We start from the raw sequence: 133,931 nt of genomic DNA, 5'->3' as shown, positions 1-133,931 counted from the left end.
GATAAACCACATAGTCCATAGGTTATTTCCAGTTCTCACAACAACCCAGCCAAGTGGGTGTTATTTTTTTCCCCTGAATTAGGAATGTGACCATTTAGATTCAGAATGGACTGATAACTTTCCAAGTGTCATACATCTGAGCAGTGGGAGCAGTGTTTGAACAAAGGCGGTCAACCTCAGTGACCCCCACCACCACTCACCCCACCTCTGCTAGGGGGCTGATGAGGAAGCAGCTGAGTGCAGCGTCTGCTGACCAGGTGTGCTGCCACAGAAAAAGACAGCATTCTGTCTCATTCTCCCACTGAGCAAGCCCAGGGGCCAGGGGTTGTTCATGCTGGGTCTCCAGCCCCTTGGAAGGAAAAATCCCTGTCAGCTTGGGGCTCATGATAGAAGCCAGGGGCCAGATATCGACCGCATGATGTAAGTGCAAGGATGAAGGCTAAGAAAAAGAAATGCAGGAGGGGTGCATGCGTGCATATGTGGAATGTTTACTTAGCATGAATGAAGCCCTGGATTTGATCTCCTGCCACACCAAACAGAAGTGGTGGTACATCCCTGTAATCACTGGACTTGGGAGGCAGAGGCAGGAAGATCAGAAGTTCAAGATCATCCTCTGCTAAATATCTAGTTTGAGAGCAGCCTGGGTTCCATGAGAGGACTAGGGTTTGATTCCTATTTGGGTAGCTTACAACTATCTGTAGTCCAGTTCCAGGGAACCTGAAGCCCTCTCTAGTTTTTGTGGGCAACAGTCGTGAAAACAATGAGCAGATATGTAGGCAAAACACTCATACGCATATGATGATGATGATGATGGTGGTGGTGGTGGTGGTGGTGGTGGTGGTGGTGGTGGTGGTGGAGGTGGTGGTGGTGGTGGTGGTGGTGGTGGTGGTGATGGCAGGAATAATACCTGGAGTTGTCTGTGACATCGGAAAACATTGGTGCCAACTTCATGCGCTGAGTGAATAAACTTGATTGCTGTGAAATGCTAAGAGCTGAGTGCACCGTGGAGTACCAATAAGTGGGGTGAAGTGCGAAAGCCCGTCTGCACAGGCTGTAAAAAAAAGCGGGGAGGGATGCGGAACAAAACACATGTTAGCTGAGTGTAACTAAGAGACCACCCTCTGGGCCAGAGCAGTCAAGAGGACTTCCTAGGAGCCTCACTGGAAGCTGGGACAAGCTCTGTTGGCAGGGCAAAGTCCTCACCCTGCCCTGAAGGCTCTGCAGTGTCCCCCACACCAGACAGAGGTGCTGCCAAGCTCCTGCTAATGTGGTTAACTGGGCCTTATCTCAGAGCAGAGCTGGGCCTCCATGCCTGACCGGCCAGGCTGACCGAAGGGAAGAAGCCTGCTGCTGCCCCCAGCAGGAGGGTGGATGGTGGCCCGGGCTTCGGAGGAAGTCTACAGAGTGCATTATTTGTTACAGGGTGAGGAAGAAGCTGTAAGTGGTCCTCTGTCCTCCATTAACAGCAGGCTGGAGTCAGACTGGAGCCGCAGGCTTCTCAGTCAGCCTTGTTTTTAAACACACATGGCCAGTGCAGGCCTTTTAACCCAGAACACCCCAGGGTTCCCACAGGAAGAAAACAGTAGTCTTTGGTCTACAAACCCCACAGCTGGGTGTAGCTTAGGGCATTTCTTTTCAGCTCAGAAACAAACAGAAGATAAGAATATTGTGATTTTTAAAAAAGAGCTGGGGTGGGGGGACTGTACTTTTAAAATGGCTTATTCCAAGTCAGGGACTCTGAATACTTATAATTTGGTTTCTTCCCAACTTGTTCTTGTACATACCTAAAGCTAAGAGCATAAAAATAGATTGCTTTTGTCTGCAGAGAAATATAAATTATTTCTACCTCATACCCCTGTAGAATATCATTCCCCCTCCTCCCAAGTCCTTCTCACTACTGAAAATCACCTGAAAGTTCTTGAAGGGTCAAGGCTGTGACCTGTGTACAAGGCCGTAGAATCTGTTCTTTGAAAAATGTACACCCCTCAATACAGGTGTGCCCTCCCCAGATGACACTGACATGTGGGGTTCTGACATTTCTCAGCCTATGGTTGATTTGATCCCATTTAGAAAAAGAGAAAAACTCTTAGAGGTGTGCCAGGCTTGAAGCCAGAGGCCCATCTCTGCCACCGGGAGATGGAGACCATTGAGTGAGAGTCTAGGTAGTGTGCTCGGACCCTCTGACAGGGATGCACAATGGGGTCTCCATGGCCCAGCAAAAACGCCATCACCTTAAATGTCCCTGCAGACCTGTGAAGGCTGCTAACATCCTCTTTAGGCGTCATGGTCCAAGGCCTGTCAGCTTCTAGACTCCTCCAGGGATCTGCAGGGTCCTGTGTATTAGCAGGGGTATCAGGGTCAGGAGGCTAGTTCAGACAGGTTTGTGTCCTTTAAACCTCAGAGGGAAGGAAGGCAGAGTCATGTCTGGGGAGAGGCAAAGGGGTTCATTTCCAGAGTCTTCAGCACCTTACCAAATTGGAGTTCTGTGCTACCATCTCCCAGCCTCCTCTACGCTACAAGAATCCTCCCGAACCCAGAAGAAAGGTTGAGGCAGGAGGATGAGAATCCATAGCAGTTAGTCAGGCCCAGTGGGGACTGGTCAGCTTCTCAGTGTGAACTTGATTACTAACAGATACACAGTCCTAACCCTACACATGGTCCACATGTATAAACTGGAAAAAAAAAATGTCAAATTAAATACGAACCAGGAAAGAGAGATAAAGTGCTGTGCATAAACCCGCACACTCTTCTAGTTAGCTGTGGGGAAGAAAGCCAGGGGTGGCGATTTTTAATTAGAAAGGAGGGAGCTAGAGTGACTTTAACCCTTGCCGCTCCAGGCTCGGCTCTTTACAGTAAATGGCCTTGCTGCAAACATAGAAGAAAGGTATTTATTTAATTCCACTTAACTTTGGAAGTTTTATGTGTGTGGTGTTTATACGGTTTATGTGCTTGTGTATGAACATGCGCACGTATGGGAGTCGGAAGATTCTATTACATGCCCGCCTCTACTGTTCTCTGTCTTAATTCCTGAGACTGAAGCTCAGACTTTTGGGCTAGGCTCTCTGTCTAACAAACTTGCAGTGTTAGGGTTATAGGTGGCACACACGGGTCGGACTGGAGAGTTGAACCCGAGTCTCTTTGCTTTCACATAAGTGTTCTTACCCAGTGAGCCATCTCTTCAGCCCCACACCCAGAGAGTTTCTGAGCCTTATTAACAGAAGTATCTTTAAGAAAGGGAAGGGGGAAAGACTGGAGAAGAAGGAAGAAGGGGAGGGGAGGGAGAGGGGAGCCTTGTCTTTCAAAGCCTCACAGTGATGGCTCCATTCTCAGCCTCTGGAATAAGAGCCATGTGACTGTGAACTCACCTTCTAATCTCATTTTCCTAGTTTGTGGAAGGAGCTGGTGTGGCCTGCACAAGGCTGTTGTGAGGATTAAAAGAGAAAGGAGATAATGCAGGAGAGGGAGGTTGATTTTCCACCCACAGCCTTGGAGATGTGGTGGCCACTCCCTGGCCACTGTCAAATTAGCTTCATTATTACCTAGTCTCCTCACCATGTCGGAGGCAGTCACTCCCTCTAGGGAAATATAATGCACTAAGCTTTCTCCTATCCATATTGATTTCAGTATGTGTGGGGACGGTGGGCGGAAGTAGTCACTGCCCTTCCTTGACCAGATTGAAACCACCCAACCCACCCTACCGGGACCACTGAGAGTGAGATGTGGCATCCTAGATGGGAGACTTCGGCCTCCGTCCTCTATGGAAATAAAGGACCTGGATGAGGCTCCTCAGTCCCTGCTTCTCTCCGCTCAGCGCTCCTCTAAACAGCGTTCAACTCTACCTTAACCTGCCCCTAAGATAGCTCAGGGACGGTCCAGGCAGCACATGGCCCAGTCTGTGTGAGAGGGACAAACAGGCCTGAATCTTTCCAAAACAAAAATCACTCATTTAGAGGTTGTTGTTACGGCCCTGAAAGTGCTCTATGATCTCATTTAAACAGCTAGTGTGTAGATTACCCTGTGGGGGAACATAGTAGGTACTTAGTAAGAACCATCCGTTAAGTGCCTGAGGGGCAGAGGTGAGCAGCCCCACACAGCAGCTACTCTCAGCATGCCCATTAAAATGGAAGAGAGGCTCGTGAAATCTCTCTCCCTGCCACCAAGTTATAGTTTATAGTTTAACTGTGACCTCCAAAACCAGTTCTGATCTTACAAATTTCATTTAGAAAAGAAGTTTTTGTTTTGTTCCCCTCACCTCTTCGTTTTACCCACACAGTGGCCTCAGGCCCGGACACATGGCAGGCCATAGGAAACGAGCGTAGAATAAAAGGGTGATCAATAATTGCATTTACCGATGCCAAGAGCCACGCTGTTTACTGACACAATTGTCTGAGCCAGGCAGCTGCTGATGCTTCCTGCCCCTGGCTACTTGCCCCAGATAGTACCTTCCTAAGTGGCATCGTAAGGGCGGACCTGGCCTGGGAGCAGTGTGCTAGTCCCTCCAAGGAGTACAGTGGTATAGCAATAGGGACAACAACAGACACTCAGCATTTGTACGGCAGACACCATGCTGGCCGACTTACATCTGAGGTAGCCTTTTTAGGGGACCTTTCTGTGTCCCCCAAGCTGGACTTGAACACTCGGGCTAAAACACTTCTTCAGTTTCTGTCTCTGGAGTAGTTTGAAGGATATAGCACCAATATAGCTTTTAATTCTCACAGTTTTATGATGTGGGTTATATAACTCACATTGTACAGAAGAACAATAACTGAGAGACACGAAGCAACATGCTTGAGATTACATGGCTCCTTTACTCCAGAGGGTTCGTTACCTCTGTGATGCCTGCCCAGTCCCCATCCCACCACAGGCATCTGCTGGGCATTTTCCTTGGATAGAAAGATAGGAACTCTTCCCTGTCTTTACCCCTTATAAACGCCTTCTTGTCCTCCAAAGCTTTGTCCAAAGGCTGCTTCTTTCTGGAGTCTTCTATAGTCCTTCTCACAACCAGGGGCAGAACCACTGCTCACCTTCTAGCCCCTGTAGTTAAAGGCACCATGCCACAAGCCCACCACACTCACAGGCAGGAATCAGGACTCCCTCCTTCCTACCGCATAGTACCTTCAGTGTCTTGCAGAGTGACCAGCCTGATACTTGACAGGTCCTTAGTAACTGCCCTGTAATTAGATGTCTATGGCTCCCAGCAAAACAGAAAAAAAGTAAACCTTCTGTCCCAAGTACATCCATGTCGCCCTGTCTTCTCTCAAGGAAGCAGCTGATGAATGGACAGGAAGGGGTGGAAACAGAAGGAAGAGAATCAGGGGAGCCCAGGGCAGAAGGTCACCCAAGCAATTCAAGCTATCAGCCCTGGGTGGGCATGGCCCTCACTCCACAGACAGGCCTAGCAACACTATCTTTGCCCACCTAACATTCCATATTTTGGCTCCTCACTTGTACTGGCTGCTTTCCCTGTGTGTCTGAGATGCCACCTCAGATAATAAAATTTCTCTCTCAAGGGAGCCAGAGAAGGTTCTTAACTTCTAGGCCCCAGGCTTTCTGGCCGTGGGAACAGGAGGTCATTCCCCAGTAGGCCCGACCACTCTCATTTTCCCATTTCTCGTCAGAGGATTTGAGCCAAGGAGGGAGATGAAGAATGATTCTTATCACTGAAATGGCCACAACCGCCCTGGCTTGGACTGAGACACGCACCAGAGTCCCCCTGGCTGCAGAGAAGGGACTCTGCTTATTCAGCAACAGAACAGACAAAAAGCTTCTAAAAGGCCCCTTGAACTCAGAGTCCAAGATATTTCTGGAGACAGATCACATGTGCCTACAGGCAGCGGTGGCTGTCATTTATTGTTCAGACAGAGACCCCTGTCAAATTGAAGCAGATCCAGGCATCCCTGGGTCTGCCCGGGGCCAACAGGGAAGCCCGGTCCATGCACCTGTACAGTTTGAGGACAGAGAACCTTCCCTAAAAGCCAGGATTACATAGAACTGAGATTCATACCTGAGGCTGCTACTCAAACTTTCCCAGAAGAAACAGCCACACCTCGAAGAGGCTTGGCAGCCCACTTCCCCGGGGTTATATCAACAGATACGTGATGTCATACCATTAGGTGGTTTTTGCCTGTGTCCCCTGTTCACTGCTGTGGCAGGTCTGCACATGGCACATGCGATTTCTGGGTAAAGCAGCTGCCGAGTGGAGGAGATACTACCAAACACTGCGTCTACAGAGCAGCTCCACCAGCGCTACTCCTAAGAGACAGGGAGGTTTTAATTGTGTCTTCCCAGGTGGACAGATCACATGGGCCTACAGGCCTGACTTGCCACTGGCCTGACTTCTGGGTAGAGTCCATCCTCCGGGTGGGGAGGGGGACGGCGGATCAGCTGAGAAGAGGAAGAGTAAGGACCACGCTTCTCCCGGGTCAGAATGTGGGTGGGGACTCCCTGCTTCCCTTCCTCCCTCCCATCTGGCTGTACTCAGAATAGTCCTCAGATCGGAGGGCAGGCTCCAGGCTGTAGGACTCAGGAACAGCCCTCCTCCACCTGGATCTGAGCCGAGTAGACTGCTCCCCTGTGGAGACTGAGGGATTGCCTGGGGGTGATGGCCCAGGGGGCTTCTATTGAATGATTTCTGCATCTCCCTGCAACCTGCCACTCCAGGGGCAAGTAGCCACTGGTGACCAAAACCCCTTTACCTTGCAGGTTATTACAGAGGAGAGAGAGAGAGAGAGAGAGAGAGAGAGAGAGAGAGAGAGAGAGAGAGAGAGAGAGAGAGAGAGAGAGAGAGAACTAGCACTGTATGAATCTCTGCAGAGAATGGCTTTCTTCACCAGCCCATGTAGCACACTGTGCAACAACCCAGGGAATCTTTGTCTGGCCCTGTCCAACCAGAGCCAGTGTGCCTGCCCGACACCAGCTCCACACAGCATCCTTATGGAACCTGCTCCCACTCCCTCCTTGAGTGGACTCTGGCTTCTCCCAGAAGCTGCTGTGTCCCTTGTTTGTCCGACTCCTTCACAAACCACCTGTTTATTAGACTCATGCGTGTTCACAAGTGTAATACATACATTCATCTCAGAACACACCCTGATGGCCAAGACCCGGAGCCAAAAGGGAGGAGACTCAGGAAAGGCAATACATATAGAAGAAATCTAAATATTAAACAGATGAAGCAACACCCGATCTTCTTGAAAATCAACAATAAATACATCTATGAAGCTCTGTCAGGGACACACTCTACCTATTCAGGAACACGGTACTGGGCAAACCAAACTAGGCACCACCCAGCATTGACAAGGCCTTGGCCTCCGGATAGTATAGTCCTTCCAGAGAGCAACTTAGTAACACATAGCAACTTTCCATCAAAGTTCAGCTTTACCAGATGGTGTTAGCATATAACCTTTAATTTTAACACTTGGGAGGCAGAGGCAGAGGCAGAGGCAGAGGCAGAGGCAGAGGCAGAGGCAATAGTAGGCAGATCTCCCTAGTTCAAGGCCAGCTTGGTCTGTATAGTGAGTTCCAGAACAGTCATGAATACCCAGAGAAACCCTGTCTCAAAAAACAAAGACTGTCCAGCTTTTTGAGTCAACTCCTAGGAGTGTCCCTTAAGAATTTATAAGAGAGTCAAAAGAAAAATCCACAAAGAATCTTACTTTCTAAAAAAAAAAATTTATTTGTATATTTGATGTATATGGTGTTTTATCTGCATGTACATCTACATACCAGAAGAAGGCACAGGACCCTGTGGAACACAGTTATAGACTCTGAGAATCACCATGTAGGTGCTAGGATTTGAACTCAGGTCTTCTAGAATAGCAGTCAGCGCTTTTAACTACTGAGCCATCTCCCCAGACCTACTTTCTTCTCTTTTCTTTTCTCTTCTTTTCTTTTCTTTTCTTTTCCCTTCTTCCTTTCTTCCTTTCTTCCTTCCTTCCTTCCTTCCTTCCTTCCTTTCTTATATATAAGTACACTGTAGCTGTCCTCAGACACAACAGAAGAGGGCATCAGATCTCAATACAGATGGTTGTGAGCCACCATGTGGTTGCTGGGATTTGAACTCAGGACCTCTGGAAGAACAGTCAGTGCTCTGAGTCATCTCTCCACCCCCTTCTTTTTCTTTTTACACAAATGTAAACTTGTCCAGAGACTGGATAAGTAAATAATGCTGTGTTCACTCAGCATAGTAGAATCCAGTCTGTAACACTGAAAATATAAGGGGTTCATAAAAATATTTATAATGCATATAAAGTCAAACAAGAAAGCATGAAATAGCATCTGTGCTGATCAGTATTATGCAGGAATACCAATGCCTAGGGGCAAAGATCTGAGGGGAGATATTTAAAAATAAAAGTACTTATTAAATTAAGGTGTTGTGGTTATAAGGCATATTTTTTCCTATGAAGATTTTCTTTACTGTGCAATATATTTAATACATAGTTAACACAATATTGTTTCAATAGTTACATGCAAAGTGGGGGAAATCCCAAAGCAACAATGTTCCATAGTAACCATGACAGCCTCATTTTCTACACTCTTGTTTCATAGAACACTTGGTAGGAGAACAGTCTGGTGTGCTAGACGGAATGCAGGCGTGCCTTGGATATGGCCTGGATGTAAGACCCGTGTGGCTCTGGAAAGGTTGTGTAGCTTTCTTATCAGAAGTATAGGACATGATATTCATCTCCCAGAGGCTTTTTAGGATAATGGATCAATATATGGTAGGAGCCCAACAGGTGATCAGGGTAGGGGCTATAGGGTTTGCCTCCACACATCCATTTGGGCTGACGTTTTCCACTCTACTTTCTACATGCGAGCATCAATCATTCAAACTGAACAGTGGGCTCCTTCAGGTTGCCCCCCAGAGGATCAGCTGGGTAATAAACTGAACCACAGATGATGCTTTATTAGCATCAGGTGAATGTTGGACAGATAACCCTTTGGCCTGTTGTTAGTCAGGGCAAAGTAAGTAAAGACTGGAAAACACATGGCCATTTGGGGAAAGCCTGACAGGAGCTTGTCCCTTCACAAGCAGAGGCAGAGCGAAGAGCCCTGTGAAGAGAGTGCCACTCCAAAGATTCCCATCCACTCCAAAATAATGAAGCCCCTGAGTCTCTGGGGAGGAGGGAACCGAGTCTAACACCCTTCCTTTCTGCTCCGGGGAGAGGTCTGGAGGCTCTGCGGCTGCCTGCCACAGATGCTCACACTCACGAACTTTCGAGAACACACCTGTGGCCCTCTGGCTGGTTTCCAAAAAGTGGGGTAACCTCACGGGAAAATGGAGGAAATGAAGTTTTCTCCAGGGAATCGTAACCCCTAGGTCACATTCAGCTTCCTAAAGACTGGGGTTTCCCTGGCTCCTTCCTCGGAAAATTAGGATTCCAGCCTTTAATCCAACTTGCCAGGAGGAAGTAAATTTCAGGGTAATAAGAGAGGGCCAGTCTTCTTTACAGATTCAAGATTACAGCATAGAAGGGCCAATAATTAGTAGGTCACCTTTGCAAAGCCCCCATGAAACAGAGAATTCCTTTAGGGATAATAAAGGACTCAAATGTTATTGATTAAATCTTATCTTTGGTGACCTGGACATTCAGGTGGTGCCAAAGCCCCGCACCCTGCACTGTGTTGTGTGTTGACTGCAAGGAGAACCATGGTAAAAGCAACTTGACACTGACTGGACCTTCTTACTCTAGACTCAGTCTAAACCACGGGGGCAAACAATATATGCCTCTTGATGGGAGGCTCCAGAAAGTGGGGCATGTAACCATGTCAGAATAGAATCAAGCCCACAATTCTAACTTCCAGCCTCCCTGAGGGGTGATGGATAAGGGGGAGGAGTCAGACATCACTACTGGGAGACAGTCAGACCCACCCAAAGGAGCAGGCAATCTTCCCAGTGTCTTAACAAGGCAATGTCTGTTATCATACAGAAGGAGAAAGCGGGAAAGGAGCCAGGAGTGTTCTAGAATAAAAGTATCTTAAAAGCCGTGAGTACCCAGACTTGATATCTGGTCCTGATTTGAACAAGTCAGCTGTGGGAGATATTTTGGAGACAAGTGAAGAAATGCAGATGTGGATCTGGTACCTAATGGTATTTACAGCCTTTGTATGTTGTGATACAGCACTGAAGCCACCGAGAAACTCACTCTTGCTTCTTAGACATGCACATGGAAATGCTCAGGGGAACTGCACACAGCTTGTAAGAGTTCTTTAAGAGTTTGGCCTTTGGGCTGGAGAGATGGCTCAGTGGTTGGGAGCAGTGACTGTTCTCCCAGAGGTCCTGAGTTCAAATCCCAGCAACCACATGGTGGCTCACAACCATCTGTAATGGGACCTGATGCCCTCTTCTGGTGTGTCTGAAGACAGCTACAGTGTACTCATATATAGTAAATAAATAATTTAAAAAAAAAAAAAAGAGTTTGGCCTTTTAAAATGGCTGGCAAACATGGCCAAAGGTGACTGATTCCAGTGGTGTCTGTACAAACGGAGTGTACAAATGTGCAAATGTGGTACCCAAGGCACCCAGGCAAAGCAACAGAACAGAGAAGAGTGGCTGGGCATGGTGTCACTCCCAAGTCATCCTGGCAACAGGTGGGAGAGTCAGGGTCCCCAGAACCCTCATAAAGCTGGTAGAAGAGAACTGGCTTCTAAAAATTGTCCTCTGAATTCCACACTCACACACACACACACACACACACACACACTCACACACACACACTAACACATACACACACTAACACACACGCACTCACACACACACGCACTCACACACACTCACACACATACACACTAACACACACACGCACTCACACTCACACTCACACACATATGCTCACACACTCACACTCACACACATACATACACACTCACACTCACACACATATGCTCACACACTCACACTCACACACATACACACACACTCACACTCACACACATATGCTCACACACTCACACTCACACACATACATACACACTCACACACTCACACTCACACACATATGCTCACACACTCACACACATACATACACACTCACACACTCACACTCACATTCACACACACACTCACACTCACACACACTCACACTCACACACACTCACACTCACACAGTATTTAATACATTAATTGAGAGAGAGAAAGAAAAAAGGCTTTAAAATTCTTCTTTAGAGGACTGGAGAGATGGCCAAGAGCACTTGCTGCTGCACAGCCACGGGACCTGAGTTCAAATCTCAACGCCCAGGTAGCAAGCTGGGAAGTAGTGTCTAGGGGGCTGTAGCTGCAGTTTGTCGGGAGTGGAGGCAGGGGGAATGATGTGACTTGCTAGCTGTCAGTCTAGCTGAAAAAAAAATACAAGCTTCAGGTTCAGGGAGAGACTTTGTTTCAAAGGAATAAAGCAAAAAGTAACACCCAATGCCCTCCTCTGGCCTGTGCTCCTGGGTCTGTCTATACACAGGGGCCCAAACACCATATACACACCAAAAATAAAAATTAAACTAATTAAACTAGGTGGGGAACAACTGGGAAAAGATGCCCAACATTTATTATTTATTTCTCTCTTACACACACACACACACACACACACACACACATACACACATACATACATGTGCACACATACATGTATATACACACAGATGTACATATACACACAAATACACATGTATACACACAAACACACACAGATGTACATATACACACATACATACACCCATATACACTCATACACATAACACACAAACACACATGCACATATGCACACATACACACATGTACACGCATAACACACAAACACACAGTGTACATATATACACATATACACAAACACACATATACATATATGTACATACACACATGTACACACACAAGCATACATATACATGTATATATGCAAACACAAACACACATGTAATATACACACATATGTATACACTCCTTGTGTATTAAATCTCAAGGACTGATCCCTTTCCTAGATTTCTGGGGTTTTTTTGTTTTTTTGTTTTTTTGTTTTTGGTTCTTTTTTTCGGAGCTGGGGACCGAACCCAGGGCCTTGTGCTTCCTAGGTAAGCGCTCTACCACTGAGCTAAATCCCCAGCCCCTAGATTTCTGTTTTTATGTACATACATGTGTCTGTGAGTATATATCACATTGTGTGGGTGCCTATGAAGCCAGAAGAGGGCAGTGGATTTGGTTCCCCTGGAGGGAGGTCCAGGCAGTTGTGAACCTAGGAGTGAGCTCTAAGAATCAAACTCAGGTCCTCTGGAAGAGCATTAAATGCTTTTAACACCCTCCTTTTCCTGGATCTCTACAGCATCTTGCAGAAAGGAGAAGGTGGGTTCTAAAAAAGTCCGAATGGATATAAGAACTCTGACCCCTCTAGCCTTAGTAGGCAAGCATTCTGTATTCTGAGCTCTTTCTAAAGTGAGGCCCTTCAGGTCCCTGGAAATCACACTGTTAACTCACTCTTAAGATTAGGGGAACTCCAAGAGGGTAAGTTATTGTCCAAAGGTGGCTCAGCTGATGGGTGGTGGCTTTTGGACAAGGCTCAGTGAAGACAGAACTTCAGTCCTTGAAAATGAAGTCCTTCTGCTTCTTGTCTTGAAAGGTCCTTAGAGCTTAAATCTTCAAAAGATCTATCATCCCCAATCCTGCCACAAGATTCAAGACTAGCTGGTCAGTTTCAAAGCACCGCTCATTGACTATAAACATTGAATCCTGTAAGGCTTGTTGGCAGCCAGAGAAGAAAACCACATATCTGGCTTAAAAGTGCTCACCTTCCTTTGTGAAAACAGGAAGACAGAGAGACACTCACTAGAGGTGACATTCTAGCTGGGGGCTGCAGTCACCCTGGCTTCTCCTCAACTGTAGGTACACTCGCTGCAAGACAGGGTTCTCTCTCTCTCTCTCTCTCTCTCTCTCTCTCTCTCTCTCTCTCTCTCTCTCTCCCCACCCCGCCCCCCTTCCCCTTCCCTCCCCACCACGCATTCAAGTAAGACTTGAAGATCCATCATGTGTGGTCCTGTTTCCCTCATTGTCCTTCGAATACCCCAATCACTCACTTGAGTGCTGTGGGTTGAATTGTGTTCTTCCCAAGTTCCTAAGTGAAAAGCTGTAGCCACCTGGTGTGACTGCATTTGGAGACAGCGCCTGTGAGAAGGGCATGGGATTAGTAGAGCACATCCTGAGTGACACCTTTATAAAAAAAGAGGCAGATCGCTCTTTGCCAGGCAAACAAGCAAGAAGGGAAGTCCTCGCCAAGAACCAGCCGAGCACCTTGAACGAACTTCCCAGCTTCCTGAGCTGTGAGAAAATTGCTTGTGTTGCTTAAGTCACGCTGGCGAGGTATGTTGCAACTGCCCGACCTGGTAATAAAACAGCGCAGGGCGGTCTAAAAGTTTGAAGAAACACTTTCCCATGCGAGCATGCTTGTGTTTCTGGCTACCTGCACATGCAGGCAGTAGGAGACTGGAGGCAGGTTCCCAAGGCAGTCTGCAGGGGTCCTCGCTGCTGAATGAGGGGTGAACCTGTCCTCCCAGTTTCTACAGTGGCAGGCCTTTCTCCTCCCCACGCCCCTGAACAAGCTATAGCCTCACCCTTGCCCCCATGCCCAAGTCTAGTCTAGGAGGTAAAGAAAAAATAAAGTAGCTGGCTAGGGAGGCGGAGGCAGAGGCGGGGAAGGCTGCTCGCCTTGTCGCTGTCCCAGAGCGAGCATGGGCCTGGCGGGAGTTGCTTTCCAACACGTCCCAACATGTGTTTCCAGTAACGCGGTTTGTGGCCGCTTTCTTGTTCTTATCGCTCCTCCTGTGACCTTTGCTGGTTACAGACTTACTGACTGGAGCCAGGTGGATTTGTTTGATTTCTGTTGATGTCATTAGGAAGAGGAAGTGCCTGAAGGGATTACCTCAGGTTTAAACCTATTTCCAGCAGAGTCCCGGGGCCTTTAATTACACAGCTTGGGTCTGTTTGGTAAAGAAGTGGTCAAAGATGTGCTTTTTATCTCCCTCGGGATCTCCTGCGACTGGCAGCATTCCACGTGTGCCTGGCGTGCCTGCGGACTCCAGCCCGGCTGGCAGGAAGGAGGGGGAGCAGCAGCGTTCAGAGCTGATGAGAGAAGCCTTTTGAAAAGCAGGACTGGGGAGTCCTTGACCAGACCAGGCCATTTTGGAGTGGGAAGAGTAGGAGACTAGGAACTGCGCTCATTGGTTGGGGGAAGGGTGGAGAGGGGGTGGGGATGGAGCTGGGGTTGGGGGATGATAGTGGTCAGCCTCCGCTGAATCACAAGGAGTATCACAGTCAGGAAGCTAAATGCCAGCCAGGTCCCTCCTAACCCACCTCTCTTCTTCTTCTTCTTTTTTTTTTTTTTTCCGGAGCTGGGGACCGAACCCAGGGCCTTGCGCTTGCTAGGCAAGCGCTCTACCACTGAGCTAAATCCCCAACCCTACCCACCTCTCTTCTTAATCGTCTCTTCATTCTTTGTAGATTTATTTCCTACCTCAGCACTGAAACAGTAACCCCAAGTCTTTTGGACGGGCAGTGGCTAACCCTAGGACAGACCAGGAGATGTGTGGCTGTGGAGTAGACAAATGGCAACTCCTGCTGTCAATATGGCTGGCCAGAGAGATCTGACTACCAGCTGGTCCTCAGAAAATCCTTCCTCCCCACTCTGATTTCTCCAGGTTTCAAGGGCCCTATTCCCCATACTGCATGTATGTTGTCCTTTATTCAGCTTGCCACATAAAGTCATTTAAGGCCCAAGACCCCAAAGCTTAACATGTAAAATGCAGCTTTATTTGAGGGTTGGGGTGGTGGCTTGTATCACTGTAACCATTTTGATGAGGAGCGTCGCCCACAAACTCATGTGTTTGACATTTGATCCCTAGCTGGTGGTCTCTTTGGGGAGGTTATACAATTTCTAGGACTTTAGTCTAACTTGCTGAAAGGGATGCTGGGAGTGGGTCTTGAAGGTAACATCAACTTCAGGTTCTGACCTGAGAGCTGTCCCAAGAGTCAGCTCCATGGCTGTCTCTGAAGATGCCCGCCCTGTCCCCGGGACTGTCACTGATCTGAAATCCATCTTCCCTCCTTTTTTTTTTTTTTTAAAGATTTGTTTATTTATTATATATAAGTACACTGTAGCTGTCTTCAGACACACCAGAAGAGGGCATCAGATCTCATTACAGATGGTTGTGAGCCACCATGTGGTTGCTGGGATTTGAACTCAGAACCTCTGGAAGAACAGTCAGTGCTCTTAACCGCTGAGCCATCTCTCCAGCCCTCCATCTTCCCTCCTTGATGTTGCTCCCTTCAGTTATTTTGTCACAGTGAAGAGAAGGTCATGGAGGGCCTTGGCACATTTTGCACTAACAGTGAAGGCAGGGAATTAGAAAGTACTCTCGCCCTGTTTGTATGAAAGACAGCTGGGCGGGTTAAACACGCACACAATTTCAGATAATAGGGCTCTAAGTTTCCACTTAGTTTTTGCCTTAGTTGGGATGGGACTACCTGGTAAGAATAGAAACAGGAACAGGTGAAATCTAGCCAGAAGTTCCCTTCATCCTAGGTGGGGACCCCCTTTGTCTGCATTCCACCCCTGGCAAGACTACTCTCCATTACTCCCAACCCCCAGGATCCAGCAATTTCCCTAGACTAGAGCACACAGCTAAAGCATAAAGAGTCGTTCTTGCCTGTTTCTGGAATTATTATTGTTATTACTATTGTTGTTTTTGGAATTATCATTTTCATTGCTACCAATAATAATGACAATTTTTGTCCTATTGCTTCATTAGAGTAATTTAAGCAGGTCCTTAGAGACACAGGCATAGTCTCCCTCAGAAGAGGTGCCTCTGTGGGGTCAGCCCAGTCACTGGTAAGGTTCTGAGCATCTCCAGCACACCCCAGCCTACTTCTGAGAAGGAGGAGGTAGTGCCTGGGGTGGGTAGTGTGGATGTGGACTTAATTTGCCCTCACCTGTGCTGCCATATAGACACGTAGCCTTTGTAACGTGCACCATTTCTCCCAGGCAAATACCAACACGATGCTGGTGTGCCAGAGGCTGTTATCACAGGCAATACCAAGCACAGTGATGGCATGCTGAAGGATGTTTTCATGCTATTACAGGAACACGGTGTTGGTGTGCTAAAGGATGTTCTCATCCTAATGCTTAACACATCCATGGCTACTTCATGGATGTTACTTAGAACGAGGCTGAGTAATGACCAATCTAATTAGATAATTTAAATAATAAGCTAATGGTATAATGACCTACAAGTAGCACAGAGTTCAGGAAACAGGCATTTCCCCCACTGTGTGCCAGCTAGGTAATTTAACGGCGGGTGTGGAATTACTATACTTATTTTAACCTCAGCTAATAACTTATGTCAACTATTTATTGGATGAAGAGGAGGAGGAATTATATCATTTCTCCCCACTGGATGGTGGTATGGCTGTGCAGAGGCAAACACTGCAGCTCTCCCAGCAATTCTGCATTGGAGACACTGGCTCCATTCTAGCTGTAACACGATTCTGTCTAAATAGTAACTCTTGAGAAGGTCAACAAATCTTCCTAGTCAACAATAGGCCTCATGCCCAAGAGCTGTGGGTTTAGAACACCCAGGTTCAGAGTTGGATATTGTAGTACATGCCTGAAATCCCAGCACCGAGGAAGCTTTGGCAAAAGGATTGAGAGTTTGAGGGTAGACTGGCAAGACCCCTGCCTCAAACCAAACCAAACCAAACCAAACCAAACCAAACCAAACCAAATGTACCAAGAAAGGATCAGATCCTAGACAATTATCTACCTTGCTCTTTGACCCAGGGCAAATCCTCTCCCTCTCCATCTCCCTCTCCCTTCCCTCCCTCTTTTTCCTCTCTCTCTCTCTCTCTCTCTCTCTCTCTCTCTCTCTCTCTCTCTCTCTCTCTCAGGTCTCATGTACCCCAGGCTGGCCTCATACTGTGCCACCCTGAGCAATCTGTGCTTTCCTGGGGACCTGCTGGTTAAGACGGAGTTACAGCTGCAGTTTTTTTGTTTTTTGTTTTTTTAGCATAAAAAGCATTTATTACTAGGAACAAAAAGAACACAGCACAAATAACTGTGGAAGGATCAGATTAACAATGTGGTAAGCAAGGAAGATAAATTTGGAATTGCAAATATTTCAATTTTAAAAAGTGGTCTAAGGAGAAGAGTAAGGGGGTGGGTGGGGCAGAGAAATGTAGTCTTTGGCAGTGAAATAAATATTAATCTACTCCAGCGGTACTGAGAGATCAACCATTTCACCTGAAGTGCCACTGATACTGCTCAGATGCTAAAAACCCACAAGGAATCAACAGGCTATATTCCATGAGTCCTGAAGTTTGCTGTTACAGCTGCAGTCTTACCAGGCCCAGGCCACCCACACCAAGTTCAAGTCTGAGAAGCACAGGGCTGGGATGTTCCTGACACTGACAGACGATACATGAGACAGGTAAAGAGGTCATAGACTGGCGCTTTTCATTTTTGCTATAGATCTTCACTTAAATACTGATTATTTAAAAAAAAAAAAAGTCCAATTTAGCTAGGTGTGGTGGTGCATGCCTTTGGTTCCAACACTTGGGAGACAGAGGCACGAGGATTTCTTGAATCTGAGTCCAGCCTGGTCTACACAGTGAATTCCAGGACAGCCAGGACTAAATAGAGAGACCCTGCCTCGAAGGAAAAAAGCATAAACAAAAACAAAACCAACAAACAAACTTGCAGGAGACTAGTAACTACTATGAACCCTCTAACAGTGAATTTGTTCCTCCAAACGGTTCCATCTCTCTGAGTCATTTCAGCTGCTTCTGTCTTCTCCGATGTGAAGACTGGAGGGTTCTTGGTGGCTTGAAGACTGTGTTCTTCACATAACATCTCCATGAACACATTACTAAGCATGACATTTGAGGCATTAAACCATTAGGTAGTGAATGAAGCACTTGTAGGCATGAGGTCGGAGTTTGAGCCCCAAAGCCCAAGTAAATGGTGCCGTCCATTTGTAGCCACAACACTGGGGAGGGAGACAGGCAGATTCCTGGGATTTGCTGGCTGCCCAGCCTAGCCTACTTGGTAAGCTTTAGGTTGGTGAGAAACTGTGGCAAAACAAACACTTGGTGGGACGATGGCTCAGCAAAGGGCACAGTCAACCTGAAGATAGAAACCCTCTCAATACCCCAAACCTACATAAAGATAGGAGGAGAGGACCAATGCTATAACTTGTCCTCTGACCTCCACACATGAGCTGTAATCCCCCTACACATCATACATACCCATCTCATACACACATACACCTCATACATACACACATGCACACACACATACATACGCATATAATAATGATAACAAAATTTAAAGTTAAAACAAAAACAAACTGGGGAGCTCCTGAGGAGTGACACCGATGGTGCTGGGAGTCTAGCTCAGTGGTAGAGCACTTGCTCACCATGCACGAGGCCCTGGGTTTGAGCACTGAGGTGATTAAATAAGGCCCACGAAGAATGAAATAGGGTGTTGAGAACATAGTAAATAAGAAAAGTCACCTGTTACCGTGACAAGCATCTATGATGATCATTATATATTTACCAAAGGTTTAATGTTTAATGGTGTCATTTGATGCAAATTTCCAACCAAGAAACCTCGTCGCTTGGACACTGCATGGTTGAAGACGTATACCCGACAAAGATCGTCTGTGACCGATCTGGTCATTTAATACAAATGGCCTGGAGGGGAGGGCACTGCAGTTTCTGCCTCTATAACTCAGCAAATGAGTGCTTATTGAATTTATAGTGTTTTGATCGGATTGAGTGTTGGAAATTATTTGCCTCGGGAGCGAGGACTTTGCTCACTTGGTGGGAAAGAATGCAAAATAATCCCCTACTAATCTTCGGGGATCAAATGGATGTGCACATGGGCTTCGACACAAATACTTACCGGCATTACTAGAAAAGCAGTGCACCCCATATTCTCATGAGGGTACAGGGATTTGGGAGGGAAAGAATGGCTTGATTAGTCAGGGGTAGACTAATAACAACCTTCAGGACTGCAGGAATGAGGAAAAGAGAGTGGGGTATGCAACTACACAGTCCTGAGAAGAAAATGAACACCCTAGGTTGAATGACAGGTTGAGGCTTTAGTGTCCCGCCCCCGGATTTAATTTAGGAGCTGGCAAGAGTGCTGCAAAGAGTAGTACTGTGTTCAGGGCACCTTAACCTACTTTACCTTCTTCTTACATTTTCCCCCCAAATATATGTCTCTGCGTATATGCATGTGTATGCAGACGTCCACGGTGGCCAGAGAAGATGCAGGATCCTGTGGAGCTGGAGTCACAGGCTGTGAGCCATGACATGGTGCTGGGGACGGAACTATGGCCTTCTGCAGGGGCAGCCGGTGCTCTTCATTGCTGTCTCTGCAGCCTCTCCTTACGTTATCTTTACTAAGAACTAAACCACTTGGTGCTGAGGATGGAGCGCAGGTGGCTCAGCACACAAAGACCTGGGTTCAATCCCCAGGACCCCGTAAACCCCGTGTGGTGCCCTGGGCCTGTACTCTGAGAACTCAGAAGGTGGAAAGCAGGAGAATCAGATGCTCTTGGTCATCCTCTGCCACTTGGTGAGTTGGAAGCCAGTCTAGGCTACATGGGACCCTGTCTCAACAGAAAAAGAAATAACTGAAGCCCAGAGAAAGCATGTCAGCACACAGATAGGAACCAAAGTGCAGGCCGGGCAAGCAAATGAGCTGGGCTAAGGGAGGGGTTCGAGCCCTAGGTTAACAGCTTCCCTCCCTCCATAGCTAGTTGGAAGGCCTAGGAAGCCAGTCCTAGGGCACTTCCCTCTGTATCCTTCTAGGCTCTCTCTGTGGTAGGCTTTCCAGAGGGCAGTCACCTTTCTCTCTTTTGGAGCATCTGGCTTTATGAAGAACTTTGGCAGACTTCTAAACAAATTAGCGGCTGATGATCACAGCTTAAAAGGCAAAAAGGCTCCCACACCACACAGTCTGGGTTACTTGTCTGTTGCTGGCACAGGATGACCTGACAGAAGCAACCCAATGGCTTATTTGGGCTCACAGTCCAAGGTACAGTCCATCATAGTGGGGAAAGTCAAAGCAGCAGGCACACTGAAGAAGAGCACAATGAATACTTGTGTTCCGCTCATTTCTTCCTTTTATACAGTCTAGGAGTCCAGCCCAGGGAATGGTGCCACCTACAGTGGAGGAATCTTCCAACTAATTAACCTAATCAATATATTCCCCCAGAAGCATACCCAGGGACCATTTCCCAGCTGACCGCAGCAAGTCAACAGTTGGGATTGACCATTGCATCAAGTAGGACAGAGGAACATCGTGATATACTGTCATCCATATCCTAATCGCTAGTAACTTGAATGTTTACTGAGCTGGAGACATAGCTTCTAATGCCTGCCTGGTAATATGCAAGGCCATGAAGTGCTCTCTCTCTCTCTCTCTCTCTCTCTCTCTCTCTCTTACACACACACACACACACACACACACACACACACACACACACACACACAACCTGTACTCTCTTGCAGTTAGTATTTTTCAAATAGAGACTAAAACAATGCTACAAGAAACCATGTACACCAAGCTACTGGCTTATGCTTGTAATCCCAGCACTAGGGAGGCCGAGGCAGGAAGACTCCCAGGTTTATGGCCACGACTTGAGCAACGAAGTGAGTTCAAAAGACCCTGTCTTAAAACAAGCCAGCCAACAAATGGCTTTGGAAGTAGTTTCTAATCATTTTATAAACAAAACAAACTTAAGCAATACAGAAATGAATTAAAAAAAAAGAATTTCTGCCAGTTGAGATGATGCTAATCTTTAATCACAGCACTCAGGAGACAAAAGGAGGAGTTCTGATTTACTAGAAGGAAAAGTAAATGTTTTGCAGAAAATACGTGGTGTCAGCACCAGTAGCTGTTACTTAACTGGATGGTAGAGCATTTACACACTTAGTTTATTAGTGACTTTCCTATAAAGGTTTTAAGAACATATTTCCTATAAAAGTTCAAGGCCAGCCTGGTCTACACAGTAAGTGCTAGGCCAGCCAGGGCTAAATGGACCTTGTTTCAAAGTAATAGCAAGGCCAGACTGTAATTATTTTTTCAAAAGTAGAACTTGAAGCTGGAGAGATGGCTGGGGGGGGGGGGGGTGTAAGAGCACTCTGTTCCCAGCACCCACATAGTGGCTCACAACTTAGAACTCGAGTTCCAAGGGAGTCTGATGCCCTTTTCTGGCCTACACAGGCCTTTCATGAACACTGATATACATGCAGGTAAAACATACACGAGCGGTTGGTTCCCTGCACCGCGTCAGGCAGCTCCTGTAACTCCAGCTCCAGGGTTTCCTCTGGCCTCATGAGCACCTGTACTCAACATGCCACGCACACACTCAGGGACTCGGACACACTCGAATAAAAATAAATCTAAAAAAAATTTACAATTTGTGCATTGCCAACACAAGACCCAAATCTCATTTGTGTTGTTTCTGAGGGGGATAAAGACCACACAGGGAGAGGATACCCCAGTGACCTGGAGTCGGAAAACGTAGGCAACACTTCTTAGCTTCTCTTCAGCTGTCTGATGTCACCTAGAAGTGCTCCAGCGAGCTGACTTGGATAAACTTTTGACCTCTGTCTGGCCCCGGTCCCTAAAACTTTTATGGGAAAGTCACTAATAAACTGTGTAAATGGTCTGCCATCCGGTTTAAAAAAAAATAACGGCTACCGGTGCTTACACCACGTATTTTCTGCAAAACATTTATTTACCTTTCCTTCTAGTAAAATACTCACTGATATGTAAATAACCATAAAAATATCCACAGCCTGCTATTAAATTTGATATGTTCTCACTTACAGGTTTTCACACACTGTTTTTGGGTGGATCAGGCATTACTTGAAAACAAGCACCCAATGAGGCCTGACTAAGATTAGCACCAAGTCACAAACCCTGTCATCTGTCCAAGTACAATGTCTGTCCGGAGAGTTTCAATGTCTCCATCTGAAAGATCAGATTGCCTGTTAAAATGGCCAATATACTTCTAGCAATGAGTCACTTGTGTGAAAATGCCACCGTAAAACACATTAGACGTTTGGGGGTTTTCTGTTTTGTTTTGTTTATTTAACTTTAAACTGCAGTCTGGTGAATTTAATTCATCACGTTCTCAGGAAGGACGGCGGCGGCAGCAGCAGCAGCAGCAGCAAAGGAGAAACTCTCGGTCGGTATCTTATTGGAGACAGGACATATGTAAAGTAAAAGGACCTTACTCAGGACTTTTCAAAATCCTTAGTCTTTCTTTTAACTTCTGCGGACTCCCTTTTATGGGGTCAGGGGGCTTCTGCAATCAGCTGGCAATGCACACCGATGGCCTGGATGATCACAGTGGGACAAAGAACAGAAGGCGTCCATCTGCTCCACCCCACCCCACAAGCCCTTTCTCACACACCAGGCTTCGCTTCCTAGGCTACTGTCTTTGCCAGCATCTCCATCTTCTTTTTTTTTTTTTTTTTTTGGTTCTTTTTTCCGGAGCTGGGGACCCCACCCAGGGCCTTGCGCTTCCTAGGTAAGCGCTCTACCACTGAGCTAAATCCCCAGCCCCGCATCTCCATCTTCTTGACCTACAGTGAAGGATTCTAAAGGTACATTAAGGAATGGCACACCAATAAAATTCCTTCAGAATCAACATGTTTGCAAAGAGGCTAAGACCTGGACAGTGGTTTTCATTGTTTCCTTATGTTAAGCGTTCAGGATAAAGGGCTGGCGAGTGGTGAGATGGCTCACTGGGTAAATGTGCTTGCCCTGGAAACCTAATGACCTGACTTTAGTCCCTGGATCCCAAGGCAGAAACTCCCTAAAGTTGTCCTCTGACCTCTACACACATGTACTCATGCTCACACACATATACACATAAGAAACCCTGGGTAGACTGAGTCTTTCTGAATTACTGGATCTTTAAAAACGAAGCAGCCAACAGGAATAAGGTGATCCCAAGCAATTCACCAAGCCTGATTCATTCACTCTTTTCCCTCTTGCAAGATGACCTAGCGCTCTACGCACAGCAGGCCCCGCTGAGGGAGGTGCAGGCTGAGAAGAGCAGGCAGCACATCTGCTGGGCTGACTGTTTTATCTGCCACTGACATGGGCCCACATAAACCTCTAGAACCCTGAGGTCTTGCAGAGGCTCTGGCTCCTTTACCCTTGGATCATTCCAAACAGAGGATCTACCACGTTTCTGCTTTTATTTATTGCATCTTATTTGTGTGTGCCTTCTGTATATGTGCAAATTAATTGGGATGCTTCCTCAAGGGTGACTTGTGTTGACAATCAACAGGAGTGGACTGCTTTGCCAAGGGTAATCAGAAATGCAATGGAACGGTAAGCGTCTTCTCTTTGCGGCTCTGGGAGCCTGCACACATAGCAGCAGTTCTCAGAAGGGACACAAATGCACACCCAACTGCAAGCTGCGTTCAGGCCAGGCTGAATTTCTTCCTTTTCTTTTCCTTCCTTCCTTCCTTCCTTCCTTCCTTCCTTCCTTCCTTCCTTCTTTCCTTCCTTCCTTCCTTCTTCTTTCTTTCTCTTTCTTTTTGAGGCAGAGTCTCACCGTGCAGCCCTGGCTGGCCTGGAACTTGCTAAATAGATCAGGCTGGTCTCAAACTCAAGAGATTCACCAAAGCAGCACTTCTTAACCAGGTGACATCTGGATTCTGCCTTTTCTAACAATGCTATGTCAAGGATGGATTGATGGATTGGTTGGTTGGTTGGTTGGTTGGTTGGTTGATTGGTTGGTTGGTTGATTGGTTTGGTTTTGTTCCACTTTGCCCCACCAGGCTGTATCACTCTTTGGATGTGACGGTTCATCTTCACTGTCGTCACCTTGGCTGGATTTAGAAACCACCTAGCAGATACACCTTTGTCTATACCTCTGAGGCTGTTTCCAGAACAGGTTAATTTTGAACAAGGGAGGCAGGCGCCCTGGCATGGAAAAGGCAGAAAACAGGGGACACTGGTTCTTTTCTTCTCTGCTTCTTGGCCAGGGCCATAGACCAAGCTGCTCCCACTGCCCCACCTCCCCTCCTCCACACTCCCAAGTCTCCCTTCTTAAGCCTGGAGCCAAAGAAATTCTTCCTTCTTTCTTTGGTCACAGCAATGATAAAATTAACAAATACATCAGACAATGAAAGAAAAACAATGAGCACTGCTTCTTCCTAGACCTCCAGGACACATCTTCTAAGATTTCAAGGAAACCACTTTTCTCAGTTTGGATATCTATCAACACATGATCACTAACAGATGGGAAGTATCTTTTCATTTCCCACATAAATGACGGGGCTGCTGCTTGTGGTGCTCAATAGTGGTCGCCGGGCTTCCCAAATATCAAGCACATGCTCTACCACCATGCTGTCCCCCAGCCAGTAGGTGATTTTAATTAGCTGCTTTTGGAGAAGCAGGAACAATATGCAAAGCAAGTTGGATACTGTGGATTTCACACACCTCCCATCCCAACTGGCAACTGGAGTGACTGCACAATGCTACGGACACCCACCCCTCTTCCTTCACAAGACTTAGGTTTAAGAGATTTACGTTGAGGGCTGGAGAGATGACTCAGTGGTTCACAGTGCATACTGTTCTTGCAGAGGACTGGGTTCTTAGTACCAGAGGCAGACAGCTCACAACTGCCTGAATTCGCATACACTTACAACACACACATGTACACAGTTCAAAGACTAAAAGCCAGTCGTGGTGGCGAATACCTTTATTCCCAGCACTTGGACCTCTGAGTTTGAGGCCAGTTTTAAGACCAGTCAGAGTTAAGTGGTGAGGTCATCTCAAAATCCAATCAACAAGAATACATCTTAGGAGGCTGGAGAGCTGGCTCAGTGGTTTAAGCCCTGACTGCTCTCCCAGAGGTCCTGAGTTCAATTCCCAGCAACCACATGGTGGCTCACACCCATCTGTAGTAAGATTTGATGTCCTCTTCTGGTGTGTCTGAAGATAGCTACAGTGTACTTAAATATAATTAATAAATCTTTATAAAAAACACACCTTAGATTTGTATTGTAATTTTAGTACTTTGTCTTTTTAAAAATGTTTGTGTGTGTAAATATGGAATACTCCTATTTCTTTGAGGCAGGGTGTCTTCCTGAACCTGGGGCCCATTTTTTTTTCTCAGCTAATCTGAAGGCCAGCAAGTCCAACAATCCTTCCTCGATGCTGGGGTTACAGGTATGTGCTAGACTGAACTCATTTTGTAGATGCTGAACTCTGGTCCTCATGGTTGAACAAGTGGTCTTAACCCGAGTTATCTCTCCAGCTCATGTTCTGTTTTTTGTTTTTTGTTTTTAATAAAATGTTTATTTACTTATTTAACGTGTATGCAAGTATGCCTGCATGAGTTTATGTGCATCATGCATGTTCAGAACTCCGTGGAGGTTCAAAGAGATCACCAGACACTCCAGAACTGCAGTTATAGTCAGGTATGAACTGCCGGGGCACTGGTAATCAAATCCAGGTCCTCTGAAAAAGCAACACAAACTCTTTTATTTATTGAGTTTCTCTGTGTAGCCCTAGTTGACCTCAACTCACTCTGTAGACCATGCTGGCCTCAGACTCACAGAGATCCACCCGCCTCTGCCTCCTGCGTGCTGGGATTAAAGGTGTTCACTACCACTGCCAGGCTGCCAACATATACTCTTCACTACTGAGCCCTCTCTCCAATTTCCCTTGGTTTTAAATGTTTATTCTTGCTTTTGTGTGTATACTGGTACATGTATGTGGAGATCAGAGAAAACTTTAGGTGTTGGTTCTTGCTGTCTACCTTAAGTCAGGGTCTGTTTTTCCTCACTGGGTATGACAGGATAATCGGCCCACAGAGCACGGAGGGATGCTCCTGTCTTTGTCCATCTTCCTATAAAAGCATCGGGCTCACAGACACCCATTACCGCATGGGTCCAAAGAACTTGAACTCAGGCCCTCAAAGCTCACCCTTGAAAAGCAAGCGCTAAACCGAACCCACTGAGCCATCTCTTCAGCTTAATGTGCTGTTTTGCTGCTGGTGGGGAAGGGGAGGTGGTGGTAGGGCTGTATGGAGATGTGCCCAGCTCCCTGTCCAGTTACTTTACACTCCGATCCCCACTACTCTGCAAATGAATTCAGACCCAAAGAAGAATGCTTTTTGGAAAAAGAAGAAATGAAAACAAAACAGCCTTTTAAGGTTTGGGATCAGATTAAACTGGAACCTTCGAATAGTACACGTTTTAATTCCTCTTTTCCTCTTAACCTAAACTTCCCCTTCCCTTTGGGAGGTTTTTCCCCTCGAGGTGTTTTCTCCCCTAGCAGCTTATGAATACACTCAGAGCCCTCCTGTTGCAAAGAACTTTCTGTGGTGTTTAGTGAGAACTACCCTGCAATAGCACACAGTGTACACTAACACCGGAGTCTTCAATACTGGTTTGGTAAGTGATCCCTGCCAGCCCACTGCATGCACATACTCTAAAGGCTTCAAAATAGGCCAAACAAAATAAAAACAAACATACTAACCAGTATGGAAACCCGCTTTACATATTGCATCTTGTTACACCTTCATTATTTCCCAGATCTTCACTGAGAGGTGAGCATCTTCCAACTAAAATGGACCGGTTAGACACCAGCAGGGGGCCAGATCAAGCTACATCTTGCCAGCTCTGTGCTTCCTGTTTTTTTGTTGTTCTATTTTGTTGCCCCTGAGACAGGGTCTCACTATGTAACAACTCTGGTGTTTACTATTTCTTAATAGGGAAGTTTTATCAATGCCTTTTATTGTCACGCAAAGCAATTTGGAGCTTTCTAGAAAGAGAAATTGACAATAAAGAATCCTTTACACACTGCATACCTACCTCAAATGGCAATGAGAGACAGGGCTCTGTGGTCCTGATGAGGCCTGGTGTTGATCCAAGCCTATTTATTTCCAACCCTTCAGCAAATAATGTTTTCTTTTCCAAATCTCTATCCTTTATTCTGGTTTATTCTGTTCTGCAAGATGATTTAAATGGTCTCTCTGCTGATTTCTTATACTTATTTTCATTTAGAACCGTTAAGAGGTGGTAAAAATTTCTAAAGTGTATTGCTGGTATAATCGAGTGGAGGAGGACCTCAGAGATTATAACACAATACATACAATACATAGCTGGGCACCTTCATGAAGCCAGGGCAGGAGGGCTGTGAATTCAAAGCCAGCCTGGGCTCTAGAGGAAGCTGCCCCCTCCCTGCAAACAATACTATACTATAAATAATCACTAACCTGGTTGCAACTCTTGGCATGTCAATCTAGGCACGGTGCAGTAATGCACACTTGTCGTTCCTGCACTCAGGAAGCAGAGGCTTGAGGACTGACACAAGTTCAAGGCCAGAGGTCTACACAGTGAGCTTCAGGCAAGCCAAAGCTACATAGTGAGCATTAAGTCTCAAAACAGACAGACACATAGACATACAAACAGATAAGAACATTTTTAACAAAGGAAGTAAAATCACACAACTTGCATACAAAACAAAGCGATTCTAGGAGGCTTGGACATTTCTGTGTGCGGTATACCGACACCCTGACAGACCTACTGGTTCACAGGTGTTTACAGGCAGCAGACAAGTGTAACTATCGCACATGCTAATGCTGGCTTACTAGATAGTTTGAAAACCTTGTGGCTTTTTTTTTTTATTTATATTTCATCTAAGTAGAATATGGAAAAAAATCAAATGGCTGATATAACAACCACTGGTCTCTAAACAAGCAAACAGGAATAAAAACATGGAGGAATGAGGGCCCTTCTGTCTCGGGCCATGCTGAATGGGGGGACAGGGCCAACGGTCCCAGCAGACTTTCTATTGTTGTGGCTACAGGAGGCGGCCTCCTGGGTACTTCTCAGCAGGATTCCCATGCTCCTCCTTTTTTGGTCCATGGTCATTTGGAGAGGCAATTTGTAGGCAGGTACTGAGTGGGATATGAAACTTCTGTTCCTATTTGTGAATTACGAAATGAACTGTGTGCAGTACAACCATAGGGTGTTGGATAACTTTATGTCAGTTTGACACAAGCCAGAGTTGGGAAGAAGGAACGTCAATTGAGAAGATACCCTAGCTCGGGACTGGCTTGCGGGCAAGCCTGTAGTGCATTTTCTTGATTCAAAACAGATGTGCGAGGGAGGGCCCAGTTCGTTGTAGGTGGTGCCATCCCTAGGCAGGTGGTCCTGGGAACTGTAAGATAGCAAGCCTCGAGAAACAAACCAGCAAGCAGCACACTTCATGGCCGCTACTCCAGTTCCTGCCTTGATCATCCTACCTGCACGTCCCTCCATGATGGGAGGCTGTTCTGTGGAGCTCCATACCGACATAAACCCTTTACAAGCTGCTTTTGATCATGGTGGGGATTTTTTTGGGGTGTGTGTGTGTGTGTGTGTGTGTGTGTGTGTGTGTGTGTGTAAGCACACGTACGCACATGTGTTTTGAGATAAGGTTTCTCTGTGTAGCTCTGGCTGGCCTTAATGAAAATATTCACCTGCCTCTCTGTCTTCTGAGAGCTGGGATTAAAGGTGTGCACTACCAGACCTGGCTCGGTCATGGCGTTTTATCACAGCAATAAAGCCCTAAGACACAAAGTTTTAATTTTTAGAATATACTCTGGATTATTGTGTAAGATTAGAAAATTAGAAAATGTTTTCATAATCCGTAAATGTAAACTCCAAAATTAAACACTAATCTACAGGAAAGGTGCTACACAAGAGACATTTATTAATGTTCTATTGTATTTACAGTTTAATATACCAACCAAAGTGAACTAGCACTTGGGCAGCAAGCACATCATTCTACAGTTACAACAGTTGTAAAAGCAAGGAGTACAGAATGTTAGGGATCCTCTCAAAAGTTCCAAACTAACTCTTTGCTCCTGACCCTCTGAGATTCTATCCAGTTTGCAGAAGAATATTTAATATTTAATCTGAATCTATCTTTGCCCTTTCCATTTTATATGAACTACACAGAACTACGGAATGAAAAGGTAATTTCTGAATATAGACTATGAAAAAGTAATGCTTATTTACCAATTGAGGACATTTTTTGTTAACATTACAGTGAACTTTGCACTATGGTTTTGCTTCCAGATGTTCACACACAGTACAATTAAACGCATTTCTAGATTAATTTGAACAGGAAATATGGATTATGTGCAGAAATGCAGTCATAACCAAAGTTTTGACTTTTGAGAAAACCCCTTTTCAAACAGCCAGCCTTATCCATAGCTTACACTAATCTGTAATTTCAAATCTGCTTTGAGATGGAGGATGAATAAAGCAAGATTGCCCCCTACTGACTATAGGGACATGGCTCATGCTATTTAAAATGACTACAAACAATATATAAGGCATTATTAATAATACATCACAGACTTGATTGCAAGAGCTTTTACAAACATTAACCACTAATGATTCGATGATTACAGAATTCTGCATTAACTATTAACATTTTACACCTAGGAACAAATAGAGAGAAATGATCTTTTTCAACAGTACTTTATTTTTTAAAGCAGGTGACTGTTCCTCCATCCTGGTGGTGATTCACTTCCTGCAGGTGCTCTCGCTTCTCGAGGGACTTCATCAGTGCAGGAAGCTTTGCCAGAAGACATCTGCCAGAGAAGGACACTGAACAGTCAAGCTCTAGGCAGCCTGTAATGTTGGGTATAGTCAAAGAAGACAAGATGCTTGGAGACATACATGCTGCATTTCAACATAATTTGAAGATTACTATACATGGACATTGTAGTAGCCAATAAAATCAATTTTCAGTTCTTAAAACACCAAGCCCCTCCTCCAACTATAAATAATTGGCATGCTCTCTCTAAAGATTTATTTTATGTGTATGGGTGCTTTGTCTGCGAGAATATCTGTGCACTGCATGTGTACAGCACCTTCAGAGATCATAAGAGGACATTGGATCCTCTGGAACTGGAGTTAAAGATGATTTTGACCACCATGAGGATGCTGGGAAATTGAACCAAAGTCCTCTGGAAGAGCAGCCAGTGCTCTTAAACCCTGACCAACTTTCCTGTCCCAGAATACTCTCTCTTAAAAAACAAGTCAGGGGGCTGGAGAGGTGGCTCAGCGGTTAAAGGTACACACCCCACTGCTCTTCCAAAGGTCCTGAGTTCAATTCCCAGCAACTACATGTTGGCTCACAACCATCTGTAATGGGATCCAATGCCCTCTTCTGGTGTGTCTGAGGACAGCAACAGTGTGCTCATACTCATATACATAAAATAAATCTTTAAAAAAAAAAAAAAACCAAAAACTTTAAGTCAGGAGTTTCTCACTCTTTTTTCTTCTGTTCTAACAAAAGAGCAAAAAAAGTGGAAGTGGCTGCTCTTCATCCTCTACTTAAGTCTCATTAGGCCAGACTGAAAGAGGACCATTTCCTAATACATGTTACCATTCACTTGACAATTCTGTCAGATCTCACACAGGAAAAATTCCAGTGAGGACGCCAAGACGTTACCTTCTATGTAAACTGTGGCAAAATTAGAAAGTGAATGTAAACTCACCTGTCCTATCCTGCAAATGTGCTTTAGAAATTTAAATTATTAGAGCTGGAGAGATGGCTCAGTGGTTAAGAGCACTGACTGCTCTTCCAGAGGTCCTGAGTTCAATTCCCAGCAACCACATGGTGGCTCACAACCATCTGTAATGAGATCTGATGCCCTCTTCTGGTGTGTCTGAAGACAGCTTCTGTGTACTCATTATATGTATTAAATAAATAATAAATCTTTAAAAAACTTTTTGAGGCTCTCACTCTGTCCTCTCACCCCTTCCCCTCTCCTCTCCCCCTTCCCTTTCTCTCCACATGCTTATGACCAGCCCCTACTTCTCTACTCTCTTTCTCTGCCTATACTTTCAGCTCCCCTCCCCATGCCCTAAATAAAGTCAATTAAAAAAAAAAGTTTTGAAAAAAAAAAAAACCAAAAAAACCCCAAGGTATCTGGGAAGCATGTTTTTCACAATCTATGCAATTCCCAATCAACTTTTAAAAAGTATTATGACAAAAATATACTTTAAAAATGATGTCTGTGTCTATGTGTGTCCCTGCCCTGTGCTGAGAACGGAACTCAGGGCCTTGAATGCTAAGCAGATATCACTGAGCCTAGTCCCTAGCCCTGTACATACATACATACTAGTATAATTCTCATGAAAATAATGCGGGGAAAACTTTAAGTAACTCTTCATTGCAAAGCCAAAAGAAGTTTAGAAGTCAGAGGGACAAGGGAAGCCCTGGAACTGGAGTTATGGACGGTTGTGACAATCGTATTAAGTGCTGGAAACTAAAACCAGGTCTGCAAGAGCAACAGGTACTCCCCCCCCCCCCCCCCCCCCCCGGAGCTGGGGACCGAACCCAGGGCCTTGCGCTCCCTAGGCAAGCGCTCTACCGCTGAGCTAAATCCCCAACCCCCGCAACAGGTACTCTTAACTGCTGAGCTATCTCTTCTTCCCCATGGAGGAGTCTACTGGGGTCACTCCACAGTTGTTTTTGCTGCCTGTAAGCCAAACTGGAGGGGAGTATCTTCTCAACTGAGGTCCTTTTCCTCAATTCTAGCTTGTGTCAAATTGACATAAAACTAGCTAACATCCTATGATTGCACTTCTGTACACAATTCATCTTGTTTGTCCTGCATTTTGGATAGCCTAAGAAGTCTCTACTCTTTTGAGTTTTGTATTTTTAGACAGAGTCTCTCTATATAGCCCTGGTTGTCCTGGAACTGTATACACCGGACTGGCTTCAAATTCACAGAGATCTGCCTTGCCAGGTGAGAGATGTCTCTACTCCAACACCCTCTGTAAACACGAAGTTCATGCCAGAATGGAAGATGTAGTATTTTCTCTATTAAAATAGTTACTTCTGACATTCTCTGCCTATGGTCTGTCTGCACAGGTAAGCCTATCCAGCTTGCTTTTAACTAGGAATATCAACCACCAAAGAGGGTCAGATTCCATGAACTAACGCCACAATACCTCACAGATGAGGTTTCACTCTACCTTCTAACCAAAATATCTGTTGACTAAAGAGAGCAAGTATTCTGCAAGTAGATCTGGATAGAGAGGTTTTAGACTTTACAATGAACAGCAGAATCTTACCATTTCCCTCCAAGGGATTCTGAGAGTTAATTGGTAAGGAAGCAATTAGATTTGTAAACACTGCTTTTAAATCCCAGTCCTTTCACCTGGGCTCAAGACCCTCTGGGCACATCTGAGTGATTTCATACCAACTACCACACAAGGCTGGGCAGAAGGCAAATAAATGTTCTAGTGCCCTCGGACGGGGCCACTCATTTACTTGTGTGCAGGTTTTGACAACTTTTAAAGCACACCATAGAAACCCTGCTCAAACCTTTCCCTAACCAGTTCCCGCAGTGTCCTAAAGACTGGTGATATAAACTGTGGCCTAGCAGATTCATGACTTTCAATGTGGACCACTTAGAAATATTTCAAAATTTTTAGAAAGAACATAATCCCATCACAATCCCCAACGGTGGAAAACAGAGCGCTGTGCAGTCGTCTTGGCTCCTATTTGCTGTGTACGAGAAGAAGAACCAAGTATGCAATCTCCAGCACACCCAAACATCCCTGCTTCTCCTTTGCCTCCTTCCCTTTTCAAAGAGGAGTCAAACCTTGTACACTGAGCTACACCCTCCCGCCTGTCACCTGTCAGAAAGAAGGGCGATCTCATGCCACTGGGAAATTCACAGCTACCATCAAATTCCTACAGGATAGTTCTGTTTGAAGGGATGATCCACAGCCACCCTGAAGTCTGAGCTGAGCTGCTGTCTGTCTGTTTCTGTGTGCACTACACCTCAGGAGACTCAAGTTTTCCCACACACACAGCCAACGTCCACAAGTTAACTTCTACTGTCATTTAAGGTTTGTGACAACTGCTGCACACAGCTATCACAAGGCCTTTTCTGGGCCTTCGACTGGCCTGGCTTTTAAGTTGTGCTCAAGGTTTGAACTTATCAAACACCCAATCTCCAAAGCTCAAAGGACAAAGACTGAAGTGTGTGACGGCACAGCCTGCCTTGTCAGGACTCTCTGTTATATTCAAGCTATCTTACCCTTCAGGTAGCTGCTGGTAAAAGATGGAGTTAGCCACTGGGGAGAACTGTGTGAATCAGTTCAGGGCTTAGTTCTGTTCAAGTAAAAGAAAGGTCTCTCTCCTTCCCTTAGGTCTGAGCTTTCTCTCTACCAGAGTCCTAAAATCTGGGCAGGAACCTGAAAACAGGCAGCAAGAAAGGGCCAAGTACTAATTTTTTTTTCCTTTTTTTTTTTTTTTTTTTTCGGAGCTGGGGACCGAACCCAGGGCCTTGCGCTTCCTAGGCAAGCGCTCTACCACTGAGCTAAATCCCCAACCCCCCAAGTACTAATTTTAAGAGATCTTAATTTTAGTGGGCTTGTCAGTAAAGCAAGCAAGAGGGCCATTCTTTTTTTTTTTTTTTTTTTTTTTTTGGTTCTTTTTTTCGGAGCTGGGGACCGAACCCAAGGCCTTGCGCTTCCTAGGTAAGCGCTCTACCACTGAGCTAAATCCCCAGCCCCAAGAGGGTCATTCTTGATGTACCTCCTGATGTCCCTCAGGGCATTCTGGGTTCTGTGAAATTAGGGAAGGAGGAGGCTGCCTGATGGGCTCAGTCATACCATCAATACCCAACACCCCTTACTACTGAGACCCTTGCCTGTAAGTTGCCAAAATACTTATCTTCTTCCGCTTTGCCCTCAGCAGCAGCTTTTTGTAGACACCACCTCTCCAATAAAAAGGGGGAAGCTAGGACTTTTTTATGGCCCTCTTACATGCCCCATCAGAGTCTCATTCTAAACTGACCTGATCTCTGCAACAAAGCATATGATCACAACAGCAAAGGAGCACAGTCTCCCCACCCAACTCCAATACCTTTAATAAATAAAGAGAACTCTGGTCCTGGGGAGATTTGAGAAAGTTTCTGGCATCTTCCGAACTTTTGCATAATTGATAAATCCTCTGAGAAACAGGAGAAAGCCTAATTAAGAAAAGAAAAGTCAAGAATGATTTTCTAATTTCTACATTAAGTCCCTTCCACAGAACTTCCCCCATTGTAACAGAAATGGCCGTTTTCCTGCTGAAGCCTATTAACACAGCGTTTCCCCCAACATCTCCAAAGGACTTTTCTAGCAAATTATCCAGTGGGATATCAACAGGAAGGCAAAAATCTCAAGTGTAAACAACTCTTTTGCACAGGATCTAATTGGTCTCAAAAGGAAATGGAGTGTAAAATGGGCCCAGACTATTTCATCTGGAGGCCTCGAGTTCTCAAACAACACCCATAAAATGAACTCCAAATGGAGAAGGTTTGTTGTTTCGTTTTCTGATATATGATCCCAGTATACAGACAAGGCCTCCGCCTTGCTGTGTGGGAAAGACTGGCCTTGAACTCCTAATTTTCTTGCCTCCACCCCTGCAGTTTTTTGGGATTATAGGCACACACCACCAGAATTCTGCTCTTCTCAAGCTTAATTCTAAATCTTTTCTATTTCATTTTCTGCCAACAGTACTTAACGGTGTCCACTAGATGTCAGCATACACGTACATAAAACTCCAGTTTTTTACTACCCCACCCCCCACCCCCATTAGGGGTTTTCTTAGTAGTCCAGGAAGTCATCCTAACAGTTCTGGAATTTGCTCTGTAGACCAGGCTGGCCTTACACTTACAGAGATTTGCCTGTCTCTGTCTCCTAAGTGTTAGGATTAAAGGTGTGAGCCACCACAGCCAGGCCCCAGTTTTCTATTGGGAAAGGTGGTCTGACAGGAGCAGACTCACACATGAACCCTCAGATGATGAGCCCCTCAGATGAAAACACACTCAGCGCCATTTTAATGCCATTAGATACAATCTGCAGGTTATAAAGTTCACTACATACAATGCCCTCACTGACTTATGCAACAACCACTATCTAATCTGAAGCAACCCTTGTACTCAGTAGCTGATGCCCTTTTCTGGTGTGTCTCAAGACAACTATAGTGTACTTATATACATAAAATAAATAAATCTTAAAAAATATCAATCTGTCTTCCATGAAACAGTGATACAAAAAATCAACCCATTAAATTTCTTTAATTTATATTGCGAACACGCCATCTGAAAATCCCTCCTGTCTCTCCTTTGATCCATCTGGAACCCGGTCTACCTTTAAAGCCAGTAGGTGACCAGCCTTAGTTTCATCATTTCTTTCAAATGTTGCTAGGGATTAAAGCCAGGCACTGAGCATGCTATGCAAGTGTCCTAGGCCAATGAGCCTTCACTCAACCCAACCTTTCTCTCAGAGTCTATCTGAGAGAATAAACATGCCAAGATATTATTCCTCCCGAGCCACTCATTTTTATTAAACTTGTGGAAATCAAGGCAGGGGGAACTTCACCCTTTCTCTTCCTGGAATCATTAGATTCCAGTAAGCAAGAGCAGATAGTGCTCTAGTACAGGAGGGCAGAGAATGGCACCACGGACGACGTGCACTTTCTAAGATGCATGGATCTGGTGATGAAGGCAGGCAGGTCTCACCTCAAGTCCTTGCTAGGCTTGGGTGTTAGACTGAGCTAGCCAGACTCATGAGCAATAGTCCCCCCCCAGCTTCCAGAGGATACAAGGTGTGCAGAGCGGGAACTAGACGTGAGGATGCACACTTGGGAGGCAGAGGCAAGAAGATCCAGCAAGCTTAATGACTTCCTGACCTTCACAGCGACTTCTAGGCCAGCCCCAGGGTACATAACAAGACCTTGTCTCAAAAACAAAACAAGATGACAGTCCAATTATGAATCTGAACACCAGGCATGGTGGTGTATTCCTGTAATCCAGTACTGGAGTGGTACAGGCAGGAAGATAAATTCTAGGTCATCTTCAGCCACACAGCAAGGTCAAGGCCAGCCTGGCCTACAAAGGGTTTGCTAAAAAAAAAAAAGAAAGAAAGAGAAACAAAAACAAAAAATAATAAAAAAAAGAAACAGGTATAGTTGCACAAGGCTTTAATGCCAGCATTTGAAAGGCAGAGGCAGACAGATCTTGAGTTTGAGGCTAGCTGGTCTACAGAGTGAGTTCCAGAACAGCCAGGGCTACACAAGAGAAACCTTGTCTTACAAACAAACAAACAAACAAACAAACAAAAAAATAAAAACAAAGAAGGAAAGAGGATCTAAACCAGGAAGGATTTCTGCAATAGCCAAGAGTCACGTCATGAGTGCTAAGCTTTCGGCAGGGGCCGCAGATGTCTACTGTCAATCATCTTTTTGGACACTTTGCTTTTAATTATATGCATGTTTGTGTTGGGCTATATACACGTCAGCCATAGATGCTGGCAATCACATTTGGGTCTCCTGCAGAAACACTATGAACTTTTAACCACTAAGCCATCTGTAAAAGCTACTGGGCGGCTCTGCTATTGCTCTGCAGACAGGTCAGCAGTGCCAAGGATGGTCCCTGGGACTGGATCTTATCTTTATATTATATCTTTATAAATAACAAAGCTACATTAAAAAAACTCACCCCAATACTTTACTGATTTACTTACTTTAATGATTAGGAAGAAAATAATTTAAAATAAACAAGAAAAATAAAAATGGTCATCTGGAGATTAACAGCCAGACTGTCCTCATGTGTGCATGCACACAAATGTGTGTACATATTGTTTATGTGTATATTTACTTCTGTATAGGGCTTTGGGTTTTTTGTTTGTTTTGTTTGAGACAAGGTTTCTTTGTGTAGCCTTGGCTGTTTTGGAACTTGCTCTGAAGACCAGGCTGGCCACTAACTCACAGAGTTCTGTCTGGCTACCCTGTCTAACAAATGGTGGGATTAAAGGTGTATGCCAGCAACACTCAGCCTGGACATGGAGTTTCCAATCTTCCTTTCACTATAACATAAGTCCTTTATCGATGATGAACCACAGAATTCTGGGAACCCCTTAATTTCAGGAGTTATGAGTATTAGAGCTATGTACATACATTTTCTGTAGTTTACTGGTAGATCTAACAAAAGATGGCTCACAGACATACATTTATAATAAACTTGGGGTTGAGTTTGCAAACCCTCTGTGGCAGCAACTCGAAAGCAGAAAAAGGTTACTCTGTAGAGTCGTCAGCATGCCCCCATCACAAATGAGTGGACTAGGAGAAGCGTCACAGACTCTATTAACACACATGCTACTCCTGGTGGAAACTAGTCTTTAGGAAAGAAACATCTGAAAATTGCATTTTCAATTGATGGTTAATACTATACAGTGAGATGCTTTGCTAAAGTAATTTTAGCTGTCTAATTTAAGACATTTAAAAAATTTAAAAGGTAATTTTAAATTTCATTTTCTTATTTTAAAAGCACTTACCTAAAACCAAGAACACCCACCAGAGCCAGTACTGGCCATCAAAGTATCCAGGGAAATAGGTGGAAAACTGAAAGAAGGAAAAAAAGGCAAAGACTTTTCAACCTAACAGAACAATTTCATGTACTAATTTAGGGATATGCAAAACACAACTGTCATCAAGACCATACACAGGTATTTTTTAATTCATTTATATAATGTGCATGTCTTACAAACACAAACACACACACACACACACACACACACACACACACACACAAACGCACGCGCTTGAAGAGTTTTGAAGAGAGCATAAGATTCCCCTATAATTAAGAGTTATAAATGGTGGCAGACAGATGGCTCAGCAGTTAAGAGCACTGGTTGCTCTTCTGGAGGTCCTGAGTTCAATACCCAGCAACCACATAGTGGCTCATGACCATCTGATGCCCTCTTCTGGTGTGTCTGAAGACAGCTACAGTGTACTCCTATACATAAAATAAATCTTTAAAAAAAATGTTATGAATGGCTATGAGCCACCATATGGGTGTTGGGAATTAAATCCAGGTCTCGTTGCAAGAGCAACAAGTCCTCTCAACTACTGAACCACTCAACCATAATTTGTAAAATAAGATCTACTCTAATTTGAAATTGTTTTGACAAATACAAATTGATGTCTTCAAATGGGAAAATAAAACCTTTAAAGTTTTCTGCTCTATTATAGACTCTTCCTTATTTTGCAAGTACACAGAAGAATGATTTTCGTCTTGTGTTCAGACCAGGGGTGGAGATGGGATGCTGGTGTATAGCCCAGCTGTGCTCTTTCTGCTTTGGCCTCCCAAGTGCTGACATAACTCTCCTGTGCCACCAGACTCAGCTCTTAGTTTGTTGGGAAGTTTTTACAATCCCTGGCATGGCAGTGCATGCCTGTAATTTGGCAATCCTCCACAAAGTGTTTCCCATCTGAATACGTTTCTATTTCTATTGTGTGCACTCAGTACTAGAAGCAATTATTTGGCTGACATCATTGTCTCCATGCCAATGAGACCCAATTTGTTCCAAACCTTGACTTCTGAACTTTTTAATCATGTAGTTCATGGTAATAGTATACCTTTGCCAAGAACTGGCACAGGGCATTCTTTTGGAAAGTTAAGAATTGAAGGCCTCATCCCCAATGGAGGAGTTAGAGAAAGGACCAAAGGAGGTGAAGGGGTTTCAACCCCATAGGAAGAATATCAATTAAACAAGAGCCCAGAGCTCCAAGGGACTAAACCACCAACCAAAGAGTACACATGGAGTGACCCATGGCTCTAGCCACATATGTAGCAGAGGATGGCCTTGTTGGGCATCAATGGGCAGAGAGGCCCTTGGTCTTGTAAAGGCGCAATGCCCCAGTGCAGGGGAAATGCCAGGGCAGGGAGTTGGGAGTGAGTGGTTGGGTGGGTGGGGGAGCACCCTCATAGAAGCAGAGGGAAGAGGAATAGGATGGGGTTTTCCAGAGGAGAAACTGGGAAAAGGGAAATCATCTGAAATGTAAATAAAGAAAATATCCAATGAAAAAAAAAGAATTGAAGGTCTCTTAAAAGAGAAAAAGAATATAGATGGCCCCCAACAAAAGCAATTAACTTAACCAGATGTAGTGGTGCATGCCTTTAAACCCAGCATTCAGGAAGCAGAGGCAGGTGGATCTCTTGAGGTCTATAAAGTGGGTTAGTTCCAGGAAAACCAAGGCTATTATACAGAGAAACTCTTTCTCAAAAAACACATTACAAAATGAAACAAACAAAACATAAAGAAAAAGAAAAAAAATGAAAAAGCTGTTAACTTTATGATAGAACATCCAGTAAAAACTATCTTTTGCAGTTGAGTCTTTTCCAGCCTTGTGACAGATAGGTAGGATGAACCAGTCTCTCAGGATGCTGGATGGTAGTAGTCAGCCACAGCTCTCAGTCAGCCTTGAGATCACAATGCAAAACAGCCTGTACACTAACATGCTATGACACTAGGTTGTGTCACTCAGCAGGGTGAATACATTATATGGACGTACAGTTCATGTTCTTCTGTGAAATACTGTGTGTATTAGTGTGTTATCTAAGCCACCAGCTTACATCTGAAAGGACCAACTACAGAACAAGCTGAGATCTCAGCTATTCCTCTTGATGCTCAAGTGCTGATTTAATGAGCCTCTATAGCAGGACTAGCTTTGGTGGGGAATAGAAACTTCCCCACATTTTTCTGACTTGGTAAGCCACTCTGAGCTTGGTTTTCATTAGATAATAAGGACACCTAATAACATCTACATTTTTTTTTTGGCCATCTAGTAAAAACTTTAGTGTTTAATAGATTTGCAATTCATTTTACTTGTCTTTGGAGGTCCTGGTGTCTGAGAATTAAAGCAGTATTCCTTTTTTGTCCATGGGAGATAGCCTCTGAGACACTTATGAATGGTTGAAATGGCAGGCAGTTCCAAAGCCCATGTATATGTATATACAATTTTTATGAACATATGGACCTTTAATAAAGTTTGATTTACGAATTAAGTACACTAAGAGATTGATGATAAGTGCCATTGAAATAACTAACAATGTACTGTGGTAAGTTATACAAACATGGTTCTTAAAAAAAATCTTGCTACCATAAAGATCTGAGAAATGGGTTGGGGATTTAGCTCAGTGGTAGAGCGCTTGCCTAGGAAGCGCAAGGCCCTGGGTTCGGTCCCCAGCTCCAAAAAAAGAACCAAAAAAAAAAAAAAAAGATCTGAGAAACAGTATGGGATTTTTACTTTCATTATTGTGTGAAACTTTTCACTGAAAAGAAGTGTGTGGCTTCCCTTTGATGAATCCAAACCACCACTATCACTACTTCTGCAATTTGGAGCCATCACCATTTACTTATTTTTTTTTTAAAGACTTATTTCTTTATTATATATAAGTGCACTGTAGCTGTCTTCAGACACACCAGAAGAGGGCATCAGATCCCATTACAGATGGTTCTGAGCCACCATGTGGTTGCTGGGATTTGAACTCAGGACCTCTGGAAGAGCAGTCAGTGCTCTTAACCACTGAGCCATCTCTCCAGTCTGCCATCACCATTTAAAATAAGGATTTTAACCACAAGCACTGTGATACCAAGATGACCTGATAGCCAGGATGGCTCCTGAGCAAGGCAAGCTTTACACAGGACGGTTTGAGAAATTATTACTGTTCTTTTAAATGCACACCATTTAAAACTTATCAATCAGGGCCAGGAATGGTGGTGCATGCCTTTGATCCTAACACTATGGAGACAGAGGCAGGTGGATTGCTGAAAGTTCAAAGCCAGACTAGTCTACACAGCTAAATATTAAGACATTTCAAAACAATGAAACAAACAAACAAAAACCTTACTGTTTCTTTTTGAAAAATTTGCACTTTAACCAGAAGCAACTGAAACTGAAAAGCAGAAATACAGAAGGCCCCAATGCATACTTTCTTTTCTTTCCTTTCTTTCTATTCTGCACGCACGCATGCACGCACGCACGCACGCATGTGTACAAGGTACTAGCTGACCTGCTTCCCTTCCAGAGAGTCTTCTTTGCCTCTTATCTCCCCACAGGAGCACCAGTGTTACAAACCATGTACTATATTACATCTGGCTTTTACATAGGTTTTAGGACATCACAATTTTGTGGCAAGGACTTTCCCTAGATCTTAATATTTTATTTATTAATAAAGTTAACAATAAAATTTAAAAAGAAGGAACAACTTCTCTTGCAGTTGGGTCTTAAAAGTCCACGAGTTTTGACTCTTTTCTTATTTTCCTTAAAGTCCATGCTTTTAGCTATATAAATTAGCTATCCAGGGAAAAGCCCACAATTATCTAATTTTCAAAGGATTTTGGATTCCCAAAATAGCTAATGAGCTCTTTAGAACTGCTGTGAAAAACTGCAATGGACAATTAACATCCATTAATTACTTATGTGTGTTGTTTATGTGTAATGCCATGCACAATGAAAGATGTACCTGTGTTCTGACACACAACAGAAGCCAGAGCAGGACATCAGATGTCTGCTTCTACCACTCTTCACCTAATCTCCTCAAGACAAGGTCTCACTAAACCAGACACTTGCCTTTGGACTAAACTGCTGGCCAGCAGACTCTGGGCCCTGCCCATCTCCACTTCCAGCACTGTGGAGGTTACAGACTTGGACAGTTATCTTTTTATGTGGGTGGGGACAACTGAGGTCCTCACACTTGAAAGCAGGTGCTCATATCTACTGAACCATCTTCCCAGCCACGATATGCCGAATTATAGTAATCTGGCTTTGCCAGACAGGTTGACAATAGCAACAAGCTCATCTGAAGACAAAGGAGACTTGGTTTGTTTGTAGACAGCCTTTTCTGTACAGCCCTAGCTGGCCTGGAACTCACTATGTGACAGGCTGGATTAAACTCACAGACCCACCCATCTCTGCTGGGATTACAGTGTGGGTTGCCTATGTGTAGCAGCAAAGTATACTTTATTGAACCCACTGGTGAACCTGATTCAACATCAGGCTTTCTATTTTTGTTTTTTAGGACAGGGTTTCTCTTGTGTATCCCTGGCTATCCTGAGATTCTGTAGATCAGCCTGTCTCTGCCTCCCAAGTGCTGGGATTAAAGGTGATCATCATTACCACCAAGAAACATCTGAACTTTTAATGTATACTTTGTATCAAATCCTCAACTCTCACAGCAGCTCCGTCGAGATCAGGCACTCCATCAAGGAGTATTCTGATAACACTGGGAGGGCCCAAGCCCTGAGTTCTAGGAGACTGAGCATATGCATATTTTGGGCTTAAAGAATTTCTAGAAACCCAGGCCAAGCATCTTGTGGACTTTGGCTCCCTCTTTGAAGCCATTTTATATAGCTGTGTGACTTTGAATAAATTAAAGCTAATTTTGTTTTTTAAAAACCCTATATGTGGGGTGGGGGATTTAGCTCAGTGGTAGAGCGCTTGCCTAGCAAGCGCAAGGCCCTGGGTTCGGTCCCCAGCTCCGAAAAAAAAAGAAAAAAGAAAAAAGAAAAAAAAAAAAAAACCCCTAGATGTTCTAGAATTTAAAGTATTTTATGTAATTTCACCTGGGTATTCTTATATTAAAGACACACATTTTTATAATTTTATTAAAAGAAATTCCCTATGGAGCAGTAAATACTTAACCTCAGTCCTAGTAGGAAAAATTAAAGAAAGATAAATAAAGTTGTGAGATTAAAATTTCAAGAGAATTAACGTGAAGGATGCCTACCTCTTGTGAGATTGCAAATACTCTTTGTGTTATAAAAACTCCAGACTATACATTCATTAGCATATTTTAAGCATCAAAACAACCTGTAAGATAGATCACCTGCTTGAATTTGAACATGAAATATGGAGACAGGAACTCTGCAATTGATTTTAGCTCAGTTTATCGTGGAAACAGAACAAAGACAAACCAAATTATCACTTTACATGTCGAAATAACAAAAGGCAAAAATGACAACATTCAAGTCATTCTAATTACTGCCTCTCTTCACAATCTATGTTCTCTGCTATGCAACTTACCCTGACAATAAGGATCCACTTAATTAGAGAAAGACCAAATCCTGAGATGGCCCCATACCTTCCCGCAGCTGAGGTGGTCAGGCAAAAAGACAAGAAAAACCCAATCCAGTTGAAGAGGAATGCCACTGTAAGAGTGGAGGGAAAGGTGTGTTAGAAGTGCACGCTGCAGCAGCCTCTGCTTGTGTGGCTCTCAAGGACAGAAAGACAGCTTCACCTGGACAGCCCACCTCCGCCTCCCCACAGGCGCCGCTCTTTATTCCATCTCCCTCAAGAGCAAAGGAAAAGACTCTGAGTCTCTTGCTTTATCCTCCATGGTGCTGCTGTCAATGCCCAACAACCTGTTTCTGTCTTTGCTGCCATACAGGTTAATAAGTAAACTAAACGCTTTGGAAATTAAACTGGAGCTCCCAGAGGAATGTGATTCAAGTTTCTCATCCTCCTGCTGTTTTCTGACAGCTCTTGGCATCCCTTCTTTTGCATTACACTTTCTGTGCTTTTAATAGAGTAAATAAAAAGTGCCCATTGCTAAATGAGGAACATAAAAACATAAATATAAGACAACATAAAAAGTGGGAAACCAGATTGACTTTGATCTATCAGAAAAATAGACGTTTACAGGACAAAACCTATCAAAGTTGGCACTCTCACTCGGCCACACAGGTATGAGCGGGTGTGACAGCAGTGGACCCTGGAAGATTGGACTTGACCTGTGTTGTGTACAGATGCAGCCCCATAACTGCTTTAATCATCCTTTCCACTGATGAACTCAGAGCACTCGGGTCTGTAGGAGTGCCTGGTGTGTACAAACTTACTGAAAAAGGTTAACATAAAAATCCCATCGTTTCCTATCCTCAGCTGGTCAGCATCATCAAAATCATCCCGACCCACAAAATCTTCATCCTACATGAAGGAAAAAGAATGAGACAAGGTCATAATGAATTACTTCTAGACAAAGGAGTGACATCCGGAAAAACACAAGGATCTAAGAGTGCATTTATTACTGGTTCAACTCAGAACTATGAGCGTTAACGCTCAGCAACTTAGAGCAGATACAATCATTTTAGTATCTCCAGAGCCTTCCTTCTAAACTATTTATTTCATAGTCTTAGTTACTATTCTTATTTTTTAAATTAAATTTATTTTTATTTTATTGGTGTTTATGACTGCATGTCTGTGTGAGGGTGTTGGATCCCCTGGAACAGGAGTGTACTGGCTAGTTTTGTGTGTCAACTTGACACAAGCTGGAGTTATCACAGAGAAAGGAGCCTCAGTTGAGGAAATGCCTCCATGAGACCCAGCTGTGAGGCATTTTCTCAACTAGTGATCACGGGAAGGAGGACCCAGCCCTCTGTCTCTGGGCTGGTTGTCTTGGGTTCTATGAGAGCAAGCTGAGCAAGCCAGTAAGTAACAACCCTCCATGGCCTCTGCATCAGTTCCTGACTCCTGCTTTGAGTTCCAGTCCTGACTTCCTTTGGTGATGAACATCAATGTGGAAGTGTAAGCTGAATAAACCCTTTCGTCCCCAACTTGCTTCTTGGTCGTGATGTTTTGTTTGTGCAGGAATAAAAACCCTGACTAAGACAAGGAGTTACAGACAGTTGTGAGCTGCCAAATAGGTGCTGGAAATTGAACTCAGGACCTCAGGAAGAACAGACAGTGCTCTTAACCACTGAGCCATCTCTCCAGCCCCACTATTCTTATTATTAGTTATTATTTGTACTGTAGACTGAACCCAGGTCCTCACAAACGCCAAGCAGGAACTCTACCATTAAGCTACATTTCTAGCCCCATACCAAATTCTTTCAAGAAAATCCTCAGCTGGGCACATCTTGAACCCCAGAATTCAAGAGAGGTAGAGGCAGGCAGAACTCTGATTTCTAAGCCAGCCTGATCTAAATAGTAAGTTCCAGTCTACCAAGGGATACATAATCAGACCCTATCTCCAACAAGAAAAAAAATTACCTACACAGGCTTTGTTGGAGGCTGTGGTGGTTTGACTAGGTTTGGCCCCCAAAGATTCATGTTTTTTAGTCTTGACTCATGGGGAATGGTACTATTAGGAGGTATGGCCTTGTTGGAGGAAGTGTGTCACTATGGGGATCGGGGGTTGAGGTCTCTTCCTATGCCCAGGCTCTGCCCAGAGTGGAAGATAGACAGACTCCTCCTGGCTGCCTGTGGATCAAGATGCAGAACTCTCAGCGACTTCTCCAGCACCCTGTCTCCCTGCATGCTGCCATGCTTCCTGCCATGATGATAATGTACTGAACCTCTGAATCTCTAAGCCAGCTCCAATTAAATGTTTTTGCCTTTATAAGAGTTGCCTTGGTCATGGTAACTCTTCACAGCAATAAAACCCTAACTAAGACTGAGGCCTATAATACCAGGAACCTAGAGCCCACTGAAGAGGTAACACTGGCATCAGTGCTTCCTGAGGCTGAACCCAGGGGCAAGGACAGTGCGCTCATCTAAGAAGAGCACCTGGCTGTCCAGTGCTCAGCAACATATGTTTGCACTGGAGTACAGATTGAACAACTCAGTCCTTCCCAACAGATGGATCTGTCCATTCTAATCTGAAAAAACGACTCTTATTATTACAGTCTAGAAGGAACACAGGCCTGGGTAACACCACGGTGTTGTGGCTTGCCTTTTTAAATGATGGAGACTATGTATTGAATAATTTGAAAGTAACATGGATACAACCTCAAAGTAAAACTGACCACACTTTTACATAGCTCAGTAAGGGCTTCTCAAATGAAAGCAAAATGTCTTTGAGACAAATAAAACTTGTTTTATAGCAAAAAGGTATTGGGAAATCCACAACAAATGCCACTGGCATTCCCTCTGGAGACTAGGAACTACACAAACTTCCTCCACTGTTGGAAAATTTTATGATACATAATTTGTTTTATACTTTTTAAAATTAGGAAATATCTAATATTCTGACTTATTATTATTTACAGAATGTGATCCCATATTGAAAGTAGTTCTGTTTTAGTATTTATATTGTATAATTACTCGAAGATATACTGCAAGGATAACTTAGGTAACTTCTGAGAGCACTGTCTGTATCTTTAGTTTTTCTTTGTATCCTCTGTATACCCCGTGACTCCCTCTATACTGTTGCTAGGTTCATGCTTTCAAAATCCCACTAGTCTTTACATATTCTTGTTCAAACTTGGAAGATTCTCCCTAAGCTCCACACCAGCTGCAAACGTCTCAGCTTATTGTTCCAAGGACACAAGAAACGACAGTTCCAGGATTGGGCATTTAGCTCAGTGGTAGAGCGCTTGCCTAGCAAGCGCAAGGCCCTGGGTTCGGTCCCCAGCTCCGAAAAAAAGAAACGACAGTTCTGGTCATGTCTCCAGACTCCCTTCATAAACTCCTTGCTGACATAAAACTAATCATTCTATCCACAAAACCCCTGATTGAACAAATGTATGTTCTAGGCTTTTCCCTCTATCAAAACTCTAAGCTATCTACAAACCCAATCTTCTGCCTAGAGATTATCTAGTAAAGGGCACAGTTCTTGGTGTCCACAGCTCTTGCGCAGTATAGGTATGAGTACTGGGGAACCTTTTACCTAAACTGGATGTTAAGCTCCATGCAAACAAATCTCCTTACTTATCCACTGCAAAATATATTAGACCCTGCATAAAAGTACCTTTATATAGCTAAGTAGGAAGTTCCTAAGCACGCTCACTTGTCTAAAGAATTTTAAGTGTTCTGTAATTAACCTGAGCTAACTCCTATACTGATCTATTCACTGCAGATTTCAACAGGTCTTCAGAGTGCAGTGACAATTTTACATGAAAAAGATGAAGGAAACCTACCTCTCACTGGAACCCTGGACAGAAGCACTATTAAAAGTGCTAGACCAGAGAGGGAACACTTTTTGGTGACCTTGCAGAGGCATTGCTGTGGCTGGCACAAAAAGTAAGATGCAGTGACAGGCATAAACAGAAACCTTCCCTTGCATGAAAGACCTGCTGTAATTGGTGCAAACACCTTCACTGGCTACATAAGCAGGTTGTTTGGGTCTACTTGGTAAGTTGGCTAGGAGACAAACTCTCCTGGCTTGCTTCCTCAGTCTGCGATGTCAGACCCAATAAAAGGATGCTCATTTGGTCTTTACTTCTCTACTATTAAGTAGAGCTAGGGGTCCAAGGCTGTCCAACAGCAGGCACACTAGAAGGTGCTGCCTGCTGCTGCCACTTACTGAGTGTCTGCTTACTTTTGATTCCTTCCTTCCAGCATCCCATGTATTTCAGGCTGGCTATGAACTCAGTATGCAGCTGAACATGACCTAAAACTTCTAATCCTCCTGCTTCTACCTCCAGTGTGGTGGGATTACAGGTATGTGCCACCATATTTGATGTATGCTATGTTGGAGATCAAACCTGCGGTCTATACACGCTAGGCAAGCACTCTACCAACAGAACTACACTCCTACTCTTACGGGCATCAATCTTAATCTCTGCTAGCTCCCATCCCCAGCAAGCCGGAAGGGATCTGAATCTACAAATGGCATAATCTGGAATGTCTGAGGCACAATATTTATCTGGATGATGCTAGGTCTCATCGAGTTTAATTCAATGGAGTCATTTGTATCGCTTCTCTTCACAGGCATCCCTAACAGCTATTAGCTAATACCAAAGTGTCCAAGTAAGGCATAACCAGCGTATTTCCTAAGTCTTCTCCTGGAAGTTTACAGGGAGGTCGTGGTAGAAATACAGGAAAATGTACAGATCATTGATTTGCTGCCTAGTGCATCACATTCAGGAAAAAATGATTAGTGTCCCATAAGAAAATGTATATGCTCAAATTCGATAATAGTAATTCGATAGTTAAGAATTCCAACTAAGCAGCCCAAAACAGCACAAACAAAGAAACTGCTTACTCTTCCAGGAACCAAAGGGATGGTGGCTTCAGCCTTGGTTCTCTCAGCCTCGTCATAGCTGGGCAGTGTTGTAGCCACATTATAAGATGGGGGCTTTGGAAACCCAGATTCATCTTTGTAGTCAAAATATGCTGCAGAAAAAAGGAGTAAAAAATCTATCTGAAGCAAAAGATATTGATAAATGAATGTAACACTCAGAATGATTTTTAAGTGTATATTTAAAAACCAAATTTACCATGCCTTTAATTCTAGCACTCAGGAGACAAAGGCAGGTGGATCTCTATGAGTTCAAGAGCAGCTTGGTCTACAGAGCAAGTTCTAATCCAGCCAAGACTACATAGTGAGACTCTATCTATAAATAAACAAACAAGTAAAAATAAAAAAGGAAACAAAACTCACTTTACATCCTTACTGCAATTGTTCTGGCCCACTATGAATGTAACAGGCATTTACTTCTGTGGAACTGGGAATCAAACCCAGGGGGCCTGTGCACTGCAGGCCAGAGCTGTACCACCGAGGTGCATCTCTAACTCTCTTCACTTTTCATCTGCCCAGGCTACCCTTGAACTTAGAATCCTCCTGTCCCAGACTCCTAAGTGACCACTAAACCTGGTAATTTCAATAGTTAAGGGAAAAACACTAGGCAAACACTTTACATGAGTCAGCATGGTGGCACATGCCTGTGACCCCAGGTACTTGGGATATGAACGATACAGGGTCACAAGCTCCAGGCCAGCTTAGATCTCCTATCAAAGGGTTAAAAAGCCTTCACACATGCACTAAGATCTATACTGTGGTTTCCTCTTATTAACACATTTAAGAAGAAGCATTTAATATTCATGTGCTCTTGCTCTTACACTCGTGTTTTTACTTCATATTGTTCTCTGATGTGCTGAGGTAACTAATTTGGTTATAAAATACTTCTGTGAAATCTTCATTTCCTCCTTTGAACAGTATATTTCTAGCTTACCAACTACTCTTACAAAGATTCAGCATAACAGAAAAGATGTATTTATAAGATTAACTTCTCAATATTTTTTTTAAGTTTTGAAAAGAGAATCCTACAGTTCATCTGCCATTTTTCTTTTATTCCCAAGTTATAAATTAACTTCTCTGTTAAATATTTTTTCTCTGAACAAGGTCTTGCTGTGTAATACAGTCTGGCCTCAAACTACCATTGCTCTGCCTTGACTTGCAGAGTACTGATATTAGAGATGTGAGCTACTATGCCCAGTAAGTTTACTATTTTTACTGTAATGCATTATTAAAACTACAGACCATCTAGCCACATATAGAAAGTCTGTACTCAAACTGTGTCCAGTCTCAGACTTCCAAGGGCTGTTACAGGCATGAGCTCCATACCCAGTACTCAGGTGCTGGGTGTGGTGGCACAACCCTGTAATTCTAACACTTTCCATCCAGGTGGAGGCAGGAAAACCAGGAATTCAAGGTCATTCTCCCTATACCTAGTTAATGAAGATAACCTGGTCTATGAAAGACCCTTTCTCAAAACAAAACAAAACAAAATTCGATATCCATTTTTAAAAATACTAAAACAAACAAACAAAAAAAAAAAAAACAAACAAAAAACCCCCAAAAAACCAAAACAAACCAAAACAAAACAGTCACTAGTAAATTATTAACAGCTTTCTCTCTCAAGATTAAGAGAACAAAGGGTTGGAAAGACAGCTCAGAAGTGCTTTCTACCACTCCAGAGGCCTCCAGTTTAGTTTCCAGAACCTGCACTGTGAAGCTCACAACCTCTTTTAACTCCAGTCCCAGGGGATCCCATACCCTTTTCTGGCCTCTGCTGGTACCCACACAAACATGGTATATACACACAAACATGGTATATACACACTAACATGGTATATACACACTAACATGGTACATACACACAAACATGGCATATACACACACAGTATACACACACAAACATGGTATATACACACTAACATGGTACATACACACAAACATGGTATATACACACTAACATGGTACATACACACAAACATGGCATATACACACTAACATGGTACATACACACAAACATGGTATATACACACTAACATGGTATATACACACAAATATGGTATATACACACAAACATGGTATATACACATAAACATGTTCATATAAATTTGGGGGGAAAGTAAGGATATACAGTTATTGTAAGCCATTAGCTGTACCCGAATAAACCACCAACAAACAAAATCTCAATAAATGGGAGGCGGGGCGAGTATTTGACCATGTTCCTAAGTTGGAAGACATTACACAGATGCCAACTTTCTGTTTGTATGTCTGTGGTATATGCATGTATGTTTGTGGTGAACACTTTTGTGTCTAAGCATACATGCATACAGAAGTAAACACTGCATATCTTTCTCTATCACAACCCCCCTCCCCATTTTATGTGTGGGCTTGTGTGGGAGAGGGTATTTGGTGTACCATGTTTGCTTATGTACAAGTTCATGTGTGTGCATATTCATGGAGGCCTGAGGTTAACAATGGATACCTTCTTCTATCACTTGGTTAGACTGGCTGGCCAGAGAGCTCTTGAATCCACCTATCTCTGCCCACTAACATTGCAGTTACACATATATATGAAATCCTGTCCCAAACTCACACTCACTGTCTCTGCCTCTGCCTGCCTCCCTCCCTCTCTCTCTCTCCCTCCCCCCCTCCCCACACACACACACACATCCTCCACAACTGATAATGACCCCACTATCTAATTGGATTTTTCTACTAGAGATTATATCTAGTTATAATCCCTATGTCAAAAGGAGAATCTTTAGGAAGAATATAGAATGTAGATTAATAAGGTAGAAGTATTTGAGAAAGAATATCTAAACTGGTTAAAAGTTGGAAGCAGGAGGGTCAGGAGTTAAGGCAAGCCCCAGCTACATAGAGTTGCTTTTATGAGCTATGAGAGTCTGCCTCAATAAACAAAACAAAACCAACTCCTGCAAAACAAAAAATGTACAACTACAGAGGGTAGATATTCAAATACACATCAGGAAGGAATGATTCTGGGTAGTAAATAACAAAGGAATTTTGATCGTGAATGAAACAATGAATCTAAACTCTTATTAATGAGGTGGGTACATTTAAGGGAAGATCAATATTCATGATCACAGTCGTGTAACCCAGGGCCTCATACACAGCAAGCAAGCACTGAGCTATATTCCCAGACTCTTGGTGTCCTAGTCTTAGGCTGATCCCATGACATAATCTCCAGTTCTTCCAAAGTTTGAAATTTAGCAGGTTAAGTTTCAGGAGCTCACAAATAAAAGAACCATAACTACTATAAGGGAATTGAAATGCAAGAAAACCAAGAACAGAGCTTAGAAACTAAAGCCAGACTAGAGGTAAGATGCTGACCTATGTTCCACACAATTAAAATGGTGGCTTTAGGACCCCAGCCTAATGGAACCAATCTCATATCAACTATCAGCAGCCTTCCCAAGCGCCAAAATAAAAGGATGATAAGGCTGTTAAGGCTTTACAAAGATGAATGATGAAGTAGAGGTTGGGGTTCAGCAGGGGCACATGGCTCTACTTGCCACTCGGCCACAATCCTGTTTTATAGAATATGGAAGTGGCTCTATTCAAACTGGTGAACTGGAGCTGAAGCAACAGCTCAGTGACTAAGAGTACTCGTTGCTCTTGCAGAGGACCTGGATTTGATTCCCAGCACTCATGGTAGTTCACAACCATTTGTAGCTCCAGTTCCAGCAATTCCATAGACTCCATGCAAGCAAAACACTCCTACATAAAATATATATAAGTCTACTTTTAAAACAAAACTGGTGAACTTTGAAGGACTATAGCAGAAATGATTATCAGAAACTCTGGTTACCAAAAGTTCTACTAACATTATGTTTTTTTCTCACACACATGAGAAGCTTCTCTAATGAAAAAAATTATGAAAACCAGGTGGTCAAGCAGTTCCTCAACCCTTCCTTTCCTCGTGTTTTTATTTTGGCTTTTCTTTGTTTTTGAAACAAGGTCTCATGTAGTCAGGCTAACCTCAAATTGTTAAGCACTTCAGGGCTGAGGCTGCAGGTGTTTGACATCAAGTATAAAAGTATTCCTCAGTTTCCTCTTCCTTTATGAGTCAGCTGGAAATGAAACTGAGCTCTCCAAAAAGGCATCGTGGTGAATGGGGTTTGGAAGCTTCAGCTTCCAGAGTCTTTCTTTTGCTTTGCAGAGGGTCATCTTCTCTGTGTGTCTTACATTGTGTGTCTGTTTCCTCACTAATAAAGCCCTTCTTTACCAGCTGGAAAGAAAGGAAGGGTGTGTTCGTCTGTTCTTTAGAGTATGATAACAAAAACACCAGTTTTCACCTTGGGCTATAATTAAAATTCAAGCCAAAGAAAACGTGTGGAAAGCTGCTGAGAAGACAAACACCAACCAACATCTACTGGACAAGTGTGAGTGAGCGTCAGGCACCCACCTGCACTCTCCGCAGAGATGCTGCTGTAGGGTGGAGGGGCGTCACCCGCAGTCTGTTCCCGCTCCCCAGGCTCCTCTTCATTCTGCAACTGAGTAAAAACATCAGAGATCAACACAAACTGTAAAGACGCAAACCGAAAACTAGAGTTTTGGCCGATCTGGAAGGCTGCCTGGCATTATGCTTGTTTCCTACACCTTCAACTGTGCAAACCCTCCTCTAAAGTATTCTATTCCCAGGAAGAAATATTTTATGGAAATAATCAAACAAAAAGAAGGTACGTAAGAATAATACTCCAAGTAGGCATGGTATCTTTATATAGACCCAGCACTTGAGAAGCTGAGGCAGGAGCATCAAGAGTTGTAGACAAGACTGGACTATATAAAATATGAGACTTGCCAAGAAAAAGCTAAATGTAGCCCAGGCTTGCCCCAAATTTGCTATGAAGTTGATAAAGGCCTTGAACTTCTAGCCTTGCCACCTCTGCTTCTTAAGTGTTGGGATTCCAGGTGTGTGCCACTATGCCCAGCTATCAAAAATAAGATTCAGGAAAGAAATATATAAATGAAGAAAACTTGACAACTTAGATACTTACAGAACTATTACATGAAAAAAAAAGGCTGATTTTTATCAAACTACTCATTGTATAATTTTGTCTGCATAAAGTTAATTATATAAATGGGAAGATCAAGAACAGTACATAGCTACAGTTCAGCACTATCTCAGGTAACAGAAGTAGGAAGGATTTCTTCCTGATTACATTTAGGCTCTAATTGTTAGTACTGAACATTTGTCACTTGCATAATTTCTCTAAACTCAGAAAAGTAATCTGATAGGACAAATAATGAAGATAGGCAAACCAAGCCATGCCATTTTATTTAGTTTGTGTGCAGACATTTAACAGTAAGTAATTGGGGGCTGGAGAGATGGCTCAGCGGTTAAGAGCACTGACTGCTCTCCCAGAGGTCCTGAGTTCAAATCCCAGCAACCACATGGTGGCTCACAACCATCTGTAATGGGATTCAATGCCCTCTTCTGGTGTGTCTGAAGACAGCTACAGTGTACTTATATATAATAAATAAATAAATCTTAAAAAAACAAAACAAAACAAAAAACAGTAAGTAATTGGGACAGTTCTGAAAACAACTCCTAGCCTTGTGTCAGCACTCGTCTTTCCCTATCTCAGCCTTGTTCTTGTTCTGGGTGGCTAGATTCTGAGTTATCTAATTTAGTGTTTTAGAGCTTGGAATCAAACACTAGGTTTTAGGAATGCCAGATAAGTGGTCTATAGCAGAGCTGACTCTCCAGTTATTTTAAATAGCTCACACTGTGTGTGTGTGTGTGTGTGTGTGTGTGTGTGTGTGTGTGTCTGTGTGTGTCTGTGTGTGTCTGTGTGTGTCTGTGTGTTTGCCTATTGCTGCTGCTATGGAAGGCCCACCCAAGTCACTGTTATAAAGACAGAGATGTCTCAATAGATTACAGTTTTTAAATGAGCTGTCCTAGACTAGAGTTAAACTATGAAGGGAATTTACTGATGTAAGCAATAAGGTCTGGTCCTGTTTTCGGTATTACCACACAGGAAGTCAATTGAGGTGCTTGTGAAACACGCCAGCTCTTAAGCACACTTTACAAAGCGGTCCATAGTGATCTGAGATAGAACAGAACAGAGCTCAGGGTTCTGACATGCGTCAATCTCCAAACATGAGCTATACAGAACTAGATACTACAAAAATTTAGTTTGACGTGGGTTCTTGGGCCATATTCTTAGTAGCATGTATCATCTAGACACTTTTTGCCGCCGCCGCTGCCACCCCCCCCCTCCCCAAATCCCCGTGCTGGGTATGAAACCTAGTACAGCATTTTACCACTGATTTTCATTCAGGCCTTGTTTTTTTTTTTAAGACAGAGTTTTCCTGTGTACCTTGGGCTGGTCTGGAACCACTAATTCTCTTGTCTCACATACTGGGACTAGAGGCATGTGTTAACATTTCTGACTTAAACCCATTTCTTAGCTCTAACAATCTAACCTTAAACTTAGGACACCCCCCAAATAATTGCATTGTAACCTAAGGTAAGCTTTCCCTCGGAAATGAAAGCATACAGGTGAAATAGCTATAGGAAAGCAGATGTTGGGCTGGAGAGATGGCTCAGCTGTGAAAGGCTAGGCTCACAACCAAAAATATAAGGAAAGCAGATGTTCCAGGGACATCAGACAGTCAATTATTCAGAGCTCCTGGCAGCAGAGGTCTCCTCAATCAATGGTCTTAATATTGTCTGACCCCAAGAAAGATGCTCTCGGCCTCCTCATAACTAATCAGCACCGTATGAGAGAAGCAGCACCAAGCAAGAGACAGAATAAGCAAGAGCAAGCCACAAGAATGCAGACGTAGCCCTAGCAGTTGGTACCGTTTTCAACCTAGCTTGACATTTCTAATCTGCTTTAAAGTTCTGGAGTCTGGTCAAAGCAAGCATGTTTCCTCTACATAACTTGGTTTCAGAAAGGAAGCCTGGCAGTTCTAAGAAACACAAACATTCAAAAAACTCAGGAGGTAAAGAAGTCTGCCATGCCAATAGCTCTAAGATAGGCCGCCTGTCTCCTAGCAACCTAGAAATGTGATAACTCTCCAGCAGGGTAACAGATTACAGAACAGAGAAATTCCAGCCCTCTCAGAAACACCATCTCTTTGGTGAGGAAAAGAGAAACATTACCAGGTCAAGATTTTTTTCCCTCGGTATTTTAGAACCATACATTTTTCAACTAAAAAGAGGAAAAACAAAAGCAACTCCCACAAAAACATTAAGACTATGGAGGCCCATGTTGGGATGACCCCCCACGCACAGCCTTCTCCTCCTCATGCAGAAATCTAATTACTCCACACTGCTGCTGCTAAGATTAGGCTCAGGAAAGCTGCTCTAAAACACACCACTACTGGGGAGAGGGAGCAAAGGTAATGACATTCCAAGGCCACATGTGCTGATCACCATCTAGGTTTAAGATGGCCTGCTGAACAGCAGAAACATAAGCATTTACATTCTTACGCTCTGGGACTTGGTGTCTACACAGAGAAATATACACACCACAACTAACCAGAACAGTGTGCCTGGCTCCATGTTGGACTCTGCCCACTCTCCTGTTCTGTCCCTGGGAACCTTCTGGTGCAGCCTACCCAGCCATGTTCCTCTAGGAGATCCTCTCTCTGGATGCTCACAGGGAATGAGCATGTTTTTCCCTGGGTCAAGGCTGGAAAGGATCCCACTCTTCTATCCGCTGCGTCAAGGGAGCCCAGGTCGAGCTTAACTGCCACAGTTGGGCCTGGCTGTAGTGAATGGGTCTTTGAGGCAGGTCTAAAATGGGGAACTTAACTCAGAGCACACCAAATGCTACTGAGAAAGGAGGTCTCTGATGGTTACTCTCGAGACTCACAAATACCACTAAAGCTACATTTTCCCCCATTACATTGCCTTTGTTAAAATTCTAACGTATTTCATCTTTATTGTGATAAACAATAATGACTCTTTTTTTTTTTTTTTTTTTTTTACAAACAAAACCAAAACATTTCTTACAAATACACAGAAAAGGCCAGATGTAGTGGCTCACACCTATAACCTCAGTACTTGGGAGGTTGGAGCTGCAACATTAAGGACAAGTTCCAGGCTAGCCTGGGCTGCTACACACTGAGATCTTGCCTGCCTGCCTAAGGAGCCATATACAAGGTGCTATGTTTAATGTTAAAAAAGTTTAAGATGAAAATAAGTCAATAATGTAATAATCTGAAATTTCAAGTGGCTTTTTGCTCTGTCACACTCTTGCACTTTGTCCTGACTTTCCCACAGTCCCACTTGGTTCATGGTCTTAATCTGCCATGATACTTTTTGGGGATACTTTATGTATTTTGAGAGCTTGGAGAGATAGCTTGACTGACTTCGGGAGATGGAGAGATGGCTCAGTGGCTAAGAGTACTGACTGCTCTTCCAGAGGTCATGAGTTCAAGTCCCAGCAACCACATGGTGGCTCACAACCATCTGTAATGGAATCTGATGTCCTCTTCTGGTGCGTGTGAAGAGAGCGACAGAATACACACATACATAAAATAAATAAATAAATCTTTTTAAAAAAAGAGAGTACTGACTTCATTTCCAAAGGACCCAGGTTTAATTTCCAGCACCCACATGGTGGCTTACAACCATCTGTTAACTATGTATGTGGTATACCAACATATATGTAGGCTAACCACACATACATATAAAACTTAAAAATTTTTAAAAAATGTATCTTAGGACTAGAAAGGTATCTCAGTAGTTATATGCTTGTTCTTCTTCAGAGGACGCAAGTTTGGTTTCCCGTACCCATGGTCACATGGCTTACAACCACCTGTCACTCTAGCTTCAAGAACTCCATTGCTCTTTTTCTACCTCTCCAGCAACTGTACACACCTGGCATATATACGAAGACACACACAGACAAATAAATAAAAATGAACAAAAGCTTAAAAAAAATCTAAAAATCCACAAAGATGTGCTACTGTTTTGTTTTTAAAATTAAGTCTATAAAATATAGTTCATCTGAAAGAAAGGGATCATCCTCCTTTGAATCAGTACTGTGCTTATCAGAAATAAATATAGCATTTTAAATTAAAATCTGAGCCAGGTACAATGACTCTTGCTGGTAGTCTCAACTGATAGGGAAACTGAGGCAAAAGATCATTTAAGATTAAGGCCAAGCTGAGAATCCTGGAAAACAAAGTGTATTCCTATCTCCAAAAACAAAACAAAACCAGACAAAACTGCTCTCTGTGGGTGAGAACACAGCCTACAACTCCCGAACAGTTAAGAGACGGGAGATAGGAGAATCAGGAGGCAAGGTCATCCCTGGCTACATAGTAGAAGCCAGAAATTCTCACCACAGAAACCATAGACAGTTCTAACAGAAGCGACTTTGGATTGAGTTAGTTCAGAGACCCTTATAGGGCTGGAGAGACAGCCTGATGGATAAAGTCCTGCTACACACCTAACCAGGGTAAGCCAGACTCAGGGATGTCCAGCAGTCTAGAGTGATGGGAGGTGGACGGGACATTCTCAGAAAGTCTTGGGTCAAAGAGTCTGGAGCATATTGATAGGCAGAAATTAAAGAGAGAGCCTGAGTCAAACACAAAGTGTAAGGAGGGAGCCTCCACCGGCATCCCACAGCAATATTCACACACATACAACACACATGCACCTTCAGTTTTATATGTGAGTACACTGCAGCTGTCTTCAGACACACCAGAAGAGGGCATCAGACCTCATTACAGATGGTTGTGAGCCACCATGTGGTTGCTGGGATTTGAACTCAGGACCTCTGGAAGAGCAGTCGGTGCTCTTAACCACTGAGCCATCTCTCCAGCCCTGCACCTTCAGTTTTAAAATGAACTGTTTTGAGGAACAGCAAAGTAAATCTAGGACTGGATCTCACTAGGAGGGAACATGTAATCTTACAATGAGTGGTATTAGCCCAAGGAATTTACATTATCAAAAGACTAGAAAAACAAGGAAAAAAATCCTACTACATCAGGTAGGTATGGTTATGCACACCTCTGACCCCAATCCTTGGAGCCAAAGACTGGATCTCTATATGCTCAGTACCCTGTTCTACACCTGAGTTTTGGGTTAGTCTTAATAAAACCAATTTAAAACAAACCTCACAATACTTACACCCATAAATAAGATGTCACTATATACCTCACATAAACAAAAGAAACATGGCAAATAATGCCAAACTAGTTAACAGATCCATAACATTATAAACATTTGCACCACTTAATTTGTTGTTGTTGAGTCCTATTTAATTTTACCATTCTAAAACCTTTTACTTAGTATTTTTCAAAGCAGGATTTCTCTGTGTAGTCCTGGCTAATTTTAATTTCTTTAAAGACTTAAATTTATGTGTATGAATGTTTCTTCTGCATGTACACATATACATGGAACACACGTGTGTCTAGTGTCTGCAGAAGTCAGAAAACGGTGCAAGAACCTCTGGAACTGGAGTTATAGATGGTTGCAAACCTACTATGTGCTGGTAATCAAATACTAAGTGCTTTTAACCACTGAGTTATTTCTCTAGCCCCTGTTGTTATTTTATTTTTTGTTTGTTTGTTTTTCAAGACAAGATTTCTCCGGTCATGACTGTCCTGAAACTCGCTCTGTAGACCAGGCTGGTCTCAAACACAGAATGCCTCTGCCTCCTGAGTGCTGTAATTAAAGGCATATGCCACCACACCTGGCTTTATCCCAGAATCTAATCTTTTAAATATCTCCTTACCAACCTCATTACTTCAGCAATACTCTAAATCATACCAGATAACACAATGTAATTATCAGGAGACAAACACACATTTCTTTTCTTTCTGTTTTTAAAGATTTATTTATTATATAAGTACACTGTAGCTGTCTTCAGACACACCAGAAGAGGGCATCAGATTCCATTACAGATGGTTGTGAGCCACCATGTGGTTGCTGGGATTTGAACTCAGGACCTCTGGAAGCACAGTCAGTGCTCTTAAATACTGAGCCATCTCTCCAACCCCAAACACACATTTCTGTAGATAAACACTGAATATGGTATTTTACTGAAACTCAGACACAGCCAGAGAGTGAGAAGTGTACATTTTATATTACATTTAATGCAACTAATACACTTTAACCTCATCAAACTCTTTTTTAAAGTGTTTTTTCTTTTGTGTTTATGAAAATACAGTATTCTCTCTCTCTCTCTCTCTCTCTCTCTCTCTCTCTCTCTCTCTCTCTCTGTGTGTGTGTGTGTGTGCATGCTTACTTGCAAGAAGAGCTCTCTACTAACTTGATATTATTAGGTATATTTTAGGTAATTCTGACAAGGTACAAGAGACTCAACTATATAAAAGGCAATCTGATCTAAAAACGAGCAAAAGAGGGCTGGAGGGTTAACTCAATAGGTAAAGTGCTTGCCATGCAAGCATGAAGAAATGAACTCAAACCCCCAGTACTGAGCATGGTGGTACATGCCTGCAACCCTAGCAATGGGGCATAGACAGAAGGATGGCTTGGGCCCCTGGCCAGTCAGTCTACCCTTAATGGCAAGGGCAAGCTCTAAGCTCAGTGTGAGACCCATCTCAAACATAACATGGAGAGCAGGTGAGAAAGGCATCCTGATCTCAATCATGCCTCTGCACACTGCCTGCACAGGCAAGTGCACCTGCACACAGCATACACACTCAAACACCCCCAACACACACAACACACACAGGAGTTAAACATTTTTCTCCAAAGACAGTATGCAAATGGCCAGTAGACATAAAATGTCCAACACTGTTAGATCATCAGAGATACCATGACATGAAACTAAAAAGACAGAAATGGATTCGGACACATATAGAAAAACTAGAACTGTTGGTGGGGATAGTGTTTTTCAAGTAGTGAACCCAGAGTTAAGATGTGTCCACACGGTTGGGGATTTAGCTCAGTGGTAGAGTGTTTGCCTAGGAAGCGCAAGGCCCTGGGTTCGGTCCCCAGCTCAGAAAAAAAGAACAACAAAAAAAAAAAAATGTGTCCACACAAAATTTGATGGTACAGAATTACTTGTAATGACCAAATATTCATCAACATACAAAAGGATAAAAGACCTGCACTTTATCCATATAATGAAACACTATTCAGCCAGAAAAAAAAAGGATTAATTGCTATGACATAAATAAGCTTTTTATAAAAAATAAGAGTAAAGCCACTAACAAAATACTGTATGTTGTATGCTTTTATTTACACAAAAAAGTTCCCAAACTGCAATTCCATGGAGAAAGAAAGGCTAACAGTTGTTGGTAGCTAGGACAATTCGGGGACAGTAGCAGCTGACTGTTGTTATGTATGAATTTCTTGCAAGGTCAGGGAAAATAATAAAAGTACTTAGAAATTAGATGGGGTGGGTTGGGGATTTAGCTCAATGGTAGAGCCCTGGGTTCGGTCCCCAGCTCCGAAAAAAAAAAAAAAAGGAAAAAAAAAATTAGATGGGGTAATGGCTATTCAGCTTAATGAAAATAGTTTTATTTAATTACTCTGTACTTTAAAAAATAAGCTTGGGGGCTGGAGAGATGGCTCAGTGGTTAAGAGCACTGACTGCTCTTCCAAAGGACCTGAGTTCAAATCCCAGCAACCACATGGTGGCTCACAACCATCTGTAATGGGATCCAATGCATTCTTCTGGTCTGTCCAAAGACAGTGACAGTGTACTCACATACATGGAATAAATAAATAAATCTTTAAAAAAAAATAGTGTTTTAAAAAAAAAATAAGCTTGGGTTGGAGAGATGGCTTGGGGTTGAGGGCACTTGTTACTCTTGCAGAGAATCTGGGTTCAATCCTTTGGCTCATAATTATCCCTAACTTCAGTTCCACTGGACATTTGCTCTCTTCTGACTTCCAAGAGTACCAGGCACACACACAGTGAATGTACATACATGCAGACAAGAAATCTATTGTATAAACAAAAAACAAATCTAAAAAGATTTGAAAAGAATTTTAAGGAAATAAATTTTAATTTAAAAAGATGATAATGTTTTCTATTTTTGAAAAGCCAAATCTACACTATATAATTTTTACTTAAAGTTTAAAATTAACTATTCTACACCACTGTTCACTTGCTAAGTCAGTATCTGTCACCCTCAATGAAAAGGATCCCATCAATAGCCCCACAAATTACCACAGAACAGGTCTGTGAATGGGTGAAAATTAATTATTGCGGGGGAGGAAAAGGAGGGAGTTCCTGAGGCTGGAGAGATGGTGGTACAGTGATTAAGAGCACTGAATAATTTTCCAGGACACGGGGGTTCAATCCCCAGCACCTACATGGCAGTTCACACTGTCTGTAACTCAAGGTCCAGGAGACACAGCACTCACTTCTAGCCTCTACAGGCACTGAACACATGGGGTGCACAAACATGCAGACAAACACGCATATGAAATAATAATTTTAAAAACTGTTTCTTTAATATCCAGTGTTCCCTGGGAGAAAAGCTGTTGCAGGGTATTTGATCACTGTGACAGCAAGATGTGTTATTTACTGGAAAAACCCTGTTTTTAACTGTGGTATGGCTCAGCCCTTAGCACACACCTTTAACCCCCTCTGGCTGGAATATGACCCGCCCTTAGTGAACATCTCAATCCCAAATGGCGGACGTAAAGTGAGGTGGAAACTTAAGGGTTCTCTGGAAAGTCAGTTGTGTTAGATGGTGTTTTGCTGGGGCAAACAGGTGAGAGCGAGCTTTTCTGAAGCAGACACAGGTGAAAGGATGTCCTGCCAAAGCAAGCACGTGAAAGGACACATGATGAAGGATTCTTTACTACTGATGTGCATGTACTGGTCCACCGTAAGATTTTCACCCATTCACAGACATGGGATCCTTTTCATCGTCGACATTTCATAGTTGAGCTGCATTTGTCTGGACTCCATAGAGAAAAATGCACCAAAAATCTTCTGGTGGTGTGCTGCAGTTTCTTGCTGCTGACTCGGGTTGACTGGCAGAGTGATGTCAACTGTCACAGATACACGAACTGAGGCAAGACTAGTGCAATGCCTGATGCTCTCACATCTTCACTTCTCTGAGAGAACCACAGCTGAGAACTTTCCCTGGCATTCCTCCTGGTCCCTCCTGCTGACCAGTGCAGAGGCTGAGGCCTGGCTGTCTCTGCCGGGGAGTGCCACTGTTGCCAACCTGACTCTGCCAAACTGGACTGCTGGTGTATCCATAAAGTTAGTTTGTAGAAGAAAGCACCCATGTTTGAAAGTGATATCTGAGTGACAGACAAAGTGATGAATTAGAGAAAGATCTGACAGACTAGGATCCGCCCAACCCTCATAAGAAAAGAGATGCAACACAAGAGGGAGCAGCACAGAGGAAGGGAAAGAGGAGACAGTCTTACTAGGGCAGTTTCACAGAGACAGGTTGAAGAGAAAACAAGTTAGGCACAGGGAAGACAGAATGAGCCAGAGGATTACAACAGACAACCAGAGCTAGTTTTAGGCCAAGGAGAACAATCCAGTCAGATGCCGAGAGAAAAGCCAGACTGAACCAGTCAGCTTGGAGAGGAGTTTGAGCTAGAAGAGCTGAGTTGAACCAGCCAGCTGTTGGTTTCAGAAAGAACTAGAAAGGGTGAGCTTTTTCAGCAATAAGCTCAGAAGCTGGAAACATTCGAGGCCTAGGTTAGCAGACTGGAGGCAGTAAGACTCAGAGATGGCAAGTACTTCTGGAAAATAAAAAGTGCTTCTACCAAAACAACTACAAACAAGACATCAGAGACAACTAGGCTGAGATCCCACTAAAGATGAAAATCATTATAATCACTGTCTTTTCTATTTTAAGAGCTGTTGTTTAAAAAATTATAAAGTATAAACCCAGTCTGAGCATGGTGATGCAGTCCCTTAATCCTAGCTCTCAGGAGACAGGAAGCAGAATGTCTGAATTTGAGGCCAGCATGGTGTACAGTGAATTCCAGATCAGCTACAGTACATATAGTAAAACTGTCTAAAATAAATAAATAAGTAAATATGCACAATTGCAGCATTCAGACTACCCAACAGTATCAGAAAAAGATAATGTAATGTGCAAATCTTCCAATTCCAATGAAACCAAAAGATGCACCAAAGCAAAGGAAAATCAAGTGATGAGAACAATGACCTAAAAGGGCTTAACAGGCTTTTCCTCTTCCAGGGACGGTGCTTAAAGGTGCTCAGGATGGTCCAGTGTTTGACATACCGTAGGCCTTCCTGCAATACAGCCTCTAGCAAAACTAGGCTGTCTCAAACCCCTGGCAACAGGATTGTTTACCTTTCTATCAAGAAGGTTGGGAAAGCATCTAAATCCGTGTGTGTGGCGTATGTCCAGGCAAACTGCGAGGGGTTTGTGCTGTGAGACCCAAAGTCTTTATGGGATTGTCTAAGACAAAGAAGCAGGCCAGCAGGGCCTATGGTGGCTCCATGTGTGCCAAGTGTGTCCGTGCAGGATCAAGCGGGCTTTCCTTATTGAGGAGCAGAAAATCGCTGTGAAAGTGTTGAAGGCACAAGCACAGAGTCAGAAAGCAAAATAAAATATGCAACTTTTTAAGTAATAAAAATCAAGACTTGGTCTACCCAAAAAAGAGTGCATAACAGGCAGAATGAAACTCTAAGAGGCAATCCTCACGTTCACTGAGCTGGTTAAAAGCTGTGTGGCTGTCCCTGGTTAATATAAATACATCAGATGAACACTTGGTTTGGCAGGGGAAATGAGTCCTTAGAAATGAGAGCAAATACAGCCAACTGTGATCACCAACATCATTTCCTTTAACTCACCATTCTTCATTTTCGGTCATATTGTCAAGAGAGTAAGAGGGTGGACACATAGTAGGTACTCATCTCCAACTCAACTTACCTAAAAAGCCAAACCGCTGAGCAAAGTCACTACTCATCTGCAAAGCACTAAACAGCTGCAACTATGGTGTCTGATCTCTGTCTTTAGCCTATGAACCTATGGGATCAGTCTTTTGTTCAAATTATTTCCAGAACTGATGGCTCTATCGAGACACCTAAGTAAATGGCACTAAGCCTCAGTAGAACCTGAAGCCAAGAGTCTTGCAGGCTAATGGCTTGCCCTCAGTGGGCTAGGATCTAATAAAGATCAGGTCTAAAAGAAACTCCATTTTCCCAAATTCTAAAGGCAGAAGGGAAATCTGTGGTTTTCTGTAGTGCTTATTAGCATTTGGTCTCCAGCCTCCCTCAGTATCACAAGTGCTTGTTAAACACTTCAGAGTCCATGCTGGCATCCTAGCTCTTCCCACCTCCTCCCCTGACCTAAGGGGCTTCTCTGTCCATCCCCCTTCCCAGCTACTCATTCTCCATATAATCCTACTTCTGCTACATTCTCATTCTCTCTCTGCCTATCTCCCTCTCTGTCTCTCCCTCCCCCCACCCTCCCCCAACCCCACGCTCCCCTCTCTATCCCACTGCTCTGCTCCTGCTTCTCTCATGACCAGGTCCATTGGGTAGGCTGTAGTGGTTTGAGTATCTTGGCCCAGGAAGTGACACTATTAGGAGGTGTGGCCTTGTTGGAGTGGGTGTGGCTTGGGTGGAGGAAGTACATCATTGTGGGGGGTAGGATTTGAGAGACCCTCCTTCTACCTGCTTAAAAATCAGTCTTCTCCTCTAGGCCTTTAGAACAGGATGTGTAAGTCAGCTCCTCCTGCAGCACCACGCCTTCCTGGAAGCTGCCATGCTCCTGCCTTGATAATACTGGACTGAACCTCTGGACTCAACTTGTAAGCCAGCCCCAATTACATGTTGTCCTTCATAAGAGTTGCCTTGGTCATGGCGTCTCTTCACAGCAATGAAACCCTAACTAAGACAATGGCCATATTCTGTCTACTGTTTTCTCTCTCTGCTCTGGAATTCTCCAGATGCCTCTGTCTGTTCTCTCATATCTACAATAAAAACTTTCCCCTTAACCATACCATGGAACAGTCATGTCCTCAGTTTATACACACTGAAGAGGGACAGCTCCCCAATCTCAGTTACTGCCTGGCTTTCTGTCCTTTTCAGTATATTCAATAATTTTTCTTTAAAAAAAAAAAAAAGGTAATGAAACATTTAGGTACTTACAGAAGACTGCTACAAGCAATGAAAGGACAATGACAATGACCCCGGGAATGATCTATAGGCAGGTAGCTCCCATCACTACTGTCCATGGAATGTGTTAAACACAGACTGACACTACGGGAAAAGTCATTCTGAAGTATGGAAGGCTCGCTGTTACCATGTAGTGTAAAAAGCATATTTGTGAGAGAAACAAACCTAAAAAAAAATGTTGCTAATTACCTGGGATATAAAGCCACAGGCCCTTGACTTATTAATACTCTCCCTGGGGATAGGGATATATACATATCTCTCTTATACATACATAACACACACACACACACACACACACACACACACCCCTTTCCTGTGAATCAAAAATAAGCAGCATCAGGCAAGAGATGCTAAGTTATATAGTTAATGATTTTAAAAAGAAATGGCAACAAAAGAATTAGAAACACAACTGAGAAAGACATCTCTGGGCTTTTTCTCTTTAAAAATAGCAAAATTGAATAGGGATGGTAAGATGGTTCCAAGGGAAAGGATTTCTGGCACTGAGTCTTAGAACATAATTCAATTCCAGGAGCCCATGTGATGGAGGGACAGAAAGGACAGAACAAGAGTCTTGCAAGCTGTCTTCTGACCTCCAGTGTGTAATCATTGTACACACACACACACACACACACACACACACACACACACACTTTTTTTTTTTAACATTCGTTATTCAACCTGTAATACTACCATAGCCTGATGGATAAAAATAACTATTTAATAGATAATTGTGGTACATATGAAGAAAAATTGGTGTTTTATCAAATTGTAATTCCTAAAACACTTTTCCTTCTTAAAAAAACAAACAAACAAACAAACAAACAAACAACTGACATATTCACTAAATGCAATTTAGATACACAGGCTGAAAGCCAATAGCCTTGCTGTGACATAATTAGAGTGCTAAATTGTGTGCTGTTTGAACTTACTGAAGAACTGGCTCTGGAAATGGAGTTACTCTCTTCCCCTTCAGAATCAAGCATGTTTGTCTCAAAATGTCCTTCAAAGCCTTTTGTCTAAGAATGGACTGACCCTCCTCCCTATAACAGGGGGGAGAGAAAACAATAAAACAGCCACAGGTAGAGACTCTGTCTATGTCCTTGAGAACTAGAAGGTGAGCTATTTTCAACAGAGGGTACTACTGTTTATCCCCCCAAATGAAAATGCCCTAAGAACTCATGCATAAAGAGAAAGGTCAATAAGGAACCCCAGCAGAATGCCTCAACTTCCCCAGTAGGTTTCTCTGGGTTTTGTAAGCATTAGATTAGATGGTGTTATCTATCTGCTGCTATTTGTTCTTTCACTTGGGAGCCTCACCAGAGGGGACACTCTGCTCTGCCTAAATGTCCCTTTCAATCCAGACAGAACTCCAGCTGGCTGCCTCAACTGGTTTTCCCAGCTATTTCTGGTCAATGTTTATTAACTAGTGTTTCGCTCTATGCCTGCTTCTGTCTGTATCACTTGCTATTTGCTTTTTATTCTTTTACTTTTGCTTGATATATACTTGATAAACTTATTCATTTAAAACAAAAATAAAACAAAACACAGGCCAGAAACACATTTAATCTCAGAACTCAGGAGACAGAGGCAGGTGGATTTCTGCACATTCCAAGATGCTCTGGTCTATACAATGAGTTCTAGGCTGGCCAGGGCCATAAAGTGAGATTCTAACAAAAACCAGTCAAAGCAAAAAAGAGAAAACCTATAAAGTCAAGCAACAAGAAAAGAAACATCGGGGTTGGGGATTTAGCTCAGTGGTAGAGCGCTTGCCTAGCAAACGCAAGGCCCTGGGTTCGGTCCTCAGCTCCGAAAAAAAGAAAAAGAAAAAAAAAAAAAGAAAAGAAACATCAAAACCCTGAAAGCTACAAGCGAGATGGGTTCAGCAGAGAGGGGAAAGCTGAACCTTAAACCAGAACACAAAACAAGCAACCTGTTTCACATGCACAAAGAACTCAGGAATTGGTGACACCAGGTACTGATAAGCTGGGCTGAAAAAGATTTGCAAACAGAAAAGGAGGGTTGCAGGAGGAGTTAACCCTCCCAGGTCTCCTTTAAAAGGCATGAGCTTGGGGTTGGGGATTTAGTTCAGTGGTAAAGCGCTTGCCTAGCAAGCACAAGGCCCTGGGTTCAGTCCCCAGCTCTGAAAAAGAAAAAAAAAGAAAAAAAAGAAAAAAAAAAAAAAGCATGAGCTTCCTCTAGTAGGTATGAGCACAGCTTCTATCCCCCACCCCCCAAAAAAAAGCTATTCTTGGAAAAGTATAAAAAGACAGATTGCTTTGGGGAGATATCAGACTTTTGCTTTTATTTGTTTTAAAGACAGGGTAGCCCTTACTGAGTAGCCCTCTGTGTAGCCCTTACTGTCCTGGAAGTCACTATGTAAACTAGGATGGCCTTAAACTCACAGTAGCTGCCTGCCTGTGTCCCCCGAGTGCTAAGATTGAAGGCATGTGCCACCACTGCCCAGCTAAAATATCAGTTGAAGGAAAAGGGTGACATCTAGAAAAAAAATGGTTGGAAGATTTGTATACTAAATGTTGAGATTTTCCAATCTCTTCCCCTCATCATCTCCAAGGATACTCACAGACTCACTGTGGGAAGCTGGCCAGCCAAGCAAAAACAGCAAACCAGCTCTCAAGACTGGCAAGTTGGTTTAGCAAGTGACAGCATTTTCTGCTATGTCTGATGATCTGAGCTGGATTCTCTGGAGCCCATAAGTTGTCCTTTGACCTACACATGCATATGTGCACACATAAATAAATAAACAACAAATAAAGATGGGGTTGGGGATTTAGCTCAGTGGTAGAGCGCTTGCCTTGCAAGCGCAAGGCCCTGGGTTCGGTCCCCAGCTCCGAAAAAAAAAAAAGAAAAAAAAAAAGAATAAAAATAATAAAGATGGGGGCTGGAGAGATGGCTCAGAGGTTAAGAGCACTGACTGCTCATCCAGAGGTCATGAGTTCAATTCCCAGCAACCACATGGTGGCTCACAACCATCTGTAATGAGATCTGGTGCCCTCTTCTGGCCTGCACGTGTACATGCGGGCGCAACGCTGTATACATAATAAATAAATCAAAAAAAAAAGAAAAAAAATAATAAAGATGTATCTGATGTAGAACTGAATTCATTCAGCATTTGTAAGTTTCACCTTAGTGAACACTGAATGAGAGCTACCTGTTGTGTAGTAGAACACAATTCTTTGAATTCACAAGGCCCTGAGTTTCCCAACACAACAAAAACAAAACACTAAATAAAAAGTAAAACTGAGGTAGGCACGGTGACACAACCTCATAATCTTAGCACCTGGGAGGCTGAAATAAAAGGATTGAGAATTTGAGGCCAGCTGGAAATGCACAGTGAAACTCTCATCTCAAAAGAAAAAAGTCATACTTCACATATCCTAAGACAAGAATAAAGCTTTTATAAAACCAGTAATGGAAGATTTTTAGAAATACTTTTCCTACATTATGATATGCAGAGAAGAAATTTTGTCTAATAAAGAAAATCACATAGGAAATAAAAATTCCCAGAATTCTTTGAATCTTTTGGAGGTGTGCAAGCTATGACATTCCCCACTTAGTGTGCAGGGTATTTTTCTTTATCACTAAATACAGTTGTTTTTTTTTGTTTTTTGTTTTTTGTTTTTCGGAGCTGGGGACCGAACCCAGGGCCTTGCGGTTGCTAGGCAAGCACTCTACCTCTGAGCCAAATCCCCAACCCCCTCACTAAATACAGTTTTATGATGTCACTGTAGTGTCTGAAATTTAAAATATTTATTTCTCAGAAATTGATTATCTTTTTTTTTTTTTTTGTTCTTTTTTTCGGAGCTGGAGACCGAACCCAGGGCCTTGCGCTTCCTAGGCAAGCGCTCTACCACTGAGCTAAATCCCCAACCCCAGAAATTGATTATCTTAAACTCTAAAAGATAGCCTTAATTAGGGATAGCTAGACACAACAATTATACCAGCACAGAACTCAGCATCTGAATACACAGAGAACAAGACCAACCCCAACAGCCTTAATTGGGGATAGCTAGATAACAACAATTTGCCAGCTCACTTAAAAAAAAAAAAAAAATCAGTGAAGAAATGCCTACCTACTGAGATTAAAGAGTCTCATCTCAGTATTTTTACTAAAATGTAAAGTCTTACATCTAAAATCATTTGGATTAAATCTATTTGAAAGCTATAAGTACAAAACCAAACTGGGCCACAAGAAAGGTGAAAGAAGAGAATCAACTCCATAAAGCTGTCCTCTAGGACTGGAGAGATGGCTCAGAGGTTAGGAGCACCGGCTGCTCTTCCAGAGGTTCCGAGTTCAATTCCCAGCAAACACATGGTGGTTCACAACCATCTGTAATGGGACCTGATGCCCTTTTCTGGTGTGTCTGAAGACAGAGACAGTGTACTCATAAATCCTTAAAAAAAAAAAAAAAAAGTTGTCCTCTAGTTTCCACACATGGATCTTGGCATATGTGAGAATCCCCTCTCCTCTTCCTTCCAAACACACACACCAATAACTGATTAAGAAACAACAACAAGGGGGTTGGGGATTTAGCTCAGTGGTAGAGCGCTTGCCTAGGAAGCGCAAGGCCCTGGGTTCGGTCCCCAGCTCCGAAAAAAAGAACCAAAAAAAAAAAAAAAAAAAGAAAAAGAAACAAGAACAAGAAGATGCTTTTAGGGAGCTGGAGAGATGGTTCTGTGGTTAAGCGCATTTCCTGTTCAGTTCCCAGCACCTATATCTGGTGGCTCACAACTGCCTGTAGCTTCAGCTCCAGGGAATCCAAAATCTGTTCTCAGTGGGCAACACACACACACACACACACACACACACACACAATCCTGTTCTTAGTGGCATCCACACACGGACAGCACATACACACATAGTCCTGGTCTCAGTGGGCATCCACACACGGATAGCACACATACACATAATCCTGTTCTCAGTGGGCATCCACACACGGATAACACACACACACACATAATCCTGTTCTCAGTGGGCATCCACACACAGATAGCACACATACATACATACATAATTATTCTTTTTTTTTTTTTGGTTCTTTTTTTTCAGAGCTGGGGACCGAACCCAGGGCCTTGCGCTTCTAGGCAAGCGCTCTACCACTGAGCTAAATCCCCAACCCCCACATAATTATTCTTAATTCATAAACCAACAGACTAGACAACTAAGGGAAAGTATACATTTTAAGGGCAGTTGTTTAAAAAGAATTGTCTAAAACTGTGCACCAATTTGTAATGTTTCACCACAAACTTACTCAGGGGTGGAGCATTTGCTTTGCAGGCAACAAGATCCTGGGTTTGATCTCCTGCAGGTGTGTGTATATAACAAAATCTACCAAAGCAATCCAACACTATCTCTGTGATCAAAGCTACCAACCTCTACTTTCTACACACACACACACACACACACACACACACACACCATGAGCAGGGCTGGCTGAGATCCTCAATGGGACAGTAGAGAAAGGTAGGGGAATTACTTCTTTAGGAGAAATTAAGACGCTTGAATCCCATCAACACAAAGCTCTCACAAAGGCAACTTCAAAACTCTAAGAGAACTACTGTTGATGCCCTAGTCTACAAAATTTCCCAAGAAATTTACAAAGGCACATAGGTAAATTCTCTAAAAGTATGTACCTTTTAAAGATAGAAAAGGTAAATATGACCATTAATAAGAACATGAGAAAACTATTTTTCAGGCTGGAGAGATGGCTCAGCAGTCAAGAGCACTGACTGCTCTTCCAGAGGTCCTGAGTTCAAATCCCAGCAACCACATGGTGGCTCACAACCATCTATAATGGGATCTGATGCCCTCTTCTGGTGTGACTGAAGACAGCTACAATGTACTTATATAATAAATAAGTTTTTTTTAAAGAAAAAAACATTTTTTAAAAAAGAAAACTATTTTTCTTTGAATATATTATAAGATATATATATTTAAAGAGACACTGAGGTGTATAAAAACCTATAGACCTTTTACAACACTGAGTGAATCTTAATATATATGAATATTAAAAATCCATTTAGATGAAGCCAAGCATAGTGTGCATGCCTTTAATCCCAGGTAGAAGGCAGATCTCTTGAGTTCAAGGACAGCCTGGTCTACATAGAGAGTTCCAGGACAGCCAGGGCCACATGAGACTCTGTCTCAAGAAAAAAACAAAACCAAAACCAAATGAAAAAAATCAATTTCACTGGCAGGATGATGGGCGGACCATGACAAAACTATGTCTTATATATGCAGGAAACCCTCCCTCTCAAGACTGTGAGGGAAGGTAACTCTAGAACATAGCAGTTGACAACTATGTGTGTGCCCTGTCTTCTGGAGAATAAGAGTTTCCATGCACATGAGTTAATTAACTCGGGTACCACTACAGAGAGAGGTGGGGATTTAGTGTCAGCTTGGCTTTGGATAACTTATGCATGCAAATATTGTTTATAGGGCTGACGGTATAACTGAGGGATAAAGCACACATGCAATACATAGAAGACCAAGCACTGAACACCCAGCACTTAGAAGAGCAAGTGCACAAGCATTTTCTGGCTTTGCTATCTTGGAAGACCTAGAACTAACACTATCCAGGGCAGGTCTGGCTCTGGTATCACTGTCTACAAAGAGAGCAGGGTTTCTTAGGTAACGTGAGTCGCTCTAGGAGTCCTTAGAGATATAATGAAGTTAATGGAGAAGAAATAAATATCTCACCTATAAAAGTAGCAAATAATGTGTGTCAATACTATGTTTGCAGTGTTAGCCCCACCCCTTCCATATGAGCTGTGTCAACCTTTCACACAGCGAGTTCTCCACACAGCATGGAAGAGGGGCAGAGGACCTTTACAGAAGAGAAGCTGACAAACACGTAAGTCTTGCTGTGTCATGTCTTTGAGAATGTGTACTTAGCCATATCTGGAGGCCAAAAGTGGATAGAAGGTGTCTTCCTCAATCATTTTCCACTTGTCATTTTACTTCTGAAGCAGTATCTCTCACTGAACCTGGAGCTCATGAAATCAGCATGGTTTCCGGCCAGTAAGAATCCTCCTGTCTCCATGCTCCACTCTGGAGGTAAGTTAAGAGCAGCCTACACTTTACATTTGTGCTGGCATTCAGAACTCAGGTTCTCATGACTACAGGGACTTTAACTGAGCCACTGCTCCAAATTGTTGACAAAGTAAGAAATACATAGCCTGGTGTGGTGGTGCACACCTTTAATCCCAGCACTTCAGGGGCAGGTGGATCTCTGAGTTAGAAGCCAGCCTGGTCTACACACTACGTTTCAGGGCAGCCAGGACCCTGTCTCAAAAACCAAAACCAAAAACCAAACCAAAAAGGAATTATGTGTTCAGAAAACTGGGTGAGAACCTAATTTACAGGCAGGGTGTACTACGTGATATCTATCACACTTGTTCTAACACTACACTTGAATTAATACAAACTGTTTTTCTACCTCCAGCAACTATTTGCAAAGCCCAATAGATCTGATACATGTTTACCAGTTGCCAAGTTTATTGGCAACAAGGACTTGAGAGGGGAGAAGACTATCTTCAATTTTATTTTCAGCACCAATCTACAACTAAAGTACTTTTTTTTAATCTAAATAAGTATAGTCCTTTATAAGAATATGGTTCTCACAAAGCAGTTGTATGTATCTAAAAATAACATCAAAATAAAGAAATCTAAGGATTCATTTTAAAGCCCGTGTAATCCCACCACTGTGAAAGCCAAAGTACAAGGGTCCAAAGTTCAAGGCCTGTCTGTGCTACAGTGAAACCGGGTCTACTGCACAACATCAAAGTCACTCTCATGGTGAGATTTATTTTTATAACTTAATATAGTATAGTGTATCTCAACTGATGTTTGAAATAAACATTTATGTCCAGGACCAGCAGTGAAAAGTCCTTAGAACAGAATTCCCTAGGGCAACTCAACTGAGTCTTGGCTTCTGTCCAAACCAGGAAGTTCTGTTCTGTTTACAGAGCACAGTGATGAAGCCACTAACTCTCCCTTAATGAATGATGGCCAGGGGACCCAGCCAGAAGGCAAGAATGTGCCACAAAAAAATGACACAGAGAACAAGGCTTGCCAATTGAAACACACGGGACAATCACAGTTCTGTTGTTCCTGATATTTACAAATACTATTTCCATATTCTAGCAGGATAAAAAGAGCTCTCAAGACTGGCAAGATGGCACTAGCCACCAAGACCAATAGCCTAAATCCTATCTCTGGGGCCCACCCATAGGAGAAAACCAGATCCTGAAGGTTGTCCTCTGACCTCCACCTACTCCACAAAAAAATAACGTAATAAAGGACTTTGTTAAAGTTCTTGTGAAAGTAACCCCATGTGACATATTCATTTGAAATATTCCTTTCTGTATTTCACATAAAAAATGTTTGTATATGAGAAACAGCATAGCCGTGTATGCCTATAACCCCAGCACTTGGAAGACTGAGGCAGGAGGACTGTTCCAAGTTCAAGGCTAGCCTGAGCTACACAAAGTTCCACGAAGTGTAAAATCCTATTGTCTCCAAATATATAAAATAAAAATAATAACCAAAAAATTATATAGTTGATCCAAAATATAATATGAATATAAATGAAATAACATGAAATAACAATGGTTATTTATTGGTATTTATGGAATGCAGGTGATAGTTTCCATAAGGTTTATTTAATATACCCTATTTAATATGTATTTGAAATACTAATATAATCCCAGAACTTAGAGGCAGGTCTGTTTCTGTTGAGTCCAAGGCCAACCTGATCTACACAGCAAGTTCCAGAACAGCTAGGACTACATAGTTAGACCTTTGCCACCTCCTCCAAGTTAAAAATATAAGAAATAATTTCAGGTCAGATGTGGTGGTACACACCTTTAGTACCAATTTGTGGGTGACAGAGAGTCAGAGCTCTGTAAGTTAACCTGATCTATATAGAGAGTTCCAGCCCAGCCTATCTGATAAAACAATTACAGCAATTTCTCCAAAGGCAATATACAAACAGCCAATAGACTGTACATAACTAATCATTTAGGAAACAGAAATCAATACTGCAAAGGAGATAGATGGCTTCACAACCAACCAACAGATAGCTAGTACCAAGAAACCAGAAGAGGGCTGGTTAGAGCCAGCCATGAACAAGGCCTGGCTTCCATCCCTGCACTGCAAAAAAATAAAATAAAAAAATAAAAATCATCAAACTGTTGGTGAGAGTATGAAGAAACTGGAATCTTTATACAGTGTTGCAACAATGCAAGATGGTGTGGCTGCTATGGATTACAGAATAATAGTTCTAAGAAAATTTAAAAACAGGATTACCAAACTCTCCAGGAATTACACTTCTGGGTATATTCTTATACAACTCGAAATCAAGGACTGAGAGAGATTTGTACACCCATGTTCTCAGTGTATTATACAAAAAGACTAAATATCCATCAGCAAATGAATTTATTTTTTAAATGTAGCATAGGCAGGTCTGGTAGCATCATCCTGTAACCCCAGAACTTGAGAAGTAGAGGCAGGAGGATAAGGAGTTCAAGGTCAGCCTCAATGTATGTGTGTGTGTGTGTGTGTGTGTAAAATGAGGTCAGGGCATGGTACAAAAGATTCCATCTCAAAACAAATATACAAAAAAATATTGTTCAACCTTAAGAAAAAAATTCTGACACTATTTGGATGAGTCCTGATAGGCCACATGAAAAAAGAAAGCTACAAAAGGAGAAATAACTGTACTTACACTGGTATCTAATTGACAGGCTGGAACAAGCAAGGAGGAGTATTGTTTAATGGATACCAGACACAGGGTTGGTTTCATATGTGAATGCACTTAATGCTGGCTGACTTTGTACTTAAAAAATGCTTGGGATGGGCGGTGCTCAGTGGTGGAGCACACAGTTACTCGAAATTCAATCCCCAGCACCAAAAGAGGCAAGGCAATAAAAAGTTAATATGGTATATTTTATGTTTGTTTTATACAATTCTAAACAATTTTTCAAAGATACAATTTATCTATTTTCATAAACAATGTACCATGGCTTTCACTGTGTAATCCAGAAAGGCCTGGAGGCCACCATCCTACTGCCTTAGTCTCCAGAGCACTAAATCATATGCGTAAACTAACCACTGTGTCCTGCTTCAAGATCTTTTATACATTTTCTTTGATGGCTAACCATTTGGCCACAAATACAGCAAATAATCTTTAAGAAAAGACAATCTTTTTGTGACAAGACACAAAAGAGATAACCTGTGATACAACTATAACTTCTGAAACTTTATAACATACACATGGGTACCACCTAGCCCTTCTAAGATCAAGACTTCACCAAATATACAGTTTCACCTGTTAAAGAGATGACATTATTTCCCTAATCTACCAAGATGCCCTTGCAGAATACTCAGAGAACTTAACCCACAAAGCTGTCATCCCCATGCCTGGTTTATGATGTCACCTGGAATGCTATACAAACTTAGTAGTAAGGACAGCAAATAAGCAACTTCCTCTGCCGGCTATGAGCTATGTCTAAAACAGCACATTCTGTGGTTTGTTTTTTAATGTATATTGAAGCACTGTCCATTAACATAGAACTCAGATATCTCAAAACATCTGACACAAGGTAGCAAAATTCATGATATAGAGGCAAAGATCTATCACAACTGCAGTAGGAAAATGGATGACTAACAATTGGTATGTTCCTTGAGCTAGCCACAGCCGGGCATGAGCTTCCTAAACCTTTCTGAAACACTGTTCAATATATATTGAATATAGTCTCAGTTTTAAAATTGCAAAAAGGGAAAACCATGCTACAGGGAAGCCCAGCCTTTCAATATACTGTCAGTATACTAAACTCTAGTTGAGCATACATCAATTTAAAAAAACCCATAAAAGCAAAGGAGACAGCAGTGTTAGCAATTTTGAATGAATCATAAGGCTTTCCATTAGAGTCGCTTGGCTGGAGGACCACCTCAGATTAACAGATCAAAAGAAGTCACAAAATGGGGTTGGGGATTTAGCTCACTGGTAGAGTGCTTGCCTAGCAAGCACCAAGGCCCTGTGTTCGGTCCTCACCTGGGGGGTGGGGGGTGGGGGGGTGGTGGTGTCAGGCCTTGTGTGGCAACCCAAAGACTAGCATGTTCCTATCAAGTGGCCTGGACAATTCACCAGCATTCTATAATTCAAAAGCCTTTTAAATATGTATAGTCTCTGATTACACACTACAAAAGAGCAGTTATAGGTGTATATATAACAAACTTCAACAAGTGTTAAAAATTATATTCTTAGGAACTACCCATAGGTAACTAAGTCACAGCTCAGCCATACAATTACGTGCCACCCAGGCATTATAAATAGCTGATAGAGGGGCTAGAGATGAAAGTGAATGGTCCTTGGTTATAGGCCCTACCTTCAACACTAAACAAAAAAAGAAAACCAGGAGATTTGAAAATCCAATTTTACTAATGTTTGTATGTGCCTTTGTACATGCCTATGTGCAAAACCACACACACATGATAGTGAATGTACATGCCTGAGACTATGGACACATCCAAGTTTGGTTAGGAGCTCTTGGAATAGCATGAATGTATAAAGACGTGCCTGCCTACAGTCATGAGTGCATAATATACATGTATACATACGTATCTGATAATGGATACAGCCTGCCTTTGGGCCATGAGCCTCTTATATAGGTGAGTAAGTGAACTCTCTTAATATCACAATTTAGCAGTTTGTGAACTTGGGCAAGTCACTGAGACCCTCGGAGACTTGACTTTGCCATCTATAAATCAAGAACAAACCCTGACTCATAAAGGTGTTGTAAGGGTTCAATGAAGACAGACGTAAACCACGTCTGCTGTGACTGGTACACAGTAAGTCAATACCAGCACTCCTCCTCTGTGCACATGAACACCGATCACACTTTTGTATACTTACATGGCTCTAACCTACAAGAACATGTGCCCACGTATTAACTTTTGGGAATGGATTTGTGTTTGGCAAGACTTTTCCGGCTTTGATGTTTCATGATTTCGTCTAACATTTTTTCCATGTTTTACTGGATTATTTTCTCAAACTTATTTTGTTGTTGTCGAGGCAGGGTCTTTCTGTATCTCAGGCTGGATTGCACCTAATTTGGCAATCCAGGCTAGTCTAAAACTTTCAATTTTCCTGCTTCAGCCTCCCAACTGCTAGGATTATAGAAATGAGCCACCAAGCTCGGCTAACTTAATACTTTAAAATCACCCATCTCTAACATAACCTAAATTCTGCAGAATGAAAAAGCTACTAAACACTAAGTCAACATAAGCATAATTTGAACAAATTTTCTGTATTATAGCAGTCAACCAGCATTACCCCATGGCTCAGCAAGATGGCAGTACAAAGGAAATCCAAAGCTCTTCTGCCCATCCAAATCAGGAACGAAGATTCGACACTGTAAGGTTCAAGGGATTTGTAAACACGTCGATGAAAGTCTAGTGATGTGTGTGACTCGAATTTATTAAAGCACAGAAGCACCCGGAGTCTCATCCAAGGTCATAGAATAAAGGCTGTGAAGACGTAAAGATCAGTCTGCACGGCCACAATTTGGGGCGTTTATGAAACCAAGAGGCTAAAATTCTTAACTAGTCATTTTCAGGAGTCGGAGCAGAAGCAGAGGCTAAAATTCTTAACTAGTCATTTTCAGGAGTCGGAGCAGAAGAGAGGGGGGGGAGAGAAGGGCGGATTACAACACAACGCTGAAGACAGCAAAACAAACCAGCAACTGACCGCGACAGGGTTAATCTGCAACACGCTTTAACCGTCCTGGTTTTATTTCTACAACGTAGTAAACATAGATCACTTAATTCACGCCATTTTATGTCGTAAAGGCAGGACTGAGATTTTTGTATGCATGTAATACTGAAAACATTTGAAATTGACAAAACAGAAACAGTTGCCCGCGGTTCAATCAACAACTCTCTGGCCTAACTCCCACAATTACGTTATATTTTAGATTAATACCTAACGCCCCACCCCCAAAAGTCACTAAATTCCCGAGGAAACCCAGTCACACACCGGGAGGGGAAATAATCTCTTTTCCCCAGGGCCTCAATTTACAGAATCACACAGCAGATAATAACCCAATCATCTGGATATATTTCCTCCCTAGATATGCTATTAAATCTCTTAAACGTCATTTCTAAGCGTGCAAAATAGACCCGGGCACACGCCCTGCATCTTCACTGTAGCCCTACGTTTTGGGGCCTCTCCAGCCAAACATCTCTTCCAAATCGATTGAAAGCTGCGGGCTCCTCTCTTGCTTCAATTTTTGACTCAAATCTTTAAAGGGAGCGAGGGGGATGGGATTGGACAGAAACGAGGCTCCGAAACCCTGAGTAATCGCACCTCGCTGCGGACAGCCGCCTGCAGAGGTACCAGTGATTAGGATCTTTTCTTCTGAACCCATTTCCTTTACCTTTTTGGCTTAAAAAAATTTTTTTTCTCGCCCCCTGACTTTCCAATGACACCAAACCAAAGCCGAGAAAAGGAAAAACTGATGCCTTTGGTCGGAGCCCACAGAGCGCCACGAGTTCAGCCTCCGGGCCCCGCCCGACCTGGGAACCCGGGTTAACGAGGTTCCGCCCGGCTGGCCCGAGCCGCGACAGGCCCAGGCCCCGGAGTCCGGCCCAGGCCCCGGGGTCCGGCCCAGGCCCGGTGCGGCCTGCAAAGCCCCGGCGTCGAGTGGCCGGCGGAGGGCGGGGCGGGCTCGGGGCCGCTCACCTGCTGGTACCCAGTGCCGCAGGCCGGCTCCACCGCCGCCAGCGCCGCCAACGCCAAAGCCATGGCGCAGCAGGCCTCAGGGAAGGAGGGCGAGCGAGAGAGCTGAACGAGCGCGGGTGCCGCGGCTGGGGGTCGCCGGGAGGCCGAGAGGTACGCGCCGCGGCGTGTGGATGGCCGCTGCCGACGCAGGGACGCTCTCCGCAGGCACTGAGCGCCGCCGCCAAGGCTCCGCCGCGGCCCCTGGGTAGGAGGCGGGGACGACGACGACGACGCTGCGCTGCCCCGCCCCCTTCGCTCTCTGCCCCGCCCCGCCGGGCCCGGCCGCGCCCCTCGCCCCCGCCGCAGCTTCCCCGGAGTCACTGAAGTCGTCTCCCTGCGGGGTTGAGGTTCCTTTCCGTTCCCTTTCCAACTGCCATCCTCAGACGTGAAGGGTCAGTCGGCCACAAGGCAAGGGCCTCATCCCGCCAGTCAAGACCCTGAGGATGTATGTACCTTCACATTCAAATATCCCCAAATAAAGTTTTATTGTAACACAGCCTCTTCTTTCTAGTGTGGCCTGCAAACTTTAAAGAATGTGCCTTACCCTTTACAGAAAATAATTGCTGACCCTAAATCTTAGACTCAGTTATTTTCAATAGACCTTAATGTACGTAGCCGATTAATAGTTCTTCTGTTTATACAGAAACCATATTACCTGAAACAAAACTCTCCCAGGAAGTGATATGAAATTCAAAACTTGAAGGATTTCTCTAGATAGGAAGAACAAGTGCTGAGTCCATGGCAAGAAAGAGTTAGCCTTGCCAAACTCAAGAGTTCTCCTCACTTGGGTGTAGGACTTCCTATGAGCGGCGGTTCACAGAAGAGGAAACTGCATGAGAATTCACTATTTTACTCACTGAACCTCAGCCCATGAAGGGAAAAGTTGGAATGCAAGCCTATTAAACCCAGCTTTCTGAACCATTATCACACAGTTTAAATTATAAACTTTGTTGAGGCAAGAGTGTTTGTCTTCCATTTTCTACAGCATACTAATAGCATGTCTATATAGCAGGCAGAGGCTGTTTCTTTTTATCACATCCAGCCGTCTAGAATCGCCACTAATCACACATCCAGCAGGGATGGGGGACTGGGAAGAATCCTTCACTCTTTAAAGCATGTTATACTTTGTTTCTTTTTCATCATTTTTTCCAAGTTAGTATTCTGCACTTGATTACAACAGTAGGGATATCTTAGCCTCTAATTTTTTAACTTTAGATATATCTTTATGTATTAGTTATGTTTTTAAAACATAGCTGCTCTGAACTACCCTAAGATTTTCATATATAGGAACACATTATAATCAATTAAAAAAAATACCAGGCAGCAGTGGCACTTGCAGCCCTCGAGAGTTCAAGTTGCAGATCTTTGAGTTCAAGGGCAGCCAGAGATACACAGAGAAACCCTGACTCAGAGGGGAAAAAATCTGTACAGCTGGAGAGATGGCTCAGCCATTAAGAGCACAAGCCGCATATCTAGAGGACCCGGGTTCAATCCCTAGCACCTGCATGGTGGCTCACAACCATCTGTTTGGTAACTCTAGTCTGAAGAGATCTGAGTCCTCTTTTAGCCTCTCAGAGCACTGCAGGCACATGGTGCACGAACATTCATGCAGAGAAACACCCATACACACAAAATATGTATTTTAATTACATTTGAATAACATCTAGATGTACACATTTTTTCAGTCGTGTTTCTGTATCCAAGTCCCTGTTTCTAAGTATTAGCACTATTTATTTACGAACAGACAAAGGAGACAAAATTAGAGATATGTGAGAGAGGAGATAAACTTAGCAGTATGCTAAGCCAGGATGTCTGCTAAGCTTCTCACTCCTTTTCTTCCATTCCTTCCTTTTCCTCTTCAGTGCTGGGAACCAAAGCCAGCGCCTTGTGCATGCAAGGTGCACAATCCGACTCAGAGCAACATGTAAAACCCAGAAAGACAAACTTTAAATGTTGTTTGCTACAGCGAACCAGACAAACATAACATCATTCCATGTGGTCTTACATAAGGAAGCAGGGGGAGTCTGCTTTGAAATTTAAAAGCATATACCGTCAGTGGAAAATAGAAATCAGGCTACTCTGTCTAAATTTATAAGTAAGAAAAAATAAAAAAGCTTCTGTCTGTCCTGTCACACATGACTGTTGCAACATCTGCCACCATCTTGCTGGCTGGTTCTGAAGGAAGAGTTGCTGTCTTCCATCTCTTATTTTTCCCTTAATATCTATATGCTACTTGCATATGAACCCAATATATAAAAATGCTATAAACAATAGCCTTCCTCACAGGACTGGCTCTCAAAAGCCAAAGAAAATCCTTCACTTCTAATCCTCCTTCCTTCTGAACTTTTTTTGATACCCTCAACCATAGTTTTTTGAGTAACAATATTTTGGTCTCTATTTCCCACCCCACCCCCCTCCGAGTTCCCTAAGCTTTTAACACCCAAATCAAGATTATTTGTCTTGATTCAAGGAGTGTCTAAACTGTAAATTGGAAAACTTTTTCTCTTCCCCTGACTTTCCAATGACATCAAATCAACACAGATAAAAAGAATGGGCGCCTCCAGGTTTGAACCCTCACAGCACTGGAAGCCGCAGCTGCCGAGGCCTCCAGTCAGTGGGTAGGAGGCTGCATTGCTTGTCCTGTGGACCCACCCTGGTGCACACCAAGCAGACAGGGAGGGTAATCTAAGGCTGAGAAAACTGTACCCAGCATCATCTCCAGATGTTGTCAAAAGAACTTCCACTAGGAAAGTTATTAATTTCAGATTGCCGCACTTAGAAACTTATTTCCCCAGAGAGCCACAGTAATATTTTCCATGCACAACACTCTTTATGTGACTTGCTAGTGCAGAATCATCTGTCCTAGGAGAAAAAGGAAACATTATGGAGAAGTGGGAGCATAGCTCATGTCTGCACCGCTTTCCTTCTCTAACTTAGATAAAGTCTCTGAAATAGATCTGGCCCTCCATATGCACAGGAGGCTTGACCTAGGCAGTGCTCAGCTCCCTAAGTAGTCAAGTGTCTGTTCAATTTGTTCAAAGCCTCAGTAGTCTAGTGTCTCATTTAAGCTGCCGCGACTACTCTTGCAGCACTGCAGCTGAACCAGGCTGTTTCACTTCTCCCGGCTGAGTGCTTTCTTTTAGTCACACTGCCTCGCCATGAGTTTTCTTAAGGGCAAAGGTAATGTCTTCATATTCCAAGTCAAGAAGTTGGCCACTGGTGACCACTGCTGTTGTAAAGCATTCCCTGGGTCTTGGACACTATCATACACCATGTCTTTAATCCTCACAACAAATGGGCTCAGCAGATAACCAGACTCAAGAAATTCAGAGGGGTTGGGGATTTAGCTCAGTGGTAGAGCACTCAAGGCCCTGGGTTCGGTCCCCAGCTCCAGAGGGGGGGAAAAAAAGAAAGAAAGAAAGAAATTCAGAGCACTCGTTCAGCTAGGGAGGGATAGGGTCAAAGTGAAGATTCAGGTCTGCCTGACTTAAACACGTGAGTGCTGCTCAGTGCACGCAAAGAAACACAGGGCACTGAAGGACCGACCTTTGGGTCCTCGCGGTGAAACAGAGTAGATAATAAGCACGCATTGAAGATGATGTTTAATGTAAAAATCCCAAGTTGGAGCTATGGCTTCAACTCAGTGATGGAGTACCTTTGTAGCATGAGCAAGGGTTTAATCCCCAGACAGACAGACAGACAGACAGACAGACAGACACACACACACACACACACACACACACACACACGCACACAGAGTACTACTTAATTGCAGCCCTGTTGATCTGAGGAATAGTGAAGAGAGTTATGTGACCAGGAGGGATAATTAGGTAAGGACTGGAAAGGAAGCGTTTTAAATGAGGAGCAGGCTTCTCTGCAATGGGAAGGAGGAGAGGGGGAGAGCTCACCAAGTCATGAGCATACCCGCACTAAAGCTTAGCTCAGCACAGAGCTCAGCTACCGACCCTTTATGTAAAGGGACAGATAATAACTGTCTCAGGCCCTGGGGACCATAAGCTGGCTGTCACAGATACTCAATGCACACTCTGTTATCACTGGATCACAAATGCAGCCATGGATAGTAGCAAACAAACTGGCATAGCTGTCGCTAAGGTTTAATATTGCCCGAACACCATTCCCAATGTGGCTGTATTGAGTCAGGCATGGTGGCACATGCCTGCAACCAGAACCTGAAGAAGGGCTCAGGCCAAGGGTCACCGCTCCAAAGCCAGTGCAAACTAACAACCAGAGGCTGTCTCAAAAACCAAACCAAAGGTTATAAATGTTACAAATCCACGATAGATTTGGAATCTAATTAGAGGCCTAGTTGATTACATTATTGATAGTGACCCGGAGATGAACGAAACAAGAGATAACACCAAGACCAAGGGAAGAGTTTCTTCCACAGATGATCGCTAGTATTCGATTACAAATATAGAAGAAGAAACATTCCAAATATGCTAAGCAAATGCCTTTATCTTAAAGAAAGGATATGCTTGATATTCATCGATTTCATGTTTGTGAGTGTTTTGTTCACATGTGTGTCTGTGCACTACGTGTGTGCCTCCTAGAGTCCACGGAGGTGATGACTGTGACCCAGCATGTGGGTTCTTGAAATCAAACTCAGGTCCTTTGCAAGAACCAGTGCTCTTAGCCACTGAACCATCTGTCCATCCCACCAAGTAGATACTTTAAGCTCGAGTGGTCCTGCAGCCCAGGAATAATGCGATAATGCTATAATTGGACCATCTGGGTTGCCACACTTGATAGTGCAAATGTGCACTGTCTAGCTCCAGTGTCGATTGGCTGACCCGAAACTCACTGCGTAGCCCAGGCTGGTTTTGAATTCAAATAAATCCTCCTGCCTCCACCCCTGGGTGCTAAGATTACAGATGTGCACCAGCACACCTGGCTCTGAGTGATCCCTCACAGTTACACACACAGACTTGAACTTGCCAAGGACCACATGTGCCAAGGACCAGAGTTTGCCTTCTAACTCTCTTCACCATGTTTTTTAAGACAGACTCTCACCTAAAGCTTGCTATTTGGGCTAAATTGACTGACCAGCAAGTCACAGGATCCACCTGTTGCCATCTACCCACCTAGAGTCAGAGAGGCACACCCCCACTCCCAGCTTCTACCTAGGTGCTGGGGATCTGAATTCCGGTCCTCAGGCTTGCTCTGCAAGTATCTTACCGACCGAACCATGTCCCTAACCCAAAATATAAGTCTTTTTTTTTTTAATTTCTTTTTTTCGGAGCTGGGGACCGAACCCAGGGCCTTGCGCTTCCTAGGCGAGCGCTCTACCACTGAGCCAAATCCCCAACCCCAATATAAGTCTTTAAATGAGGATTATGGGGGATCGGGCCACGACGTGCCCAAAAATAATCTATGTTGTATAAAACAGTGATCCCCACTAGACTGTGCCTTGCCCTGAGCGACTCCATCTTACAAGCCGCAGTTGATGCTATTTTGAAGATGTGGGGCGACCGCACCTGAGTGGACATGAGAACAGTGCCATCTGTCTGGCTCCACCCACATGGCAAGACTGATATATGACTTATTCCTGGGAGTAGAATGTTCCCCATAAACTTATCTGTGTGAGATGAGACTTTAGGGAGAAATGTATGATGTATTAAGAGCCCAAGAACTCAATTCAACTTTCCTTCCCACAATTCCCAGCACCTGTCCTTTCCAACATGGCCCCAGCAGAATGGCTCCTGCAAAGGGTGTCGAGAAGAAGGGCTGTTCTGCCATCAACGACGTGGTGACTGGAGAAGACACCATTAACAGTCATAAGCGCACCCATGGAGTAAGTGGGCTTCAAGAAGTGTGGCTCTTGGGCACTCAAAGAAATCCGGAAATTTGCGCTGAAGGAGATGGGGACTCCAGATGTGTGCATTGACACCAGGCTCAATAAAGCCATCTGGGCCAAGGGAATAAGGAATGTTCCAAATCGCATCTGAGTATATTTGTCCAGAAAACGTAACGAGGATGAGGAGTCACCAAACAAGCTCTACACATTGGTAACTTACGTGCCTGTTACTACACTTAAAAAAATCTACAGATATTGCCTATGTGGATGATAATAACCTGCTGAATGTCAAAAAACAAACAAACAAACCCCAAGAACTCACTGGACACACCAGATCAAGGGAAGTGTGCGACTCGCTCGTCTGGACCCAATAAAGGAGGGAACTGAGAGCACTGTGGTGGCCATGGCACCCACACACCTGTCATCTGACCACCTTGTGTGCAGCAAGGGACAGACCAGCAGAGACCTCTGCTACCTCAAGAGCTTCAGCTTGACTTGGTCCCACTTGGAGTGCCTTACTCAAATCACTGCCCTCCCATCTTGACCATCCGTCTCTCTCCAGAGATGCTCATCCAAACCTGCTCCTGCTCTTTCTTCACTTTGCTCCTGCAGCTCAACTCTTCCCCAAATGCCTAACCTTATGGCCAGCAGCTAGCAGCTTCTCCAGCTCCTTCTGCTACCCGGCTGGGCTCACTGTCTTATCAAGATGCAGGCATCCCTGTCAGTTTCCAAACTTTGTCTCTTATGCCTTTTGAAACTCTTTGCCTCCATAACTCTTTGTGACCTTTCTATAACTGATAGGTAGGTAGGTAGGTAAGTAGATAGATAGAGAGAGAGATAGAGAGATATTTACTGTGATATAATTTACCATCTAAGCGTTACTATTAATAATTAAGGTTAAAGTAAAAGGGGTCATCGACAGGGCTCAGCAGATAAAGGCACTTGCTGCCAAGCCTGATGACCTGAGTTCAATCCCTGGGACCCACATGGTGGATGGAAAGAACCAACTCCTGCAAATTTCCTGCTGACCCGCATGTGTATATGGACAAGTATACACACACACACACACACACACACACACACACACACACACACACGCGCGCGCGCGCCACATCACATCACATTAAATAAAGATGTGATGAAATATTTTTAAATATTGCAATAAAAGAATCTGCGATCATGTATTCAGGGCTATTGAAAGCAAGACTCTCTGGCAGAGTACCGCCATTGAAACCATCATACCTTCTTTTTTTTTAAATATTTTTTTATTAACTTGAGTATTTCTTAACCATCATACCTTCTTAATTTTATTGTTAATCAATAAATTCCAATGTTGTGTATGTTCTGTGCTTCTAGCATACAGCGCTCACAGTTAGTTCAAACTGATTGTTTCATGAAATAGCAGACAGGAGCTACTGCAAAAATAGTAGAAGTGAGGGGTTGGGGATTTAGCTCAGTGGTAGAGTGCTTACCTAGGAAGCGCAAGGCCCTGGGTTCGGTCCCCAGCTCCAAAAAGAAGAACCAAAAAAAAAAAAAAATAGTAGAAGTGACTCTGTTTTTTTTTTTTTTCGGAGCTGGGGACCGAACCCAGGGCCTTGCGCTCTACCACTGAGCTAAATCCCCAACCCCAGAAGTGACTCTTTTGTGAGGGGAAATCACATCCAGAGGTGTGGAGATCTGGCTGTGTTTTGCTCTAAGTTACTCCTCATTGTAGAAGTCAGAAGCTCCCAGGCTAGGGATCATCCTAAGTGACTCCATTTTTAAAAGCTGTGCAGATAGGAAGGCAGAAAGACTCTGCATCTAGTTTTGTATGTGAACCATCACCATCTGCTCAAATAGACCATGAGACACAGACTGACGATTTATTGGTGGCAATAAAACATCACCGCCTGTGAACTCCTCCATTTACATCAGACGCACGTGGACACAACAAAAACCATGTCATTAATGGGGGCTCGTCCGGGATCTTCGAGACCACCCCAGACTCCGAAGACCCCTTGGAGGTGAGTTGGATGTTTGTCTGAGTGTTTCTGTGTGAGCGGCGCCGCAATTGTCAGTCTGTGTCTGTCTCTGTTTTGGTTCCGCCGTGTGTGTATATATGTGTGTCTTAGTACTGGTCAATGTTAAGAGGGCAGATGGGTATTCCTGCCCTGTGCTAAGAGGGCAGATGTGTATTCCTGCCTTGTGCTAAGAGGGTGGATGTGTATTCCTGCCCTGTGCTAGGAGAGTGGATGTGTATCCCCACTCAGTGCAGCTGCCTTTGTGGTTCGTGAGGACCCTCTGGCTGCGGAAGCGGGGGACGCCCCGGGGCCCGCAGGCTGCAGCCCCTGGAAGACGTTCCATGGGCGGAGAACAGTCGGAAAGCCCGGCTGTGGGCAGTCAGGAGGACCTGACTGTGGTTTTCTGGAACAAAGGAGACAGAGTGCTCTTTAGTGTCTGCTGTCTGTGTTCTGTTTCTGTGTTTGGTGTTCTTTTTCTTTGCCATGGGGCAGACTGTGATAACCCCTTTGTCTTTGATGGTGGACCATTGTACGTATGTTAAGACAAGAGGACACTCTAAAATCCTGTTGGGAGGTGGAATCAAATGGTCCATCTCATCCCAAAAGCAGCTAAGGTTAAGCTGCAGTTTGGGCCAGGTACTGAAGGTACCAGGCATCTGTGAAAATTGGTTATAGGATGCTTTGTCTTGGTCTCGTTTGTCTGGCTTGTTTTCTGTGGTATTGTCGAGTGTCTTTTTGGCTTTTGTTTCGTTTTTAAATTTAGACTGACGACTGTGTTTGAAATCTTGGACTGACGACTGTGTTTAAAATCTTGGACTGACGACTGTGTTTGAAATCATGAAACTGTTTGCTTTGTTCGTCATAGAGTTTTACTTGGTCCTCTTGGTGCTTAAGTTAAGAGTTAAAAATAATTTGCTTGAGAGAAATTGTTTTATGCCAGGGAGTTTTGTCTTTCTCTCTTAAGCCTCCTGCCCAAGGAGAGCGGCCCCTCCCTTTACTCCCCTTGATCAGCCTAGCTGCTGTTAACAGTTGTGTAAACAGACATTAACAAAACCCTTGAGGACAAAACTGCTCGTAAATAAAAAAGTTCCCCAGATTAGGCCTCCGGTACGAAACAAGTATAGTGAGTAAGAAACTTAATTTTATGGACCCCGCTCTAGTGTCGGTGTGTTGGTTGATAGCCAACGTTAATTTTTTAAAACATAGTGTTTTATCTGTGCTTGTGCTCCCAACACACAGTAGGGGGGAGCGAAATTAGCTGTGGAGCTGCTGCAGCGAGCATGGGGACTTCTCAAGTCTCACCCAATTTTTCTGGCTCTTTGGGAGCTGTTTAAAAGGAAAAGGCTTAAGGTAAAAAGAAACACTATAGAGAGATTTCTTAGTGAATTACTACACCTTGGTTCGCGATCTCTGGGAATCTCATGGTGGACAGCTGAGATAAGCTGGAAAAGGATTTAAATTTTGCTTGAGAGCAAGAAATCTTAAAGGCGGAGTTTCAGCCGGTATGGCACTTAGTGCGTAGCTGCCTAAAAGATCAGAAATGCTGTCAACAGGCTATAAAAAAGGGACAGATTGTGTTACAAATGCTACAGGAAGAATGATCTAAAAAGGCTGAAAGTGAGGTGGGGGAGGACTCTAAGGAAAACAAGAACAAGAAAAAAATTTCTGCTTTTAGTGGCCAGACCTTCAACTCTTGCTCACAGAAAGAGAGTGCTCATTAAGAAAAGTTCTTTAGGGAGCCTGCCTTATCTGCTGGCCCTATTCCAAGAGAGGAGTCAGTCTCCAGCATTAAATTACTTTTCTCACTGGTCATCATTAGCATGGAGAATGCCTTTGATCCTATCCCCACAGCAGCCAGTTCCTGCCCCTGTGGTCGAAATGTCCCAGGTTGGGGGACAGAGAAGCCCCTAAAATAGTTTCAAAAAATCTACAACAAACTGTAAAGAACTTTGTTTTGTTTTGCCAGTCAAAATTTAAAATTCAGGCTTTGGCTGTGGCCAAGGTCAGGATTAATGTTTTCTTTTCCATGGGCCTTTAGCCCACTGAGAAAGTTTGGTAAAGGGCTGCTACTGAGGTCCTGAAAGCCCCAGGTGAACTGGTTACAATTCTTTTGTCAGCTGCTTAGTATCTAACACCCAGGTTCTAACCGTCTCTCCATCCTTTTGTTATTAGTTCTTACTAGAAGCCTAGTGTCCTTCAGAGGCTGGGTTTATTGAGAGACAGAGCCACTGAGCTGACACTAAAGGAAGGTACTCCTTAAGGGAAAATCTAAGTCCAGAGAGACAGCCGACAGCAGATAGGCTGCCCCTCTGTTCACTTTTCTGTTTCACAGACACAAGGCCTTTTTGTCCCAAGAAAGCCTCCTGGCTTAGCTGTGTGACTAAATGCTATTTGCCCTCTTCATTGGACCTCTATTCTCAAGATTCCCTTGTTTTCTCACCATCCCATTTAAGATGCTTGTTAGTAACTGTTACAGGTCTCCTTTACCACCGAGGAAAGACAGAATCCTACTAGAGGCCAGAAAAAGTGTTCCAGAGATGGATGGAAGGCCCTCACTTCTGCCTGCTCTCTTCAGACGCCTGAAGGTAGGGAGTGCTCCAGGTCTGCCGCCAGGCTCCAAGGGTGGGTCTCTGAGGGGCTAGAAAATGCCCCACCAATCTGGCTAAGATAAAGAAAGGATATGAAGAAAAAGTTACAAAAATTTGAAGGGTTAAGTTGCTGAGAGTTAGTATAAGTTACAGAGAAAATAAGGTTAAAAAAGAAAGAGGTAAAAAGAACAGAAAGCTAGAGAAGAAAAGAGACAAAAAGAAGAGGAAGTTAGAGAGCTAAAGAGAGATAAAAGACGAGAGAGGAACATATACTGGCCACAGTAGTTAGGGAACCTAGGAAGATAGTACCTGGCAACAGAAGAGAATTCCTGGCTAAAGATCAGTGTGCCTAATACAAAGAAAAAGGACACTGGGTCAGGGACTGCCCAAGAAAGAACAAGAGGGGCCACTGGAGAGCTTCTTGGTCCTAGAGTGCTGGACAGGGACCCAATGCTCTGTGCTCCTATGCCCCCCAGTGGGCCAATATCCAAAGACCTTGAGTGCAAGGGGCTACTGGCAACAAACAATACTTATGGACTGCCCGAAGAACAGTGGACCTTGGCGTGGGCCGGGTAACCCACTAGTTCATAGTCATCCCTGACTGCCCCCATCCCTTGCTCATGAGAAAATTGCTCTCCAAATTGGCTTGCGTGGGCTGAAATGGCTGGATGAGGCCATGTGTATACATATCTATAGACTGTGTATGTGGAGCTTAAGACCTGTCTCAGTGCACCAGTACCTGATGCTGGGAGATGTGTGGCTTAGTGCTTTTCGGCCTGGAACACATCACTCCTGCCAGCTGGGCACTAACAATTATCACCCAATCCAGGACTTAAACTGTGATAGAGTGGCTGATAGAGTGTCCCAAAAGATGGGACCACTGGTCAGCTGCCATGGACTAGATTCTCCACCGGTTGGGGACAATCTGGTCACCTTGCTGCCCAATCCGGACCTGGAGCCACCACAGCACGAGTGTCAAACACTGACAGAAGCCCATGGGTGGAGGAAAGACCTCTGCGACTGGCTGATTGACCCCTGCTGAAAGCCGAGGAGCTTGTCCACAGACGGGAACAGTTCTCTTCATGAATGAAGGTCAGAGACAAGTGGGTGCTGCCATGGAGGACAACACAATGTCATCTGGGATGGCTGAACCTCTACCCCCCCAGCACATCAGCGCCACAGATGTCTTTGCCATCTCTTAGATGCCCTGATGAAGCCAACAACTGTGAGTACTATTCATTGCTCAGGATATCAGGAGGGAAGTGATTCAGTGACATGGGGCAATAACAAAACAGATAAAGTGGCTCGGGAAATGGCTATGCAGGAGCCTATCCTGGTTACAGGCCTACAAGAAACAGCCACTGAGAACTAGGATCGGACTAAGGGATGGCCTCACTTAGAATGTACAACAGAAGAAAAGGCCCAAGTTGTTTAAAAGATAAAAGGACAATGACATACTTGGGGAGAAAGCTGTACCCCCCCCAGAGAACAAACAAAAGACTCACTTTGCCAAATAAAAAAATAGACTCATTTAAGAGATAAGAAGTTTGTCCAAATAGTTAAAATATATATAATAGACTTTAAGATTTTAGCCAAGAGAGACAATAAAAAAGTATAAAATACGTCAATAAATAAATGCTTAACAAACAAACAGGACAAAGAGACCTAGAGAGTTTAACGAAAAGTCGAAGTGAACGTCACTGAGATAAAACCAGAAAAATATAAACACAAGTATCTCCTAGTGCTTGTAGATACTTTTTCAGAAATAGATAGAAGCTTTCCTCACCAAACGAGAGACGGCCTCTACAATCATCAAGAAGATACTGAAAGAAATCTTCCCCAGGTCTGGAATGCCCAAGGTAATCTGGTCAGACAACAGCCCTACTTTCGTTGCCAAGGTAAGCCAGGGTGTGGCCAAATATTTAGAGGTCGATTGGAAATTACATTATATTTACAGACCTCAAAGTTCAGGACAGGTAGAGTAAATAAATAGAACTCTAAAAGAGACCCTGAACAAATTGACCATGGAGACTGGCACAGACTGGGTGACACTCCTTCCCTCTTGCTCTCTTCAGAGCAAGAAATACCCCTTCCAAATTCAGCCTTACCCCCTTTGAGATCTTTTTTTTTTTTTTTTTTTTCGGAGCTGGGGATCGAACCTACCCCTTTGAGATCTTATATGGGGCCTCAGCTCCCCTGACTGTATTAGATGATGTTACTGAACCAACATGTCATAGTGCCATAGTAATAATGATTTGTGTGCCAGGCTAAAAGACCTACAGGTGATACAGAAAAAAATCTGCTCACAGCTGACAGCAGCCTATGCCCCGGAGACCCCCGAGACATCCCATCAGTCGGAGACTGCAGCTACACTGAGCCCAGACACTCGAGCCTCGCTGGAAAGGACCATACCTGGTGCTGCTGACCACCCTGACAGCCTTCAATTCTCAGCCCTCACCAGCCATGTACTAGCTGTTAGGGCTGAGAGCTGGGACCTAGAGGAAAATTCAGTCATGTTTGTCCTGGGTTCCATCGAGATAGGTGTGGGGATAGGCTTAATTTCTATTACAAATGATGTAACATTACATATGTTAGTACTCCTAACACTTCTTGGGACTGTGCCTCAGGGATCACAACCTGTATAAGTTTAGAAGTTCTGAAAGACAGTCATGACCTTGGTGTATAGGTTCAGATAGTGTCCAGATTGGAATCCTGATGCTAAAGACTTAGTAAGAGACAAAAAAAGGAGTTGAGAATTACTTAGAGCTAGGGCTATCTAGGTGCTGCAAGGGCAGCACAAGGACATCTGCTGTTGCCCTACAATACAAGGCTTATAGAGAATTCAGAACTGCCATTGACTCAGATATAAAAAGAGTGAAAGACTTTTTAGCTGACCTCCAAGAATACCTAACCTTCCTCTCAGAGGTAGTCCTTCAAAATAAAAAAATATTAGACCTGATATTCCTTAAAGAAGGAGCCTGTGTGCTACACTGAAAGAATGTTGCTTCTATACAGACCATTCAGGAGTAATTAAAGACTCCATAAATAAACTTTAAAAAAGGTTAGACAAAGACAGACAGAAAAACACATAAGAGATGGTTCGAGAGCTAGTTTAGTAGATCTCCCTGGATGACTACCCTACACTCTGCTACAGCTGGGCCATTATTAATAATTTTCTTGTTTTTAGTTTTTGGCTCCTGCGTGACAAACAGGTTAATTGCTTTTGTTAAAAATCGAGTGGGTGCTGTGCGGTTGATGGTTGTGATACAACAGTACCAGTCATTTAGGACAACTGGTGAGACCAAATAAGACTTGATATCAAAATTCTAAGATTAGAATTATTTAGAAGGAGAAGACGGGAATGAAAAGAAAATTATACGAATTCTAGGTTTAGAAATATAAAATTAAAAGAGTTAGCCCCAAAAGCCACAAACTCAGGGCTAAGCCCTGCCGCCAGGAATAGCAGGCCATAAAGATAAAGAAAAGGAATGCAAAAACCAGCTCAGGCTATCGAGGACTGACCCATAAACCATCCAAAGACGTCCCCCCAGCTTACTCAGAGTCATACTTTAACCAGATGTCCTCCAGACCCTGATAAGCCCCTACTTGTGCTTTTCAGCCATTGTGTCCTGCAGAGAGCATTCCAGGAAACCGGGCAGCCCAAGCCTAACCAGAGGTGTTTCAAATACAAATGCTCCATCAATTTTGACAAACTTTTAAAAATAATGAGGACCTGAAGACCCTACCCTTCTCCTGATTTAGTAGCTCTGTTCCAGGAACCAGGGGGCCATAAAACCTTCTGGCATCCCCTTATCTCCTGGAGCCATAAAACAATCTTGTAACTTGTGGTGCATTCCCCTTTGACATCCCCCATCCCCTGGTGCTCACAGCCTCTGCCTTTAAATACTCTTTTTCCCAGCCTCTCGGGGTCGACACCTCTGTCTCCTGCATGGGATATGTGTCGGCCCGAAGATCTCTGTAATAGGTCTCCGTAATAAACCTCGCCTTTGCTTATTACATCCAAAATGGTCTCTCTGTGTCTGGGGTCCGCGATTTCCCAAGACTTGAGTAAGGGTCTCTCTGCGAGGGATCTTTCATCATGAAGCACTGGACCTGTGAGCTCATCACTAGACTAACAAATAGTGTAATGCCCTATATGGGTTGTATAAAAGGAAAAGTGCCCAATGCCGTGGGGTACATTCCCTCCACGAACAACAGGTGTGCCTTCTGGAGCACAAGCCACAGGAGTCACAGATTACAAACACCCAACTTAGTCTCTGGGCCTTCAGCTGAGCCTATCATGACCCACAAACTGTCATTTGTGCAGAACCACTATGCTTTGACAGTTCTTCCCCTGAGGAGTATGTGACTAGATTCATTATGTTGCTGGCTAACCCCCTGCAGTAACTCTCCTTTTATATGTATCAGCTCTCTGCTACCTTCAGTGATGGTTCTTTGGACTCTGTAGCCACTTTAAAGCCATCTCAACCAAGAAGTAATCTATATATCAGGATGTGACCTATAAACCCGTGTACCTGGGAACTGAGAGCTAATAATCAAGATTGGAATAGAATAGGAGAATCCATGGTCACAAGTGTCAGGTGAGATTAAAAATAACAACTTAAAGATGATGGAATTGGCATATCTTGTGCATATATCGTTTTTAATAAATCCTGACACTGTGGAAAGACACAATCATGTACTCTATATAATTGACACAGCTTCTTTGAGCCAAAAAAAAAAATCTCTATTTGTACACATGTCTCCATCCCCTTGCCAGCAAAAGGAGTTCTAAATCTCAAGAGAATCTTTATCAATGAAGGTCCCAATTATATCTGTAATAATCCCGTGTTTGTTTTCCTGATTTTCTTCCTAATTTACCTAATGTTTTAGGTTCTGTTTTGTTGCTATTTGGAGACACCATGACCAAAGCAACTTTTAAAAGAAAGCATTTACTTGAGGGCTTGCTTACCGTTTCAGACGTTTGATATATATACTCTCATTTCAGGGAGCATAGCAGCATGTAGGCAGACAAGATGCTGGAGAAATATTTGAGAGCTCTATGTCCTGATCCGTAAGTTGCAGGCCTGGCATGGGCTTTTGAAACCCCAAAGCCCACCTCCAATGACACGCCTCCCAAACCTTCCCAAACAGTTCTACTAACTGGGAACCAAACATTCAAACACATGAGCCTAAGGGGGACATTCTCATCCAGACAACCACCCCTCCCTAATCTTTTTTAAACTCTGATTTAGCCCAGACTGTTATAGCAAATTGAACTCCAGGCCAATCCCTGGGGGAATCTCCCATGTACACATGACATGTGCCTGTTAGTCACCTTTATTGTGCCTTTTGTTACAGGAATTTCAGCCATGAATTTAGAAGACCTTCGGTGAAATTGTTTCCCATTCCCTACAAGTTGCTGTGGCAGACCAAGAGTCGAGGAGAACAAACCGTGCAGGCGGGACAAAGTCAAGTCTGATCTCCAATCTCAGTCTTTGGAAACAATGTTCCCAGCAGCTGAATTTCAAGTACCTTGAAAAAGAAAGAAGAGCCGGGAAGAAGCTCGACTCCTCCAAGCCCTAGGGCTGAGGGAGAAACTGAAACAATAGCTTCTCACATTTCCCAGGGTGGTGGTTTGCTTGTTGTGTTTAGGGAGTTAGCATAAGAAACACAATTACCCTAGGGAAATTACTAAAGCTAGGAGCTATTGTGTTCCCTGAGACGTGCCAGGGGAAAAGTGGTATGTGCTCTTTATGACACAGAAGAGGACCTACCTTCCTGGCATCCACTGGAGAAGTTCATGTTGGTTGCAGTTGGGCTGTCTGTAGTCTGGAGCCTCCAAGGCTGGTTGCTACCAGCTTCCTTATGATGACTCAAGGACCACAAAGGACGCCTTGACTTTTAAAATAGGGTTGAAGTTCTAGCCAAATAACTCTTTAACATTATCCTGAGAAAGGAACATCTTCAATAGCCAAAGCCCAGGAACAGAGACAAAAAATCGGTTCCTTCTATTTCTCCTTTGGAGTTACCAGTGAATAATAGGCAGGGCTGTGCTATTCTTTGGACCTTAAACGGCCTCCAGACACCCATGCAGTAAAGGCTTGTCTTTGAATGTATTACAAAGTTGTGGAAACTTTCAAGGCAGAGAAAAAAATAATCAATTAAATTTTAAAGAAGCCAGACACCAAGGGCCTATCAGGAAGATTGTTTAAGTTCAAGGCCAGCACAGGCAACATAGTGAGAGTCTATCTTAAAACAACAAAACAAAACAAAACAAAACAAAACAAAACAAAACAAAACAAAACAAAACACATTTATAAGAAGTGGGGTCTAACGGAAGTTATTAGGTCACTGGGATGTGTCCTCAAAGGGACTCATGGAATATTTACTTCATCCTCTTTCTCTTCTCTGTCCCAGCTGTGAGATGAGGAATATCACCTGTAACCACCACTGTCAAAGCCAAAATCAACATTTTCTTATCCTAAGTTAATTGTCTCAGGTATCTGTTACAGTAGAGAAAGCCAACTAACACTAGAGACAGCACAGAGTGTGGCATGGCCTCCCGGAAGTGAGGCATTTCTAGAGTTGATTATACTGGAACAAGTCATAAATCCTCCAAGTTCATCTCTATATGATCGACACATGCTGAGGCTGACTTGACGCTGTATTATTGGTTCTTGAAACACTAACCCAGGCTGGAGAGATGGCTCAGTGGTTAAGAGCACTGGCTGCTCTTCCAGAGGTCCTGAGTTCAATTCCCAGCAACCACATGGTGGCTCATGACTATCTATGAAGGGAACTTCTGGCATGACTTTTGTTATTTTGTCTTTTTTTTTTTTTTTTCCGGAGCTGGGGACCGAACCCAGGGCTTTGCGCTTGCTAGGCAAGCGCTCTACCGCTGAGCTAAATCCCCAACCCCATGACTTTTACACTTTAAAAAAAACCCATAAATCATAAATAAATAAACTTAAAAAAGAAACACTAACTCATCTCTGTTATTGGCTTTCCTTTACCTCGTGAGCTAAATAGAACACTTACTTTGTGTCAGGGACAGTGCTGGGCAATATATTCTTTCTATTGTTCTCAGGAAACACATAAAACAGGGTCTATTTCTATCTCGTTCGGTGAATGAGGAACCAGGGAATATAAAAGTTAATTATCGTGTGGAGTGGAGCATGTACGAGAGAGGGAGGAGAGGGAGAGAGAGAAGGAGGGAGAGCGAGCATGTTAGCTTAGACTCCTTGTATACAGGTGATAGGAAGACCTGCAATTCTATCACTTGGACGCAGAGGAAGAGGCAGAAGAGGAGGAGAACTAGGCCCCAGAGGACTTTAGAAATTATTTAATCATTTAGCTTGAGCTTTCATTTCCTACAGATGAGACACCTGAGAGACCAGGTCACGTGCTCGCTCTGATCGGACAGCCCCGAAGTGGCTGTGAGTTCCCATCGGTCCTTGAAGCCGCCTGTTCTCTGCCAGTCTGATCTGAAGCTGTGTGCCATTTCTCAGGTAGCCTGGTACAAACAAATATGATTTGATTTTTTTTTTTTTTTTTTTTTGGTTCTTTTTTTCGGAGCTGGGGACCGAACCCAGGGCCTTGCGCTTCCTAGGTAAGCGCTCTACCACTGAGCTAAATCCCCAGCCCCATGATTTTTTTTTTTTAAAAGGTGGGTTCTGTCTGCTTCAGACTGGTGAGATCAAATGCTAACTCGGGAACGCCAGAAGCCTTAACCGGCTCAGCAGCTTAGTTACCTCGGCGGATCTCTGAGCGGTTCAGAAAACACATCTAAATATAGATTTGTCCACCAGCTCTCCCAGAAGAGGTTAGTAACTCCAAAATGTCACGCCTCTCACCTTTCAGAAACACAGCTAGCTCTGCTTGTCTACCTGGGGACTGTGCATGGCCCGTCCTTTCTTGGCCTGAGAAGAGGACTTCCTTCTTATATAGGGGAGAAGAGTGCTCTCCCCAAGCAGAAAAGTCCTTTCCTAGGAACTTAGACAACAACTGCTTCCTTAAAGCAGGATGGCATCAAGGAGGAGGAAGTGGGTCTCCTGCTGCTTCTATGTCCTGAGTGTGAACTAAATGGGGTACAAAAGCCTCAGAACTAGCATGCACCTCCCTCTGCCATTTCCTGCCTCTTCAAAATGATATCAGGTGGGCTGGGGATGTGGTTCAGCAATGGGGCACTCCCCTACTATATGTAAGGCTCTGGATTCAATCCCCAGCTCGCTCTCTCGCTCTCTCTCTCTCTCTCTCTCTCTCTCTCTCTCTCTCTCCCCCTTTCTCTCTCCCCGTGAGTGGGAGATGGCACTAGTAATACTAGTGACATAGATTTTTCCAAACACAAAACCCCAGGGAGTTTCCCTGGCCCCGCCATCCTGCCAGTAACTCTTTGTATGCTGAGCTTAGAGCCACTGCCAGCTAAGCTGGACTTTGAAGCAAGCCATAGTACTTCCAAGAATTGAGGAGACAGAGAAAGAACTCGATTGACAGTGGGAGGATTCTGCATCCTGCAACTCAGGTCTTGCCAGAAACACTTGCCTGCTGGCTTCTCGACAAAGCCATGAAGTGTTTAAGGTCCACAGACACTTAATATCTTAAAGGTGTTTCAGTCTTTTTTTTTTTTTTTTTTTTTTTACCTTTTTCATGCGTTCAGACTTTCAGTAGATATTTAATTCTTACTCTGCAGGCAGCTTTCTTTGTCTAAAAATGCCATTTTAAAAACTAAGCATGTGAGTAAGTGGTGGAGCACGTGCTTAGCAAGCACAAGGCCTGGAATCATTCTCCAAGACCCCTCTAGCATGATTGTGTGTGTGTGTGTGTGTGTGTGTGTGTGTGTGTGTGTGTGTGTGTAGAGTATGGTGGTCCTTTGAAAATAGCACTTTTCTTTTCTTTTTTTTTTTTTCCCCGGAGCTGGGGACCGAACCCAGGGCCTTGCGCTTGCTAGGCAAGTGCTCTACCACTGAGCTAAATCCCCAACCCTGAAAATAGCACTTTTCAAAGGCACAGTGGTTCCCAGAAACAGAAAGTATCCTCACACAGAGAGACCTGTGATTTTGATCGGGAGCAGAGAGGGTAGCGGGGCATGCGTGACAGAACAGAGGTCTGTTCATTGTGTACAGCTTGCCCTTGGCCTTTACACAGGGTGTGGTAGCAAGGACGTAGTACTTACTGAGCACCCTTGTGCCCAGCGTAAATAAACAAAACAAGATCTGTGCTGCTTGTTTCCTCAGCAAAAACAACAAGCAAGCAAACAAATGTGGGAGGCATAGAAGAGACTCCTTCTGCGCTTTCAAGGCCAATGCAGGCCGGTAGACGGAGGAAATGCTGCTGTCTAAACCACACAGAGAGAGCATGCAATCTCAATCTGAACAGATAACAACCCGTCTCACAGCGTTCCCATCAAGGCAGGCCAGACGCAGCCTGAGGCTTCCCCAGCACTGTGTTCTGTTCCATTCTGTGAACAGTCACTAAGGGAGGTGGTGGGTAAAATGTAACCAACCGAAACACCTCCTCTTTCCAGCTCTGAGTTACTGATAGAGTTCTACAGAACTTCAACAGAGAATGGAACGGCCCAAAGTACCGCGGTGGCTGTAAAAGAAGCCACAGAGGAAGTTTAGCTGGTTCCTCATAGACTGATCACACTTGCGTGGAGTGGGTAAACTGAGGTCAGAGTGGGGAAGATAGCCCATTCACCGAGAACAGGTGCTTTTCAAAAGCCTTGTTGCTTTTTCCTCTTCCATTAAAAACTTACCTCGGTCTTTTCCACTCTCGTTTAATATAATTATTATGCAGACTTTAGAGCCATCACAGACAGTCGTGCTTAATGTTCAGGCAAAAAGTGCCCAACTAACAAGTAAGTGGATTCCAGCTCGGATCCCACCCCAAACCTTGGACTTTGGTGCTGTCCTGGTAGCACTGAAGTCCCATTAAGAGAAAGCTGTTACCTCCTAACCAAGCAACAGGATCTACATCTCAGGGAAGACATGTCGTGTCTCTTTCCTCCATAGTTAAAGCCAGTTGTAGTTCCCCTCCCCTCTCCCCTCCCCTCCTCCAAATCCTCCCTTATATACCTCCTGACTCTCAAATCCATTGCATACAGTTTGCTTAGGAAAGCATTCTTCTCTCTTCTCTCTTTTAAAAGAGTCTCATATACCCCAGGTTGGCCTCAAACTCAATGATGTGGCCCAGGATGACTCTCTGATCCTTCTTGCCTTCAACTCCCAGTTCTAGGATGGATGCTTTTGCCACCGTAGCCAGTTTATGCAATGCTGGCGATTGAACCCAGGCTTTCTGTATCGACATTGGCCCTGGCGTCCTTGAGTGTGATTGGTTCTCACATGGAAATGTAATTGCACGTCAGACAGAGGAATGAGAGAGAAAATATGCTTACTGGGAAAATACCTTAAAACCTCATTTAGTGTTGTTTCCCCCCAAACAGGATCTCATATAGTATAAACTGGCCTCCAATGTATTGGCTGGCCTTGAACTGCTGACTCTCCTGGCTTTGCTTTCCAAGTGCTGTGATTACAAGTGTGGGTCACCATGCCCAAGAGCTTGTACATGCAAGGCAAGTGGGTGCTCCACAGCTCCTCCCTTACTAGCTGCTCTGGATGCACTACAAATTAAATAGACATAAGGCATTAGCAGAGGCTTTAAACCACCCTAATGACCTGCATACACATAAAGGTCCCTATAAACACGGACTGCAGGAATGTCAGACGGTTGAGGCTGATATAGCATCCTGAGCTTCAGAGAGGACTGGCGCGCCTGACTTGTAGTCCCAGCATGGGAGAGACAGTGGCAGAAGAATTACAAATTCCTTGCCTGCCTAAGCCTGGGGCTTCCGTGGAGAAGTAGGGGCGAAAGTTATGGGAGGGTGAGAAGAAGAAATGTGTGGCTGATAAAAACTGTCTTCTGCAGATAAAGTCTCTTAGGCTATAGTTGTCTGAAGGGAATCTTCAGAACTGGTGACTGGGCATGAAGTCAACTTCTTGTCTCCTCTCTCGTGACAAAGTTAATCATTTCTTGTTTATGAGATTCCTGGGCAGGGGACTTGTGGCAACAGAATGCCTTTTGGAGGGCCCCTCTTCAGATATATAAAGAAAGCTCAGAGAGAGCCTGGAACCAGCTCCTCAAGTGTCTTGAATTTAAAGCAATAAGCTTTAAAAGGGTCGTACTGTGGATAGCATCTTTTGAGCTCTTTCACTACTTTCCGTGTCTGTGTGTGTGTGTGTGTGTGTGTGTGTGTGTGTGTGTGTGCATGTGTACATGTGTATACCTATGTATGTATGTATGTATGTATGTATGTGTATGTGTGCATGCATGAGTAGCTGTATGTACGTATGTATGTGTGTGTATGGATGTGCATGCATGCATGTACAGATGTGTGTGTGTCTATGTGTGCTTGCTCACACGTTGGAAACCATGCATGTTGGGCAAGGCCTAGACCACTGAACAACATTCCCAGCCCAAACTTAACCATTTTTTAATTAATTAATTAATTAAATGTAACCATTTAAAAACATACAATTCAGTGGCTTTAAAAAAAAACAAGATTTATTTTTATTTCATGTGCACTGGTATTTTGCCTGCATGTACGTCTATGTACTAATTACATGCAGTGCCGGATGAATCCAAAAGAGGACATTCCCAGAACTGGAATCACAACTGGAATTACACTCCATGTGGGCACTGCAAATAGAATACAAGTCCTCTGGAAGAGCAGTTAATGTTCTTAAACACTGAGCCTCCTCTCCGACCCCCTAGTGGCCTTTTCTATCTCATTTATGTTGCAAAACCATTACCAACCAGTTCTAGTTCCGAAACACTTTCATTACCCCTAAAGGTAACTGTGGACTACTTAGTCGGTCATTCACTACCCCATTCTTCCAGCCTCTGCCACACTAATGAGTCTCTGTCTCTAAGTCGCTTCGTGACTGCTCCTTTTCCTTAGCAGGCTGTTTTTAAAGTTCATCCACCGTTCAGCACGGCACTCTCCTTTGCTGTCAAATATCCCGTAATGCAGATGCTGCAGTTGGCGTATTGGTTTGTCAGCGGATGAGCATCTTGGCCATTGTCACTTCTTGCTTAGGAACAATGCTGCTGTGAATATTCATGAGAAGCTTCTGTGTGAGCTATACATTTCTTTTCAAAGAAGCCTTCGCTTTTATCAGAATCCATATACTTTATACAACGATCTGTCCCATGAGCCATCTTGTCAGGATAATTAGAAAGTCTCTTTGTTCACAGCTTCCTTTCATGAAAGCCCAGAGCAATTTTATTGTAAAGGTTTAAATCCTATCAGTTTGCTATTTAAGTTACCAATAAGAACACTAAATTAAGAAGTTACTTAAGGTGGGCATGGTGACATTCGCTTTTATTATTAGCACTTGGGAGGTAGAGACAGATGGACCTCTCTGTGTTTGGGTCAGCCTGGTGTACATACCAAGTTCTAGGCTAGCTAGTGATACATAGTGAGATCTCTCTCTCTCTCTCAAGGGGGGAAATATATATATATAATGACAGAGTTGGATTGATGGCTCAGTGATTCCAGAGGACCCAGATTCAATTCTGAGCACCCACATGGCAACTTACAACAGCCAGCCATACCATAGCTTTCCTCCCAGGGGATGCAACTCCCTCTCCCTCTTCTGGCTTCCAAGAGCACCACCCACACACAGTGTACAGATATTCATGTGAGTAAGACACCCATACACACAAAATTGTAGAGGAATTTTAATCCAGCGAGATGGCTGCTCTGGCAAGGGATCACATCCAAAGATATGATCCATCTAGAATGCAGACACATCCTGGATTTCACACACCCTTAGTAATACCTTCCATCCCTAACAATGAAGGTAAGGTTAGTTTGTAGAAGGAAACAGCAATGTTTGAAAGTGATGTCTAATTGAGGGGCAGACAAAGTGACAAATCAGAGAAAGATTTGACAGAATGAGTCAGAGATAGGATATGTCCAACTCACATGAGAACAGCAAAGGAAGAGAGGCAAGTGGAGGAAAAAGGTGTGGTGTGATGTGTGTTGGTTAGGTCTGTATGAGTGAGAGAGTGTGTGTGAGTGTGTGTGTGTGTGGAGGGGGGAGGTCAGTTTTACAGAGACAGGTTACAGAGAGAACAAGCTAGACATAGGTGGAGACAGAACAAGCCAGAGAATGAGAAGGAGCCGGAAGATTAGAACATATTACCAAAGTTAGTATGAGGCCAGGCAGAGCATTTCAGTCAGAAGCTGAGAGATGCCAGACTGACTTAGTCATCTTGGAGTATTAGACTGTATGGAAGCTAGAAGCTTCCCCGTGGTAGGCCTAGGGATAGAACAGAGAAGGAAATGCCCCAGGCTCAGCCCAAACTGTGAATTCACACAGCTTGGGTACAGCTCTCATCTCCTTACTTCATCTGAGGAAATAAAAGGGACATTTACACAATGTAATTTTTTTAAAGTTTTAAATAGCTGTTTAAGGGGTTAGGGATGTGGCTCGGTTAGTCGAATGCTACGCCTTCCAGGACTGTCTGCCAAGGGGTGGCACTGCCTATCACGGGCTGTGCCCTTCTACATGCTACAGAGACATATCCACAAGACAGTCTGATGGAGGCTTTTCTCATTGAAGTTCCATTTTTCCTGATGACTCCAGCTTTCGTCAAATCGACAGAGAGCTAACTAGTGCAGGAGGCCTAGCAAACATGGAATGTGGGAAAGGGGCCATGGGCTCAGTGATGGCGTTGATGCATAGGTGTAGTCCTGGGTTTACTCCCCAGCATCCCAAAAACACAAAAAGGTGACACGGTTGAATTCGAATAGCCTTCCACGCAGAGAGGGGAGAAGGCAATGGGCAAGTTCTGGACAGTTTCATCAGGTGTTAGGCTTTGCATATCCAGTGTCTCCCCAAAGCTCATGTTCTGAGTTGGCCCTCGGGAGGTAACTGACTCAGGGACCCTCATCTCATGAATGATTTAATCTATTTATGGATTCAGTGCTTAAGGTTTCATGGGAAGGGCTTTGATTTTTCAGACAAGCTCTCTCTGCTCCCTGACCTCCAAAGGAGAGCAGCTTTTCTCTGCTGCCTTATCACAGGCCTGAAAGCAACAAGAAGTGATCTTGAACTGAAACCCTGAGCCAGAGACGCTTTTGTTTCTTCTCATTGACTTCTGCCAGGCACTTTGTCACCGTGGCTCACTAACACAAGAAGGTAGCATAACATGCTCTTGGGAGAAGTGACTGAGCCTGGAGATCAGCTGGCACCTGAGAGGGTGTTCCTACGGCTGTAGGTGACATGTTAGATTTGCTGTCTCTTTCTCTGTGACATGAGACTACTCATCTGAGGCTAGTGACATCTTAGCTCAGGAAATATTTCTCCAGCTCAGCACATCCAAGTACCACATTTTAAGGTGGCATGTGCTGAGCTCCAACCGTGAAAGTGCTGTGAAAATAACTCGTTCTTTTATTTATGTACTCAAGATTCATTTTTTCTCTTTATTCTTATTTCAGTTTAGAAATAATTTAATTACATCTCTGCCTTCCCTCTCCTCCCTCCAAACTCTCCCATATATCTCCTTCCCTCTCTCCTTCAAATTCATGACTTCTTTTAACAAATTATTTGCATGCATATATATGTATATACATATATACACATATATACGTATATATTTCTTTTTTTTTCTTTTTTCTTTTTTTCGGAGCTGGGGACCGAACCCAGGGCCTTGCGCTCGCTAGGCAAGCGCTCTACCGCTGAGCTAAATCCCCAACCCCTACATATATATTTCTAACTATAACCCATTCAGTCTATATAATGCTACCTGTATATATGTTTTCAGGACTGACTCTTTGGCACTGAAAAAACAATTGGTGTGCTCTCCCTTGTAAGTTTTTCTTTTTTCTTTCTTTCTTTCTTTTTTTTTTTACTTATTGTTAGGAGCACAGCACAAAAGTCCTTGGGCCCACAGATCTCCAGGAATGTCAAGCACACAGAGGAAATAGGAAAAATGTAAAATCTGTTCTTCCATCCAGAAAGCTGAGAATCAGAAGCAGTTTATAGCCCAGTGATCGGTATCATTGATTGGGTCAGGTCATATCAAGCTCTTACAACCAGGACCAAAAGTGGCTAGTAATGTAAATAAATCTTAGAGCCAGGGGCTCCCTCAAGCTCCCAGAACCAGAACCAGAGGTGGCTAGTAGCCCAAAGGACTTCTACACTGTATGACCAAGACCATGCTAGACCCTTGCTTAGGTATGGTATCTCTCCAACCCATCTACTTGGGAAAATTACATGTACCCTGAGTCCAGTTTCTGTGTTACATTCCCTTGTGGACCAGTAATTGTGTTATATTAGGAAGCTTTTTCCCAAATTATACTGTGATTAAATTTGTTGGGAACAAACCTTCCCATGTCAGACTAACCAAAGTCTTGATCAAGGTTGACGAAGTCAATCTGAACCAAGCTTTCATTCTCGCCTCTTTGAGGCTTGCTTCCCTGCCTGCCAGTGACCACCCACCCATCCTCTCTATTTGATTCGTTTGTTTGTTTGTTTACTTATTGGTTTTCCAAGGCAGAATTTCTCTGTGTGTCTCTGGCTGGCCTCAAATTCAGGCCTCTGCCTCCTGAATGCTGGGATTAAAGTCATGCACCACTAGCGCCCAGAAACTTTATTTTTAATTAGATTTTATTTATTTGTTGTGTGTGCACATATACACAGTGACAGTCATGTGAGGGTCAGAGGACAACTGGAGAGAATCAGTTCTCTACTTCCACCATACGAATTCTGGGGATTCCTTTATCCCCAGAGCCATCTCCCTACCAGAGGTTCCATTTTTGACCTGTCATAAACATTTTTGCTGGTGAATCTTGCAGTTCATCAGTTGCAGCATCACCACAGGAAAGGGTTGGTAAGGCCCAAGAAATGAAGAACGGGCAGAGAGGTGTTTGGTGGACCAGACTTCCCCCTGAAGTTGTGAGTGCTTGAGGACGAGGATGATATCTTGTTTGTAGTTGGGTGGTAGGTGCTTCTTAAATCAGAGTGAGAGAAGATGCATGTAGCATGAGATTTTTCTAGCCTTTGCCTGTCCTCAGTCCCCGATTCCCACTCATTTCTGAAACACATGACAGGTGATGTAGCAGTAGAGCGACCACCCAAAAGGGTAGTAGACATCCTCCTTCTGAGGATCCTGGGAAGGAGCGCACCTGCAGTTTTAGCCCAGTGCAGCCAAAACTACATGCTACACTTTTGATCCACTGATACTCAGGCTTTCTCTGCTTTGAGCTTCTATTCTGATGAAACATCGGTGATTATCGCCTTGTCCCAGAACAGACAAGTCTGTATGACATTTCCCTGCGCTCACTGTTAATTTCATGCACTGCTAGGTTTCCTGTTCTCTCCCATTTCCATTAGACTCTGCTCCCCCCTCCCCCTCCCCTAGGATGCCAGAACACCACGGGGGAACACAGTGTGCTCTGATGACATGCTTAGGTGGAGAAAGCTATAACTGACTCCAGAGAGAACTCGTCCCTTAGCAACTGCCACCCTCAGTAAGATTGCTCTCCAGGTGAGGGAAATCCGTTCATTCACTCCAGTACCCACTGCCACCCGTGGCATTCCGAATGCATTCACCAGCCACCAGTAAGCACAAGATGGCCACTGTGGTCTTGAGGCAGCACTCCAGGCAGTAGCCCTGTGGACTTCCATGTCACCGCTTGGCAATCTTACATGATTTATCACAAACTCTAGAAGAGGAAAGGTCATCTGTCCCCAAACTCAACTCGGTCACCTGGGTCTCAGATCCTTTCTGTCGTCTAGAGCCTTAAAAGTATAGTGCAGTTTTCTCCTAAATATCAAAGGTCTGCAAGGTCGGAGGGCCTTTTGTTTGGCTAAGAAGAAAGCAAAGCTCTACAAAGATACCTTTCTAAAATAAGATTTGAGCTGAGGAGATGGCTCAGTGGGTAAAGTACTTTCTGAATATGAGGCTCCTCCACGTGCACACACATGCTATTGGGTGTGGCAGCCTGCCAGCAATCCCAACATGTAGGAGGGGAGACAGTGAACCTGCAGGATCAAGCCCTCTTGAGTGACCCTGCTTTAATATGTAAGGTAGATATTAGGTTTATACACACTCACATAAGTGCATATACATGTGCACACATATATGCACCCACATACAGTGAACATGCACATACTCATGTATACACACACACACACACACACACACACACACACACATACACACAAATAAAATCTGTCAGGTAGAGTGGCCCATGCTTACACTACTAGCCTTCAGGAAGCTCAAGACTGCCCTACACTGGGCTAGGCCAACCTGGGCTACATAGTAATACCCTGTCTTAAAAAAGTGACCAAATTAATAAGTGAGAAAATAAAATTTGAAGCCAAAGGTTTGTCTCAGTGGTAGAATATAAACTCAGTATGCACTAAGGACGTGCATTCAATACCCAACACAAAAAGAAAGTTAAAATAAAGAATTACATTTAGTGTTTTTGAAGCATGAAGAGGAGAACAAAACATTTGACGGCTGACATTGCCACTGCCCAAGCCATTCTTATCAGTACTGGATAACAGTTATGATATTATGTCAGGGATAACGAGCCCTGGAAAGGTTCAGCTTGCCAGCTGTGATGGCACACACCTTTAGTCCCAGCACTTGGGAGGCGGAGGCAGGCAGATCCTGTGTTCAAGGCCAGCCTGGTCTACAGAGTGAGTTCCAGAGCTACACAGAGAAACCCTGTGTCAAAAAATAGAAAGGAAGGGAGGGAGGGAGGGAATATTAAGCTTGAGAACATAAGGAGAACCTGCAGCCTCTGTTTTTATACTTTCTATAATAATAGTAATTATTTTTACATGGATAAAGTTTTCTTCTAGAAAATACATGGGCATTGTCAAGTGAAAAAGTACAGGAGGCCATTGTTTTGGATGGGCTTCTGTGCCAGAGCCCAACAGATTAGACTGAAAGCTCAAAATAGAGTCACCTATCTTGACTTTTAACATTATGAACTAAAAACTGAGCTATTCAGCCTTTTAGGAAACCTGAGGAAATGAGAGGTAAGAGCAAAACTACCCAGACAGTCCACTTTCGACTGGAGAGAAGTTCATTTGTGTTAATCCTCACAAAGATGGCCCCAAGTAACCTAAGGTTAGCCAATCAGATACTGCTCCAATGCTGTCTCTGGTCTCCTTCAGTAACTGCTACTGCATTCTGTAGCTTCTCTGTCTCTGAAAGAGGCCTCAGCAACTTGGCTCATCTGAGTGCTTGTTCTATTGTTTGCAGTGAAGTGCTGCCCATGTAGATAAAAAAAATAAGACAACTGAGATTAAAGTCAAGTGTTTTAATTTTGTCTCTTAATGGGTTATATATATTCTTTTAAAATTTTTATCAAAGAGGGATAAAGAGTCAACTTGAAGGAAAAAATAAAAAAATAAACAAACAAACAAAAAAAAAACTCCACCAAAAACAAAATGAAACAACAACAACCAAAAAAAAACAAAACAAAAAACCCAGAATGTAGTTTATGGTAGAGCACATGGGTCAAGACTGAAGGAAATGAAGGAGAGAGGAGGGGGAGGAAGGAGAGGAGGGGAGAGGGAGAAGAAGAAGTAACTCACTATGATATTTGGTTGGTTGGTTGAGACAGGGTCTCCCTGTATAACACTCACTGGTCTGGTACTCACTGTGTAGCTCAGGCCTGGCTCCTTTCCTACCTTAGCTTTCCAAATGCTGGCACGAGCTAGCCACCCGTGGTTTATTTTCTTTCAGATGAGTAACACTCTTCAGCATTCTTTTCTGCTGTTTCCCACTCACATGACTTTGTAAAATGTGTCCTTCTCATTGTCAATGTAAAGAATCCAGTAGGTTCCTTGATCCACTTTTTTTTTTAAAAAAGGATTAATTTATTTACTATATCTGTCTTCAGATACACCAGAAGAGGACATCAGATGTCATTATAGATGGTTGTGAGCCACTCTGGGGTTGCTGGGATTTGAACTCAGGACCTCTGGAAGAGCCGAAAGTGCTCTTAACCACTGAGCCATCTCTCCAGCACCCCCTCCCCCACACACGCTTGATCCACTTGAAATACTACTTATCAATAGCAGGGAGTCTAACTGCCACACCTGAAAGTGCCCAATCGTTTCTGATGTATGTTCCAGCCATTCACTCAACATCCAGCAGCTTTGGGTCATCTGGCAAACACCACTACAAAACAAAACATCTGCAGAGGTGGGGTGGGAAGGCAGGAGGCCAGGATAAGGGATAAATGTTGCCATGCACCAGAGAGATCATGGCAGTGAGTCCTAGTGGGCTGAGTCACATGATAGGGCTAAGGGGTATGGCGCAGCCCATCAGTGCAGCATTGCTTCACGCAGAGGCTTCACGTGAACAGCATTGTCCAGAACTATCCTTCACTATATTCATGGTAGATACAGTGCTACACCTGCTGAGTCCACTGGGCCAGTGTGTCTTCCTGTCTCCAAGATGCCTGGACAGTAGGGTGTGTGTGTGTGTGTGTGTGTGTGTGTGTGTGTGTGTGTGTGTGTGTGTGTGAACGCCTGTGTCTGTGGAGACCAGAGGTCAGTCTCAGCTATTATTCCCCAGGTGCCATCCTCCATGTTGGCGCCTTCTTGTCTTTCTCTTTGCAGATCCACTTTCTCAGCCACGCAGAACCCCAATCACCACTTTGTAGCAAATGCGTCCAGAGTAGCATGCTGATTGGCAGCCTTCAGTCACATGTTCACCACGTGGCAACTCAGACCAGTCTACCTGAGATCAGGAAAAAGTCAGTCACCTACAAAAGAGTACAGACCCACTGGATTATACTTGTCTCAGCTGCTACCCATAGAGAAGTCAACAAGTCATATGTGTTAGTTTCAAATATTTGGGGGCTGGAGAGACAGCTCTTCACAATGCCCATGTCATGTCGCTTATAACCATTTATAACTCCAGTTTCAATAGATCACTAGCCTCTTCTTTGGGCATTCCATATTCACACCCACACACTAACACCCTAAAAAAAAAAAAAAACCAAAAAAAATAAAACCTTTAACATTCCTGGCAAAGAGGTGTTAGCATATTCCCTGAGCTATTTTATTGGGCTCTTATATCTCTACCTCCCTTCCAACTTTTATTCCACCCTAATCCCTTCCAACCTTCCAACACTAGGTAGGAGAGAAAGAAGATTAGAGGAAAAGGGGGACATAACTCTCTTCCAAGCCAACAAAATAGATTCCTTACTGCTGATTAGGGTCAATGGTTTCCTTGGGGCAAGTGCAGTCTTCATTGTCAAATATCCAGCAGTCCAGCAGTCCAGCAAATCAGCAATCTAACAATAGCAAATGCAGCAGCAGGAACCAGCAGTAGCGGGGGCAGCAGCTGCCACAGGCCTACTCAGGGCTCTCCCATTTATACCCTCTCCAGAGTCCCCAGAATTAAACTGTCTGCAGCTGGCAAAAACAAAACAAAACAAACAAACAAAAAAAACAAAACAAAATAAAAAACAAAACCACACCCCTGCTAGTGCAGGAGGCAAATCATAATCACCGACAGTAAAGCAGCCTCTTATCCCACACCTGGGATTAAAACAAAAACATATTTACATAACATCATTAGGTTTTTAAAGAAACCTAAACTCTCACTACAAAGAAGTTCAAAGAAAAGAGGTAAGATTAGTTTTAATAATTTATCATATTAAATCCAGCACATATAAAGTATTAATGACTTAATCCTCCAATTAAAAAGGAGATATTTTATGTTTTGTGTGCGAGAAGGACAGGGTCTCCTTACATTGCATAGACTGCCTTCAAACTCACAGTCCTCCTGCCTCAGCCTCCCTAGAAACTAGGATTGTAGGCATGCATATCACCATGGATATGAAATGATATTTCACATTCTTTACTACACATTTTGTCTCATTTCTGCTCTACATTTCAATTTAAACTAGTCACATTTCAAGTGCTTGGCAGCCACATGTGACAGGGGAACCAACAGTGAACCACAGTGAACCAACAGATCTAGATTTCTTGGCTGAGATCAGCTTGTCGCTGTTCCCAGCATGCATCTAGGCAGCCCGGGTCTGCAGTGCTCCAACGCAGCAATTCTCTTGCCTAATTCAGTTGTCATTATTGCGCATCTGCTCTTAGGCTCAGATAATTGTGCAGGATTAATCATCATTGGCTTTCACAGTGCACAGAGCAGAAACACATTGGTTGCCAAATTGCAATTACAGCATTCTTCCTTTAATGGAGTCAGAGTTAATGTCTTTGTGTTTCCTTTATTGCAGAAATGAAATTAAAGCCTCACACACATAGCTCACAGAAACCCACAGCTCCATCAGAAGATTGTTCAGGCTTGGAGGGATGATCATTAGACTGGTTTTATATGAAGCCCAGATAGGAAAAACAGATAAATGTCAGAATGCTGAATGATCAGTTGCATTTCAGCTAAATTCCCATAGGTAATAAATACATTTCTCTAAAGTGTGTCTACATTCTCTTTATTTGCTGTATCCCGGTAGATAGTTCTATGAGGCATATACCTTTCTTGCATGAAGAGGGTGGAAAAATACATACATGCATACATACATACATACATACATACAAACATATACATGGATACATATGGATCAAACATTGGGCTTTGTGCATATATATATATATATATACTATATAGAAAGCTATCTCTCTACATATATATATACACATATATATACACTGTATATATAGCTATCTCTCTCCATATATATATGTATATATATATACACACACACATGCGTGTTCACATATCTGTATATACACACATGCCTATAATATCAGCACTTCTGAGGCAGAAGAAGATAGATCAGGGGTTTAAGGTCATTTTCAGCTACATAGTTTGAGCATGAGCTGCTGTGAAGTCAAAACAGGAGCCACATTGTTTTTAAGTAGTCACATTATTATACATTGTTATTAAGTCTCCTTACCTTACAAAACTATGTTTCTGTTTCCTACACCTAATGTATCCTGTGAGCTATTTTCAACCTATGATGGACCTGCAACCCCATGATATGATGTATGCCCACCCCTTTGCTTTGCTAAACTCCGGAACACCATAATGACTCTGCCTCCATATGAAGAATTCTCACCCTTATCTACCCCACAGGCAGCCTTGATCCCTGAAGATCCCTCTTCTATCCAGGTGCTAACAGCCAATTATCTCCACAGCTGTTTTCTATGAACCCTAACCCTTCCTCATAAAAGGGATCTCAAAAGCCAGTGAAGGGCTGTTCTCTGAAATCCCAACTTTGGAAGAGACAGGTGGTTGACCAATTCTAGATATAGCTTGCTTTAATCAGTCATGGAATTGTTTCCCCCACCCCTTCAGGTCTAACACTCCAGGACCTGTCTCAAAACCACAAAACCAAGTGTTGGTGACATGACTCAGAGAGTAAAGGCAGTTTCTGCCAAGCCGGGTAACCTGAGGGTGACACTCCACACACACAGGACCCACAGTGTGGAGGGTGAGAACTGACTCCCACAAGTTTTCCTCTGATCTCCACATGTGCACATGCAAACTAACTAAATAAATAAATAAAATGTAAAGCACACACACGCACACGTACGCGCACACCGACGTATTTGTATACATGTCCCTCCAGGTCTGATAGCATGAATGGTTACAAGTCAGACTTACCCATAGCACTGTAAGAATCTATATTTTTTCTATAGGTTTTTTTTTTTCAGGTGAAGACTGTTAACTGCTTTATAAGTCTCTTACATTTCCTTCTGGAGGGGATTTGCAACAGTTGCCTAGTAATATTTTTTCCCCTGGAGAGGGCACTACTGGAGACTGGACAGTTGCTTAATTATTTGAGTTTTTATGTAGTGAGGACATTTTATTTTATTTTAGTGCTGGGTTGAACACTGAGCTTTGTGCATGGTAGGCAAAACTTTACCAGTTGAGCTACATCCCCAGCACATACTGGACACACACTGTATATTATTTCCATGCCAAGTGATGATAAAAACTATGTCATTAGCTCTTACAACAGTGCCATATCACCATACCCATTTCACAAAGATGAAAACTAAGGCATGAGAAAGATGAAGCAATAGGCTTAAAGCCACATGGCCACTAAACAACAAGATCAAGATTTAAACCCAAGGCTTGCCTCATTCCAAAGCCTTACTTGCCGAAGTTGCATGCAATATGAAATAATGTCTGAAATAGAAAGCCACCAAAGCTTGCCAACACTTTAGTGGGCTTGAGGGAGGGGTGGAAGGGCATCTGAGAAGGGAAGAGGGGAGAGATGTGTGGGGCTGGGAAGTTGCAAAGTGGGGATACCTGGGAAAATAAAGACAGATGTGTAAGTGCCTGGGAGGGGAAGCATTCATCAGCCCTGGCACAGAAGAGCAGGATTCCAGTTGTCAGTAAGCCACCTGTCTTAGTTAGGGTTTTCCTGCTGTGAACAGACACCATGACCAAGGCAAGTCTTAGAAAGGACAACATGCATTTGGGGCTGGCTTACAGGTTCAGAGGTTCAGTCCATTATCATCAAGGTGGGAGCATGGCAGCATCTAGGCAGGCATGGTGCAGGAGGAGCTGAGAGTTCTACATCTTCATCTGAAGGCAGTTAATGGAAGACTGACTTCCAGGGAACTAGGGTGAGGGTCTTAAGCCCATGCCCACAGTGACACACCTACTCCAAGGCCATACCTCCTAATAGTGCCACTCCCTGGGCCAAGCATATACAAATTGTCACACCACCGCTGACCTCCCTAGTCAGCCTTGAACAAGCTTGGCTTCCATCACCGTAGAGATAACGGCTCTGCCCAGCCTCCCTGAGGACCTATTTGATTTAACTAGTTAATGGTTATATACTAGTTTGAATAAGCAAAGAACCTTACACAGGCCTTGTTAGCACAGAACTAAGAGCTTGTTGATTATACATGACAAAGGCTGAGCAAGTCGTCTTCTGTTTTATCGCTTTAATTAAATCATTTGGCAGTGCTTGGCCAGACCACAAACAATCATGGCATGCCACATTCATTAGACAACTTGACTTGAGAGTCAGAGTCAGCGATGTTTTTAGAATCTGAGTACAATCTCAAGTGCCTCATATAGAGAGGGTGGGCATGGGCATTAAGTAAATATTTGTTGAATGATTAAGTAGAAGAGAATATGATGCCTGCTCACAAACCTGCCATTACAAATGACAAATTTCAGGCTTTTCAAGGAAATAAAAAGCTACTTTCTGTGTACATGTATGTCTGTACCACTTGCAGGCCTTGCACCCATGGAGGCCAGAAAAGGAGTAACAGAAAGTTATGAGCTACCACATGGTCTCTGAGAATCGAGCGGTGTCCTCTGGAAGAATAGCCAATGCTCTTAACTGCTGAACCATCTCCAGCCCCAGGTTCAGGCTTTAAAGGCCTCCTGTATGGTGTCAGTGGTTGGCTTAAGGGTTGGGAATGTTTTCCCCCCAGTGCCCGTGTGAATCTCTTTATCAGCAAGCACACAAGGAGTAGAAAGGCCAACTCCCAAGTTACTGACCATTCTATAGCAACCCTCAAGCTAGACCTCACAGCAAAGAGGAAGGAAAGAGTCCGCAATTGTTCCTGTAAAATGATGAACCTGGAACAAAGAAATCTTCATTTGTCTGATCCAGGGTAAACACAAAGAGAATCAGAAGTTATTTTAGTGATAAATACAAACAGAGAAAGTATGAAGAACGTTTTCAGATGCCCTTCAAAGGACCTTGTCTACTAAAATAAAGTTGCAGTTAGAAATCAAAGCCACATCTCAGTCACAGTCCCCTCAAACTTTAACTAATAGGGGCTTTGGGGCTGAGGAGTGTTGGACTGGGAAGATGGCTCAGGGGTGTTGGAGGAGGATCTGTGCTCTGTGTATTCAGATGCTGATTTCTGTGCCATGACATCTGGTTACAGTCTAGACCCATGCATTGCCGTGAATAGTCAAGAATCTCCTGTATCGATATGGTATAAAGAATTCTTCCTAATTATCTCTGATTGGCTAATAAAAGACTGAACGGCCAATGACTGGACAGAGGAGATAGAAAGCCTGGACTTCTGATCACAGCCAGGGGTCGAGGGAAAGGTCTGGGACGGAGAGGTCTGAAGCAGTTAGGTGGCAGCCTCAGCCCACGCTAGACAGTGAGGATGGGAACTGGAGCCAGGTGTCCCTTCCTTTTATACTTAAGCTAGGATACAACTAGTTCTAGCGCTAAAGAGCTTGGCCTTGGGTTAAAGAAGTCAACTGAGTTGAGGTCAGTAATTGCAAGGGAATAGGAGAAGCCTACCCATCATGATGAAATTCTGCCTACCTCTAGCTTACCCAACATATACTTCCAACACGCTCCTTTGCCCTTGATACATCAGAGAGCTACAGCTCACAGCAGCTCAGGGCTGCAGCACAGGCTCGGGATTCCCAGTCACTTCCTGTCACTTGCAGAAGCTGTGACAACTCTCAAATGATCCTAGCCTTTCCCCCCAGTATCAGAAAGCCTGTCTTCAATGCTGGGACAGGAATAGAGCAAAGGGCTCCACTGGGCAGAAGGTGCTCTCAGTGAGTTGGCAGTGGGTGCCTCAGGTAAGGCACTGTGTAAACCTCAAGAACTCTGTTGTTGACAATGCATCCTTACCATCTTACCAGTTCTTATCTAGCCTCATTCTCATGCCTCTGGCCTCACAAAAATGCTACACTCCAGGCAGAGATTTTTTTTCACTTGTTTATTTTGAGACAGGTCTGGGTTTCTATGAAGTCTGGGTTTGTCAAGTTCCAACCCTCCTGCCTCAGCTTCTTCAGGCTGAGATTACAGAAGTGAGTCATCATGCCCAGCCTCTGAGAGACTGTTTTTTGTTTTCTTTAATTTTGAGACAGGGTCTCATGGAACCTAGTCTGACTTTGACCTCACTGTATAGGCAAGGATGACCCTTATATTCCTGATCATTCTGTCTCCACCTTCCAAACTCTGAGATTATAGGCATTACCACCATAGATAGCTATTTTACGTGGTGCTGGGGATTGAACTCAGGATTCTGAATGTTAGGCAAGCAACCTACCAACTGTCCCAGCTCCTCTGAGAACCTAAAAAAACCCTATTTCAGCATGAGTGTGTGTGTGTGTGTGTGTGTGTGTGTGTGTGTGTGTGTGTGTGTGTGTGACAACTACTTTGTGTGTGGAGTCTGTTCTCTCCTTCACTCTCTCCCTGATCCCTTTCAGAGATCAAACTCACACCAGCAGGTTTACTTACTGAGCAATCTCACCGACCCTGAGGGCTTTTTAATAATGTCAGTCTCACTGTGCCACCCTCCCTAAAACCCCTTCAAGAGCTCCCCACCATCAGCAGTGCTACAGGAGGGGAGATCACTTAGAGAAAGTGTGTGCACATACATGGTCTCTCTGTCACTCTCAAAGGAGAGTGCTTCGCAGTTCTTAAACCGGGATGTGGCTCCGAGATGGGCACCATGTTACAGCCAGGATCATTTATTTATTCGTGTACATTTATTTAGGGTCTGGCTTGTCCACAAAGGAACTGGTAAGGCTGCATATGTAACAGCGTGTTTCCTGAGCAGGCAACAACAGGAAGCTGTCTCAGCTACGTCTCAGAGACATCAGTCCTATGCAGGAACCAAGGGCAGAGCCGAGTGATTAAAAACTGTGATTTCATCCATCCTCAGAGTCTGGGAAGGGAAGCAGGACGAGGTGCCTGCCAAGGAGCTCAGCGCAACCCAAGAGGGATTTCGGGGTCATAGACAGGGCATTCCCCCATGCCGAATGAGAAAGCGAGTCACTACGTAGGATTTCGGAGGTGGTCATTTCGGAGGTGGTCATCCTAGCAGTCATTCTCAGACCCCGACATGGGCCCCTCTGTCAACTATGTCACAATTTACAGGGCCCTTTCTGACAATTCTCCTTGATGGGCTAATTTTATATATTGAATGTGTGTGTGTGTGTGTGTGTGTGTGTGTGTGTGTGTGTGTGTGTATGCACACACACGTATATATTTTTTAAAGTTATGAAGCTGGAGAGTTAAGATCATTCATACCTCTGCTTGGTTCCCAGCACCTACCTGGTGGCTCACAACCATGCAGAATTCCAATTCTGGGGAAGCCCAACCCCATCTTTTAACCTCTGTTAGAAGGCACACATGTGACACACATACATCATACAGGTAAAACATTCATACTCAAACAAGAAAAATATCAATAAATCTAAAAAATTATTTTTAAAGTCAACTTATCTTGAAAATAACAAAAAAGGAAACCTGGGCATGGTGACAAATTTCTGTAATTCCAGTATTCAGGGTTGAAGGCTGAAGGATCCGGAGTTGAAAGTTAGCCTAGGCTGCATGTCTCAAAGCTAAAACAAGGGCCAGGGAAATTGCTCAGTGAAAGCCCAAAACAGGCACTGGGCCCCCTGAAGCGGGAATTTACAGGCAATGGTGAGCCACCTGACCTGGCTGCTGGGGTCCACATTCAGGTCTTCTACAAAGAGCAGCAAGCACTCAACCACTGAGCCATCTCTATAGCCCTCACCTGTGTACCTGCTGAGATGGGAAAGATGCAATAATTCAGTGGAAGAAACAACCGGTTTGAGTCCCTAAACACACACCAACTCTTGCTCCCCCAGTACATCCACTAACTAATTTGGTATTTTGTGTGTTTAAGCTTTTTATTTTGGGAGTGGGGCTGAGGGTGGGGGTTCTTGTTTTCTACATAGGATCGTATTCTCTACTTCTCTACAACTTGTTGGATTTTTTTTTTTTTTTTTGGAAGCAGGGTTTTGCTGTGTAGCCCTAGATGATGCTCCTGTTTCAGTCTTACAAGCAGTCAGAGTACAGGTGCGTGCCACCATCTCTCTGGCCCCACAGTTTGCCATTTTCATTTAACACTTCGTTTCAGCTTTATTCTGGTCAATCACATAGATCTACTTAGTTCATTGTACGCACTGTTTAGTACTGTACAGCACAGATATAAACCGTCTCCATGTGTGGGATATGTACACGTTCACGGTATGTGCACCTGTGTGTGCGTGCGGAGGCTAGAGATCAGTGTCAGGGGTTGTGGTGGTTTGAATAAGAATGGCTCCCAGAAGCTTAGAGATTGGAATGCTGGGTCACCAGGGAGTGGCACTATTAGGTATGGCCTTGTTGGAGGAAGTGTGCCTATTGGGGTTTCAAATGCTTAAGCCAGGCCCAAAGTCTCTCTCTTCCTGCTGCCTGCAGATTTTGATGTAGAACTCTCAGCTACTTTCTAGCAACATAGCTGCCTGGACGCTACCATGCTTCCCACCCTGATGATAATGGACTGAACCCCTGAACTGTAAGCCAACCCCAGTTAAATCTTTTCCTTTATAAGAGTTGCTGTGGGGGGGAGGTAGTGGTACGCACCTTTAATCCCAGCACTCGGGAGACAGAGGCAGGCCAATTCCTGAGATCAAGGCTAATACGGTGTAAGTTCCAGGACAGAAACAAGTCAGGGAAACACAGAGAAACCCTGTCTCAACAAACTAAAAATAAAAGGAGTTGCTTTGGTCGAGGTCCTGGTGTCTCTTCACAGCAATAGAACACGGACTAAGGCAGGCTTCTTTCTCTGTTATTTTTCTGAGCCACGGTGTCTTGCGCATCATCTAGGCTGACTGGCCAATGAGATCCCAGCCTCACCCTAACATGCATGCTGGTTACCGACGCTCTTTGTTGTGCTGGGATTTTACAGGAATCAAAACCTGGATCCCGATGCTTATATGACAGGCACCTCACCAGCCGAGCCACCTTTCAGCCATAAGGTATTTGTCTTCATGAATATTAGGTTGTTCATATTTTTTTGTTATGGACAATGTCTCGTGTGAAAACTGTACAAATATAATTTCTATAAAATAAAGGAGGAATTATTTGAGGTAAGACATATATATATATATATATATATATATATATATATACATATATATACATACATATATGTGTGTGTGTGTGTGTGTGTGTGTATGTGTGTGAGTGTATCTGTCTGTCTAATTTTCAAGAGCTGGAGTCATTGGTAGCAGTGAGCCTCCTGACAGAAACTCTAGGAACTGAACCCAGGTCCTCTGGAAGAGCAACCACTGAGCCATCCCTCTGGCCTTATATTTAATTTTTTCTCCTTTTCTCATAAATAATTTTTCTACAATGTTTTTATTTTGTTTCCTTCCCTAAGTCCTCCCACATCTCCTCAACCTCTTAATTTTATGCATCTCCCCATCCCCCCCACCACAACTCCTTCTGAGATACTTCTAAATTATCCTCTAAAAAAGGAAAGTTCTGGAGTTTTCTTAACAGGAACATAGAAAATGATCCAGGACTGTGCTTTTGCCTTTGGACATGGAACCAGAAACTGCTGTCAGTGTTCACCAGCAAAATGAAGCCTCAGACCTGCAGGACAGTGAGGCCTCACAGCAGACTGGGCACTCTGTGCTACTGCGAAGGATAGGTCAGAGAAGGGAGCACAGAGAGGGGAGCACAGATAGGGCTTGTACTCTCCCTGCCTCTGTAAGCTGGCTTCTCGGCTGCCCCAGGTTGCTTTAACAACCACGAAGACTTAGCCCGGGGAGAGGAAGACTTGGAGTGGGGGGACAGCACTGTGCACAAAGGCTGTTTCTTTCCCTAAAGACCTCAGGAAACAGTCATGCAAAGGCCCCTGGGGCAAACAGCTGATGGTTAATTGCATGACTCAGACGTGCTCATCCCACTGAGCCTTTCTGAGGGATGTGATGTAACAGAACCAGGAGTGACCTGGTTTTTATTCACATCCTGCAACCTCCAAGCGCCAACTATCCTTTCTTTCCTTCTCCAAATAAAATATTAAGACAGACATCTTCCCAGAATTTCTGTGAACTCCAGGGTGGTTGCTATTGTATCCTGGTCATCTCCTGCCCCTACTTCCTGGTTCTGAATCCATGGTCAGCCTCTGTTCTCTCACTCCCTTGTTATTGTCTGAGTCACAAGTGGTTTTACTGGGGTTCGTGGTCAGGAATTGTACCTTACCATGTAAGGGGTAAGGGGTTATCACACTACCTAACCAGGCAGCATTACAAGTAAAGCCAAGCAACCCCCTTCTGGAAAATTCTTCCTCCTCTAAACCCTGGAGGATCTGCTGACTAAAATTCCCAAGTCCTAGCCTTCTGGCAGCTTGCTGCCCTTGCCTCTGCCCCAAAAGTCTTCTATCACTTTCCCAAATTGCTCCCCAAATCTCCAGCACACAGCTTCAAATTCCTGTTGCTTTAGTTGGTGTGGTGGTTTAACTGTCTTGGAGTTGCAAAGCATTTAACAAAACCCATGTTCAAACAGAGGCAGACTCAGCATACTCTGCCTACTGCCTATGTAACTAATCTTCAGTGAGCTACTTAGCCTCTCTGGGCAACAGTCTCTTATTAAATAAATGTATCTAAATTTGAATTTAAATCTATTTAAATTCAAACGAAGTTAAAACAGTAAGTTAGTATCTGGAAGGCAGGAACTTTATAAGCGGTCTACTTTCTGCGTTCTCCTTTCAACCTGGGTGTCTTTCTTAGCCCTGGCTCATAATAAATGTCACCGCAGCACTCCAGAGGCTGAGGCAGAAGGATTGTTTTGAGTTGTAGGTCAGCCAGAGCTATACACAGAGTGATGACACTTGCCACCGCTTTAGGAACGCCAGTAATTCACTGCTAGAAAAAAAAAATCTTTTTGGTTCATGTGGAATTTTTTTTTGGTTAAGGAATCTGTGAACCGCCTCTGTTCACCAAGGTTTCCTGGCAAACAGGAAGAGGCTCTTGGACAACTTGGACTCGGAAGTGTTTCATGCAAGTCATAGCTGAGACTCAGTGTAACTGCTCCTGCAGCACTCTGCGCACTTTCACAAACCCTTTTACAGAGGGCATTCTTAGGTTAGACCCTTGCAAGTCATCCTTCCTCTTACATTCTACCCTCGGTGTCCAGCACCCTGGCTGGGGTTCCCTGAAAATTCTCTATCTGGATTTCTACTACCCAGCCCTGGTGTGAGGGTTTGTATATGCTTGGCCCAGGGAGTGGTACTTTTAAGAGGTGTAGTCTTGTTGGAGTAGGTGTGTCACTGTGGGCATGGGCTTAAGACCCTCATCCTAGCTGCCTGGAAGTCAGTCTTGCACTAGCAGCCTTCAGATGAAGATGTAGAACTCTCAGCTCCTCCTGTACCATGCCTGCCTAGATGCTGCCAGACTCCCACCTTAATGATAATGGACTGATCCTCTGAACCTGTAAGCAGCCTCAATTAAATGTTGTCCTTTATAAGACTTGTCATGGTCATGGTGGCTGTTCACAGCAGTTAACCCCTAAGACACCTGGCCATAAGCTTTCAAGTGGGTCACTGAAGCAGTCTCTACAATGGGCTCTCTGCTTCAACTCTTGCCTTCTTCTATGTGCACACATGCCATAGGATGTGTGTGGAGGTCAGAGGATGAGCATGAGTGTTGGTCTTCAACTTTCACTTTGCTTTAAAAAAGTCTTTCATTCTCCCACTGTATACAGGCCTACGAGCTTCTGGGATTCCCGTCTTCACTGGTTTGTATGTGTATTCTGGGGACTTGAACTCAGGTTGTCATGCTTGTATGATGAGCTTTTACTCACTAAGCCATCTTCTCCAGTCCAAACTCTTGCCTTCTTGCAGGCCATTGTCCACTAGGCTAGTAGTGGACATAAGCACTTACATTTTATGTAAAAATGGACATGAGTTAGGTGGTATTTTGGATTATGATGGTCCCCAGAGGCTAATACATTTAAATACTTGGTTGCCAGTTGGTGAAACTGTTTGGGAAGGATTAAGAGCTGTAGCCTTGTTGGAGAAAGTCTGTCACTGGGTGTGAGCTTGAGGTTTCAAAAGACTTGCACCATGACTATGGTGATCTCCCTGCCTCCGGCTTGTAGATCAAGAAGTGAACTATCATCTCTTCTAGCAGTATAACTTTGCTCTCCATCATGGTTCTAACTGTCTGAAACTATAAGCCCAACTTAACTTTCTTTTATAAGTTTCATTGATCATAACGTTTTGTCACAGCAATAGAAAGGTAAATAAGACAAGTGAGGAATGAGGATATATGTCCCCGCCAGCGGGGACCCAGTTATTCAGGGTCCCGAAGGGGCGCTACCCTTGGGCCTAAATGGGGGGGCGAGAGAAGGAGACCAAGCAAGATTCTGTTGTCAAGGTCTCGTTTATTGGGGTGAATGTTACAGCTTTTAAGGCTTTCAGGTAGGGGGAGTGTCCTTTGTGAAACACAGAAGAGGGGGAGGTGCGGATACAGGTAGTGATAGCTGGAGGCAAAGAGGTCAGGAGGTAGACGATGAGGTCAGGCGGTGGAGACACTGGGTGTTGATTCAGGAGGTAACAGGTATCTGCTAAGGGAGCTGAGGCATCCCTTGAATGTTATCTTCCTGTGCCGTAAATTCATGGGAGAGGCTTTCATTCAACAATCTTAAGACTTATGGCAGTCATCTTAGGGGTGAATATCTGTGGCCAAATAGCCCAAAGTCACCTAGCCACTTTGAGCCATGCAGTCAAAAAGTGGCTAGGCCCAAATCCAATACGGCTCCGTGCATCTCCCCCATTTTTCTTTTATAAAAGACCATTAGGTGGAAGTAGTGGTCTGAGAGAGATCAGACATGCCTCACAGAGTGCCCAGCTCGGCCATGGTGAGCCACTCTTGCAGTTAGGACTGCACCCCAATGGCTAGGAATGAACTTATGCTGTAACACACCGTTCTGGGCTATACGTGTGTTTATTGGGGGAGAAACTGGGCAGAGGAGCATTTGACCGGCCCGCACGTTTAAACGGGGTGTAGCCACCTCTGTCTTAGGATCGACCTCTCAAACCCCAGCCTCTCTGTCATAGGACCACCTTGTCGCCCTCAAGGCTCCATGTCTAGATTGGTCAAGGGTCAGAGGAAGTTGCCCGTCACTGAGGAAAGCTACATTGGATCATCTTCTCATTCCTCTTACTTGAGCCCAGGGGCGAAAGAGTAGGAGCCAGATGGCATTAATATAAGAGATTGTGGAAATTGAGCCTCTCCCGATGATAAGTAGTGGGCACCTCATCTGGTTCTCCTCAGCTGCTATGGCTATACCACCAAGGACCTAGTCAAGCCTCTCCTGTAATAAAATTTAGAATTCCCAATTGTTAGCAACTACTCCAGAAAGTTCACCCACTGTGCTTGCCTAACAATAGATTGGGGGAGGGTAGCTCCAGACACTGCAGACACAATGGCTGCAGCAGTAATGGCTGCTACAATAGCAGCGAAAATGCCAAGGTCTTTCCCAGGACAGTTCAGGATCGGTCATTCTTCTCTGGAACAACCAGCAGGCAATGGAACCATGTCTGAGATCTGCAAAACCAGGGCAGAGTTCCCCAGTCCACAGCAGCTTCCACCAAGCAACAGTGCAGAGGGTCAGAGCGCAGGCCGTGGTGGGACGGGACACAATGACTGCAGCAACGCCAGAATTTCTGTGATGACAAAAGATGAGTGGGAATCCTCCATATTCCTCCAAGGACACAGGAATGACTCCAGGGACCTGAACCAGGAGAGCTGAATCTTCATGCTCCCAGGATCAGCATGGCTCACCAGCCACTCGGGCAGCTGGCACACTCCTGTAGCCTCCTATAGAAAAAACACAAAGATTCCCTCTTCCCCATATAAAATATCTGAACAGGATCATGCCAATATGTGGATCTTTCTATTTCACCTAGGCAGAAGTATGCCTAGCTGTAGGGTGCCATAAACTCAGAGTGTTCCTTGGCATCCAAATTTTAAAATTGAAATAAAAGGAGCATATTTTAGCATACAGGGATAACTCCCCTTTTTATTTACTAAAATATTGTTAAAATATTATTTATTAAGATAAGTCCTTGAGGATTAAATTGAGGACACTGAGCACTTGTATTTATAAATTTACTTTTATACCAAATTATTATCTCCAGCATTATTGTTTTGGTGATATAAAGAATGAGATTTTTTGACTAATTATTCCTATGTAAGGCCTATAATCTGCCTGGTATCATTGTCCTCCCTTGTTAAGGGGTCTAGGCAATCCAGTTTGAGTTCTTAAATGGCCTATAAAGGAATAGTACTTAATGCTCTTAACCACTGAGCCATCTCTCCAGCCCCTCACCAGCTTTATTTACCTAAACATAAGCATTAATTAGAGATGCCAAATCCTATAAATATTGTCCAGATTTAGTCGCACTAGAAATCCCTGAGCTGGCAGGGTGAGGCTGGGAGTTGAAAGTAAGCAAATGGAGTCTTCCTCTTTTCAAGAGGGTGTGTTATCAACTCTATTACCATTTTTAAAGAGCTGGGTCTATGGTTTTGTTTAGTTGTCTGAGCCAGAGCACTGAAAGGACATTGAGTTGTCAGACAATTCACACTGAAATCACTCATTGATTTTAAGTAGAAAACCTGTCTCTAATATATCATTAAGTAATTGTATAATTTGAGGGCTAGTAGTATCTAAAAAGGGAAACTTTTTAATCAACTGTAAACCATAAGCCATACATTGGCTATCAGTATATGACTTAAAAGCTTGATTTTTTTTTTTAAAACAGTGGCTACAGCACGTAATTTAATAATCTGTGCTAAAGCAGGGGAAACTGAAGAGAATAAACAAGTGATCCAATCATACATGTAGCCTTTTCATTAGATGAACCACCTATAAATATAGTAAGCTCATTTTCTATGGGTTGTATGCACAAATTTATAGGAAATACAAAAGCATGCAAAGAGTAAAATTATCAATTTTGCCTGAGATTTGTATATGTGATAGGCCAAATATCAGTATTTTGTAATAACCAATTTAATTGCTGTTTGGAATAAAATATGTTTTACCAGGTTTCTTTTTTAAAATACTTCCATGACTCTAGTCTACAGTTCTGTATTAACACAACTGAAGCTTTATCTCCAATGAGGATAACAAAGGAAGGCTTAAGTCCTCTGGTAAGGTGAGGTAGTTAGCCAATTAACATATCCTTAGAAGCTTAAAATTAGCTTCAAATATTCTTTTCTGCAACAGCTACTCCCCAAATATTAAAGCTCATTTTGAGAGCAAAGGTTTGTAGTAAAAATTTTCATATACACTGAAAGATTTAAGGTTCTAACTTCTTACATTGAAGAAGCGACAAAATTACATAATATAAGGCTATTAGCCATTCTTTTGTAAAATTTTTTTTTTTTTGGTTCTTTTTTTCGGAGCTGGGGACCGAACCCAGGGCCTTGCGCTTCCTAGGTAAGCGCTCTACCACTGAGCTAAATCCCCAGCCCCTTGTAAAATTTTTAATGATATCACTTTGTGGGCTCTCTAAAATTATAAGCAAGCTCACGAAATGAAAACTCACAATGGCCAGGACGTAAACAAATTGTATAAAATCAGTCCTCTAAATCTATCTTGAAATGGCAGTTGGAGTAAGCAAACTGGCTGTAATGCTCTCACAAGTTCTAAAACCTCATCAATCTTTCGTAAGTCTTGTAACAATCTCTACCTGTTTGATTTTTTTTCTTTTTTTTTTTTTTTTTTTTTGTGTCAAGCCAGAAGAGGAAAAGGCCTCTGGTTTCTTTATGGACCAAACTATATATCTAAAGTACAGCACTTAGCAGGTATCTGCAAAGCACAGTGGGGAACCCTGGCTGAGACTTCGGTAACAAAGGACAGACTATGTGGCCTGAATAAATTAGGGAAATAACCAGGAAGGCCAGCCTAATTCTGACTCAGGTGAGAAGTACCTGGCCAGACTGCCAGTTGGGAACAAAAAGCTTCCACATGCAAGGGCAGGGCTCAGCAGGGGTCAAACCTTGTTGGAGACCCAGAAGGGTCTTGTTGCGGCTGAAAACATTCCATGAATGTAAACTTCTTGTGCAGTAAATTACAGGGAGAGGCTTTTGATCCTATAATCTAAGGCTAAGGCCAAACAGTGACAAGGCAACCAGGCCCATGTCACATGTTATCTAGAATGACTTCATCTAAATTACAATTTTAAGCCAACTTTCTGTTACCAATGTTACACCTTTTTAACCATATCTAATAACTTAAAAGCCAATAGTACATAACCAAAGCGTGTAGAGCATATTTATACATTTAAAACCAATCAGAAACAAAATTGAAGTGGCTATACATATCTTTAATATTTAGACCAAGCACCATTTTTACTTTTTCTAGCTGTAATATTAAGAGAAGCACCTTGTCACCTGCTAAGTCAAATAATAAGTCAGGGATTTTTCTAAGAGAAACAGCTATCAGATTCATTACCATAGAAGCTGTGAAGCTCCTAGTGCCTTTAGGATCGGCTAGTGTAAACATTTAGCCAGCCCCCTGGGGAGCTTGCCCAGTGGACTTAGGCTTCTAGCTACAGATGCAGGCTCCAAAAGCCAATTGAAACTTTTTATTTGTACCTTTCTTGAAAGGAGTTAAAACTACATCAATGGGTGAATCAACCAGCATTTAAAATTTTAACCTTTTCTTTTAAACATGAAACACAAAACATTCAAGCAACGAGAAGCAAAAACCACAGACATAAACTGACAGACATGGACGGCTTGGTGCACCAAGGACAGACAATAGGCATAGAGGGAAAAAACTAGATGGTGTCCCACATATCCTACCTATGGAACCCAGAACCAGAAATAAGCATTTCTCCAATAGGAACCAGCAGAGAGGCAGGACGTCTGCTTTCCCTCTGTTCCTAAGAGAGCTCTGAAAAGGTTTTTCTCTTTCTCCAAAGCATCTGCGGAGAGTCCGGGAGGACTGTTTTTCCCAAACCCATTCTCTCTCATGTCTAGGGTGTAAACTATCTCTAGTCAGGGTCCAAAGACTAAAACATAACTCTAAAAGAACGCATACACAAAAATACTTTACCATTACCTTGTCCCTTTTTTATTACAAGTTTTACTTACGCTAGCCCAAATCATCAAGGCCTTTTCTAGCCCATCTTACCTCAAGGACACTTTTCATCAACAAAACAAAAAAAATTGATTAAATCCTTTTTCTTAACTCTTTCCTCTCTCCCTGAATGAGCGCTTGATCTCTCCTATGAATCAAGCCTCCTTAGACAATACCTTCCCCACGGCGATGGGACGACACTTACTCGACCGGTCTTACCTCCCTCTCCAGCGATGCAGGAGCGATGCAGCCTGAAGAGTCCTCAATCTCTCCATGGATCTCCTGTCTCCGTCGTCCGGTAGTTGGCCGTACTTCGGGGTCCCTGTTCAGGCGCCACTTGTCCCCGCCAGCGGGGACCCAGTTATTCAGGGTCCCGAAGGGGCGCTACCCTTGGGTCTAAATGGGGGGGCGAGAGAAGAAGGAGACCAAGCAAGATTCTGTTGTCAAGGTCTCGTTTATTGGGGTGAATGTTACAGCTTTTAAGGCTTTCAGGTAGGGGGAGTGTCCTTTGTGAAACACAGAGGAGGGGGAGGTGCGGATACAGGTAGTGATAGCTGGAGGCAAAGAGGTCAGGCGGTAGACGATGAGGTCAGGCGGTGGAGACACTGGGTGTTGATTCAGGAGGTAACAGGTATCTGCTAAGGGAGCTGAGGCATCCCTTGAATGTTATCTTCCTGTGCCGTAAATTCATGGGAGAGGCTTTCATTCAACAATCTTAAGACTTATGGCAGTCATCTTAGGGGTGAATATCTGTGGCCAAACAGCCCAAAGTCACCTAGCCACTTTGAGCCATGCAGTCAAAAAGCGGCTAGGCCCAAATCCAATACGGCTCGGTGCAGATATAAAGCTAACTGTCTTTCTAGTTCTATTCATACTCTGTCATGGAGTTTCTGGGAATTGATAGTAAAATGTGTGATAGTAAAACTATAAAGTCCAATGTGAGGCTCCACAGTTTCCAGTCAGAATGGCTATTTTAATCGAAGAGAGTTCATTGAGACGCAGACTTTAGGCCTGGTTAATCTCAGCATATGATTTTTTTTGCAAGTGTTTTATAATAAAGCAATTTAAAATAATAAATACATTTTGGAAAACTGTTAGAGTATTACATAGTGGGTAAGCATGTTGCCTTGTGAGATTCTAGAGTCAATCCCCAGAGCACATATAAACAGACAGACAGACAGAAAGACAGACACATACACACATCATATGCACATACACACTGTATGTATACACACAGAAACGCGCGCGCACACACACACACACACACACACACACACACACACACACACTCTTTTTTCTTTCTCTAAAAATACCCATTGCTTCTATCACCTCAGAACTTAAAGCAGGGCAATACTGTCCAGGCTTTCTCCATTCCACTGTCATGTATCCAGGCTCTAACCCCCACCACCTGCCTGCACTTCTCAGTGTGCCTGCCTTCACTTATGAAGGAGTTCTGCCCTCTCCCCACATCTGTGGATCTTTCTTTCCTCCTTTTTAAGAATTATTTATTTTATGTATGAGTACACTGTAGCTGTCTTCAGACACACCAGAAGAAGGCATTGGATCCCATTACAGATGGTTGTGAGCCACCATGTGGTTGCTGGGAATTGAACTCAGGAACTCTAAAAAGAGCAGCCAGTGCTCTTAACCACTGAGCCATCTCTCCAGTCCCCTATAGCTTTTTCTATCTGCTAAAGATACTGTCCCTGGCCACCACTTCCAAATCAGCTTGCCTTTCAACTTCTCTGGGTCCTACCATTTACTGCATTCTCTTTAGCCTCCCTTCTCTTCTCTCCTCTCCTCTCCTCTCCTCTTCTTTTCTCTAATCTGTCTTGCTTCTCTCCCTTTCCCTTCCCCTTTCTCTCTCTCTCTCTCTCTCTCTCTTTTTTTTTTTTTTTTTTTGGGTTCTTTTTTTTCGGAGCTGGGGACCGAACCCAGGGCCTTGCGCTTGCTAGGCAAGCGCTCTACCACTGAGCTAAATCCCCAACCCCTCCCTTCCCCTTCCCTTCTCTTCCCTTCCCTTCCCTTCCCTTCCCTTCCCTTCCCTTCCCTTCCCTTCCCTTCCCTTCCCTTCCCTTCCCTTCCCTTCCCTTCCCTTCTCGTGTGTATAAACCATACCCTCCATGAAGGCAGGAACCTCATCTGTCTTGTCACTGCTCTGACCCAGCATTTTGCACCTCATATACTTTGAATAAACAGACGAAAGTGATTGAGTCTATAAAGAAAATGAAATTGAATCCTGTCTTAGTTAGGGTTTTACTGCTCTGAGCAGACACCATGACCATGGCAAGTCTTTTTTTTTTTTTTTTTTTTTTTTTGGTTCTTTTTTTTTCCGGAGCTGGGGACCGAACCCAGGGCCTTGTGCTTCCTAGGCAAGCGCTCTACCACTGAGCTAAATCCCCAACCCATGGCAAGTCTTATAAAGAACAACATTTTATTGGGGCTGACTTACAGGTTCAGAGGTTCATCCAGTATCATCAAGGCAGGAGCATGGCAGCATCCAGGCAGGCATAGTACAGGAGGAGCTGAGAGTTCTACATCTTCATCTGAAGACTGTTAGCAGAATATTCCCTTCCAGGAGTAGGGCCTTAAAGCCCACGCCCACAGTGACACACCTACTCCAACAAGGCCACACCTCCAAATAGTGCCACTCCCTGGGCCAAGCATAGACAAAACATCACAAATCCCTTAGGTGAACATGTGATCTAAGGAAATATGCCCAAGGTACGGGTCCCCAAGGAGCTACCCCTCTGCACCTGGCTCCTTGTTGTGAGCCAGGCCAGATCTGAGACTGGAGTGAAGGCCGGATGATGGCAAAAAGGTCCTGCTTTGCTCTCGCCCTGTCATAAACACTACATCCATGAAAGGGTAGAGCTACAGCCCTGAGTGCTGATCTCCATCAGCTGCGCTTTCTTCCACCCACCGGAGAGCCCACCCAGTTGCCATAGCAACAGATGACTGCTCCAGAGTCCAAATAGGGATGTTTGTATCTCTTGATACTTCTGGCTGGGGAGGAAGATGTGGGCAGCCCACAGCTGTGTCCTTGCTCAACCTGCTTCTGGCCTGTCCAGGTTGCAAGCAAAGTGGCCTCTCCCATCCCTCCATCTTCCTCTCACATCTTCCTGTGAAACTCCCTAGAAACACCTACTTCAGGTTCTTCCCCTGTTTCCCTTCTCCTGCTCTGGCAGGAAAGAGGATGAGCAAACTCAAAGGCATCCTGTTTAGGACTATGACTTGGGCAGAAGAACAAAGGCTTTGGGGTCTCTCATGGCTCCCAGCTCTCTTGACTGCCTTGAGAATATTTCCTTTCTAATATCACGTTGTTGATCTAACTACTCTCCCTTCAACTTTTAGGTCTCACAGGGAGCCTTTTGATTATCCCTGCTAAAGAATCAAATATGGCTTTTACTTACCCAAAGCCCTTTGGTCACCATCATGACAATAGGGTTTGCACTCCCTAGGTAGATGTGAGACAGGCCTCCCTGCAGAACAAACATTAGACTGCGTTCTTCTAGCAGGATGGTGCTTGCTCTCAATCTGAGCACTGGAGAAGAGGCAGGAGGATCTCTGTGAGTTGGAGGTCAGCCTGATTTATATAGCAAGCTACAGGACAGCCAGGACTACACAGAGAAATCCTGCCTCACAAAAACAAACAAACAAACAAACCATATTATTCTTTGAAAGGAAACTGAGGTAGGATTGCTCCCAGGTCACAGCCTGCTAATAGGCCCAACTGTGATGAGAGCCCTGCTCATACTCTAAACCTACGCAGTGGCCACCACCCTGCAGGGAGGCACAAAGAGTTCCATGAAACATATTTAACTTCTCCATCTCCAACTCCAGCTGGTTTCCTGGACCTTCACGTGGCTTCCTCCCGGTCACAGTGGCCAGCAGTTGCTGGCTGTGTCCCTGAAGCATCGCATCAGCCCTGCATGGATTTGATAGCAGCTCACTCCAAGTGAGAACAAAGGAAGCATTTTTAGTCCCTGCTTTAGAAACCTTGACTCCTCGCCATAGGCACGGCACCTCGGATTGGCTGTTACCATGGTGACTGGCTGCTGATCTCTGTCCAATTATGCCAGCCCTGAACTGCAGGACCTCTGTGCCCATTTCCTGCTCCCCTGCCAAAGCCCACTAGCCCAGCCCCTCTGACCTGCAGGCAGTCCCGAATGCCTATGCTTTCTAATTACAGCTTCCCCTGTGATCTGCATTGAACTTCTCCTCCCAACAGCACATTTATCATGCCTGGTCCTTGGTTCTTTATCTGTGTCTTAAGAAGCATTGATTATGTATCCGGCCTTGTACTCAGCAGCACCCACACGCCTCACTGGACAGACAGCTCGGACACACAGACTTCACACAGCTCACACTCAGTGTCTGGTGTTGAGATGATTCTGAGGCAATCGCGAGCTGCTGTATAAAGTAACGGCGTGCCTGCTCCGAGGAATGATTGAGAGTAAGAATTTTATTGTAGATATGAGAGTGTAGCCAGAGGCATCTGGAAGAGTCCGGAGCAGAGCGAGAAAGTGGTAGACTAAACATTACTGGCAAAATGGACTGGGTCACAAGAGGAAAGGGAGAGGCAAAGAGGGAGAGAGGAACGGAAGACAGCAGATGAGAAGGAGGACGTGACCAATCCTAGGTGTGGTTGAGGAGAAGGGTTTTATTGTAGACATGAGGGAGAAAACAGCCAGAGGTGTCTTTTAAGATTCACGGAACAGGGCCATCGGGGTAGAGAGAAGGAGGAGAGAAGAGAGGGGACCAGGAACCAAGAGCAGAGGACCAAGAGAGGAGCCAAGAACCAAGAGGAAGCAAGACCAAAATGACAGGTTTATATAGGAAAGAGAAGCTGGAGAGGTAGGGTAGGGGGTGGAGGGAGAAGCCCCGGGTACTGAGTGAGGCTTGTCCAAGGTTTCTTTGGGATCTGACAGAAAGGGAAGAAAGAGAGGGGGAACCAAGAGAGAGCCAAGACCCAAGCGAGCACTTGGCAGAAAGGCAGGGTTATATAGAAGTGAGAAGCTGAGGAGACCCCAGGAGCTGGAGGCTCCTGAGAAGAGCCAGGATGCCAGCATGGGCTCTGTCGAGTGGCTGAGAGAGTTGGGACTTCAGCATACACTTCAGTATGCTAATCAGCTCAACTGTTAGCCATTTGTTTCTTTTGGACTTGACAGGGAAGGAATAGCGGCTGGGGAATTCAAACCTTTAATCTACCCCCCATCTCTTAGGGCATGGCTTAAAGTGAAGCTGACTTTCTAGGGGTGGCCCCTTGGCCGCCTATAACCAGCAGGAGTTTTGCCTCTTTTCTAATTGCCTGATTGCAGTCATCAGGTATCTCCTATGGAGGGCATGAGAAGAGATCCACTGCAGGGGTTTATAGCTCATCTGCCCACGCCCAGGGGAGGGGGCTGTCTCTTAAATTGTAGTGAAATTGTTCTTGAGCTTCCCTTTGAGTCCATTCATCAGTTCTTTATTAGTGAGACTAAAAGCTCCAAGAGAGGATCCTGACTTCCCCTGCACTAGCCTGGGGTGACAGATAGAGTAGTTAGTTCTCCATAGGTTACAGGAGTAACTATGGCTCTGCCCACAGAGCAATTTCTCCCTAGCTCAGTCTGGGTGTTGCAGCTGTTCCTGGACACCCCCTCCCCCAGAACTCACAGCAGGCACCTCCCAAGTTGTCTGCTTTCTTTGGCAGAAGAATTCTGTTGTCAGCTGCTACCCAAATCAAATTCCTGGGGTGATGTTTGCATACCCTAAAAAACACAGTCGGGCACTTTGCTAAGCTAAACACTTCATTTTGAGGCTCCAGAGAATGCAAGAAGCTAAGCTTGGGAAAGATGTTTATTTAACTTACCCCTTATCAGATTCCCAGTGGTCTCATTTCCAACAACCTGGGCCAGGCCTGGGGTGGATATGGATGGGGTGAGGCAGGGGGTGGGATGAGGAAGGGGGTGGATACGGCCAACCTCAGATTCTGCTTTGGGCCCAGGAAGAAGAGCAGTGCCCCTTTTTGTTGAATGAGTTCTTACAAGGCTGACTAGAAAATCATATGTTATTCCCTGCTGTGTGACCTTTGAGATCAGAATGGGGCCAAATTCAGATTCCTCATACTTCTACTGAGTGTCCAATAAGCACATACTAACCTAAGGTAGAGTGTATGAATAGTATGTATGATGATCTGAGTTCAATTTCAGTATCACGAAAACAAACCAACAGAAAATTAGCCCAACAGCTTGGCAAGAACATAGGAAGAAAGAATGGCCTCCTAATGGAGGCCAGTGATGCTGTAAGGGTTCATGATTTGTCAAAAAATGATAGCCCAGATTCAAATAGAATATAAATGCAAAGAGTGTTTTATTCTTAGAAGTCCAGCATGCTGGGGTCTACTATCTACAAAGACAGGTCCCGAAGTGAGCGCGATTTAAAGCACATTAGGGGAATTCGGGTAGGGGACCTTTATCTTGCTCCATGTCTAGGGACATCCCAGAACCATTGCTGGAACCTGGGGGGCTAGAGTCTGTTGCTGGAGAAGTCTGGAAACTGCTGCTGGCCCATTGTCCTTGCCTCAGGTCAAGTGTCAGGGCAGCTTCTGAGGCCTGGACTTACCTGGAATTGCCCAGTTCTTGGAAAAAGAGATTTAGGCCTCATCTCCTTAACTGCCAATTTGAAACCTGTCATGGAATCAGTCTAGCCTTACCTCAGCAAGAAGAGCAAGGCTTCCAGTCAGAGGAAAGAATGACTGACGGACTCTCTTGTCATTCTTTGTCTTTGCTTGCATTTCTAATGCCTGCCCTCCGACCGTGGGAATCAGTGAAGTCTAAATTTCAATATCTCCATGCTAGATTTTTAAGGATTCAAAAATAACAGCCACCTGAGGAGCTGTGGCCTTAAGGCAGGGTTCCAGCTGCCAGAAGTGATTTCTAACGAATAATCATGGCCCTCTTTGTGGCCTCAGAAGACCCGTGTAGGGTTGGCTAGCTCAGGTGGGCACTCACTCACAGGCCCAGAGCTTTAACTGAGAGTCTAACCTCAAGAGGGGTAGGGTGCCCACTGCCATCCTGCTTCTCTCCTTCTTCTAAAATGTTATGGGAAGAGATCGCTGAAAGTGTTGGTTCCCTGAAAATCTGATTTTTTCCCTTTGCATCTACTTTATTATTATTGTGGGGATCAATCCCGGGGTCTCAGGCTAAGCAAGCACTCTACCACTGAACCATTTTACCAACCTCGCCTTCTTACTGAGTCAGATTTCTTAGAGGCCACATCCTCTAACGGAAGACCTTGAACTCCTGATCATCTTGTCTCCTCCCGCCCCCAAGTTTAGGCAATTACAGGTGAGTTTCACCACACCTGACTTACACCTCCATACCTTTACAGGGCCTTGTGCATTCATGCATGCTAGGCAAGCTTGTTACCACTGAGTGACGCCTGTCATTTCTGAATATCACCTACACTGTTATATACACATTATTTCCTGAAAACACAATGAATGCTCTTTTTTATCTTGGTTTCATGCAAAACACTGTATCTAGAAAATCGCATGTTTAATGTGTAGCTTTATTTTCTCTACTATCCACTAAAACACACACACACACACACATATCCCACACATATACACATACACACACATACACACACATGCATATCCCACATATACACACACACATACACACACATACACATCCCACACACACACACACATACACAATACACACATACACACATACACACACATACACATCCCACACATATACACATACACACACATACACACACATGCATATCCCACACATACACACACACACACACATACACATCCCACACACATGCACGCACGCGCACACACACACACATATTC

General features: G+C 43.8%; 1 protein-coding gene, 2 long non-coding RNA genes and 1 pseudogene across 4 annotated transcripts; 2 read left to right on the top strand and 2 right to left on the bottom strand.

Moving 5' to 3' along the window:
• Window positions 1-28,746: 28,746 nt before the first annotated feature.
• Ndfip1 (Nedd4 family interacting protein 1) lies at window positions 28,747-79,015 on the bottom strand. Of its 2 annotated transcripts, none has more exons than XM_006254633.5 (8): window positions 78,725-79,015; window positions 52,301-52,388; window positions 47,842-47,972; window positions 43,757-43,844; window positions 42,945-43,069; window positions 37,412-37,478; window positions 33,957-34,062; window positions 28,747-29,695 (listed from the first exon to the last, which is right to left on the bottom strand). In XM_006254633.5, the coding sequence occupies exons 1-7, from the start codon at window positions 78,785-78,787 to the stop codon at window positions 33,959-33,961; spliced, it is 666 nt and encodes a 221-aa protein (XP_006254695.1). In that variant the 5' UTR covers window positions 78,788-79,015; the 3' UTR covers window positions 28,747-29,695; window positions 33,957-33,958. The 2 variants fall into 2 exon arrangements, with proteins under 2 accessions (XP_006254695.1, NP_001013077.1); NM_001013059.1 differs by having other exon boundaries at window positions 28,747-29,655; window positions 78,725-78,921.
• Rpl34-ps10 (ribosomal protein L34, pseudogene 10) lies at window positions 63,037-63,388 on the top strand (annotated as a pseudogene).
• Window positions 79,016-86,315: 7,300 nt separating the features above from the next.
• On the top strand, window positions 86,316-96,316 carry LOC120098124 (uncharacterized). The gene is made up of 3 exons (XR_005496126.2): window positions 86,316-86,581; window positions 94,175-94,240; window positions 94,528-96,316. It is a non-coding gene; the product is annotated as an uncharacterized LOC120098124 (long non-coding RNA).
• A 25,036-nt stretch (window positions 96,317-121,352) lies between these two features.
• Window positions 121,353-131,547, bottom strand: LOC134482934 (uncharacterized). The gene is made up of 2 exons (XR_010059679.1): window positions 128,532-131,547; window positions 121,353-126,475 (listed from the first exon to the last, which is right to left on the bottom strand). It is a non-coding gene; the product is annotated as an uncharacterized LOC134482934 (long non-coding RNA).
• Window positions 131,548-133,931: the final 2,384 nt, after the last annotated feature.

The sequence above is a fragment of the Rattus norvegicus genome, chromosome 18 (genome assembly GCF_036323735.1).
Source record: "Rattus norvegicus strain BN/NHsdMcwi chromosome 18, GRCr8, whole genome shotgun sequence".
Taxonomy (NCBI): Eukaryota; Metazoa; Chordata; class Mammalia; order Rodentia; family Muridae; genus Rattus; species Rattus norvegicus.
This window is presented reverse-complemented; position numbering and strand designations above follow the sequence as displayed.

Bases quoted from the DNA above. Each gene is read 5' to 3' on its own strand.
- Ndfip1 (XM_006254633.5), bottom strand. From the start codon at position 78,787: ATGGCTTTGGCGTTGGCGGCGCTGGCGGCGGTGGAGCCGGCCTGCGGC. The intron at 43,070-43,756 runs GTAAGTTTGTAC...CCACTCTTACAG, and splicing joins TTTTATGTTAACCTTTTTCA to TGGCATTCCTCTTCAACTGG. The intron at 37,479-42,944 runs GTAAGTTGCATA...TCCTTCTTTCAG, and splicing joins AGTGGATCCTTATTGTCAGG to TTTTCCACCTATTTCCCTGG.